The sequence below is a fragment of the Eulemur rufifrons genome, chromosome 10 (assembly GCF_041146395.1).
Source record: "Eulemur rufifrons isolate Redbay chromosome 10, OSU_ERuf_1, whole genome shotgun sequence".
In the NCBI taxonomy this organism is placed as follows: Eukaryota; Metazoa; Chordata; class Mammalia; order Primates; family Lemuridae; genus Eulemur; species Eulemur rufifrons.
This window is the reverse complement of record NC_090992.1, coordinates 23,382,946-23,527,124: the sequence shown is the minus strand read 5'-3', so window position 1 is coordinate 23,527,124 and position 144,179 is coordinate 23,382,946. Positions and strand designations below refer to the sequence as shown.

The following is a 144,179-nucleotide window of genomic DNA, read 5'->3' as shown; positions in this document are numbered from 1 at the left end:
ACCCGGTTTGCGCTGGTGGGGGCCGCGCCAGGTTCCAAGCCCAAGCTCTGCGGGTCTTGATTCAGATACACCACGTCTACTTCCCCCGACGATTTCATGCTACACACTGTGATCGCGACAGATGCTGGTGCCAGAAGAGGAATTGCGAAAGAAGAGCTTTTGGTGGTGGAGGTTCCTACTGTTTGTAAAACAAAAGAATGGGGACTTGGATTAGAATTTAACTTTTTAAGAGTCCTTTAAAATGTGCATTGGAGTCAGAGAGCCCCAATCCTGGTTCCTAATGTGCTGTGTGACCTCGCTTAAGAAACAAAGCCCCTCTGAGCCTAAGTTGTCCCTTCATAAAAGGATGCTCTGATGTGAAAAGTCCCTTCTGATTCAAAGAATCCGAGCGGCGAAGACAGTTGAGACTGGAGAACTGCCCCCTTACATGCCTATTTGTGTCCTTTCTAATTTTGGGGGCTCTTTCCCACCGAGGGAGTTTTGTTTTTCTGACTCATACCTCTTTCATTTCAGCAGATGAATATACTTTAAGCACAAAGGAATGAAGAGTGAAGGCGGGATGCCGGCAAGGGGTGAGAGAGGTCCTCCGGGCGCTTTCCAGTGACACCAGGATAGTCAGTATTCTCTTTGCCTTGATGGGGATGAGGCATCTGGCCTGGTTTGAGAGACTTGGGGAGTATCTGGGAGAACTGAGTCTCTCCCCGAAACTCAGGCGAAACTCTCCGTTACCCCGGGATCCAGAGCCTTACTGAGCCAGGGGCTGCCAGTTTGAGAACAGCGTGGAAACAGGACCGGGTTGGAAGTGGGGGATGATCTGCGAGACCCGTTTCTGTCTCACCGTTCCAGAACGAGATTTATGCGCAGACAGGACTCTCTTTAGCAGGCTGGGCCCCTGAGCTTCTGCCTAAAGCCACAGTCTTTTTCTAAAGGGGCCCCAAAGGGACTGGGTCTACGCTCCTCCTGCTGCCTCAGGCTGGGGAAAGGTGGTGGGTTGGGGTCTCCCTCCGTGCACTTGGCCAGGGAACATCATGAAGACAAAACCCCAAAACTAATCAAGACGAGGCAAACACAAATCCTATCGCAAACCCCTCTTTCTCTGGCAGCCCCGGTTTCTGGGAGTCACATGCCCAGACAAGTTAGTCCGAAAATACAGAGGGGAGGGGTCAGCAGGGGTGAGCCGGGGCTCTGCTGGGACGCCCCTTGGGGTCCAGACCTCCGCGGACGCCCCTCCCGCGGTCTGTGAGCGTCTCCCGCGTCCCCCGCCGCCTGATTGACGCGGAACGGCTGCTCCACGCTGTTGCTGCCACTCCGGCTTAGCGAGCTATTATAAATGCCTTCAGTCTCAATTAATATAGATTAGCAACATTTTTTTCTTTTTCCTGTAAAGCTGACTTTAATGGAAATTCATTTTTTTGTTGGGTGGCATCGGGACCGCGATTTTTAATGATGGTGGAGTGTTCGGTCACGACTGCCCACAGTTGCCTTAACTGGCTGCTCCCCGCCGGCGTCACCTGTCGCAGGCCCTGTTAGGGGCCTCCCTTGCTCCCGTCGCAGATAGAATCGCAGGATGTCAGGGACCATCCTCTGTAGCCGGCCCTTCCGTGTCATGAGAAGGGAGATGGCTTTGAGCTGAGGGCGGACTAGGACTGGAACCCAGGTTTGCTGGTTTCCCACCTGCCGCTGTTCGTACCTTGTCAGCCTTACCGAGGGCAGGCGTGAGGGGAAACAAAGGGACTTCACGGTCCTGCGCCCTAGACAAGCTACAGACAAGGAGCACAAATGTCCCCTCACACATTTTTGGATTCTCTCCCATGCTTCTAGAGTAAGTGTCCTCAGCTGGCTGCTTATTGGCCACATTTGGTCTCAGCCTCCTTCCTGTGCCCCCAAACATCATTTTAAACCCCTCCGTCCCCTCTCCCAGTTCTGTCCCACCCCTTGCGTCCCCCCCACAAGGGACGATTGAAATTCCCAAGGGCGATCGCCACACAGTGGCAGCAACCCAGTCACAAGACGGCTAAATATAAACGGCGCAGACTGCAAATAAGCCTCCGCCGATCATCTGCTCCTTTGTTTAGTTTAGTATCCTCCTGAATCAAACTCCAGAGGAGGCTCGCGCATCGTGCATGCTGGGCAGGACCTGTAGGGTGTTTGTGTCCGACAGGAAAAACCAAACAAACGGAGAAACTCTGCTGTGAGCCGAGTCTTTCCTCTTCCCCAGCGGAGCAGGGCCTGCTTTTTAGATAAAGCCGGTAATCCCCAGGCTTTGATTTCCTAAGCAAATCACTGCGAATCACATCAATATTGGGAACAGATGCAGCAGTCTGGCCGACCAGCTGTGTGCAGCCAAGCAGCCAGGGACATGGAACCAGGAACAAAGAGGTGCTGGCACCGGGATGCGTTTCATCTCCACTGTCTCTGCCTCCCCGGGGCGGGGGATGGGGAATGGAGACTATGAGGCTGGCGGGGGAACCAGGGCCTGGGCTGCACAGTGATGCCAGGACCAGAGGTACAGAGTCCCCCCCAGAGACACACACTTCTAGGTGGAGCTTCTGATCCCTTGTGATGTGGACCCAGGTTTGGTGGGTATTAAGAGGTATGATGCATATTTCCCATCTTTGATGTAGACGAAACCAATCTCAGTATGTAGGATTTCTTAGCACGTAGGGTAGAGTGGGGTCTCCAGGATGCTACAGGCTTAGCTGAAGCCCAGAGCTGTCCTGTTGAAACAGTCATAGCGTTTGAGTCCTCAAGGAAAACTAGTTTTCCCAGAGGTTGGAGGTCACTTGGAATCTGGGATGGCAACAGGTGCAAGAGACAGCAAAGAACTCGTGGTTGCAAAAGACCTGGAGTTTGATCTCTATCATGAAAAGGCACTGATGATGCCCGTTGCTCATCTAATGGCTATATTTCAGTCTTTATCCTAAATGAATCCTTATCAGCACTTTGTTCCTTCCCTGACTTGTGAGCACTATCCTGCCTTTTCTTTTCTCTATGTTTTCTCCTCTGTTGCTCCTGGGGTTCCTCCTCCTCCACTGCTAAATGTCAAGGTTCCTCTGTGCTGGCCCCAGGCCCATTCCTTTTCCCTCCCTGCATTCTCTCTCTAGATGATCTCATTCTAGCCAGTTACTGCAATTCCCACCTACATGTATGTACTTAACATTTTATACCTGAGCCACACAAACCCTCTCAGCTCCAATGGCCTGACATCTCCACTAGGATGTGTCAAACTCAACCTGCGATCTCCCATCTGTGCCCCATCTACCTGGATCTCTTTTCGTATTTTTTTTTTTATTTCAATAGATTTAGGGGGTACAAGTGGTTTTTTGTTACATGGACGAATTGTGTAGTGGTGAAATCAGGGTTTTTAGTGTACTTGTCACCTGGATAGTGTACATGGTACGGATATCTCCTGGTGTTTCATCGGATGACACCACCATCCAGTTAAAGGAGCCAGAAACATCATCCAGAACACATCCCTCTCCCTCTCTGTTTCTGTATCCAATCCATCACCCAGCCCTGATGATTCTACCTCATAAATATTTTTGAATCTGTCCTCTTTCTCCTTTCACAATCACCACCCTAGTTCAAGTTACTATCATCTCTTGCTTGGACTACACATGGACCCAGCCCCTAATTCTTTTCCTTAAATTCTTTCCAGCTCCCAAGTAATCAGAAAAGGTCTTTATCAAGAGGCAAATGGCATTATTCATCCTCTCCAATCCCCCAAGGCTTCTACTCTGATGTTTGCTTCTAGTTTACTGTGATACAGGTTGAGCAGCCCTTATTCGAAATGCTTGGGACCACAAGTGTTTTGGATGCGGATTTGTCCTTATTCAGATCTGAAATGTGGGGACAACAGATCAGTCCTCTTGTGGATTCTTCTCCATGACTCTGCGTGACTTTGACTGGAGGTTGGATCACAGCTTGATGGCTCCCGGAGAAGGGCTGGGGTTTTAGTTTTGCTTGGGAAAAGATGGAGTGTGGGAGGAGTGAAAGCCCTGAGTGTTCTGACAGAGAGGTAATGAGAAGTGAAAACAATCCACTGGGAATGAGCTCTTGTGACATCTTGAAATAAAAGTAGGTAGGCCACAGGAATGGAGAATCTGACGGAAGAAAGAGTCAAGGCAATGAAGCACCAGTGATCACAGTTTCCCAAATACAATCTGTATGTCTGAGAACACACCAGAAGTTTCTGTATATGGTATAGGTTGCTGCATCTTCTCTTAGTATATCTGAATTAAAGACTTCTAAAGCTGCAGAAGATTGTTATTGGGTTGAATGGACAGGAGGAACTGCCTTTGTTGAGGTGGCCTTTCTCTGGGAACTTTTCATTAGGCTGGAAACAAAAATACAGACATTTCCTTCTCATGGCATGAATACGACACATGGCCAATCTGTGCACCATGTAGAGCAGGGATGGTAAATAAAGTCTGTTTCCTGTAGAATCCCTGACTGTATGGTGGTGGCTGTCTGGAACACTAGGATGAGTAAGATTTAAAAGCCAAACGTGGCATTGATGGGGAACCATGCGACAATGGATTAGCAATGTCTGCCATGGCTGAGGAATGATGCAATCAGGAGTGTCAGTGCTGACCTGGAACAGCGCTACCCAAAGTGTGCTCTGCAAATGGGCCTAGGTCTACAAAATATCTGTTACTCATGAGGAAATGAGTACAGAAATGAGGAACAAGCATTTAGAAACATTATGGCAAGCTGACGTTGCTGCCACACCCAAGCATATAATTTCTGTATTTTATAAAGTATCAATCTATGATGGATTGAAAATAAAAATGAAAATTGGCCCTTGACTAGAGGTAGTTTGAGAAGCACTGTCCTAGAGGACTGCATTTGACCCCATTGGTTCCTGTGAAAGACTCTGAAATGCCCTGGACTTGGGAAGCTGGAGTCCTGTGCACGTAATGTTTACACAGGATCATTAACCAAGCATGGGTGTTTGCTAGTTTTCCTCCTCTTGCTTGGCAGAAGAATTATGACAATAACTACTCAGAGATTGCCAGAAATGCCTTCCCTCCTCTACCTGTTTCCACTTTCCATTTACACCATAAAGTCTTTGCTAACATTGATTTCTTCTAGGAGTGTGCCAGTGTGGCCAGCAGAGTTATGTCAGTAGAAGTACTGAAGGCTGATCTTAGAGCAGTGTCTAAATCAGCTGTGGAGCTGACCTGGGTGGCTGCTGAGGCCATTCATTTACCAATTCTTGCATTCTCACTCATTCATTCTGTCCTTCAGCAACTCTTTGTGGAATGCCAGCTCTCTGTGTCACAGTGCTAGGTCGGGGGGATATGACGACGATCGAGACAGACAAGTTCTCTGCCTTTGTGAAAATGACAGTCTAGGAGGGGAGACAGGAATTAAATCCATAATGTATACAAGTAATGATATAAATACTGGTAGGTGCTCCAATGGGGAAACTCTGAGAATTTTTAGCAGGGGCCTTATCCTATCCTACGTTGTCTTGGAAGGGCCCCTGGAGAACTGATGTGTCTGCCAGTGTGGCTGGCCCATGGAGAGCCACCAGAGGACAAAGGAGGTGACTTGAGACAATCCTGCAGAGGTGAGCAAGCAAGGGACTGATGGTGCAAGGCCTTGCAGGCTGCAAAGGAGTTTGCCCTTGATCCTGAGAGCAGTGGGGGGCCAGATGGAGTTACAAATAGGGTCCCTGCTCTCACGAGGCTGACAGTCTGGTGGGGGAGAAAGATACCCAAGCAGCTAGCTGTGATGTAGTGTGGCCTGGGTTACATCGAGGTGTACACACAGGTGGGAAATGATGGGGATAGGGAACTGAAATGATTTAACAGAAGAGGTTTGACCTTGTCACACTCCCACTGTAAACACTTCTGTAGCTGCACGTTGTTCTTAGAATACAGTCACAATCTTTTTACGTGGCCCCCTGATCCAGTGGCTGCCTCCCTCCTCTGCCTCTTCTATGACTCTCTCTCTCTCTCTCTCTGCACCTGGTGTCCCAGCCCATCTTTCTTCTCAGATGCCACAGGTCTTCTTCCTATCTTGTGGTCTTTGTACGTGCTGTCCTTTCATTTGGGACATTCTCCCTATGCTCTGTGCACACTGTTTGACGTGCTAATTCTCTAGTTTTCCAGGTCTCAGTCTAAATGTCTCCAGTTCCCCAGAGAATCCTGCACTTCTCCCTCATAGTACTTAGGACAGTGCAATTATTTATTTGTATGATTAATTAAATATCTGTCTCCCTTGCTGCAGTAAATATCCATTAAATACTCCATGAATGAATGAATGAATGAATGGCTAAAAAGACAGCTGGCCTGGCGGGGGGCAATGAGCGGTACTGGCGTGAGAGATGGTGGGTATGGGGTGTGGCGGGGTCCGAGAGTGGAGGATAGCACGTGAGCAGTCCCAGAGCACAGCTGTTTCCTCTTGGTTGGCTTTTCCTCTTTCCCAAGCATGTGTGAAATGAACCACAACATGATGGGAGTTTCTGAAAGGCCACTTTCAAGGGATTATCAATGCCAATCCTTAGCTCTTTAGGGAAAGCAAACATCCCAGGTTAATAAACTGTGCTTAGTCCTATCTCTGTGAATTATAGGAAAATCCTTCAACTGTAAAATTGCTCAGGACTAAAGAGCTCCTTTTGGAATATGTGGCCCAGTGGGGGGATGGGCGTGTTGGAAGACTGGTGGCTGGGACAGCAGTCAGGCACAACTGGTCCTCCTCTGCCTTCCCCTCTGTCTTGAATGGATGAAGCCTTGCTGATGTTATGGTCTTCATTCGAGAATCAGGAGGCCCAATGTCTGTAAACATTCCTGCATTAGTCTTCTAATGCTATGTAACATCTTATTCCAAAATTTAGTGGCTTAAAATAATCATTCATATCTCTCAGTTTTTGCAGGTCAGGAATTCAGAGCACAGGGGCAGGACTTGTCTCTGTTCCAAGGTGCCTGGGGCCCCAGCTGGGGTGGCTTGGAGGCTGGAATCATCTAAAGGCTCATTCACTTATGGGCCTGGTGGTTGATGTTGCTGTTGGCTGGGGGCCTCGCTGGGTCCATTGGCCAGAACAGCTAAGTGTGGCTTCTCCATGTGCTTGGGCTTCCTCACAGCATGGCGGCTGAATCCAAGCGGAAGCATCTCAAGACAGAGAGCAGGGTGAAAGCTGTATTTTTTTTAAGAACCCAGTTCTGGAAATCACACAGCATCCTTTTGATCACATTTTATGTGTTAAAAGGGAAACACAAAATCCCCCCCATATTCAAGGGAAAGGAAATTAGATTCCACCTTTTAGAGGCATATTTTAAAACCATCACATTCCCTTAAACAAACGTGCAGAGAGGACTCTGGAATAGCAATACGAGTTCAAATATGAAAGAAAGACTGGCATCATAGCAAAAATGTCTTTTCTGAGATCTGGTAGGACCCTACCCTGGACAGTGTTTTGGCAGCTGTCCCCCACCTTCCACCTCCTTCAGGGAGATGCACTGGCTTTTGAGAAGCTTCTCTACCCTTGTTTAATTAAATGTAGGACAATATAACTTTGTTGTGTTTGTGTCTATGTGTGGGGATGGGGGCCATCCATAGTTCACCTGAAACACTGCAGACACTGTCTTGGGACATCGGGTAGATTCTCAAAGTTAAATTTGCGATATTTTAGAACTGCCCAAAGAGAAAATCATTAAATAAGCCACACTAATGGTGAAGAGTTATATTTAAGAGAAGGTTCTTTGACTGAACTAGTTTAAATGTTAATTTTATTACTCAAGAGAGCACTTTGGAACTCCCTGTCATTATGGAACAATTAAACTGTAGTTCCTTATTAATTTTTACTGCCTTCCTAGGGTAATTAGTGGTATATAATGTGAATTGCATCCCATTAATGAATAGATTTTTGAATGCGAGGGGGCAAAATCTTTTATTTGGCTATCCAACAAGACAGGCCTAGGAAAGGAACAAGTTTGGGCCCTTCCAGAATAGGCGGTCTCCACACACCTCCCTGAGGCTAACCCTGGAGATACCCTAAATAGAACATAAAGTCCTCCAGTGTTCAGGAAGGTACGACGGTTCTGGCTCCCCGCTTAATCATGAAGTTGGCAGTCAGAAAATGGATAATTCTTTTGGAACAGAGATTTGGAAATCGAGACAGAATATTGAGATTCCTGAAGTCCTAGTGGCAGATAATCACTGGAGGATTCATCTTTTTGTTTTGTTTGAAGTGGCATTTATGAAGTACCCAGTTTGTCCCTGGCATTTTACTAGGCAATATAAACCTATTATTTATTTCTCAAAACTTGCTATTACTATCTCCACTTTATAGATGAGGAAACATATCTCAGGCTTCAAAACATAAGGTCACACAGTAAGCGACAGACCTTGGCCCTAAGCCCAGGTCTGGCTCAGTCCAGAGCCTGAACTCTCAGCCACTGCCTCACACTGCCCCTTGGTCGGGCCATATCTTTATTTATATCCTCAGTTGCTCTGATTTTCACTCCATTCTTGTTTGTGTATGCCTTAGCTACAAAACAGAGCACAGTGTTAAAATGATTTCAGAGACTGTGATGTGATTTCTGCATCTCTTAGATGAGGCAGCTGAGGCCCAGGGAGGAGCATGGACCATCTAAACCAGGGAGGGAGTCATGCGTCTTATCCGGGCACAGCTCAGGGAAGGGGGAGTCTTGGCTGCCAGCAGTTCCCGGACACCAGCCCTGTCTGCACGGTCCTCACATCCGGATGCAGAATTCTGACTGGTTTCTCGGGCACGTACTCACCAGCCGTGTCCCCTGCGCTGGGAATCCAGTTAGGCCAGCATCGTCTGTGTGGGAAGCTGTAGCCAACTCTGTCTCGTCCAGTTGCAACCCAAATGTCATCAGCCTGTGAAATACAAATTATGTTGGCACGAGCCCCCACCTGCTTGGTTGTTGCCATTTGGCCCCTCAAAGTATTCCCTGGATTTCCACGGCTTGTCTCGGGAGCACCATGGCCAGGCTGCAGCTGTGGCCTCCGCATGGCCCCTCCGTGCTTTCTTCTGCCTCTCCCCAATCTTGTCCACTGCCTGGCAAGCCGCCTGCTGAAGCCTTGCTAATGCCCACCACAAGGACATTGCTGGCTTTCTGGGCCAAAGGGACTCTCCCTGGAGGCTCCCAAAGCTTCCAATTTCTCATGGGCAGAGCATCGCTGGGTTTTGTGGTGCCCAGAGAAGGCCCCAACCCCATGCCCTCCTGCTACTGGGCTCCTGTGAGCAGAGCCATGAGCTTCTAGCTGTCACCCCTTATCCTAGAACATCACCAGGGTGCTTCTGGCTTAGGGGCCCATCAGTTTCTGGCCTTTAGTTCCTCAACCACAGGAGCTCAAACCCCTTCCAAGAATAGATGGGAAGCAGATTCCACCCTATTCCTTCCACCCTCCTTTGCTCCCCAGTCCACACTCCTCCCTCCTTCCTTGCAGAACAAAGGTGTTCACCGATTCATCGAATGTGCTTTCACTGGTCGCTGGCTATGTGCCAGGCCTTCTGCGGTGTGCTGGGTATACCACCGGGACTGACATTGCTATTGGCTAATCTTCCTTTCTTCGTTTTTCATAGTATATCAGTTTTGTTTGGGGCAAGAATTTGTCAGACCCCAATGAAGAATCATTCATGAGTGTTCTATATTGATAAGGACGATACCTCCCCATTCCCCCCCATCTAGTGGACACGTGATCCTAACTAGATGGGATGTGAGAGGAAAGGAGGGTGTGACATGAAAGGGGGCCTGGGTGGTGCAGACCTGGGTGGTGCTGCCCTCTTCCTCCCGCGTTCCTGCATTGAACAGGGAGCTTATGCTGGGGGCCTGAAAGCCTGGAGCGTGGAGCCTGGGCAGGAAGAGCCCAGCATGAGGCTGGCTGAGCAGATACAGGAAGAGCCTGGATCCTGATGGCTCGGTTGAGCTCTCAGACCAACTCTGAGGCCGCCTTCCTTTGGGCTTCTCACTTAGAAAACAACAAATGCGGAATGGTTTCAGACAGCCTATTTATGGGTCATTTCCGACTGAAATCTATGTGATATGCTTTGGATGTTTGGCCCCTCCAAATTTCATGTTGAGATTTGGTCCCCAGTGTTGGAGGTGGGGCTGGTGGGAGGTGTTTGGGTCACGGGGGCAGATCCCTCACGAATGGCTTGGTGCCCTCCCGAGATAATGAGTGAGTTCTCACTCTATTAGTTCACATGAGAGCTGGTTGTTTAAAAGAGCCTGGCACCACCTCCTCCTACTCTTGCTCCTGCTGTCACCGGGTGACACGCCTGCTCCCCTTCACCTTCTGCCTTGATTGGAAGCTCCCTGGAGCCCTCACCAGAAGCAGCTGCTGGTGCCACGCTCCTCGTACAGTCTGTAGAACTGCAAGCCAAATCTAACTCTTTTCCTTATAAATTACCCAGTCTCAGGTATTCCTTTAGAGCAATGCAAAATGGACTAACACACTCTCCTAACAGACACCAGAGTGGTGAGGGATACAGACACACGCCCAGCCCCGGAGTTCACAGGCACGTTGGTGGGTACCAGAGATGCTGCGAAGGCATGGGGTTGCCAACTCAGGCAGATGCCTGGCACCAACCTGACCATTCCCTTTGCTTTCTTTGTACTCTGGGTCTTTGCTCTGTATAATTAAATCCCACCTCTATCTGCTTTTACTTCCAACTTCTCATTTCCTTGTGTAAATATGAGCCAGGAAAAGCTGATCAAGGAAGGAGCTGCTCCTACGGCCCTGGCTGGTCTGGGGCCTGGCAGATCGTGAGCTCACTTAGAGGACACTGTGGATCAACGATGATTTCAGTTACACAGAGGCAAAGTGTTTGAAGCCAGTGATTCCGGGGGGTGGTGGGTGGTGATTGTTCCATTTGGAATGCTTGGGCAAAGGGTGAAGACTCATTCCTTCTCTCTTCCTCTGCATAGGGAGAAGTAATTTCTTTTTTTGGCTGTAGGGTTGCTAGGTCAGTCAGCCCCAGGAAGGGCTGATTCACTGCTTTGGTTTTCTCCCAGAGGAGGCTAGTTTTGCTGGCGGAGATGCAGTGTCAGGTGGCGGTTAAGAGCTCCAGCTCTGAGAATCCGGATCTGCGTCTTTGTATGCTGTGTGACCTTCGGCAAGTTACTCAGCCTGGCTGAGCCTCTATTTCTTTACCAGAGTATTCTGTGGATCATCACAGTGGATAACGCTTCTGTTGGCGCTTAGCAGGCCTTTTGTAAATCTTCTGAGGAGTGTGATTACCATGGCGTGGAACTATGGGGAAGTGGATTTGTGGAATGCATCGGAATAAATTCTAACAGCTAGGGGTGCAGCATAAGTCAAGGTACAGGGGCAAAACAAAACAAAATAAAAATGCAAAACAAAATGTGAGCCGTGTTGGAGAGGGCACCTAGGGTGTTGCCAGGAGGTGTGGGGAAGAGCTCGTTTTTTGTCCACCAGTACTGCCAAGATCCTGCCCTGTGAGAAGTGCCTCATGTTAAGATTGAACTAAAACACTTCCCCAAGTATGGCGGCCGTAAATAAATATTTTAAACGATGCTCAAAGTTTCCGTAGTTTGTATGGGGGAAATAGGCACCTTTATGCTGCTGGTGGATTGTATCTTAATAAAATATTTTAGGAGGCCAATTTGACAGTATGAATCAAGAGTCCTAAAAATGTTCATAATTTTTGACCTAGCAATACCATTTTCAGGAAATGATTCTAAGGAAATATAAATCTGGATATGGGAAAATTTAGTTAACATGCTTTTTACATCATGTTGTAAAATTTGAGAGAAACTATCCAACAATTTCGTAAATAAATTCTGGTGAATCTGTACGGCGGAATACCAGGTTGCCATTAAAAAAAAAGCAAAACAATATTGAAAACCTGAGAAGAGATTTAAGACAAATGCAGATATGACACATGAAGACAATGGATTTATATACCCGGGGTTTAAACCTGCTTCTTCCACTTCCTAGCTGTGTGATGTTGGACAAATTACATAATCTCTCTGTGTCTGAGATTTTTCATCTGAAAAGAGGGGTTATAGATAATAATTACTTTATGCATTTGTCATAAGTAAGGTAATGATTGTAAAACGTGTAAAACAATGACAAGTACATGGTAAGTGCCTTGCCTGTCACTCAGTGAGAACTATGAGGGTATGTTTCAAAAATAAAAAAAAAAGGAAGCAAGCAAGAAAAATATGTATGTGTAAGGAAAAAAGATAGAATAGAATTCATTAATTGATTAATTAATTCTATACATATTTATTGAATACCCCCTATGTGCCAGGCTCTGGGATACATTGTGAACAACAGAAATACAAATATCTATATTCAGAAGGTTTACAGTTCAGAGAAGTCTTCCTAAGAATGGTGCCTTTTAAAAATGTAGATGCTGGGGACCCATCCTTAGAAATCTTACTTTCTGGAGATGTGGGGGTAGGTCCAGGTGGCTTCATGTTTTGTCTGCACCAGGAGATTCTGCTGTAGGCCTTTATTTTGAGATTATACTGATAGGTATACCACCAAGCAATGGTTGGAAAGGGATTAGGAGTAACTTTAATTTTTTTTTTGTTTGTTTCCTGTGTTTTGTAAAGTTTCTACATCAAGTAAGAATGGATTTTTTTAATAATTAGAAAAAAGTAAACATATATATATATATATATACACACACACATACACACACAAATATGCAGCAGCTACGCCCTGCCAGTCTGTCTTCCCCTACACCCAACCAATCCTCATTTCTTGCACGATAACAGAAGCACATCGCACAGACTCCAGATTAGGAAAGGCCTCTGGGAATGGATGGAGGGGGCTGCGATTCTCAGATAGCTGCAAAATCACAAGGAGAAGGTGGAAAATTTCTTGCCCAAATCATCTGCTTTTGTTTGAACATGCTCCAGCCCCGCCTCTCCTATGCAAAGGGACCTCTTTAAAGATGCATTTCATTTGCTTTTGTTTCCTTGCAAATTTCCTGACCTTGAGATTTACCCAGTGGTTCTGGTAACTGGTGCAGTTTCCAGAATCATTTGTATGGACACTGTGTAATGCAGAGGTAGAGGGAGAAATCTCCACAGTCATCCTGCGCTTGTATCAGGTGAATTTGTATTTTATGGTTTTTGGTCAGATTGATTTTTGCAAAACACCCTGGGGTGTTTGCAAATATGAAAGTTCTTGTAGTGCTGGTTACTTGTTTGCATTTACAGGAAGAATAAAAAATTGTTCTCTCTGCCGACAAACTCCATCTTCCCCAGGAGTGTGGTGGGGAAGGAGATGAAGGGTTTCCAACAGAAAGGAAAATTAGAGGCCATGAGCTCAGAGATCAGGGGGTGAAGCTGCCTGTGAGGGCTGATCTGCACCAGAAATCCTTGGCAGCAAGTTCACGAATACTGGCTAGGTCTTAACAAAGAAACAGATTAGGATAAACAAAACTTCTGTGATTAAAGGCTTTAAAATCCATAAACTCTGTGATGAGTGGGCTCTGTGATCCTGCCTTGAGTTCATTCTGGGGTATAATGTCCATTTTGGGCTGGTCTTTTATATAGTATGCATACCTGCTAACTTGGTTATATAAATTGAAAATTATACCTTCCTCAACCCCAAACTAAAGCAAAGCAAAGCAAAGCAAACCAAACCAGATCACCTAACTTTCTGCACATGTCAGTTCTCACACCAGAAACACTTTTTATTTTGGTAAAACTAGGCATGGTAAGCATGTAGCACACATAGCACTATTTCTTACTTCTGAGCCCATGGCAGACATTACTAATCAATTATAATACTCTCTATTGCTGAGGCTAGATGTTAGTACTAGTGCCTAATATTCTCACTTATAGTCTAGGGCAGAACATTCTTTTGGGGTTGGTCTTAAGTGTATATAGAGTGGGTGTTTAACCTAATTAGCAGAACTTGTAAGTCCTCCGCTACTCCATAAAACTTTCCCCAGTAAGCAAACTTGATGCTTGAATTTGTCACTATCATAGTCATCCCTTTTGGATAAACTACGGTTGGCAAATGCAAAGCATCTGCACCGCCATTCTTTCTTTTTTTCTCCCATAATCTTCAAAAACCTGGATACACTGCCATTCTTACTGTAATTCCTCCTACCAATAATAAATCACAACACTCACGATGTGCTCAGGTGTGACCTTAGAATCTTTCTCAAAACAGTTTCCACTCGGCTTCTACCAATAGATGGAATTTTGTAAGGAAAAGGAAAGGTGTTAGCCATTCGTGGGTTATCAGAAAATGAGGGAGCAAGGTGTCTGTCATTAACCCATTTGCAAATTAATTCATCAGATCAGTGTCACCAGGGAATGGAGGAAAAAAGGTCAAGTGTAAACTCCGCAGCCTGAGATTTATTACCCTTCCTGGTTAGGCTTCCGTTTCTATTTCTAATCATGCAGCTTATATCTGCTCAATCTTTTGTACTTGTTTCCACACATCTTGTCATTTTCCTTTTTAGTCCTCTGCTCACTCAGTTGCTCCCACCTGGAACACACTCTCTCCTCCCCACGCATCCAATTCTTGCCATTCTCTAAGGCTCAGCTTGTGGTCCGTATCTTTTGCTAAGTCTTTTCTGAATATGAGCAATGACTTCTCTGTGGTCTAAATTCCCATGGCATTTATAATTTCTTCAACTCACTTGGCATTGAATTTCTTCCCCTGAAATGTTTATCTTCATTTAATGTCTATGTGTTTTAATTTGTTAACCACTGGACTATAAATCTTTCCAGCTGGGTCCAGGCCTTCATCCTCCTTTGTGTTAAATGTATACACTGGGCAAGAGTCCTTTGTCCAGGGGTGGTGAGAGGAGAAGATGCTGCTGGAGGAGGGAGTGAAGCTCCAGTTTATCTGCTCTGCACTCTGGTTGAAGCCCATCTCTGTTTCCATTTCAGATCTTTTAAAGAGGATCCAAAACATACACTAGGATGTCTGAGGGTTTTCCAAGAAAAGCTAGCACAGCATCAAGAGATACTGAAAGGATCTGGAAGATGCCAAAACATCCACAAATCCCCAGGTGGTGGGAAGTAGTACGAAGTACGTTGCAGTTCCCTTTCTAAGAAGTTATGAAGATACTTAATATTCACAATCATTTAATTCTCAGTCCTGGCATTGGGGAATAATTGCATTTTTTTTTTTTTTTATTTGAGACAGAGTCTCGCTTTGTTGCCTGGGCTAGAGGGAGTGCGGTGGCGTCAGCTTAGCTCACAGCAACCTCAAACTCCTGGACTTAAGCGATCCTGCTGCCTCAGCCTCCTGAGTAGCTGAGACTACAGGCATGCACTACCATGTCTAGCTAATTTTTTCCATATATATTTTTAGTTGGCCAGATAATTTCTTTCTATTTTTAGTAGAGACGGGGTCTCGCTCTTGCTCAGAGCTGGTCTCGAACTCCTGACCTGGAGCGATCCACCCGCCTCGGCCTCCCAGAGTGCTAGGATTATAGGTGTGAGCCACTGCGCCTGGCCAAGAATTTCATTTTATCAAGTCAACTAGCCCTGCCGTCCCTCTGCCCTGATCAGCATCAGGCATCACACAGAATAACTAGAGCTTATTTTGTATATTTGAAATATTTCTTAGTAAGTTTAAAAAAAATAATGCTTCAGTGCTACATAAAAGTGATATAGTTTTTATCATTCAAAGCACAGAGAAAAGAAATAACAGAAATCAGATTTGATACTTGCTTTCTGAGTTTTTTCTATGTATTTCCAAATTATGTAATGATGTTTTATCCTAAACAATTTTCCTTACCTATAATGTCAACATATTTTTATTTTTATTTTATTTAGGGAACAAATTCATAGCCAACACACTAAGTCGTATAAAAATATTCAATGAAAAATTGGTATGCAAGTCACTGAGCACATACATGATGTGTTTTCTTCGTGGTAATGGAAGCTAAGGCGCAAGTTACCGAGAACAGAAAGTTTAATGGAGAAAATGAAACTCAAAGGATGAGGGTCTTGGCCAAGGTCCAGGCTTTGATAATACAACTTAAAAAATAAGCCCTAGATTTTTCTCCGCTGCCTAGTATGTATACATCCTGTTTCTGTAGCTAGTTGGTAAATCCCTTGATATTGGAGCTCTAGTGTTTGGCTCAGGCAGTCTGTCCCTGATTAGCTGTGTGGCCCCGGGCAAGCGGTTACACTGTCGATCCCCACAATCCTCATCTGCAAAATGAAGAGATTGGATGTGGGTTTCAAACTGTGCTCTCTGGTTCCCTGGGGAGGGCAAGAGGGCAGCTCTCCTTGTATCAAGCCCTTCCACTAGAGCAGCTCTGTTTTTAGTTATTGTTTTTTGGTGTTACAATTAAGATTTGATTTGGAAAAAAAGGAGTGGATGGTATCTAAGTTGTTCAGCTTTAAAAAAATTCTAATTCTATGTCCAGGTTTTATTCCCGATGGTTAGTTCAGCCAACATGAAAGGGCTTAATATGTTTTGTTGGCAAAGGAAATACAAGGAAAAGTTTTGTGAATAATGGCTAACATTTATGGGATACCTACACTGTCTTTTAATTGCCAGGGAGGGGGAAAAAAAGAACATTAAAATGACAAGCTTCATTGAAGGGATCAGGATGGTAGCTCATTCTTTATCCTTAATAGAGTCTCTCCATTAGTTGTTTTTGTTATTCAGATTCTGGCATTGAAGAAATATTCAGTGTTGAAACATTAGGACATATTAATAAGTGAAAAGAAAAATACATAAGCGTCTATTTTCTATTTAATGAAGAATAATGAGAATCAAGTCTAATCATCTTAATCAATGGCAGTGTTCAAGCGCAAATGGTACATTTTGGGTTTGAGAAAAATGAATGACTAGCAACAGATGCAGAGGTTTTTTGTCACTGTTGCTTGTACGTGGAGGCAGATGAACCAAGCCCCAAAACCAAGAGCGATGTCCAAAACACGTAGCAGCTGGTGTGGCCTGGACACTGGGGCCAGCCAGTACACAGCTCTGGTCCATGTTGATTGAACACCAAGTCTCCAAATACATGTGACGTAGGGGTACTAAGGTTCCTCTGCTGTCACCAAGCTACCCCACTTGCCTGTCACATGGTCTAAGGTTCCACCATTCTCTTGAGTAAAGATTTTTTTTTCTCAAAATAGTTTTTACTACCCAGTTAAATGTTTTGAAATCCAGTTGTTCCTTTGACATAATTTTGCTAACTTGCATAGTGGTTTATATTCTCATTTATTAATTTTTTAGTTGGATTTTTAAAAAAAAATTTCAAAATATTAAAAGGGTACAAATGTTTTTGGTTATATGGGTTGCTTTTGTAATGCTTGAGTCACGACTCTTAAGTGTGCTTATCACTGAAATAGTGTTCCTTGTACCCGTTAGGTAGCTTTTTGCCTGTCTCTTCTTTCCCTGCCCTCCTTGAGTAAAGATTTTATCTTTCCTGGGAGGTAAACACAGATACCCCTTTAGGGAGGGTAGGTGTGTGGGATTTTCCTCTCTGAATAGCTTTTGCCTTGGCGTTGATGACTTCATAGCTTATAATATAACATAAGCAGATTCTCCCTTTGAAAATTTCCCTGATGGATTGGACATAGGACATGTCAGTGTTGATGGGGAGAGAGAAAATTCAGGACTGTGGAGTCCTTTCGGGGGAGAAAAGGCCTCACTCATGAAATAGTCTTATCATTAGGGATGGGGGAATGGGAAGGGGGCTTGAAGATCAGTCTGGCCTGTTTTTATCATTTGCCAAGTAATTAACCTCGCCAAAGAATACCAGATCTATAAGGCACTGTACAGATATCTGACCCATTCTACTTGCTCCAATTTTCCTATGAGGAAACTGAGCCCAGAGAGGGAAAGTGACAGGGCCAAGGCCACACAGCTACTTAGTTGGGCAGGGGGGAAGAACTTTAGTGTCAGAGCTGGCTTCAGGGTTTGGCTCTGTTCCTGATGAGGCGTGTGGTTCTTCTGTTCCCCTTGAGACTTAGATTTCCTCATCTGCAAAATGGGTCATAAGTTTCAAAACAATTTAAAACAATTCATACAAAAGACAATGAACATATGTCAAAGATTTTGTTCAGCTCATTAATGAATGAATGATTCAGTAAGAAAGTAGAGATGGTTCAATAAAAGAATTTGAAGAACAGAGATTTATATAGTAAATCAGTCAAAGAAATGTGGAAATGAATTTGCTAAAAGATAAGAATTGGTTAATGTTTTGCAGGGTAATGCAATGGTAATCTTTGGGACAGAAATCGATAAGTCAGCATTATTTTCACAATGGCTGTTTTTTGATCAAGTAGTGAATGGCAGCATCAGATGAAGTCCTTGATAAATTCAATACTCCTCTCGTGAGTCTATTAATGACATTGAAAGGGCATGCATTGATCACCTTATTTTACTTCCAAATTTTAGATAATCTTTCTTAATAAGGATTAGTATGACGGTATGATGAAAAAAGTCTGTCTGAAGTGTTCCCCAAATGTTACTATTAATATTTAGCAGGAAAATGTGCTTCTGGACTTTTCTGGGTCCTTGATTCTTTGAGAGTCCATCCATCTACATTTCTCCTAGGTACATATTGCAGGAGAAAGTTGTCCTTGGAGGGAAAAAATCTCTTTCTTTCAATCCTCCCAATACCAATCAGCCAAACTGCTGAATATTTGAGATCTCAGGCCCAGGAGGTGCCTAATCTTTGCTAGAAGCCAAAGTAAACAGACCCTTGTCAGTTCAGACAAGAATGTGTGGAAATAAGTCCATGTTTTAAAGTTTTGGGAGCAGAAGGCCTGTTGAATTGGGGTGGGGGTTGGGCAGCTACAGCTGTCCCTTTCTTTTTTGGGAGGTAGAGCAGCAGTGCCAGAAATCATTTCACTTCCTTCTTTTCTCACCTCAGTGTCAAGATACAGCCACACGCTTTGGTGATTCTGCAAGTCTAGGCTTTGCCCGTTAAGTTCCGGGCAGAGCTGAATCAGCCCCAGTCAAGGTTCTCTTGGGACCTCCTATTTCTGAATTTGCCTCTGTTTGCATTTCAAATACTTTCATTATTTGTTTAAGAAATTGGCTGTTTGTTCCTTGTTCTTAGACTGGCAGTGATCCCACGGAAATAGTTTGGAAATACCGAGTTTATTTGTATTAATATTTCCCACAGCTCACTGAGTCCCGGAGCTGAACTCTGTACTCTCTTACATACCTGCAGGTAGAGATGGTAGTTAGCTTCCAGCAAGGCTGTTTCTGGCCATGTTGTGAAGTGTTTGGAGCGTGTTCTTCCCTGTACCTATGAACCTGTTAGACAGCCCCCACCCCAGGCCTCCTATCTTCTACTCACCCCATCCAACCTCTCATGTGGGTGATATACACTCCATTCACTCATGCCAAGGAATAAATGACTGGCTGATCTTAATTTGTTACCATCCCATAAATTTAATTTTTAAGAAATGTATTTTTTTCATAAGAAAAAGTTTTTGTTTGTTATTAAAGATTTAGAAAATACAGAAATGTATTAAGAAGAAAATGTAAATCACCTCTAATACCATTATCCAGAGATAATAAATGTTGTGTTGTTAATATTTTGCTGTATTTGTTTTCACATATACACATACTTAAAAATTATTGTTGTATTAACATTTTAATTGTGATGGAAACTAGCTCCAAGGGTGAAATTTCACATACCAATCAGGGGATTGAAGAGATTTTTTTTTGAGACAGAGTTTCGCTCTGTTGCCTGGGCTAGAAAGCCATGGAGTCAAGCTCACTGCAACCTCAAACTCCTGGGCTTAAGCAATTCTTCTCCCTCAGCCTCCCAAGTAGCTGGGACTATAGGCATGCATCACCATGCCCAGCTACTTTTTTCTAATATATATATATATATATATATATATATATATATATATATATTTAGCTGTCCAGATCATTTTCTTTCTATTTTTAGTAGAGATAGGGTCTTGCTCTTGCTCAGGCTGGTCTCGAACTCCTGACCTTGAGCGATCCTCCCACCTCAGCCTCCCAGAGTGCTAGGATTACAGGCATGAGCCACCGCACCCGGCCGAGATTATCTTTTTTTTTTTTTTGAGGGGAAAAGGGAAGGATGTAAATGGGAGTGGGAGTGGGAGCATGTGGATGCCTATGAGCTAACACCCTGGAGGTCCAACCATCCAAAGAAATGATCCTCTGGCCACATGTTGGGTTGGCACAGGTGATATCTTAGAAAGGGAAGATTTCTGGAGCTATTTACATGACTGTGTATGCAGGGGGCAGGTGAATCTAAGGCATTGTCTTTCTGGTTTGAGAATATACTCCAACCCTCCCCAGCTTTGTACATGGCACCCCTGCCCACCTGGTAACCCAAGCTACGTGCCTCACTTCCTACATTCTGAAGATTTTACCTTTAAAATATACCCTAAATCTGATCACTTCTCACCATCTTCACCATTACCACCTTGATCTAAGTCTCTATCATTGCTTACCCGGATGAGTTCAGTTAATGCGTACGGAAATAAACTAAGACCAACCCAATGAGAACAGGCAAAGCCTGTCTGTTCAGAGCTTGCTATAGCAAGGGAGTCAACCACAACCATTTGCATTTGGTAGCAGCTCAAAGGTAGACAGAGGGGTGGGAAAGTTTTATATTAATAGTAGAAAAAATTAAGGCTTCAGATATGCCCTGATTGGAGGCTGTGGGCGGTGTGTGTGGGGGGCGGGGAGCTGGAGACAGGCTGACTAGGAGTGGGAATTGGTTAAGGGTGTATATTTGGGTTTCCCTGGTTGGTTCTAAGTTGGAAGCAGAAACAAGATTCAGTGAAGCTACCAGTTATTAATCAAGTCCTGCTCGTTTGGGGCTGGTTATACAGGGGATATTATTTTGCTGTCTGGGTTGTTTACTTCTCTAGCAAACAATGGTCTAGTAGTCTGACTTCCTACAAGTGTGTCTTGGCTGGTTACTGAAGATAATGGTGTTATCCAGAAGACAACCAGGATGCCTAAATAGTAGAAAGGAGAGCTTTGCTGGTGATATTAGTTTGCAGACTAGGAAGAAACAGTCTCTGGCACGTGCCAACATTGATTTCTCTTCCAAAAAGAGAAAGACAGGTTGAGTTTTATGCCTTGTGGGGCCTGTATCATACATACTCAGCAAGTTTTGGGGAAAATCTATACATATTTATGAGGGGAGCTGAGTGCATGTGCAGTGAGAACAGAAGAGGAGGGATGAGGGGCCGGAGAGCCGGAGACAGGAGCCCCATCACGAATGGCCTCCAATGCCCCATTCAGAGGTTGAACTTTTCTTGGAAATGATTGTGAGCCCTCGAAGGAGTATAAGCCGGACAGTGACTGGGTTTAAAGAAAAAGGTTTGCATTCAGTAAAACAACCATTGTGTGATTTGCATTTGTTTATCCACATATGTATCTATGAATGCACACATATACTGAGGGCTGTCAGGAAAGTATCCAGCCATGAATACGATCGATACAAGGATACCATGGCTGGATACTTTCTGGACAGCCTTCATGTATGTTGGCTTATATGATGATAAATATGAGGTTAGTTCCAGTTGTTTCATTTCAGGTTGTTTTGGCATCTGGACCCAACCAAATACTGAAGATTTAAGGCAGAGGCCAGAGCACTAAGTGGCTTGGTGAAGGGAGCTAAAGACCCCTAGTGATTATAAGGCTTTGCTGACACATAGACCTGAATTTCGTTTTCTCAGGTTGTCATTTAGTTGTTTATACCCTGGGACAAATTGCTTAATTTCTCTGACCTTCCTTACAGGTAAAATGAGAATAATAGTCCCTACTTGAAAGGTTTTGGTGTGGATTAAATGACACATCATGCAGTAATGTACTTAGTAAAGTGACTGTCACATGTAAGTTCTCAGTAAATATTGCTTGTTATTTTCATGGTGTATTAGTGTCAAAGCCCACACATCTCTTACATTACTTCCTCTGTGGTTTGGCTGCACATCGGAATCACCTTGTTCTGTTCTAGTTTTTAAAAACACACATACCTTGGTCCTACCCATGGGGATTGTGATGTAATTGGACAGGAGTATGGCCTGGGTGATTTTGTAAGCTCTGCAAGGTGATTTGGATGTGCAATGAAGTTGAGTACAGCTGATTCTCCAAGTGTTAGACCCTGAACCAACAGCATTGGCATCACTTGGGAACTAGTCAGAAATGGAAAACTTCCTAATCTACAGAATCAGAAAACCTGGGGGTTAAGGCCCAGCAACCTGTGATTTAACAAGCTCCTCAGGTGATTCTAATGTACACTTAGGTTTTAAAACCACTGGTCTGGGGCCAGCGGTTCATAGTGGTCAGTTAGCCTTTCTGGTATCTCTTGCACTGAACCTTACAGGTATCTCAAGTCCCCGGACCGCCCCCACCTTTTTTTCTTACTGGTTAGATTTAGGGTTGAGATTTCTTGTTCTTTGGCTTATTTAATATCGTACTGTTTTGTTTTCACAGATTCTTCCATACTCCCAACAAAATATAAGTGCTGGGTATTGATGATATGGAGCTGAATGAGGAAGACACAGATCCTAATCCCAAGAAATGTTTAAAAAAAAAAAAAAGTGGCCAGCTGTGCTGGCCTTTGGCAGATGCGGGAAGGGTGATTTAGTTCCTCAGCCTGCCCATTTCTCATCCTCTCTACCTGGAATCCTGTACTCTCTGCCCTGCCCATGTGAAAACCTATTCTCAGGTATGGCTCTAACCTCAGTCATTTGTAATTTAGTGTGAGCGATTGTGAGTGAGTCCTGTTTGCTGACCAGACTGCATGCACCTGGGGGAAGGGACTGTGTCTATCTCTGCATGCGTGCACTTCTCCCCAGCCCTCCTCCCAGTTCAGGTTCCTGCAATAACATGCCACTTACATTTTAAGTGGTACAATGCTAAAGAGTGCTGACTTTGGCACCATGGACATGGGTTTGAATATGTGGTTTATTAGCTGTGTAATCTTGGGAAAATCGTGGCACTTCTTGGCAACCTCAATTTCCTCATCTATAAAGTGGGCTTAATAATTTTTTTTTTCTTTTTTTGAGATAGGGTCTTTCTCTGTCACCCAGACTGGAGTGCAGTGGCATTATCCTAGCTCACTGTAACCTCTAACTCCTGGGCTCAAGCGATCATCTTGCCTCACTCAAGTGATCATAAGCCACCACATCCTGCTAATTTTGAAAATTTTTGTAGAGATGGGGTCTTCTTATGTTGCCCAGGCTAGTCTCAAACTCCTGCCCTCAAGTGATCCTCCTACTTCAGCCTTCCATAATATTGGGTCTACAAGCATGAACTACCGTGCCTGGCTGGCTTGATAATTTTTAACCTCATACAATTGTTGTGGAGGCTATATAAAATAATGAATGGAATGTGCTGAATTCTAGGATATAGAGAGCCGCAGCAAAAATGGATGGTATTTTAAGATAATATTTATTTTTTATTTATTCATTTTTTTGAGACAGAGTCTCACTCTGTTGCCCAGGCCAGAGTGCCATGGCATCAGCCTAGCTCACAGCAACCTCAAACTCCTGGGCTCAAGGGATCCTTCTGCCTCAGCCTCCAGAGTAGCTGGGACTACAGGCATGTGCCACCATGCCCGGCTAATTTTTCTATATATATTTTTAGCTGTCCATATAATTTCTTTCCATTTTTAGTAGAGATGGGGGTCTCGCTTTTGCTCAGGCTGGTGTGAACTCCTGAGCTCAAACGATCCACCCGCCTTGGCCTCCCAGAGTGCTGGGATTACAGGCGTGAGCCACCGCGCCTGGCCCAAGAAAATAATTATTAAACTTCATTTCCTTATATGGAAAGATAGGTTTTATCAGGGGCAATATGCTAAAATCAATGTCAGACTCCCAGTGAGCCATTGGCAAGCTTTGGGGCAGAGTCTGTTGTCCCTGAAGCTACTTCCCACACTGACAATCCCTTTCCAAGCAGCCCGGAACCCATATCCTCTGATGCCTCCCAGCGCACTCACTGCCAGCCAAGCCCTTATGCTTTCCTGCGGTCTCCCCAGTGCTGATGCTGAAGCTGGCTTCAGCCAGTCCTAAATCTTCTCTTCAGGGAATTTAATACCTTGCAAAAGCTTCAAGCCTATTTTAATTGAATTATTTCATTCAGTGTCAGGCTTAAAGAGCACCCTACAGGGCCTCAGCTCTGAATGAACGCATTAAAAAATCAAACAGTATAGATTATGGCATAATCCTTGAGGGAGATATAAATAGAATCCCCTCCATTGCCTTTTCATTTCCCTACATTAGTTAATAAACACACTTTCATAGCATCTGCTTTTTCTTTTCCTCCCCTAATGCTCTTCAATTGCCTTAGTAAGAAAGAGAATAAATGTCAGAATATAACAAAATGTTGGAAGAATTTACCATATTAATCTTCAGGGCTGGAAGGTATTTTAGACATTATCTGGTCTAACCTCTACTTAATTTACCTGGTATGGGCAGAGATCTAGAAGAGGAGGTCATAGGAAGTCACAGAACTTCATCTCCAGCTCAACATCACTAATCATCAGGGAAATGCAAATCAAAACTACAGTGAGATGTTATCTCATGCCAGTTAGAATGGCTATTGTCCAAAAGACAAATAGCAAATGCTGGCAAGGATGGGGTGAAAAAGAAACTAAATTAGTATAGCCATTATGGAAAACAGTATGGAAGTTCCTCAAAAAACTAAAAATAGAAGTACCATAAAATCCAGCAATCTCCCTATTGGATATTTATCCAAAGAAAAGAAAACGAGTATATCAAAGGGATGCCTGCACCCCCATGTTTATTGTAGCCCTATTCACAATAGCCAAGATATGGAATCAGCATGTGTCCATCAACAGATAAATGGATAAAGAAAATGTGCTATGTATATACAATAGAATACTATTCAGCCATAAAAAAGAATAAAATCCTGGCATTTGCAGCACCATGGATGGAAGTGGATATTACTATATTAAGTGAAATAAGCTAGGCACAGAATGACAAATACTACATGTTCTTACTCATATGTGGGAGCTACAAAAGTTGACCTCATGGAGGTGGAGAGTAGAATGATGGTTACCAGAAGCTGGGAAGGATTGGGAGGAGTGAAGAGAGATTGGTTAATGGGTATGAACATACAGTTGGGTAGAAGGAATAAGTTCTAGTATTTGCTAGTGCAGTAGGGAGACTATAGTTAATGATTTGTTGTGTATTTCAAAATGGCTAGAAGATTTGAAATGTTCCCAACACAAAGTAACGATAAACTGTCTGAGGAGATGGATGTCCTAAATACCCTGATTTAATCACCACACATTGTATGCCTGTATCAAAATATCACATGTATCCCATAGCTACAATTATGTATCAATAAAAATGAATTTACATAAATAGATACATAAAAATAGATACAGTGTTCATTGTGTGTGTGTATTGGATTTTGATTACAGAATACTGTGTACACACACATCAGTGGCGACAACTCTTTTCATTAGGGTCTCTCTTGGAGAACACACTTTATGTCTTTAAAAAAAATACTTTGCTTGGCGTGGAGGTGGTCTGGGGTAAATCCTAAGTAACAGAAAATGCTGCTAAATTGTTCAAATAGTAAAGCAATGTTTTGGAGGGAAGGAGGGTCCAATAAGGCAGGACATTATGGATAGGAACAGGAGAGAAATTTTATATTCTTCCCTGGCCTCCCTTCTACCCTCTTTCTCCCTGATGTTCCCCCTCCTCTCCCCAAGCACAGCCCAGGAGGGACTTGAGACAACAGAGACCTAATGAGGGAGATCAGGAGTGGTTTCCAGGGAGTGTGTGATATAAACGCCTTCTCCCACTTGCCTCTGAGATCTGCACTCATTTGTTCCCTGCTCTTTTCCGTGAGCGTAGAAGAATATACTTAAGGCACTGACAGTGATTGTTTTGGGGATACTAGGAATTTGACTTCTTTCCTTATTGTTTATTTAAAACATATTAATTTGTATTTAAAAATACCCCTTCTTTTTTCTTGGGTGAACTCAGAAGAATTGATCAGTGTCTTCTGCGTCTTCCCTTGAGGCAGGGTTTGGGGTGTTCCTTCCTCCAGAGCAGGGGCAGGTGACTGGCTTCAGCGTTGGCTCTCCACATCTGTCGCCATAGGAATGGGGCCTTTTTGGCCATCATTATGGGAGAGTCTGTTCATGACTCTGATAGAAGTTTGAATCTGGGCATTTGGATCCATACCAGATTCATAGTATTTCATCTTCTATTCTGCAATTTTACTTTAGAGAACAGACTTGGAGAAGAGAGAAACAAGACCTAACATATATTAAGTTTTTACAAACTATGTTTCATTTATTTTTCCCAACAGACCTTATTTTGCAGCTGAGAAAATTTGAGGTTCAGAGAGCTTAATGACTTACAAAAAGTCATATAGTAGAGCTGAAATTATTTAAGATCAATCTGATGTCAGTTTTTTTTTTTTTTTTTTTTAATAATTCCAATGGGCCAAAGATGAAAATTTAAAGAATCTGGCTGGGGCTATTTAACCTAAGAAAAGAAAGTGTTTTATTTATAGAAAATAGACTTTAAAAAGGAGAAAATCCTGCCACTTGTGACAATATGAATGAATTTAGAGGACACTATGTTAAGTGAAATCAGCCAGACACACAAAGACAAATACTGCACAATCTCACTTGTATGTGGAATCTAAAGAAATTAAACTTACAGAAATAGAGAGTAGAAAAGTGGTTACAAGGGGTTGAGAGTTAGGGGAACTGGAAGGATTTTGGTCAAAGGGTAAAAACTTTCAGTTATAAGATGAGTAAGTTCTGAGGACCACATCTATAGCATGATGACTATAGTTAATGATAATGTATTGTATACTTGAAATTTGCTAAGAGAGTAGATCTCAAGCATTCTCCCCACACACTACACACACAAAGATAACTATAGTCATGCATCACTTAATGACAAGGATATGTTCTGAGAAATGTAAGGTGATTTTGTCATGCAAACATCATAGAGTGATGGCATAGCCTACTACACACCTAGGCTATATGGTATAGCCTATTGCTCCTAGGCTACAAACCTGAACAGCATGTGACTGTACTGAATACTGTAGGCAACTGTGACACAATGGTATTTGTATATCTATCTAAACATAGAAAAGATACAGTAAAATATGGCATTATAATCTTATGGTGCCTTCATCACACATGAGGTCTGTTATTGACTGAAACATTGTTATTTGGCGCATGACTGTGTATCTTGATTGTGGTAATCACTTCACAGGGTCTACAAAAATATCACATGTTAAATATATACAATTTTTGTCAATTATAAATCCATAAAGGTGGGGGAGAGGGGCAAGACAATTTCTACCAGCCACTCTTTTTCCCTTCTGAGAAAGAAAGAAGAGGAAAGAGACAAAAACTGCAGCTTGGGGGAACGAGGCTAATGATTACAGAAAAAAGAATCCTTGACAATGATGTGACATTCATTGGACACTGGAGTTGGTTGCCAGGTATTTAAACAGGCTGAGCTTTGGCCTGAAGGTAATTTTATCTCTAAACTGCCTGACCGGGGAGAACATGGACAAGATGATCTCCTCAGCCCCTTGAAAGCTATGTTTGGCACAGAATGGTGTGAGACCACATGTATCAAAATTGCCTGGGGTGCTTGAATTGAGGTTTTACATTTTTAACAAGTTTCCTTTATCAATCGTGGTCCAGTCAGAAAAACAGCAATGGAGAGAGATTTAATGCAAGGAATCAGTTACTGTATCAGTTACCTATTGCCGGGTAGCAAAACATCCTAAGATCAGTAGCTTAAAAGAACTATCATTTATGGTTGTTGTAGACAAGTAAGTCTACTGGTCAGCTGATTGTTGTTCTGGTCTTGGCTGGGCTCCCTCATAAACGTGGTGGATACCAGGTCAGCAAGGTGGCTCTGATTCTGGGTCTGATGATTATTGGCTGGGGCCGTGTGCTTCTCTTCTGTGATATCTCTCACTTTCCAGCAGTCTGGGCTTGTGCATGTAGCACCTAGTAGGATTTCAAAAGTAAGCATGGAAGCATGCAAAGTCTCTTTAGATCTAGAATCAGAACTGACACAATAGTGTTTTTGCTGTAATTTATTAGCCAAAGGAAGTTATAAGGTCAGCTCAGATGCAAGAGGTAGAGAAATGGACTTCACCTTTTGATAGGAGAAGCTTTAAAGTCACATTGCTAAGCACCATGGAGAGAGGGAAGGGATTCATTGGGACCATTTCTGCCAATAGTCTAGCATTGTTCTAAAGGTGCTAGGAGGGCTGGGGGAACAGAAGGAAGGAGTATGCTAAGGATTAAAAAGAAGAGGGGAGCCTCTTGATGAGGAAGCTCTGATCTGGAGCCCACATGGGCAGTGCTGGGGCCTCGGAGAGTGATGTGTCACGTCGTCGCTGCTGAAATTGCTGAAGCGACACCACCTCTGCTGATGCTAGAATCAGGATGACTTCTCCTTTCAGGCTGCCAGTGATTCAGATCAGCTGAAACTGACCAAAAGCCCTGGCAAGAGAATCTGGGAAGTGCAACAGGCAGGATTCCAGGGCTGGCGGTATAGAGCAGGATACAGAAGCGGGAAAACAATTGTCACATTTTATGACATTCTTATCATATTACAATTTGGGGACCCATTGCTCTAATAGCTATGATTCTAGGGGTGCACTGAAGTGTAAACCCCATTCCAAAGAGGAGCACTGGCTGAGTCAACTGTGAGCTGGTGAAGAATTCCCAGGAAGTATCCTTGATAATTTTGCGTTTTGGCTTGGCTGGGGGTAGTGTTGTGGACTAGATAACTAGTTTGACAAGGCAAGAAAGTCAGATTTTAATAGCATCATTATCTTGAAAGAGATAATCTCTAGGAAGAAAGAATAGATATAAAAATCTTGATGTTTGCTGTCTGACGTGTTGTTTGGTGAATACTCTCTTAGCACGGAGAGTATTCGCAGGCAGGTGTACGTGAGTGGGGCACAGAGAGACAGGCAATCAGAAAGAAAAAGTGCAAGGATATTAATCAAATGGAAATGATTAAGCAAAAAGTCAGTCTATTAAAAGTCTTTCAAGACACAACTACAGATTCTTTAATGAGAAGAGATTTAGAGACATATTATTAGGGAAATCCAGTTGCTGCCACTTAGAGCCAATACTAACTACCCCAGCTGTGCAGACACCCACAGGGTGGCAACAGGGGCAGGAGGAAGAAGGCAGGGCAACAAATAGTCCAAGGATGAGTCTGCTACGGAGGAGTTTATATTATACAAATTCCACAGCTTAATTATGGATCCTGAAGACATGTAAGTGTACAATGGACTGGTCTGGCACACTAAAGTGTTTTAAATATGCATCACTGTCCTGTAAGAACTATTTATCAGTGATTATTTATACTGGAGGTTAATGAATTACTGTTTGAAATTAGTCTGCCAATGTCAAAAACACACAGCCACATAATCTTAGGACGCTGAAGAAATCACCTCCTCCTTTCCCCTCATTGTGCATGTAATAAAACTGGAGCCCAGGAGCTGACATGGCTAGTGAGGTCACACAGGCGATCGAAGACAAAATCAGGACCAGACCTCAAGCTTCGTGTTCCCAGTCCAGTGGGTTTCTATCTCCCCCAGCTTTGACAAAATCTGCACCTTGTGTTTTGACAGAGGCTTGGCCTGTTTCTAAGCGAAACTTGAAGGCAATGTTTTTGAGACTCATCAGAATCACCTGCAGGTACTTTTTCAGACTCGCTATGCTTGGGCCGAACTCAAGACTTCAGTGGCGGAACTCTGGGGTGGGGGAACAGAGAGACTTGGGAATGTTCATTTTCAAATAAACTTTGCTATGTGATTCTGATGTTCTGCTTGACATTTCCCTTGCCCCACTTTGTGCCAAGAGTATGGTTTTACACATCGATTGGCAGAAAGATGAATTCTTTCCAGGTGTCTACATACATCCATTTAGGTAGGGATTTTGCCTGAAGCTGCTCCTTGAGTGACTTCTTGAAAAGCTCACCTGGTTTCCGCCCTCAGTAGAGATTTCCACGGGCTCATCCTTTGTATTGAAGGTAATAGCATTGAAGATATAAGGGAATTAGCCATCACCATGTTGGCTCTTCCAAGTTTCTGCAGTCCAGAAAAGTGTGGGACGCTGTGCAGTTCAGGCCACCTCGAGTATTGGACCCCAGGCACCAGGCTGTTGGCGTGTTTACTCAATGGTGAATGTAAGTTACAATCAGGGAGGGAGTCAGCTCTAGGGGCAAGTGAATGAGAAGAGACCTTGTGTCTCTTGTCCAGTACAGTATCTGCAGCTCCTAGAATAGTACCTGGAACATGTTAGGCGTTCAGTAAATATCTGCTGATTGAATGAATGAAACGGAGTCTCGTATGGGTGTCAGCTGTGGAACATCTGTATTTGATGTATCTTGGGTCACTACATGTTCTATCCCTAGAAGTATGGCTGGATCCTGAATGTAGTTGGGATTCATCCAGTAAAGCTCCACAAGGCCTAATGTACGATGATAAATCATAACCCTTCTAGGTGTTCAGAATCAATTTCACACCTCATCTGTTATCATAGGTAGAGTGTGTGAGAAAGTCCCCTCATTGTGGTAATACATCAGCTCACAAAAATCAAAAACGCCTGAAGATCAGAAAAGGGAACACTGTTATAGTCCATGGTGCTTAATCAGCCACCCAGACATTGATGGATTTCAGGGGATATTTACATTTGAATCATGGCATCCAGAATGTCTCAGGCAGAATCCTTAGTTTATGGGCAGCGTGGAAGCAATTTTAAGAAATCATTTCTTATTATCTGTAGTCAGAAACGAGGTCTCTCTTTGTAGAAATATTCTCTAAGTAGAAAAACAAGAACAGAGCTGGGGATAAAGTACTGTCTAGATTAGGGCAATGAAAGTGCTGGGCTGCCTAAATCCTCACTGTGCCCATGACGGCCATGACAAGCTGCTCACAGTGTATTTTCCTGCTGTGCCTGGGCGCAGCCTCATTGCTTCTTAATCCAAGGCTCTAAGAAGCCACTGCTGGTTGATTCGAACTGGCATGCTGAACCGAAACTCATTGACCATCGCTGATCTAGCCTTTGTCTTTGACTATTGTTTCTCTGGAAAGACAACCTTAGCAGGTAATGAGAGAGAATGAAGGAGAAAGCAAATGAAATACCATGGGTTTGGAAACGGTCTTGAGTTAGGTCAGCTGGTTCTCTCCCTTGCTTCTGGGCAGGATAAGAACATTTAAAGTCATGGACTGAAGGTGATTTCCTCAATGGCAGTGTTTCACCAACTGAGATTTTGGTGCCAAATGCATCAGAATCACATTCGTGATAATGTAGGTATTTGTGCCTCACTCAAGACTTACTGAATCAGAACCTCTGGGTTTGAAGCCAAGGATACTACACTGGGACAGGTATCCCAATGTGTCTAAGTTACTCCAAAGTTGGAGAACCACTGCCCTATGGAGACCTGGGTTCCAGTCCCAGATCTGATTCACTTATATGGACTTGGGGACATTCCCTGCTTGAACCTCAGTTTTCTTGTCTTAAGGAGAAATAATAACATCTGTGCTGTCTGGTCAACCTAATAGGACAGTCATGAGGCTCACTTGAGGATGCTTTGAAAAGATATAAGTGCTATAAACATGGAGTATATTATTGTCCACCTGTTATACTTGGTGAGGAGTTGGGAAATTGAGGTGGATTTTTAAAAGTGTATTATAACTTTATCAGGAGTCAGTGATCTACTAAAAACCAGAATGGTGTAGGAGAAAAACAAAACAATTCTGCTGAGGAGACCAGAGCAGTAGTCATCGCCATGACTACAAATTAGAATCATCTGGGGGAGATTTTAAAACTGGTTAAGTCAGGGCCGTGTACAAGACACAAAGAGAATCCAGGGGGTAGAGCCCGGGCCTTGGCTGCTCTCATGGGAGGTATCTGGTTTCTGTCCTTCCCAAGGAATTGCTGACCTGTTTGCCTGTTTGTCCTTGAAGCCTAATTGGCATTCCAATATTCCCCCAACACATTTCTTTCTTTTTCTTTTTCTTTTTCTTTTATAGAGACAAAATCTCACTCTGTCACTCAGGCTGGAGTATAGTGGCACAATCATAGCTCACTGCAACCTCAAACTCCTGGGCTCAAGCAGTCCTCCCAGCTCAGCCTCCTGAGTAGCTAGGACTACAGGCGTGTGCCACCATTCCCAGCTAATTTTTTTATTTTCTGTAGATTCGGGGTCTCACTATGTTGCCCAGGCTGATCTTGAACTCCTGGCCTCAAGCAATCCTACTATCTTGGCCTCCCAAAGTGCTGGGATTACAGGCATGAGCCACCGCACCTGGTCCAAACACAGTTCTTTCTATTTATGTTACTCAGGGTCATGTCTGTTGTTGGCAACTGGAAAACTCTAACTGATATCTTACTAGCAGGTTAACTCCAAGAAACCAGGGAACCAAGGATGTCTCATTCACCTCTGAGTTGTGAGTGACTAGCACCGTTCCTGACCCATAGTAGTGATAAAAATTTTGCTTAACAAATAAATTGAGAGCTACCCAAATGCTGATCCTAATTGGAACAGGTTAAATCTAGGTTTCTTCAAAGCAAAGAGATAATGTACATAAAATTCTTGGCTTTTATAAGTGGATACTAAGGGAATAACTGCAGTGGTTGTTTTTGAACACTGTGGAGATACAAAGGTGAGTATGACTTACATGAGTTTACAGTAAATAAAATTTAGTAAAGGAAGAAGGCAAGCTTTATTGGAACACAGCCATTCTCATTCATTTGTGTATTGTCTGTGACTGCTTTTGTGCTTTAATAGCAGAGTTAAGTAGTAGTAACAGAGAGAGTATGACCTGCAAATCCTAGAAGATTTTCTAGATGGCTTTTTACAAACATTTTCGCTGACCCCTGGTCTAAGGGGATAGATCGAGACATGCATGTGTGTAAGATATCCTCCTTCTGCCCCCCCTAGATCAACTTTTCACCCCTCCCACCCTGTTTTGCACCCCAGGAGGCTGACCCGTATGTGTGGGGCCTATGGCAGTGGTTCTCAACGTGTGCTCCTGGGGTCAGCATCATACCAGTATCACCTGTGATCTTGCAGCAACTTCTTGAGTACCACACCAGACCAACCGAACCAGAATCTCTAGGGGGGTGGGGCCCAGGTATCTTTGTTTTATTTATTTATTTATTTATTTATTTTGAGGCAGAGTTTCACTCTCTTGCCTGGGCTAGAGTGCCATGGCATCAGCCTAGCTCACAGCAACCTCAAACTCCTGGGCTCAAGCAATCCTCCTGCTTTAGCCTCCCGAGTAGCTGGGACTATAGGCATGCACCACCATGCCCGGCTAATTTTTTCTGTATATATTTTTAGTTGTCCAGCTAATTTCTATCTATTTTTAGTAGAGACAGGGTCTCACTCTTGCTCAGGCTGGTCTAGAATTCCTGAGCTCAAACGATCCACCCGCCTCGGCCTCCCAGAGTGCTAGGATTACAGGCATGAACCACCACACCCCAGCCGGAATCTTTGTTTTAACAGCCCTCCAGGTGGGCTCTGATGCTTGGTTAAGTTTGAGACCCACTGGCCTATGGCGATGAGCTCCCTTTCCCTTTAGCCTCCAGTTGAGTTCTGCCAATGGGAGCATCGGCAAGAGATGGGAGGTAGGGAGCAGGGGAGTAGAGAGAGCAAGCTAAGGTATTTATTCACTGTCTCCCACCCTATGGGTATTTAATTTCTTATGCAGCAGGTGGCCCTCTCTGGGCTGCCTTCTCTTTATCTGGTTCCCTTAGCCACAGCTGTTCCCTCCTCTCACCCCTTTTAGGCCTAGGAGTGGTTAGAGGAGATGCTGTTCCCAGACTTGGGGTTCATACTGGCTGCTGTGGTTTCCCATAAGTGTGCCTACTCTTTGGTGGGTTTATATCTTTATGCTTCCTTAACTCACATTCTAGTGGGATTTTAGGAGAAAGTAGAGATAGGTGCTATGCCAGTCCATTATGTTTAACTGGAAGTTGAGCTGATGTTCTCATTTTATTATATGTTTCAAGAGATAACTTTGTCTGCCAGTTTTGGCTATTTGGTTTGACCTGAGTTTCCTTAACTAGAATCATTTGATTTCATCTTGGAAGACTCAAGGAGATTTCTTTTAGTTTTCTGAGTTTGCCTTCAGAAGATTTTCACCAAAGGTGCTGGTACCTTCCTTGTTATTGAAGCTTATGTGGGTGAGCAATGCATCCCTTCAAGACAGAGGGGGCAGAAAATCTCATCAATCTGGACCTACAGGCCTGGACCAGAGGGACTTTCCCCCTGAGCTATGTCGCTTATGATAAAAAGTCTACACATCCCCCGAGTCATACTTTTCAGGTCCTGTGCACTCTGTTTATATACACATGGTCATTTTTATCATCACTGGGTATTTTCTCTGCTTTGCTGGGATTCATGTTAATCTCCTTCCTCCTTCTGTCTCTCTCTCGTATCTCTTTGCCACTTGAAGGACACTCACACAGCTGCTTCTGAGCTAAGACGGCGGATTCCTTATACCTCTTCAGCTCTTACTACCTTAGAGACTCTAGCGCTATGGAGGATTTTAGAGATCATCTAGTGATTCCAAACATGCATTCTGCAAATTAAAACGAAGAATTTTTCTTTACAGAAAATCTTAGGGGAACGCGTGGAATGTGAGGCAGGAAAGATGAGAGCAGCTTTGGTAATGTAGGGAAGGGGACCCGACCCTCTGACCCTGCTTGCATCTACCCAGGGGTTTAAGGAACAGGGTTGAGACACCACTGAATACCACTGGTTCTGTTAACTCTCCGTTTGAAGATAAACTGAGTCTACAAGAGGGAAAGTAATTTGTTCAAGTTCGCACGCTGGATTAGTCCAGGATTTGAATCGAGGCCTTTTTGCACTTTACCACATCCCGTGGATCCACAAATAATGAAACCTGAAGTGTGAATAGAGACTTTAAAGTGAGTGATCAACCAGTGGGTGCCTCCTCTTAGCCAGACTGCCCCTTTCTTCAAAGCCTCCTAACCCTCCCCTCCATCTCTAGTGTTATATGAAAAATCACACATGAAAATTCTCCCTGAAACAGCCTCCTTCCTGCCGCAGTATTTGTGTCCTGCTGGCTTGTTAATTTCAGTTTGGGAGTCAGACACTAAGTGACAACCACTATCTTGCAGGGCTCCTTTGCTGCTCAATAAATGCTAATAAACCATAATCTGCAATCCTAACAATCCCTGCCGCCTGAACCAAAATGCAAGGGCAAAGATTACTTTGGTCTGAATTGGATTTGAAAAGGCTGAAAGATCAGGCTTTGAGTGCGCAGTGGAAATGCCAGTTGAATATTAATGACAGCGGCGCTGCTGGTCTGTGGAGGGTGCAATGGTTTAGCAATGAGAGCTGAAGAGGGCGATGGAATACGGACAAGATGCTCCTGCACGTGCAATCCAAGAGTGTGGCTTCATACAGAGCCCAGGGAGCCTTGGGGTGGCTTTCTGCAGCAATCCTGGTGCTCAGAGAGGTCTTTCTGGTCTTCTAATTTGCTCTTCTTATTTACTTCTCAGAATCACCAGGATGACTTGGCCAGCAGCGATCTTAGGGGCAGGTTTTAATTAGTGGCTTGGGGATTCAGAAAATAGCAAGGCAGATGAGTGTTCCAGAACCTCTTTGCCCCACTAATTATTTCCCACATTTCAGGAACAGAATGCTCATGTCTCCGGTGATCCAGACACATAATTACAATAACCCTGCTTTGCACAGTAGGTATCTGCACACAAACACACAGAGCATTAGTAGAATGGAGGGGGGGGGTCGCAGAGATAGAGATTTGCTTATGGACGTTCTGAGCCATAGGCGAGAGATGATTTCCATATATCTCAACCCCTGGAATACTTCTAAATTATGTATACTGAATAATTTCCTACAGATCTAACTGCCCAATAGATTGCGTGACTAATTGTTTCTTTCCACTTAAAACGGGAACCTCCTGGTAGGCTGTATGTTTTGGTGCAATTATGTCGGCTCCGGGCCAGGGCCAGGCCATTTTAGCCACCTGAGGAGTGTGCTAATTGTCCTGAAGTATGCTGCCTGGTGTGTGCCTCATTGCTGTGGTGGTTTTAATGGGAACTTCTAATTACAAATAAGAAGAGAGTATTCAGGGCTGAGTGTATTCCTCCGGCATCAGGGTTCAGGCAGGGCCCCTTGGAGCTAGGCGGTGTGAGCCGGCCCATTGTGGGCACCAGCTGGGGCAGAAATTAATGTGCCTCTGGTTTGGTTTGTCTGCTAGGCATGGCTCAGGCTGTTGAAGCTGTAATTAGAGCTGGGTCAATGTCAACATGTCTTCCAGGATGCCAATCCTTCTCCTAGTGCTCTTTCTGTGTTTGGAGCCAGTGGCCGGCTACAGAGAAGCCGGGAGAGAAGGAGGCTGGACAGTTTAGACAGCTGCCCAAGCCACGCCTACTAGACAAGAACCATCCATTTCCCTGGAACTTTGACCACGGCATCGCCATCTGGTTTTTGCTTATGGAGAAAAGAAGAAGGGGAGGCCGAGACAGAGACCTCCTGGCGTGTGGAAAGCCAGGGGAAATGTCTTTCCCCACCTCTGCCTCCTGGGCTGGTTGGTGGTCAGGACCAGATGAGAGAACACGCTTCTAAGCTCGTCCTCCACTATCATTGGCCAAGGCGTGGCGCTAGCCTGGGGAAGACCTAAAGTTGAATCATTGATGGCCTGTGACTTCAGGCTTTGTCATCCCAGCAGAAGTGATTAAAACCCCCAGACATGAGTAACTAGAAGCGAATCTGTATTGGGTTCCACAGCGAGGTGCGAAGAGCTTTGGCAGTTCGGTGCCTGGGATAGCTTTATGGAGGAAGTGGTCTTCCGAGGTCTGAATCTGAGATCTGGGCTATGAGCAGACATGCTGGGCACAGGGCATGGCTGGGGCAAAGGCACAGAGGTTGGAAAGTACAGAATGTGTTCAGCATGTCGACAGTGAGTAAAAGTTCCTGCAGGGTTCCCACAAGCGTGGGCTATGAGCCTGGCAGGGCAGGGCGAGCTCAGGTGACGGTGGCTGAGTGAGCACCTGTTACAGAAGCTGGGGGCATAAATAGGGCATGTGTCTTTTTGCTTATTTACTTTGGGAGGTACCTTAATATCCTGCAGATTCCTTTCTTACCAGCCTGCTTCCCCTCTCTGCCTCTCCCCACCCTCATCTATGTGACTTGCTAATGCTTAGCCAATCAGCAGGTTTTCAGTTGACTTACTAGCGGCTTTAATTATCCTTTCCAAGAGTTGGATCAGTCTGGCTTCTAATACGTCTATCAAAACAAACAAACAAAAGATTTCTTATTGATAGTTTGAGTGCTTGAGTGAAAGCTTCAAGGGCATTTAGGTGTGAACTGAGTATGTTCTCACAGATAAGAACCACAAATTCAGAAAACTCTGGAGCCCTTAGACGTCCTCCAGGTCAAACCCCTCCCCCCATTTTACAGGTAAAGGAGAGGAGAAGAAAAAAGAAATTTGCAGAACTGAGAGCCCAGATTTCCTGACTCTAAGTTGAGTCAGGGATTTCACTATACCATGGAAGGAGGGCAGCCTAGTGGGGGATATTTTGGACCCTCAAGTTGGGCAGCTGGGGCCTGAATCTTGGCTCTCAGCCATATGCTTGCCTGTTGACTTTGGAAAAGGTATCAAACCTCAAGCTGCCCATCTATAAAATGGGACAAGGAAGGCAAATGGAGAAACACATTAGCATTTGCAGGGAACAAGCAAAGGAGGTCTATTCCGCGTTTGTCATGTTGTATGAGGAGCAGCCTGCTGTGCAGGCCATCACTACAATGGGGTCTTCGGCCTGTCACCCTGCCTTGAGAATCCCATGCCTGCTGCTTCTTCAGGATAAAGTGCCCCAAACTGCTGTCCTTTTGGTTTGTGTCGCACTCTGACATTGGGTTGAGTGTGTTCCTGATACTCTGTCTTGGGGGCGAGGTGTGCAACAAGGCTATGAGCTTCTGTAAGACACGGACTGAGCTCCTCACAGCTCCTAGCACATTGCCAAACATCTAGTAGGGCTTAACAGAAGTGTATTGAATAGATAAATGGATGGATGAATGCAAAGGAAAATGAGCAGATGAGAGCGTATTCAGAACAAGTGATAATGATATAAGGAAATAATAAGAAATTTAGCTTGGAAAGCAACTATGAAAAACAATGTTTATTTCTTTAATGAAGAATGACTTATTTCCAATCAGTAAAACATCATAAAAGTATAAAAATGTTCTAAGTATAATCATTAGCATTATGTTATAGGGAAATAGTTATAAGTTTCCCCCCTAAGATGGCACATTGGATGGTCACAGTTGATTTACAAAGAGGGGCAAGAGTTGGTGACCAGTTGTACCGGTTGACCCAGTTTCCCAGGATGTGGAACTTTGTGAAAATGAGTAAGGCCCAGGGAAACTGGGACGGTTGGTGGTTGGTCACGTAAGAAAAAGAGCAGCATCGGAACGTTGGGTAGTTTGGAATTTAGGAAGAGCGATCAGACATTTTTTTTTCAACTTTCCCATCACCTCTTTCTCTCTCTTAACTCTGAAATAAAAATCCCTTGTGTTATTATTGACAGTGTTACAGCTTTCAAAGTGTTTTCACCACTGGGTTTCCTGTAATTTTGACTTGGTCCTTATGCCAAGCCTGGGAGGTAGGGCAGTTCTAACCTGATTCGCGGGTGTGGGATCCTGGATCCTGGAGAGAACAGAGGCAGAGCAAAGGCTCAAACTCAGGTCTCCTGAGGCCGCTGTTCTGTTCTTTACTGAAACATCCCACCTGGCTCTTACTGGCTTTTAGTAATAGGCAGGAATCATCAAGGGAAAGGGGGGGCCCTAAGATCCAAGATCTGACTCAGTCCCCTCACTTGGAACAATTCATATCGTCATTGCTTTGCCTGGTGGTTTTCTCTGTGCCTCCCTTGGCCACCTTCACGTAGGATTCCCCCAAATACCCACCAGCCTGCTGGTGCTGGCATCGCTGCGTGGCAGAGGCAGTGAGAGAGAGCAAGTGTACCGGCTCCAGGATGATGCTCCAAATAGCCCCTCCAGTCCAGGTTTGCCAGGAAGCCGGTCAGAGGGCCAGCCCAGTCTGTCATTTGCCAACTGGATTGTTGACTGTTTTTTGGCACCTTTGCTGAGGAGCTACCGAGGTGATTGGCCAACTCGTGGCTAGTGGCCATGACTCTTGGGCTCAAAGACCTGCCACACTCATATCCATCCCTTTTCCTTCTGCTTTATAGGCACTACCTTAAGGAGGGAGGGCTCAGTAACCCTCCCTGATTTACCTGAAAAGACGAGGGACAGGCCCTCCCTGCCCACAGAAGACTTGGTTTCTCTGGACAGCCCATGAGAATTCTATTGTCCATTCTTTTCTTTAAAGACTGTTTTGAACTCTTTTACATTTTCGGCATTTATGACCTCTAGCGATAAGAAGCCTATGTAATCCTTCTCTCCCTGTGAAGTGAAACTCTGACTCTCCTTATTTAACTGAAGCATGCGCTAGTGTCTTCCAGGAGGCGGTATTCTGGGATAGGCTGAATGAATGGGGTTTAAAGCTAGCCCTACCCTTGAAGATGTCATTGTTTGAGCTCAGAGTTGCTCCATCATATGGGCCTATTCTGGGCGCAGATGTGCTAATCTCCTGATCTTAGAGGGTTTTTTTTTAAATTCTAAGAACTGAATGAGGATGGGTAATTTTATTTAAAAATAAATACAATAAATAGATTTAAAAAAGAGTGCTGCCTGTGTCCTCTTGGCAGATTTCCCAGATGGTGAGACATATGGTCTATTAGCTAAAACAGGGGTCTCCGTGCACCTGTTCCCTTCAGCAAGTCTATTCTCGCCTCCTACACTAGCTGTGACTCTACAACCCTCAGAAGTGTCTGTGACGCTGAGTTCAAATCCACTTTTCATCTTTAGATGTGGTTTTTCTTTGGCTTAGAGACAAAAAGCAGACCCACTTCTGTGAGTGGAAGGGATGTTAACACTGACTTGGCCATCAGAGCACACACTTGAGATGAAGCCCTTGTATACATGAGTCTCTTTTGAAACTTTAACCCTTGGCACCAAGGGGTGGAGTGATGGCTTGACAAGCCCAGTAACTTCCATATCCTGAGATATTGCCTGGGTTGATACACTTCTTAGGACCTTGGAAGCTTATGGTCCAGTTGCATTGGGTCATAGGCTGTGCTTATCTGGAGGGTCAGAAGAATGTCTCCGGGCTAAAAAATTTGATAACTCAATGCAACAGAAACATAGCCTCCTTATACAAACTGCCCTTTGCAAGATGGATTGCCTGGAAGCAGCAGAAAACTGGAGACCGACAGGTTTTCCAGTCTTTTTGTGTCAAAGCCCTGGGTGCTGGCACTTCCTCCAAGGAAGTCAAGCCTGGTGGGGAGAAAAGATTAAGACTGGCACACTCTTTCCTCTATGGAGAGGAAGGGTCAAGCGTTACCTGGGCCCATGATTTGGTAGCCTGTGCTGAGTTTGCACAGAGTTCTGCAGCCCCCTCATATGGTCAGAGAACTCTGGGATCGGCGATGGCTGCCGCTCTTTGAGCGCCGGGACATGTTGGTCTGTCCACTTGGGTAGGGTCCAGGTGCCATTGTCCAGTTAGGCCCCAGGAGGTGTTCCCCTGATGACGGTTTAGCAGAGAAGTCCATTGAGCATGGGTCATCTTTCATGTGCTCTCTGCTGCCTCTCTGCCCATGGAGCACCCAGTTTTCAATGTGCTTCTGCTTGGGAGGGTTGGAGCTCTTTGGGGTGCTGGCTCTGAAGGCCTGTTCTGGGCCAGGTGGCGCTGGATGGTGGGTGGGCCCAGACACACCAGGGACAAGGGTGGGCCTCTGTCTGCTTCTCCAACTCTGGATTTCTAGGTCTCTTTTGTCCATAGGGAGTTGGTCAATTTTCTGAGCTTTTGAGATAAGAGACTTCCCATAGGTCCCTTGGAGAGACAGGAAAAAGTACCTGGTGGGAAATAACAGAGTACAGATAATTCCTGATGTCTGTTGACTTTTTAAATTTCAGCATTGAAAGTGGTCTTAGAATTCAACTCCCTGCCCAGGGTGAGGTCCTTTACTGCACTAACTGATGGTTATCAAATCCATGCCCGGCACCTCTAGTGTTGAGGAGCTGAACAACAACAACAACAACAACAACAACGATAATAACAACAAAATATAACAACAGTTATTATGTACCAGGATTATACTAAGTGCTTTACATATAATTAACTCATTTTATTTTCTGGACAATCCCATGTGGTTAGTACTTTAGTTTCCCTGTGTGTACAGATGAGGAAACTGAGGCACTAAGAGATTTAGTGGTTTGTCCAGAGCCACACAGTGGTCAAGCTATGGTCAGAACCAAGCTCTCTAGACTCAGAGGCTTGTCTCCTATCTACCATGCACAAGGCAACCCATTCTATTTCTGGGCTATTCTAATTTAGGCAAATTCAATTCCTTTGTAATGTTAAGCCTTTGTGGAACTTAATAATTTTTAAGTAGTTTTAAAGTCCATATTCTTTTCTTGAATCTGTGGCCCATGCTGACTTGACAGTGTCATAGTATTATTGCTATTTGCTAGATGAAGAGACTGAGGTCCCAAGTGGTGAGGTGGGATTCTCGAGGTCTCTGAGAAGTTAAGAGAGCTCCCTACTGACTGGCCCAGGGTTTTTTTGTCCCTCTGCCAAGCTGCATGCACCATGTAGTAGACTCTGGAATTGGGAGTCTCTATCTGTGCCTAGAATCTTCTCTCTGTTTAACGTGTAGTCAGGGAAGGGGTGAGAAGATAAATAAAACTATGCAGTCTATGAGGAAAACATACAGCAGTCTGTGACACTGGGCAACTAAGCCCCCTCTCCGTGTGTCAGTTGCTTTATCTAAAAAGTAATCCATTTAGCCCAGAGGACATCTAAGGTCATTTCTAAAAACAGTCTCTTTAAAAAAATTTTGTTTTGGCTGGGCATGGTGGCTCACGCCTGTCCTAGCTTCCTGGGAGGCCGAGGCGGGAGGATAGCTGCAGCTCAGAGGTTCGACACCAGCCTGAGCACAGTGAGACCCTGTCTCTATAAAAATTAAAAAAAAAAAAAAAAAAAAAGAATTAAAAAATTTTTTTTAAAAGCTTTATAAGCAGAGAGGCTCCCATTTTCCCACTATGTCTAAAACCTGCAGGGTGACCCCACAGTGGGCAAGAGGTTCCTAAAGACTACAATAGATCCCGAGGCATCAGATAAGATTTTCTCCATTCTTTCATATGTTGCCCATGAGGTAGTTGGGGCCACGTATGGGATCCAGGGAAGATTTGACTTCTTGCTTGGAAACTGGAATTTTCTTAGTGTAAACCTTTCCTCCAAGCCACCACCTTTCTCCTCCACCCATTTATTCAACAAATACTTTCAAGTCCCCACAATGGGCCAGGCCCCAAGGCGGTAAGACAAGGCTCTTGCTCTCATGTAACATGTGAATACAGTTATAAACGGAGGGAACAATGACAGTGTCAAACACCTGATCCCGTCTGGAAGACCTTGAGGAAGAAGTACAGGAGGTAGCCAGGCAAAGGGGATGGGAACCAAAACCCAGAAACAATGACCAAAGTGTGGCGAGTAAGGACTAGAGCAGGAAAATAGGACCCAGAAGGGGTTGGCAGGAACTGTGGGCCAGGTTGTGGTTTTCATGCTTTATTGCAAAGGTCCTAGGGGAGCCCTTGGAAAGTTATAAATAGGTGACATAATTACACTTTGATACAATGATAACGGACTAGAATAAGACCCCATGGGAGACTACTCAAGTAATTGGGTGAAAGGGTAATTAATAGTCTACCCAGGCTGGTGGCTGTAGAAATGGAAATAGCAGATGAATTTGAGAAATACATAGCAGGTAGGACTGTCAGGACTTGGTGACAGGCTAGATATGGGCCCAAGTTAGCAGGTGATGCCAAGGATAACTCCCAGGGCCCTGCCTTGGTCCTGAGTGGGTGGCATCTGCTGTAGGAAACTCTGGAAGAGACCCAGGTTTCTGGGATGGTGGCAGTGGGAGAGGGTGGAGTCATGAATAAATTGTGGATGTCTCCCAGTTTCTTCAGACTTAATATGCCCAGCGGTGGTGATGAATAGGTAGCTGGAAAGATGTGTGTGGAATTCAGAAGAGCGGTCTGGGCTGAGAATTTATGGGGAGATTCATGTGCTGAAAATCATTTTTAAATCCATAGCAGTGATTGCTATGTTTATGGGGAAAACATAAAGTTAGAAGACAAGAGAACCTAGGACAAAGGCTTGACCTACACCATGCTAAGGACAGGAGTCAGCAAAGAAAATAAAGTAGAAGTAGTAGGAGAAAAACCAAGAGTGTACTGAGTCACCAATGCCAAGATAGAAGTGTCCAAGGACTGTTACTGTGTATTGTAGCTAATTAAGAATCTGCATTGGGTTTTAAGGTTAGTACACTAGTTACTTTTGTTTTATCTGTAAAATAATTTACATGAATTTATATTTCTAGTTTAAGAGAGTTTCCTCTGTCCTTTATACTGGTTGAATTAATTAGACCAAGATTAGTGAGGTCATGGTTAGTGGGCTAATTATCACAAGCTTGGTGACTAAAATCAATCTCCGTTATGATAAATATCGCTTACAACTTTCAGTGAACACAGACAGTTTTCTACAGCAAACATTCTGTCATGCAGCTTTCTGCAAACAAACAGTCATTTTCCAAGGTTACAAGTCAGCAGTCTTTAGAACTATTAGAATAATCCTTTCACTATCAGAGGAAATCTCTTTGCCTTTCTTAGTAAACAGAATTAAACAGAAATTCAGCTTTATTATGATACTATAGAATAAGCAAAGATTTAACATATGTGTTAAAGCAAGTAAATATTTGCTAACTTTTTCCTAACTTGCTCCTCATCTGTTTAACAAGATGCAAGGTGGAGCGCTTGTCTTCCCAAAACACATGCGTCAACCATCTTTGCATAATTTTTAAGGCCCCTCATCAAACTCCTGCCTTGTGGACTCTGGCTCCAAGTATGTTTTCTAGTCAGGGCAGAGATAGAGAATGTGGGGCTTATACATTTCTCTTTCCATACCCCCAATAAGGTACAGAATAGAGGAGCTCGCACTTGGCCAGTGGTGATCACAACTGTGTTTAGCCTTAAAAGTGAGGACAAAATATTTAACCTACATGTGTGATGCTCCTTCTAACAAGGGCATGCTGCTCATGGCCCCTCCCAGGTTCTTCTCTCCCCAGGGTTTGGGCTGAAGAAGGGGGTGGTGGTGGTGCGTGGGGGGACTTGTGCTTGTTCTTGACTGTGTCCCGCTTTCTGCCCTCAGGGCCTCTGTTAATACCAGTCACTTTCACCTGTGTCATGGTCAGACTTACGTCCAAAGCATCCACTGGAGAGCAGGCTATTAACAGCCAGGGCCCTGTTTTATTCATCTTTTTGTTCCTTTGGCATCTATTGCTCATTCCTCTCTGGGCGCAGATTACATGACGGGAACTGTGCCAGGTGAAGGTTAAATAAAGATAAGGAGACACCTTCTCTCCAGGAGGTGATGGTCAGACGGAGGACATATAAATAATTTATAATAAACGGGAAAGAGGTAGGGACAAAGATACACCCAGATGATGGGGACATATGAGAAAGGGACGTGTTTCAGCCCGAGGAAGGCAGGTGAAGTCACAAAGCCTCTGGAATTGGTCGTGCCTGACATGATGTCAAAGGGTGAGGTTTGGTGATGGGAAGGGAATCCCAAATAGAAGGAATAGCATGAGAAAAGGCAGGGAGGTGAGAGGCCCGGGCCCTTTAAGGAAGTTCAAGTAGTTTGGTGACATGAAGCCCAAAGTTTGAAGCGAGGAGTCAGAAGATGAGGTGTAGAGGACCAGCCAGGGCTGAGCAGTGAGGTTGTGCACACAGCAAATACTTAGGACTCAGCCAACCCTGACTGGAGTTCACTGACTGCAACAGCATTTGCTATGTTGGTATTTTCACCCTCCAACCCTGCACTGGAGGTCAAGGTTCTGAAGTGGCTTAAGAAAAAAGGAGACCGAACTAGGTTCAGCAAGTCACTGAACTTATTAAAGGAAGCAAGGCCTATTGATGGTCTCTGTCTAACTTGGGGATAGGAAACATTTTGCGCGATGTTGCAATTGCCTATTGACTATAGCTTAGAATGACAAAGTGGCTCAATCTGATGTTCAGAGTGGTGAGAGTCTGGAGATGGAGAGAGGCTAAGTCTCGCCTATGGGCTCGTCATTGTCAAGGTCACTGATTGCTCTGATGGGAGTGTGGGCTGCAGAATAGGACTGGCCTCTGAGTTGTGGTGGGCTTATAGAAACATTCTGGTCCTTCTTGGGACTTGAGCTGTCCCATGAGCAAGTGGGACTAGAACCATTGCTCTGCCCAACTGTTAGCTGATGGCAAAAGCAAAATGAGAGGCTAGATAGGAGAGCGTATGCTGAGAGCGAGCTCTAAGGCAAGGCAAGACGTTGCTGTTGCTATTTTTTTGGAAAAGCTGAAGGTTTTACCCTGGAAACGTCAGAAATAGTCTGTGGGCATGGATGATTTATTTGGCTAATGCCGATTTTTTATGGGGTGTGTGAGTGTTTAAACAAATTTGAGTAATATTGAAATCTTTCTTCCAATACCTGCACTTCATCTGGCTTGCTGCAGTTGCTTGCTGGTCCCTGCAGGCATTTGAGTGTGAGATGCTTAAGCTAATACACAAAGGACCCAGAGAGCTTTTCAAAATGATTCCTTACCACACAATAACATTTTTAGGGCAGGAGGGTGGGAATCATTACTCCCATTTTACAGATGTTATGACTGAGGCCACACCAGCTTTGATGACTTTGTACTCTGTGGCTGACTTGAGACCAGAGTCTGAGTTATTTGCCTCCTGGTTCATTGTTCTTTCTGTCCTAGGACGCTGTCTCTAGAACAATAGCCTGGAGGATCCCAGCAGAAATCAAACTCATGACTCTTGGGTTATGAGAATAGCTTATTAAAGGGGTGACTGGTAATACGAGGATGAAACAGCCCCAGTGCACCAACCTTGGGAGAAGGGCCACAACCGGTGTGAGGAGGCAGACGAGGTAGAAAGTGGGGTCTGAGAGCTGGTTTTCCATCACCCAGTAGGGATTGATGGGGCTGTTGCAGACGACGCAGGTGGCGTTGTACAGCAGGGATACCACAAAGTACAACAGGAAGCTGCCTAGGAGGGCTAGCCCGTGGATAAAGGTCTGTGGAGAGAAAGAAGTAGACACGGTTGAAGGTACAGCTTAGGGGCAGTGCAATCACGCTTCTTGGCTAACGCTGTGTTAAAATTTTTAAAAATGCAACACCTCTTTTAAAAATTTAAAAAAGTGCATAGTTTAATGGATCATTATAAAGCAAACACCCACATTGCCAACACCCAGAATTTGAACACGCATATACCCCCAAGACCCCTAAATCTGCTGCCTCGCCCCTGACTTTGGTGATAATTTCCATGCTATCCTTTGCAGTTTTACCACCTATCCATGTTTCCCTATATAACCTGTTTTTAAATATTGAATAAATAGAATCATATTTTCCCCCCTCCATGTTATGTTTGTGTGCTGAGTCCATTTTTTCCATATGTGGTGGTAGTTTATTCACTTTCAAAGCAGCACAGCGTTCTGTTGTCTGATCGCATTTTGTCCTGCTTGTTTTGTGCTTCTCTTTTTCCATTCTTGTCCTTCTTTTATTTTTATTTTGTAAAAAAATTTATTTTTTTTTAAATTGATACATATTAGATGTATCTATTTTGGGAGTACATGTGATAATTTGATACTTTCATATAATCAAATCAGGGTAATTGGGATATCCATCACCTTAAATATTTGTTTTTCTTTATGCTGAGAAGATTCAAGTTATCATCTTCTAGCTATTTTAAAATGTACAATTGATTAATGTTAATTAAATCACCCTACTGTTCATTAAAAAATATTGACTATTTTGTATAATTTTGTTTTCCCTCTTTACTAGTTTGGACATTATATACTTCATTTCTATTTCTTTCAATAATTTTTCAATAAATGATAACAAGCAATCTTAATTTACTACAGTCTAAAGTTTACAACTAGTTTTCCCTTCTCCTGAATTACACAAGAGCTTTAGAGCACTTTAACTCTCTTTATTTCACCCCTGACTTATATGCTATTGATGCTGTTTATTTTAATTATATCATCTTTTAAAATCACCCAAGTGATTGATCTATCAATAATTGTTTAATACGGTGATCTTTCACTAAGATCTACTTACATGTTTATCACTTTCCATGCCTTCATTCTCTCTTGCATCTTGGATCTCCATGTGAGATATCTTTCTTTTTGCTTTAAGAACATGCTTTAAATTTTCCCTTGATGGGAGTATGATGGTGATATACTCTCTAATGATTTGTCTCATCCTCATTCTTGAAAGATATTCTGATGGCTATAGAATTCTTGTTTGGCAGTTATTCTATCAGCATAGTTAAGATAGCATTCCACTGTCTTCTGTCTTCCACTGTTGCTATTGAGAAGTTAGCAATCTCTTTATCAGTTGTTCCTTATAAGGAAATCTTTGTGCCTCAAAATATGCCTGCTTTTGTAATTTTCATTTTGCATTTTTTTGTTCTATAGTTTCCTTATGATATAATAAGTGTGGGCTTCTTTTTATCTATCTTTCTTGGGTTTTGCAGACCTTGAATCATCACTTTTGCAAAATTCTCATCATAAACTTTCAAATATTGCCTTTGTTTTATGCTCTTTTCTTTCTGAGACTCTGATAAAATGTTTCCTAGACCTTTTCAGATCCTATTCTATCCTCTATGTTTCTTAATACCACTTCTATAATTTTTATTTTTTCCCTCTGTTTTATATTCTGGATAATTTCTTTTGACCAATTCACTAATTCTCCCCTTAGCTGTGTCTAATTTCCTATTAAGCCAATCATCAAAACTTAAGTTATAGTTATAGTAGTTTTTATTTCTAAATGTTCTATTTGGTCTCTTTTCAAATCTGTTAGGTTGCTTTGTGTAGTTTACCAATCGCTGCAGATATTTTCAAGCTTATTCGTTAGACATAGTAAACACACCTTTTCTATAACTTATATCTAATAATTTCAATATCTGAAGTATTTGTTTCTGATATTTATGATCCTCACTCCTGGATTCTCATTTCCTTGTGAGCTTCATTATTTTTGAATGTTGTGATGCTTATTGTCCTTGAAAAATAAGTAGGAACAATTCTGAGGCTTAGGATAAAGATGACTTTGTTCAGAAAGGGTATATATGTGTTTAGCAATGCTTCTAAGCACTGCCAGTTTTGAGTCACTAAACTGAATTCATAGGTCAAAATTTGCCCAGGTAATATGAATCTGGGCTACAAATCTATGTGAGGCCAGCCCATGGCCATAGTTTTTCAGGGCAGGTCCTTTATGTTCTCTCTGTTCTGTTTAGCTGCAGTCTCTGCTACGGAGGCAGTGGGAGAGGGGGACATACGGGTACACTTCTGGGCATATCCTTACCCTGGAGGTATAGCCTTTAGGGTCCTAATTTAATGTGGTCTTTTAGTAGACTCCTACCTTGGAAGGCTGACTCTTTTTTTTTTTTTTTGGAGACAGAGTCTCCCTCTTTTGCCCTGGCTAGAGTGCTGTGGTGTCAGCCTAGCTCACAGCAACCTCAAACTCCTGGGCTCAAGCAATTCTTCTGCCTTAGCCTCCTGAGTAGCTGGGACTATAGGCATGTGCCACCAGGCCTGGCTAATTTTTTCTATATTTTTAGTTGTCCAGCTAATTTCTTTCTATTTTTTTAGTAGAGATGGGGTTTCGCTTTTGCTCAGGCTGGTCTCGAACTCCTAAGCTCAAATGATCCACCCGTCTCAGCCTCCCAGAGTGCTAGGATTACAGGCGTGAGCCGAGACCTCGCCTAGCCAAAATTGATAATTTTCTATATTTCTTTTTTTATTTCCACTTTTGTAGTAGTGAACCTTGAGTTTTTAAGATATTAAATAAGTGTGGACTTTTATAGTTTTAGCTTTTATGTTCTTGAAAAAGTACATTTAGTAGGACCTATGAATGATAAACTTTAAACCATTGTGGAATGAATGAAGTAAGAATTTATCAAGCAGCCACTAGGCACTGTGCTAACTTGTTTGTGTATCTGAAAATATAATTTATTTTCCCCTACTCTTAAGTGATAGTGTAGCCGTTTCAGTTTTTTTCCTTCAGATCTTTGAAGACAGATCTGAACAACTCCATTGTTTTCTGGCTTCTGTTGTTTGATAGTCAGTATAACTGCTGCTCCTTTTCAAGTAATTTTTCCATAGTCTCTGGTAGACTTAAAGATTGTCTTGGTGTCTTTTAGATTGTATAGTTTCATTATGATATATCCAGGCAATGCTTCCAGATTTATTTTCATAAATTTTCATTCTCAATGACTATATCTTAGAATATTTCTTCTCCACCATTCTTTTCCTTGTTTTCTCCTATGATTCTCATTGTGTAGACGCTATTCTGTAGAGGTATTCCAGCCACCACTCCTCTCACTTTTTCGTATTTGTCTGTCATTCTGGATGAGTTCCCAATACTCCCCTCCATTTTGGCAGTTTACTTTTTGCCAGTGTCTGATCTAGAGTGGATCCCATAGATTGCATTTTTAATTTCAATGATAATTTTTCATTTTCCAGAGTCTAAATGTTTCCTTGACTTGGTGCAGCTCCTAATATCAAAGTTATGTCTCTGATTCTTGCCTCCTTTGTTCACAGCTTCTGAAAAAACTATAATTCCAAACAGCTTGTCATTGTCATCTTTTCTTTAGCTTTCTTTCTTGAGTGGGGAACTTGGACCTGGCGATAAATGGGGCTCTAGTGTCCCCCGCCCTGAAGATGTGGTTCTCTGGAGGCAGTTTTCTAGTCTTTTGAAATTAAATGGGGAGCATCCTCGCTAACCCAGCCTCAGGTATGGTCAGTCTAATGTTTTCCTTGTCTCTGAAACACCCCTGAACTTTTTATCAATATTATCTATTTTTGCAACTAATTGTCTCATTGTTTTACGTGTGTTAGTTTTATCACCCTGGCTAGATGACAAGCAAGTGGAGGCCAGGAATTTTACCTTTTTTACCTCTTTCATCTCTGTACAAGTGGGACATATGTAGGAGCTCAGTGTGTATTTACTGAGCGTATCAATAATACAGAGTGAAACAACTCAGAAATCTAAATGTAGCCAGTGAGCAGGAGCACAATTTTTAAGCCCAGGGGGCCCTGGGACCCTTACCCATGTCTTCATTTCCATCGCCTGGTGCAAGAGGATTGTGGTGAGGGAGATGGTGTTAATCGGTGTCCCAAAGGTAAAGACATCGATATCAGAGTCCTTGTAGGTCTGCAGAGGAGGAACAAGCAGGCATTGTCTACTGTGCCCATGGACGTATGGCTTTGGCTTTGACACAGTGTTTATAAAGCATCAGTGAAGGCAGGTGTCAAGGCAGGGGAAGGAGCAGGGAGAGAAGGAGGTATCCAGTTGCCCATCCATGTGAAACTGACCCAAGGAACAGAATAAGATGAGAAGTGAGTTGATGGTATTAAATTATTTAGAAACATGTTTGTCAGAGGAAGCCACAGTAGGGGTTGTAAAACCATTGTGGAATGAATGAAGTAAGAATTTATCAAGCAGCCACCAGGCACTGTGCTAACTGCTGAGGATACTTATGTGTCTACCATCAAGGAGATTACAGTCTACTAGGCAGGGCAGATGCGGTACAATTTAAGTGCTATAGTGGAGGCAAGTACGAGGTACCCTGGAAACAGAAGAGAGGAAATAGCAGCAGAAACCAGAATAAGGGAAGTTAATCACTTGAAAGTGGGAGAAAATGCAGTTCCAACACAGGAACTGAGGGTGGACACGGTGGGTCTGCAGAACTCCAGAGCCCTATGCCATAGGTCTTTTGAGCATATGGAAGGGCAAAAGGTATGGTAGGAAAGGAAAGCAAGAGGCCTGGCTAGAGAGGGTATTATAAGCCAGGAAATTCAAACAGAGCACAAAATGCCTGCCTCCCCCACCCCCATCATATTGCTAATTTCAAAAGAATGTGAGCCTAGAGGCTGGGTAAGCACCACTGTTTACTTGGTGGCAATTGCCCCATATCCTGGCCCCCTGACCCAGAAGAATACAGGAATCCTTTGCTTATCTAAATTCTATTTAAACTGGGAAATCAAACTGAGATTGGGCTATCTGCATTCTTGCTATTTATTTCAGATAATACAGTATCTCCTATTATCAGAACTTGCTGCCTGAACACTTGCTGCCTTGACCTTGGACACACAAATCTTTATAAAAATCAAGAATAGGCCGGGCGCGGTGGCTCACGCCTGTAATCCTAGCACTCTGGGAGGCCGAGGCGGGTGGATTGCTCAAGATCAGGAGTTCGAGACCAGCCTGAGCAAGAGTGAGACCCCGTCTCTACTAAAAATAGAAAGAAATTATATGGACAACTAAAATATATATACAAAAAATTAGCTGGGCATGGTGGTGCATGCCTGTAGTCCCAGCTACTCGGGAGGCTGAGGCAGTTGGATTGCTTGAGCCCAGGAGTTTGAGGTTGCTGTGAGCTAGACTGATGCCACGGCACTCACTCTAGCCCGGGCAACAAAGCGAGACTCTGTCTCAAGAAAAAAAAAAAAAAAAAATCAAGAATAGTAAATGCAAATACCTTCAGTGGTCAAGGAGGAAACAGTTAATGAATGAAGATGGCCAGGTGTAGGACAAAGGGGAGTGGTTGGGGACTTTGGCAAACTGCAGAACATGCTCCCCATCTGAGCAGAGTTACAAGTCAACTCCAAGTTTTTGCTACGAGGGAAAACTGACTTAGTGAAAAGATAGCTTTGGGTTTTTCAAAAGCCACCCGAAGTTAAGATGTTTGGGTAAAGTGTTCTGACTTTTCAAACACCCAGGGTTGGATGTGGCCTGCAGGCCACTTGTTTGGAGCTTCTGTTCTGAAGTGTCCAGAAAGACATTACCAGTCTGAAATTTCATATAAACAGGATCAGGTCTACCTGTGATTTATATGGTTTGAATAGGACTATATTACTTACCAGGTAAGGGATAAAGAAACAGACGAGGCTCTGGTAGAACGCATCCACCATGGAAATCCAGAAAATTGACAGATTATAGCACTGCCAGGAAAGAACATGCCATCAGTTACACCCATCCAAGTAAGCCTCTATTCTTTGCAAGCAGCTTCCTTGTGCATGGCTGGGGCAGATGATATGGTACTTACACAGTGCCTCTTATGTTCGTGGCAATATTTAATAGAATGCAGTGATTAAGAGCACAGGCTTGAGGGTGACAGACCTCAGTTCAAGTCTCGGCTCTGCCAGTAACTGTGTGACCTTGTGAAAATTACTAAACTGCTCTGAGAACTGATTTCTTCTACCATGAAATGTGGACAAAAATAACACTACCTGTTTTCCTGGGGCTCGAGAGGACCAAATGCAATCATGCCTTGGTATCTAGTAAGTACCCAGTTACTCATTAGCTCTATTGGTAGTGCTACTGCAAATTTGGTAAGTGTAGAGATTCTAAGGTTTCTAAGTGGCATCTGGAAGGGAGATTTCAATCACAGCCCGGGATCACAGGTTCCCGAGAGACAGAGCTCAACGGCTTCAGGGACGAGCCTTCTCATTTCATGCTTCACTTTTTGTGCCTTCTCTGGGAGAAGTGAAACCTTTACAGTTTTTGGTGTTTGGTATGTTAACCTCTTTTGATGGTAGATACACCAGAAGTTGGGGGTGCAGCCAGCATGCTGATAGGAGGGGTAGACTTAGAAGAGCCCAAGATGTACATGTCCACCCCCACCCCACGCCTCCTTTGTCTGGACTGCGTGGGCTGCTATGTCTCTGTCCCCCAGTCTTTGGGTGACCACTGGGCTTGTTTCCACAACAAATCACCTATTCTCAAACACCACATCTGGCTTTTCCCTCCTTTTCCCCAGGTGCAAAGATACTCTCTGGCATTTCGAAGTCCCTTTTCCTAGTTATCCCCCTTCGAGGTGGCCATGGTCCCTTCATCCCACCTCCTTGCTGGGCCTGGACTGCCTGCCCCTGACATCTCCAAATCAGTCAGGGCTGCAGTGCAGCCTCTCTGGGCCTCCTCGGAAGCCCCGCGATGGTTTCTTAGGCCTTCTTTTGTCCCCTCGACACCAGGAAGTTCTAGACCCTACATAATCTTGAGTTCTAAGCTTTGCCTTTCCTGATTTGAATGGAAGCATTCGCTTACGTGTGCCTTCCCCAGTGATGAGAAAAGTAATACAGCTGCCAGTCTCAGGGGTTCCCACACCAGGTGCTGTTGTTCCTCCTCAGGGCCTGAAAGGGCCCCCTAAGAGGCCCGGGATCTTTCTGGCTGCCCTCTCCCCTTTAACTAGGGCTGTCCCAGATATCAACGTGTGATATAATTAAGAAATGATTAAAAAGAAAAATAACCACTGATCTGCTCCAATATCCTCAATACCAAATGAGAAGCAGGCCAGGAATGGGGAGAGGAGCTATTCAAAGTCACATGAGAGGTAGGTGGCATCACAGTGGCAGAATTCAGGCTCCTGACCCCTGGCCCAGGGCTCTTTCTCAGATGCCTTCAGGGACAAGGCAGAGGTCAGGGACACGCTGAGGCCACCTCCCTCCGGCTGTCCGAGCCCCTTACCTCGGAGTTCTGGCCACTCTTGTACAGCTCCGGCAATGCCAGGAGGGTTTCTGCAGAGATGTCTTTGTCCAGGATTCCAAAGATGAGAGGCGGCACGGAGGTGAAGAAGAGATTGAAGAAGACCATCTGCCAGTCATCGATCATGGTGGAGGCAGAGAAACCGCAGAAGAACTGGTACCAGAAGAGCAGGTTCACGTAGCACTGTAGGCAGAGAGCGCGGCCTTGTGAGAGACCCCGAGTGCAGCCGGTCGGCAGCGGCTGCCTAGGAGCTCCCACGTGGCTGGAGCATCAGTCTCCTGCTTTGTAACACGCGGGGTCGTGCCAGGATTAGAGGTAATTCTCATCCTGTCAGCAGTAGCTGCTGCCCCTCCTCCTGCTATCTTACTATTAACGTTCTTCAGGACCGGAAGGGAGCTCCACTGACTCGTTAAGGTGAGTATACGGTCCGTCCTCACCTAACGTTGTCAATAGGCTCTTAAAAACTACGACTTTAAGCAAAATGATGTATAACACAAACTTTTTTTTCTCATCAGTGTTATAACAAAACAAAGTTAGGATGAAATGATGTTATTCGAGGTCCTGCTGTGTGTCAATTTGCTTAAAGTGGCAGTTTCTAGGAACCTATTGATGACATGACGTGAAGCCTTGCTGTACCACAGTGGTTAAGAGCACAGTCTTTTGGGGGCAGAAAGGCCTGGCTTTGAAAGCCCAATTCTGTCACTTAGTAGCTGTGTGATCTTGGAAAAACTGCTTAACTTTTCTGAACATAATTCTCTCATCTGTCAGAGGAAAATAGTAGTGCTCAGACCAGGGCATATGAGAAACATTGATGGCAGTAGTGTGGTAACAAAAAGGGATGTCGCCGAGGAAGTCACGGAAGAAAGAAAGACTGAACCATGAGCAGGAAGCCTGGCGGGAAGATGACCTCGTGAGAAGGTTCAGCTCACAATGCCTTCCCAGCGGTCGTGGAACTCGGAGGGTGACTAAGGACATCTTCTGCCTAAATATTGCTTACTTTTTCTAAAGCTCTTTCGCACTTAAGATCTCCCCACCTGTGGATGGACTGGGTCACTGTCATTGCCTACTGTATTGTCATATGGTTTGGTGATGTGACCAAGGTCATGTAAGCAGTGGTCCTGGAGTTAGGACTAGAACTCAGTTCTGTGGGACTGAGGCACAAGGACATGAAGGGTCTTACAAGAAATCCTTCAGCACGTTTGTGTTCAAACTAGAATTCTCATTTCCTAACTGCTGGGCCCGTGTTATTTTGATGAAGCTCTCTATTCATTATTATTATTAATAGTAATAATATTAGCACATTAATATTGTCACTAGTGGTAACACCAATTATATTTATTGGAGCTTCTATATGTGCCAGGTGTGTGATGTCCATTATAGTATATCAGTATATTAGTATATAGTACATTATTAGATGTGCAATACACACTATAGTTTGTCCTAACAACTTTGCAAGATTAATACTGTTGCTAATATTAATAGTATTATATTTTTATATTATATTAATATAACATCACATATTGATAACAACATTAACAATAATGTTAATATTATTAACCCCACTCTACAGACGAGGAATCTGAGGCTTCGAGCTATGCAGTTGCCCCCTGTCCAAGTTCAGAGCTAGAAAGTGGTACAACCAGCATCTGAATTTTCAAAGTTCTTTGACAACTCCCGACCTTTCTCAGTACTCTCTTTGGCTTACACAATGAGCTGAAAATATTTTTTATCTGGCCTTTGCAGAAAAGCTTGCTGAGCCCTGATGTAGATGGTAAAGCTCATGGGGGCAGGTAAAGCTCATGGCTTCATGCCCGCTCTAAACCCATTGCCCAGTACTGCTCCCGACACACGGCAGACGTTCAGTAGTTATCGGAGGAAATGAAGCTAATCCTAGTTCTGTTGTTCTAACACTCATCCTGGAGTTTTAACATTACAGGATGCTTCTTTCCTCCCGGTGTCCTGGTAGGATCTTGCCTGTTTTCTACTTCTTCTGCCTGGCTGGAATCTTTGCACCCCGCAGGGAGTGCGCTGAACCCCGTGACAACATCGCTGAGATTGGATGCCTGCTCTTCCTCTCGAGAAGCCACAGTGCAGTAATTAATTCATTGTTCAAATTTCAGAGCAGGCAGGGTTTTAATCCCCCTCTGAAATTGGTTTTGGATGTGAAAGTCATAGTTCTCCACCCTCTAATTGCAACCGGGAGATGATGCGGCATCAGTCCCGCGATTTGGAGCGTGGCGTTGGGCTAGAAATAAATATCATTTAAGCTTTGAATGAGTGGCTGGCTGGAAACATTTTCTTTTCTATTTCACAAATTTAATGCAGAGAGGGAGCTGTGCTTATTCAAAAGAATGATTCCTTTGGATACAAAAAAAAAAATAAAATTAAACAAGCATTTTGAATTCTAAGTAAACAGCCTTTCATGCTCAGAGTGAGTTTCAAGTCAAATGGAGTGACTTGTTTGCGCAGACTTGCTGAGATAATGTTACCATCCAGTTGTTCGAATTTACATTACTTTTTGTTGTGCTGTTTATCTCACTCCTGAGCGAGAGTGACTATGTCAGAACCTGAAAGGAAGACGGGGAGAAGGAAGCAAGAGGGAAAAAAAATTGCAATTTTGTCGCACTGCTTGGCTAATATATTTCTTTTCCATCACCTTGGTCTAATCCTTCGCTTTTCCTCATGCGAAGAGAAGTCAGATTCTATTTGGAGACTTATGGGGACTACGGAAAGGTCCTTGAACTAGATAATGAAAAACGCAGGCCTTTGTTCCCTCCCTTTGTACGGCAATGTTCTGACTTCTTATATCCGTTGTTAATCAAGGAGATCTTCTGACAGTTTTAATACTATCTCAGTTGGTGCATGCTTGCTTTGGGCCCTTATCAATACGACAGAAACCAACACATTTTAAAGGAGACCCAACAGTATCTCCATAACATTGTTGGTACCGTGCTATTTGCCTTCCAGAGCTCTGACACTGAAGCCTCTTAATAACACTTCTAGGGACAGAGAGAGTCATAGTCTTTCCATATTATTGATGAGGAAACTGAGGCTCAGAGAGATTAAGTGGCCTTTCTAGGGTCACACAGCGTGCTAGAGTCATGTGAGATTACAATCCAGATGATCTCCCCACCCCAAACATCTTTGCTAATAGGTATTTTATTTAGTGTCCTGCCCTCCAGGAACTCCCTTGTAAGGAAGCCTGGTGGTGCTGAAGTGACGTGCAGGTCTCAGGTTGAAGCCATGGGCTGCAGTTTACATTCTGTGAGGACCTGTCACCTTTAATCTCTCCAGGCCTAGGGTGTAGCTCTTAACATTGGGGGAGCCCTATCCGGGGAGGAAATCTAAGATGCAAGTCAGGCTAGTTTTTCTTCAAATCATTCTTCCTTGCAATCAGAAAATAAATCTCATTTGTGAAATTTAACTCTAAGAGTAATGACAGCAACAACGATAATAAAGAAAGAATGGCTAACCTTAGAGAGTGATTGCTACATGCTAATTACTTTATATACCGCTCTCATTTAATCTTCGCAGCAAATACATGAGAAAGGTACTATGACCAACCCCATTCTACAGATGGTGAAACTGAGGTTTAGGGACATCACCACCTATGGGAGTCTGGATTGGAACCCAATGTGCTGGACTCCAGAGTCCACGCTCATAAACATTCATGCTGCCCCCTACATGTCAGGTGCTTTCCATATAGTATCGTCAATTCTCACAGTAATTTCATAAAAATAGAAAGTATTAGCTCTATTTTATCAGAGAGGAAATTGAGGTCCTGAAAAGTGAATAGTCTGGCCCAAGGTCACTGAGCTAGTAAGGAACAGTTTCAGGATCTGAAACCCAGGCCAGCCTGACTCCTTCCCTTATGCTGAGATGCTGTGGGGGGATCTGGCCCCGCGGCGAGGACTCCCCAGGCCCGAGAGGGCGGCTACCCGGGGCCGCTCACCACGTTCTTGTAGAAGTAGTACACCACCATCCTGGCCAGGCGTGAGTAGCACCAGTGACCGTGCACGAGCAGCAGCTTCTTGAGGTGCCTGAAGCGGGAGATGGCGAAGTCGCTGGACATGACAGCCTGAGAGGGGGGAGCAGACACGTCAGCTTCCATCCGTGGCCACCGATGCCCAAAGAGCCTCCCTCAAGGGCGACGCCTCGTTTTAAGGCCACAGCTGGCAGGGTCTGAACGACCCCTCGGTCGCTGTGTGTTCACTCTTGGGTGGCTCTTTGGACTCTGACGCCCCACCCTCTCCTCTGGGAAATCAAAACCTCACTGGGATCCAAGGCGGGCAGATCAGAAGGACCAGTGGTGCAGGCTGGTCCTTCATCCATTTACCCAGCAAGCATTTATGTGGCCCAGGATGTGTCAGGCACTGCGCCTGGGATGTGATGTTAACCAGAGAGTAGGGGCTTCCGTTCAAGTAACTCCCAAAGCTCTGAACACCCTCACCATCCCCCGAGGCAGGCCCCTGGATCCTTCGCAGAGGGAGCTGCTGGTTAGTTAGATAGCTCTTCCTCTACGTGGAGCTCGGGATTACTCAGAGTCAGACGTAGCTTATATACTCTTTTTTTTTTTTGAGACAGAGTCTCACTCTGTTGCCCAGGCTAGAGTGAGTGCCGTGGCGTCAGCCTAGCTCACAGCAACCTCAAACTCCTGAGCTCAAGCGATCCTCCTGTCTCAGCCTCCCGAGTAGCTGGGACTACAGGCATGCACCACCATGCCCGGCTAATTTTTTCTATATATATTTTTAGCTGTCCATATAATTTCTTTCTATTTTTAGTAGAGATGGGGTCTCGCTCTTGCTCAGGCTGGTCTCGAACTCCTGAGCTCAAACGATCCGCCCACCTCGGCCTCCCAGAGTGCTAGGATTACAGGCGTGAGCCACCGCGCCCGGCCCTTATATACTCTTTTAAAGCACGAAGCCAGGTTTAGACACGCCTGGTCATAAATCCTGGTATGAATCTGGGTCTGGCTATTTAAACTCCCTGAGCCTCAGTTTCCCTATCTGAAAAAAATGGAGTAACAATCCCTAACACACAGGGCTGTGGTGATTATTAAAATCCAGTGAGATACTAGACGAGAAGTGTCTGAGAGAGTGCGGGCATGTGGGAGACACTCAAGGGAACTACTCAGAGCTATCTGTGGTGGCTTCCGGGTCAATGCTCTTTTATCCTCATCAACGAATTTAGGCAACGCCAAATGTCTGCACTGGGGGTGGGAATATTATTGTCAATGGTTCAAAAAGCACAAAATGGGGTCGTTTCAATTGGAAAAGCTAGCAGTCAAGTTTGTATACTTATTCCAAGCTGAATTTTGACTAAATTAGGTCCTCCACGAAGACGTATCAAGCAATTTATGGGTTAAGCTAGCCATCAGGACTAAAATGGCAATTGAAAGATGTTTTCAAATGTCCTTATGTCTGTCCTTGCTTATGGAGGGCACCGCAACTGTGGATGTAGGTGGAAGTTCTTGAACAGAAGTTCCTCCAACACTGAGGGGAGTTCCTTAAATCTCCAATAAGGATAAACAAGAGTAAGGAAGAAACAAGAACAGTTCGGGGGGACAATACCTGCATTCCCTCCTGTCCAGATATGCCAATGCCAATATCAGCAGCTTGAATCATGCTTACATCATTGGCTCCATCACCTGAAAGAAGACAGGTCATGAGATTCCTTTATTCCTGGTCCAACTGCTCAGGGACAATGAGATGGCTCTAAAGTGTCCCCATTCCTTTTAACACTGCTCTGAATAGTCCTATAGAAAGTCACTGCTACAGTACTTAGCCTGAGCGATGTCTTTTCTTCTTTGGACAAGAAGCCCTACTTTTTTCTTTATCATTCAACAAATACAGTACTGATTAAGTGTCTTTTTTTCTAGGCACAATGCCAGGTATTGTGGATACAATGGTGATCGAGAGAGACGTGGGCAGGGCTTTGTAGTTTACGAAATAGGGCCTTCACGAATGTTACAATGGACTTCCTGATGAGCAAATGTAGAATATGAGCAATTCAGAGGTTGTTAAGGGTAATCCAGCCAGAGAAGGGACCCAGGAGAATCACAGCTCAGATCTTTCTGATTCCAGGGCTCATAGGCTTCCCTGATTCAGTCAAACTTGAAATACTGATGGATTTAAGACGACTGAAGAGTTTGGACATGAAAGATTTTGAATGGTGTCCCAGGAGAGGACAGCATTCAGTTTTGTTTCTGAATTTAGAAAAGTGAAATTGATGAATCTTTTTATTGGGATACATTTAGTCACATTGAGTTCTCATTCAATGGACTGAATGGTTTTGGGAAGCTGCAGGTAAGGCCATGGAAACACACACACACACACACACACACACACACGCATGCACACACACACGGCTTCCCTTTAAATAGTTTTTTTCTGTGATGATGGAAATGTTCTGTATCTGCACTATTCAGTACAGAAACCACTAGATACATGTGGCTATGGGAACCAGGCTGGCGAAATTCCACGTAACTTTAATTAAATTTGAGGAGCCACAGCGAGCTCTACACAGTGAGGCCTTCCCCAGAGGCTGGACTCTCCCCAGTGCTTTATCTTTTAGACCAGAGTTTAGCAAACTTTTTCTGTAAAGGGTCAGATAGTAAATATTTTAGGCTTTGTGAGCCAAGAAGCAAAATTGAACAACTGTTATTGCTGAAAGGCTATTAGTCTTTTACAAATTTTACATTTAAAAATAGAAAAACTTTTTAGCATCCGTACAAAACCATGCAGTGGGCTGGATTGAGCCTGCAGGCTGTAGCGTGCCAGCCCCTGCTGCAGACCACGTGGCCTTCATCCTCCTCCTGGGCCCACCTCTTTTCCCAGTGGCTTCTCAGCATAAGCTGCAATTAAATTTATATTATTCATCATAGAGAATATGGGATTGGGGGGAAAGAATAATTCTTCCCCACATTATTTGGTAACAGATTTACTGATCTTAAAAATTTTGTCATTGTATGTAGCCTTTATTCTCATAATTTTTTTTTGATCACATAGCATATATAATTTTAATCTTCCCCATAGCAGAACAAATCCAACCTTTAACCTCTTCTGTTAGCTAACTGAGAGAAGTAGAAGTGTGAAACCAGGCTATTTCTCGCCCTGCTGGTTTTGTTTCCATTGTTATGGGACTGAAACCAATATCTAATCTCAGGGACTCAGTCCTGGGCTATTGCCTTGTGTGTGTCTGAATTTCTGAAGAGGACAATTCAGGGTATAAAGGTAGGATGCAGTTGCTAAAGTTCTGCTCCCTGCATTCTTTCTGCCTTCTTCCTCCACTTTTTTGTTGTTCTGAACTGTATTTACCTGAAGACCAGGAAAAAACCCATCATGTGTCATAGGCCTCTTGTTTGAAATGTCAGGAAAGAAAATCTCTTTCCATGCCTGTGCAGGAGGAGGAGAGGTTGGCACCGTCTGTGAGAATGTCCCTAACTGAATGCAATGTTTGCTATGTGCTTGGCATGTGCTGGGCCTGGGATCCAACAGTGAATAAGGCTGACATTGCTCCTATACTCAAGGGATGCATGGGCCGTGGCCGTCACAGGAGGTGTAACAGTGCTTTGGAGCTATGAGTACTGGGTGCTGTGGGAGCCCCTAGAGGAAAGCAAAGTTAGGTAGGATTGGAAGGAGTGTTTTCCAGAGGAAATAACTTGTGCAAAGACCTGAAAGTGAGAGAGGACAAGGTCCATGGAAAATGGCAAAGAGTTTCATTAAGTTGGAACACTTGGGAGCCAAGTGTTGGGAAGAAGAAGGCAGCCATGGTAAGAGATGTGGCTGAAGGGTCATGAAGACCAGATCATGAAGATTCTTGTAAACCAAACCAGGTTTGGCTGTTCCTGGAAAGTGTTAAATAAGTGCAGTTTGTAGTTCTCTGCCTCAGTATTATTATTATTTTTCTTTTCTTCTTTTTTTTTTCTTTGAGACAGAGTGTCACTCTGTTGCCCGGGCTAGAGGGCCATGGTGTCAGCCTAGCTCACAGCAACCTCAAACTCCTGGGCTCAAGCAATCCTCCTGCCTCAGCCTCCCAAGTAGCTGGGACTACAGGCATGTGCCACCGTGCCCGGCTAATTTTTTCTATATATATTTTTAGTTGTCCGTATAATTTCATTCTATTTTTAGTAGAGGCGGGGTCTCACTCTTGCTCAGACTGGTCTCGAACTCCTGAGCTCAAACTATCCACCCACCTTGGCCTCCCAGAGTGCTAAGATTACAGGTGTGAGCCACTGCGCTCCGCCTCTGCCTCAGTATTATTAAAGTTTAGCCCTTTCTGGGCAATTCTTTACCAACCAACTAGCTAGCCTTTACTGAGAATATGCTTTGTGCTGGCCTTGTATTTAGAAATGAACATACAAAATTAAACATGAGACAGTTCTGATCTTTCAAATATCCCCACCGGCCATCAACCCCCAGAAGAATATCAAATCCACAAACACCCGAGGCCGTGCCGTGTGTAAAGTATTGAAAGGGAAATGCTTTGCATCCCAGAGTTGAGATGGCCCGAGTATGTATTGTTGATGGTAACATTTCTTGAGCTACCTGGATGTCCTGAATTCGAGGCCCCTGTTGGTTTTGGCCTCCATCTAAGTCCTGATTTTTCTTTAGCTGACTTGCTAGTCCTGAGATCTTTGATGCACTCTCCCCCTCTACTCAGCCTCTGCCTCGTCTCCTAGTTGCCACATCTTGACTGTCATTCTGCACTCTCTCCCCCTGAGACAATGACCCGTAGGCTAAGCGTCTTGACTATGATACTTGTCCTCCCACCTCTGGCCCAGGCCTCTCGTCACATCATCCCTACCAAGCTGCCACCTGAGTCTCAGCACAGTGGATACCTATGGAAAGCGTCATGACGCTCAGCTTGTCTCGCACCAGCTTGACGATCATACTCTTCTGGAGTGGGGTGCAGCGGCAGCACAGGACAGACCGACAGTACTGGGTCAACTCCAGGAACTTCTTCTCCAGCTTTCCCTGGGAAATGGCATTCAGCGTCTTCCCATTGATGACCAGCCCAACTTCTGGGACCACGGCCCCTGAGCTGGTGGATGGTGTCTTGGAACACAGGCGGAACCCAAAGAGCCTACGGTCTGGCTTCTGTGGTTCGTGAAATTGCTTGACCTCTTCCAGTGCACAATTGAGGATGGATTCACAGGTTTCCTGTAAAGAGTTATAATAATCTAGTATTAGTAAGCAACCTTGGAAATGGATGCTAACAATTTCACTTTATTCTTTAGTAAGATAGTCATAAAACTCTACTGCCATAGACTATTTAGGAGTCATTCTCTAATTTTACATTTCTCTACAGTATTTGAAATAGCGAAGCAATAATAACTTGGAACCAAATTAATGGTCAAACTAAGAGACACTTCTTGGGAATGGGAATGGTTAAAAATAGCTCAGCAAGATGGAGACTGATAAGCATACTATAAAACAATAAATGATACTAATATGATGTTAAATTATTACAATGTGTCATGCTGATGTGGCGCTCTCTATTTCTCACAGGCCATTTAAGTTCTCCTTTGTTCTTTAGAACATTCCTGTGTGATAGGATGGGTGTTTAATGCAGATCTTAATTTAGAAAGGAGGAAGTGGAAATAAGATCTTTAGTAAACTCATCCAAGGTCATCCAAGCTCAGTAGTGGCGGCAATATCATTACTACTTGAACTGTGGCTTCCTAATTAAAGAAAATACATTGTCCCTGTGTTTATCCATTGGTCTGCTCCATGAAGGGTGTTAAAAACTGTGGTTCTTCTTACAGATTTGTTTCTGGTATTTACCTTGAAACATAGTAGGAAAGCTATTTCCTTTTGGCGATTTTCTTCTATTACTTTTTATTATATCAAAGATAAAGTCAGATTTTGGTTCTAATTGTATTCTTAATATCTCTTTTAACTTCTGTGAACGTCACCTTTTTTTTTTTTTTGAGACAGAAGAGCTAGAGTACTGTGGCGTCACCCTAGCTCACAGCAACCTCAAACTCCTGGCCTCAAGCCATCCTCCTGCCTCAGCCTCCAGAGTAGCTAGGACTACAGACATGCACCACCACACCTGGCTAATTTTTTCTGTTAATAATAACAATAATAGTGATTGTTATTATTCGTTCCTATATAATATAGTCCCTTTTAAAACTTCTCGACAGATCAACACTTCCAGTGACGAGTTGGTAATTCCCTCATCCTGTGGATGTGAAGTCTAAGTAGGTCTCATAACTTGCTTATTGCTTTAAGATACATAGCAAAGAGACAGTAGCCCTAAATCAATTTATAGTGAATTAGGCAAATTAAAACCCTTGGAGGAAATATCCACTGAATATGTAATTACATTAAACTGGGGTTTAAATAAATTTAAGATTTAGAATGTATTTCCCCAGTTTCTGGCTTAACATATTTAGGCATCTCTAACTTATTCCTAGGCAAAGGGATGAGAAAGACTAACGTTACAGGTTTAGTGGGCCCCGGGTGTAGGCAGGGCTGAGGATTCAGGCACACTCTTGGACGGTCCTGGACAGTGTTAAAAGAATTGACGTTGACCGAATTAAAGATGGTATGTAGCTGACTGTTCCTTAGGAACTTTGGCTATTTAACCAGCAAACACCTCCAGCTTCCTGCAGGAATGCATGGCATTTAACAACCCATGCAAGCCCACTCCACCCTTCTCGGGCTGGCTGCCTCCCTGGTTTGCAGATGTTCTCCCTTTCCAGAATTACCTGGAGTGGAAGAATCATTGCAAACCAAATTTCCATCACAAGCAGGACAGGCAGGCACAGGGATCAAGCACTTGAGCAAGCTGAAAATTACTTTCTTTCCTAATCATAATGTTAAAGCCATAGTGTTTTTTTTTTTTTTCCCTCAGATTATTTTCATCTTGAAAATTCACTGGGGTTTAATCTAATCATAGCATAATCTGTGCACCTGATAGGAAAGTAAATGATTTCTGCAATTTGTCTAAAAGGGCCTCAGGCCTTTTTTAGCCTATACTACCTTTTTTTTTTTTTTTTTTTGAAATTATGTGTATATGGTTTCTTCAGGGAATAAAACCCAAATACAAATCCCCCTAAACTTCTATTCTGGGTCTTGATCAGCTGGTGCAGTGGCTCACGCCTGTAATCCTAGCATTTTGGGGAGGCCGAGGCAGGAGGATCACTTGAGCCCAAGAGTTGAGGTTGCTGTGAGCTACTGCGCTCTAGCCAGGGTGTCAGAGAGAGACTCTGTCCAAAAAAAAAAAAAAAAGGGGGGGGAGATTGCAGTGTTCTCTCTGCCTCTGTTTCTGGAAGCTTCCTTTTTCTTGTCTTTCTCCCTCCTCTCTGTTCTTTTCCCCGTGGTATCCCTGGGGCTCCAGGTACCCTCTGCCCACCACCTCTGCAGTACGGTGCTTTCCACGTTAGTCTCCTCCATAAAATCCAGTGCCTGCTCCCTTCTGATAGGAGCATATATCTCATTGCCCCTTGCATCTTTATCAGCCAAGAAGATGGTGGAACTCTGCCTTCTGCAATTTGCATGGCGAAAACACGCTTTTCCTTCCAAATACAAAATTGTATTACAGCTTTGAATATGCTTCTTCAGATTTCCCACAGTCCTGTCTCCAAATCTCACTGCCGGACACCCAATTTTCTGATTGAAAATTGCACTTTTAGGATGTGGCTTCTTCATTCTTTCTCTCTCCCATCCCATCAAAATGTACTGGCCTCGTGTATTATTTCCTTTAGGCTTCTGCTATGTGACAGACCAATGTGACATCGAAATTGGTGCTGAAATTTTAAACTCAGAATAACTTCAGTTTAATTGGGACTTTTTCAATGGATGAGTTGATCTTAAGTAGCAAGAAACTGACAATTGAGGTTCTATGAGCGAACAGTATGGTAGAATGTAAATAGCCCCAGTCCGGCAGGAGGACAGAGCTCTAGACTTAGTTCTGTTTATCAGAAACTATCAGGGTGAACCTGGGCAAGTGATTCAGCCCCAGTGATTTGAGAGAGGTAAAACGTTCTATTAAGCAGTGCTAGACTACGTAATATGAAAGACGCCAATCAACCATGTGTGGGGATGAGGTGGAAGACATCGGGCGGGATGACTTCCAGGATCCTCCAAAATCCAAGATTCAGTGATATTTTGGGGGCAGGAGTGCTTTCCCAGTGTACCCAAATCCCACCCTTAGGCCTGTCTCCTGTTGTCCTAGGGGCTGCTCTATACTTGGACATCTGGTCCCTACTGGGCTCACCTGATTCTCTGTATTAATGGTGTAAACAGTGTCGGTTTGATCCAACAGTCTGCAGGAATAGGCGATATTCACTGCTGTCTCCTGCTTGTCGCCAGTCAAGACCCAGAGCTGGATGCCAGCCTCCCGCAGAGCAGCGATGGTGTCTGGAACACCTTCCTGCAGCCGATCTTCGATCCCAGTCGCTCCTGGAGTGACCAAAGACACCAAAGCTCACATTTATGGTCAAAGAGTAGCTGCTTAATTCCTCCAAAGCTCTGTGAAGCCAAGCGATGTTTAGTAGATATGGTCCCTGTGCTAGGCTGTGCTAGGCACCCAGGGCACACAGTGAACTAGAGAGAGCTGGTCTCTAACCTATCAGAGCTCAAAGGTTGTCGAATAAGTATTTATAACTGCCCTGTATGATGACAGAAGGTCATGGTGCCATGTGAATCTATATCAGGAGATGCTACCTTCACCTAGAAGACCAGGATGGGCCTTGCTGGGGAAGTGCCATTTAAGCTCAGACCTGGAAGAAAAAGCCAGGAGGTGGCAGAGGAGGAGAATTCCAGGTACAGGAATTAGCATGAATGGAGGCCCAGAGGTTAGAGTACAAGACACAGAAAGGGAGGCAGGGTGAGGTGAGAGATGAGGCCGGGAGGGAGGTAAGGACTGTGGGATCGTGCAGAGCCTTGCCGGGGCCTAAGGGATTTGCAATTTATTTGGTAGCAAAGAAAGCTATTCAAGGGTGTTAAGCTGGGGTGTGACAGAATCAGTTTTGACTTTTAAGATTATTCTAGAGAATAGATTGGAGATTGGAGGAAGGAGATGAGATTCAGGGCTAGCACCTACTTAGGGGGCCAGGTAGGCATGCAGAGGAGCACAGACAGTGGCCTGGAGCTGTAGGACAAGGAAGTGGGGAGACTGACATCTCTGATCACAGAATGAACAGGGGCTCACATTTTTGATATTCTTGGAGGGAATTAAACATGCAGATTCCATAATTTTTGAATGATCTCAAGCTTAGCATCAACCCTGATGAATATATACCCAAGTATTGAATAGTTGCTAAGAGATTAAGCGAAAATAAATCTGCATTTCAACTGAGATTCATTTCAGACCGCAGACTAATGGCTATGCCCATCTCACTCCGGGCAGGAGCGAGGCATTTTGTTTCTTTTGATAATCCAGAGTGACGATAGGTTGGCAAAGCAGCTACATTGGATGCATATTGAAAAGATCATTTCATATTTTGAGACTGCGCAAAGGCAACACAGTGTTTTAATGGTGTGCTAGTTTGTCGGTGTGAAGATGAAATTTCGTTTTAGCCCAGTCCTCTCCTTTCCAAGCCACCTTGGGGGAGGAAAACAGCGTCTCTATCCAGAAGGGCGCCTGTTTTGCATTTCAGGTTCAAGCACGCTGGTAAACAGCCCCACGGAAAGTGATGGCTTGAGCCTTGTCTTTCCTTTCGTGGGCTGGTCTGGAAGGTGAGATGCTGAGGCTGATTTATATGACAGCGAGGCAGAATGAAGGAGAGATGAGGAAAAACACATTTATTTGTGTGAAAGAGAAAATGAAACAGGAAGGTCGTGAAAGCCTTTCCCAGCCAGGGGAAGCGACAGGTTCTGACAAGTGTGTTCTGTTCGTGCAGAACCAGCTGATGAACACTTCCCACAGACGGGGACCAGAGTGCGGCATGGAAACGAAGGAGCTCCTGGGGTGCGGGGGCTAGAAGGGGCTCGGGCGCCCTACTGGGATGACTTTCCAGTGGCCTTGTGTGGCCGATTGAGTTGTCTGGCCTAGCCACCCTCTGGTTCTTGTTATTAATAAAATGAGTCCTCGTGTCCAGCCTGAAAGGGGGCCTTTTGAGGCAGCATGCAAAGGCCTCTGCAGCCAAGACGTAAGACACAGAAGGCTGAAGGAAGTGGGAGCAAATTCTCTCCCTGCCTTGCCAGCCATCCTGGCAACTCGATCTTGTTACTACCTTTTATATGCATAGGCATCACCATGTAACAGCGACCTGGGGTCTTTCCCCTCGCACCCTGGCCTGGCTGCGCAGTGTATGCAGTATAATTCAACCAGAGGAGAAGTCAAGGCTCAGAGGGGTGCAGGGGCATGTTCCTGGGCACGCAGCAAGGTCATGAAGGGGCTGGAACTTGAGCCTCGCCCCCAGGCCAGCATTGCCCACCGAGATGAAAGAAGGCTTTTGGCACGTGGTCGGAGCACGCTGATTGGGCACTGCTTACCTAGATCTTGCTCCCAAGGTAGGAGGAGGTTAATCCTGATCAATAAAGCCTCCCCTTGGCCCCTTGGTAATACTTTTTCCCCAACAGACACACAACCTGTCTCTTACCCAGTCTCTGTCTTCTCACCTTTCCCCCAGTGCAGCAACCTAACTTCTGCAGAGCTGCAGCCAGAGTAACTTTTGTAATGCACAGCCTGTCCCTGCTTTCACCCCCTGGCCTTCCCTAAACTTTTAGCCTATGATGTATACGGCACTTTGTAATCTGGGTCCTGCTGACCTCTGTCCCCTCACATCTTCCCCACACCCTGCAGTCCAGCCACAGCAGACCTCTGTGTTTCCTGCCAGCCCAGGGTCCTACCTCTGGGCCTTCATTTGGGCCCTTTCATCTGCCTGACAAGCTCCTCTTCTTCCTCTCAGTTAATGGCCTTCCTAGACCTGCCCTGGCCCCCCAGTTAGGTTGGCATCTCCTACTTTGTGTTTTCGTCCCACCGGGTCCATCTTCCAGCCCAGTTCTCATCACACTCTGTTAAAATCACTTGCCTAATCGTCCAGCATCCTCCTAGAGCTCTCGGAGAACAAACTCTGTGGCTCCTGCTCCTTATTGTAGCCCTACTGCCTAGCATGCTACTTGGTACATAGTAGGTGCTCAACAAACATCTAAATGAATGGAGGAGTGTGCTGTTGGAGAAGGAGCCAAACTCAGCAGCTTCCTCCTGCAGAGAGCACAGTAACGCTCCCAGGGCATCCTCAGGAAGCTGTGTATGGAGTCTGGGTTGGGTATTGGCACAGCCCATTCATGCCAAATGCCTGGAAGGGCACCCCAGGAAAGGCTGCTAATTGAGACATATTTGTAGCAGTGTCAGAATCAGGGCCAAGAACTTCCTTCCCAACTTTCTGCTTTCCTTTTCTTCATATAATGATGACTTATTTTTAGCTACCGAGTAAGGTGAGTTTATTCTCCAGATCCTGTGCTGTCTCCATTAGAAGCTCATCTCGGTTTTCGAGGGATGCCTCGGCCTCACGCCGGGAACTGGCCCACTTCTGGAAGTCCTCTTCACTTATGACCTATGGGACAGGAAAATGCTCTTTAGCAATCTCAGGTGGGTTGGCAAGAGAATTCCCTCCCCCTTCCCTATCTACTGGGCCTCCCATGGGCCTGTTTGAACCTCATTACATATTAATAATTAGATGGGGCTTTCTCCTCCTTGATATTGTTTTTGAATGCCTGAATCCATGAAGATTGACCCTTACATCCCATTACCACCAAGCATCCATTAAGCCCTTACTGTGTGCAGGGCACTGGAGATGATCAAGGCAGACAAGGTCCCTGTATGCCTGGGCTTATGTCTGGTGGAGGGTGTGAGATAATATCCAAGCATAAAATTTAAAAGAATAGATCATTTCAAGGGGTGCTATGCAGAAAATCAGGGTGATACAATGGAGTATAATGGGATGGGGGAATAACTGTAGGGCAGGGGGTGCTGCTTTCTTTTGGATGTTCAGGTCTCCCCGATAAGGTGACATGAAAGCTAAGATTCAAGGACAAGAGGGGGTCAGTCCTGGAGAAGACCAAGTGCAAAGGCTGGGAAACAGCAATGGACTTGCCCTTCTTTCTGTTCCTTGAATAGATCAGGTGGTGGGAGGATGGAAATCAAGGTGGAGAAGGTTCAGAAATGAGGCTGGAAAGAAGAGCAGCAGCCAGATCTTGCGCAGCCTGCCGACCACGCCAGCAGGCATGGTGTCACACACTGGCGGTGCCTGAGAGCTGGCAGAATCCACATCGTCCTCCCTTGGAGTCCCATAGCACTCTCAGACCCTTGTGTTGGCATTGCATGCACACTGTCTCTTATAGCAATGAAGGAATCTTTTGTCCAAGCATCAAATATTCCTTGAGTCCCTCTGCATAGTACCATAGGGAAAACCCAAGCGACAAAAGTAGGCCTTTTGCTTCTGAGGAATGCACAGTATCTTAGGGGAGGCAAAACATGCATAAATAACTTCAATGGAAAGTAGAAGGTGGTAAGGGTATAATTCCAATGCATAGCGTGGTATTAAGGATTCATCGCTGTCCCAGATGCTGTGCACGTGTTACCTTAGTTATTCTCCATGAAAACTGCATGAGGTAGGAAGGATTAGCACCATTTTATAGCTAAAACTTAGAGAGATGAAATTCAATTAAGGTCACATATCTAAAAGTAGTGATATTGAGACTTTCACCCAGGTGGGTCTGGCTTTAAAGTAGGTGCTCAACTTCAATACTGTATTAAGCACTGTCAAAGAGATGCAGAGCCCTGGGGATTTATGGAGGGGAAACCACTCTAGCTACCTAGAAATGTACGCCCATCATAGCACCCCTACTAGATTTTAGGTGCCTCATTAGATGCCCTTGCTCTGTGATTCACAGCACTCATTGTCTGCCTCTCTTACAGGGGCTACAAAGCCAAAGATCTGCAGAGCATGAGGTGGATAATATACATGACTATACCTAGGCCGAGGGCAATGCAATAGGGAGTGGTAGGGACTATGGCCAAGTGCAGAACACAACTGAACATATCTCTCATCAAAGGAATTGACTGCTGCCTGGTTGTAGTTGATCGCTACCATTAAAAAATGGAAAGTTTGCCAGATCCTCTAAATTTTCAAGAGAAACCAGAAATCTAGGTTTTTATGTGAATACAAAAAAAGCCCCCCAAATTTAAGTTTAGGCAAATAGTGCAAATTTTAAAAGAATAATCCTTTGAAGACAAAATTATAACTTAAATTACCTTATAAATTATGGGTTACCTATTAATGAAAAGCAGGAAATGACAAAGCCACACTGATATGGGACCTCTGCTCCCGGAAAATGGTTAGTTACGGGTTTTTGTGGTGAGTCAGAATAGCTAATCTTGAAAATATTAAAACGACCAACTCTAAGGATCTTTTATAAAGAAAATAAGACAGAAGCAGGGTTGAGGCCACTGAGCAATGACATTCGGAGCACACTTGGAAGGGTTTGTTCTGACCTTCTTGGCGATACATAGTGTGCGCAGACCATCCCTTGCATACAAGTCCAGGTGCTTTTGGGTCCGGGCTTGGATTTTCTTCAGCTTCTTTTCCACATCCGTGTTAGTCACTGTGAAATAGTCATTGTCCCCATGAGGCCATGTACAAATGCTTAGAGGTCCCCATCCCCAACACCCTAGGATCTTCCCAGATGGCTGCAAATGCTTTAGAGAAGGAATTCCCTTCACAGCCCACCCTAGAAACACAGAGGAGCTCTCCTGGCTGTCAGGTTGGCCTAGCAGGTGACAACTCCAGGAGTCCTGACATGGCCCGCTCTCCTTATCTTGTCGTCAAAGGCCTGGCTGAGAAAAATGCTATTTAAGGAAGGTAGGTGGTCTAAGGTACCACTCCCAAGCACTTGTTTTCATGAGAATCACCTGGGAACTTAATCAAATACTAGAGATTCTCAGGTCCAATTGAAGCCCCGAAGAATCAGGGCACCAGAAGTCTGAACCTTTATTGTCACCTAAGGTGTTTTGTGTCACCACCTTAGCCTTGGATGGCCACCTGACTCTGGAAACTGTTCTCAGTCTTAGACTATTGTCCTGTCTGTCATCTACTTCGGTTCTTGTGCCAAATTAGATCACAAGACAGCCACAAACCTGGATCTCACTAGCTAAGTTCTTCACTGCATTGGGTTTGCTGAGTTAGGCTTTTTTCCTACGCAAGAAATGGTCTTAGAAAACACTTTTTTTTTTTTGCATTTCCTGTAAATCTAGCGTGAAAAATATTTTAGTGTGTTGCTCAAAGTCCCCTTTGTGAAGTACTACATAAGTTTCTGTCAGAAGTAATTTGTTTTTTTTTCTCTTGAAATTTCAGTTCTTCTATCTATTTAATTCTATAATAAGAAGTTCTAAGCCTGGATTGGCTAATGTGTATGGGGAATTGATGTCAAACCATTTTCTTTATCTAAGCTGCCACCGGTATCACTTATCAATCACAGCACTTTGTAAAGCTGAGCTTGGGAAAGACTTTAGAATTTTTTTTATTTAACTAGGGCTGGTTTGCGATTCTTAGAAGGCCTCGTAGTGAACAGAATTTGTGCACCCCATTTCCTTGCATTTAATGGAAAATTAAAAATATAATTCTTAATAATGAGGTAAGTATAGGGAAGCCCAACAAAATTCTAATTTTTTCCATGATACTACTCTAAGGCTGTTTTTATGTAATATAAAAATACTTTCAAAGACTATTTTAATAATGATATTATTTACTTAATATGCTAATGGACACTGTGATTCATTTTTCAGGTGCTCCTGTTTTCCTGGTGACTTAAACACAGTCTTCATTTGTGCGTTTTCTTATGGAGTGCTATTTACAATGTTTTATTTTGAAAGACACCAGCTCCTGAGATTAAACCTTTTCTGTTTTCTATTTGCCAGCCTTTGAATTTACCTTTTCACTCAGGCTGCCAGGAACCTCCACGTCAAATTGAATATTCAAGCACCATAAATATTGTTAAACCTGGGGTTATTCCCCCCGCCCCCATTCAAAGTTTTGCTTCTTAATTCTCAGAGTAACATTGTGTATGTGCCTTTTATTGGAAATGTCTCTAATCTATTTTGCAATCAGATGAGGAGCAAATAAAGAAACATCTCCAGAGCTGCTCAGATGGCTGCTGCCCAGGGACAGGCCCCTTAACTCAAAAGCACTGAATTTACTTGTCTGCCAGAGTCTGGGATAAAGAGAACTAATTAGCTTCCTTCTCATTCTAAACACTAATCAATCCCCACGAACCTCTTGGCCCCGATCCACGGCTGATAATGCGGGAGGCACAGGGCTGCCTGGGTGATTCTAAAGCTTGGCTACAATCTACTATCCTGGGAGAATCATAGCCCCATAACTGTCTTTGCCTTGTTAGCAATCAGAAAGCGGCTGCACACTAATTCATGCCGCTCCAAAATCGGACAATGACATGGACGGACTTTGGAACATTTTTTTGGCTCAGTGCAAGTTTATGAAAAATCTATGTGGGGAAGGCGGGGGAAAAGGATGAGAAAGAAGGACACCTGAGGCTTCCCAGAGTGCCCTGAGCCCGATGCAGGATTCTGGCAGCATGAAACAAGATCTGAACAGAAATTCAGGATGTTAGCTGTGTCACCTCTGCTAAGTCACTTCTTTTTATAGGTTGATTTGGATTTTCACCAAAATGAAGAGTTAGGACCACAGTGTGTTCTAGGGTACGTTAATAGACATTCTTGTGCAAAAAATTGTGTGTGAATAATCCATGTTTAAATGGGTTTGGAAAACTGGAAATTGGGATCAATAAAGATAAAGATGTTTCTCTGCTATAAGACTGTATAGTCTTTTTTTTTTTTTTTTTTTGAGACAGAGTCTCGCTCTGTTGCCTGGGCTAGAGTGCTGTGGCATCAGCCTAGCTCACAGCAACCTCAAACTCCTGGGCTCAAGCAATCCTCCTGCCTCAGCCTCCCAAGTAGCTGGGACTACAGGCATGTGCCACCATGCCCAGGTAATTTTTTTCTATATATATTTTTAGCTGTCCAGATCATTTCTTTCTATTTTTTTAGTAGAGACAGGGTCTCGCTCTTGCTCAGGCTGGTCTCGAACTCCTGACCTCAAGCGATCTTCCCGCCTCGGCCTCCCAGAGTGCTAGAATTACAGGCGTGAGCCACCGTGCCCAGCCAAGACTGTATAGTCTTTAACATGCTAATGGACACTGTGATTCTCTAGGCCAAGGAGATGTAACATACAGTGTGTTCTAAGGGTCTTGCTTTGAGGAGAGCATCTTGTGGGCCTATATTCCAGTTAGGACCTGCTGGGCCAGGTGGCACTGTAACCCGGGCTCCTGATTCCCATTGCACACTGCCTCTTAAACTCCAGAGCCCTTTGTCCCCGGAGCCCTGGTGAGGCAGGACTCACCGCAGGCTGGGTCTTCCAGCAGGTCCATGATGACCGAGTCAGCGCCCTTGGTGTAGACGATGATCTCACCAGTCAGGGGGTGCCTCACAACCACAGACATTCTCTTCCTAACAGAGTCAAAGCCCAGGGTGCAGAGGAGGTCGAAGGTGAGACAGATGCCCTGGGGCAGGCGCACGGTCACCTGCTCAGGTGTCCGGGACACCAGCGTGAAGCTGTAGGCATGGGCAGCATGTACAAGGGCCGCCTCGTCAGGGCTCTCGGCCTCGTAACAGAGCTCGGGCCCAGCCAGGCCTGGAGCCGGGGCTGCCAGCACCTCCTCCGAAGGTGTGCCCGACCCAGAACCCAGACTGTCGCCTTGGTCCCACATGCTGCTCCTGTAGCCACCATCGGTAGAGTAGCCTCCACTGCACACAGACGCATCATCTCTCTCATCCGAGTCTGGGGTGGGCACGTTGGCCCCCAGGCTCTCCCCCAGGTCTGTGTCAGAGGGCGCAGTGGACGAGAATGACTGGCTGAGGCTCGATAGCTTCAACCTCTGGAGTAGCTGATGAATCTTCTCCAGGGACATCCCCAGAGCCTTGGATGAGGGTGGGATGCTGACCTTGTGGCCAAAAGAGGAAAGTAGAGCATTACTTTCAACGCTGGAAATACTATCAAGCTGTCTTATGCAGAATGTGAAGGCAATTTTGCAATAGGTGGACTATTCAGGCATTTTGTGATCGTGGGCAAATCTCTTCTCCTCTGTGGGCCTCAGTTTACCTAGCCATAAAATGAGGGAGTTAGGGCAGATGTTTCCTTTCAGCCCTGACATTCTTGGGGTTGGCAGTGCTCATTTCCCTCTATCTTTTGATCATCCTATTCTGAGCATGGGCAAAAGAAAGAAAAGGAGATGAGAGTTCACATTTCTTTAATACTTACCATACCTTTTCTACTTCATCTTAGTGTGTGGTATCTCATTTCATTCTCTCAGCAGCTCTGTGGGATACTACCATTATCCCACAAAGAAGTTAAATAAATTGGCCATGATCACCCATGTGCAGGGAGGAGAGCTTGGTCTCAAAGCTGGGTCTGCCTGGCCCAGAGACTGGGCTCTGGAGCTCTCTGCCACCTAAAGCTCCCTTGTTAACTTGGAAATTGGGAGTCAGGTATTGTCCTTAAAATGTCACTTCTTCGCTTCTCAAAAATACAGTTAATTTCTCAGATAATACTTTCTGTCTCCCCAAACTCCCTGAAGACCTCTGATAACCTGGTGACTTTTCAGGGTGGTTTAGAATCTGGTTATAGTAAGGAAAGGCTGTGGTGTAGACATGAGTGAACCCTCTTGTCTTGGTTTCATAGACACGAGTTGTACCACTTAATTATGCCTGTCAGTGACTCCACAAGGGAGAAGCTTGGCTGAGAGTTTGTGGAAAATTGAAGACAAATCTACCTTCAGTAGATTTCAAAGTATAACTCTACATAAATGACGATCTGACTGCATTATTTCCAGGAAGAACATCACAGTATTAATTATTTTGAGCCCCTATGTATAAATAAAAGCAGAGAGCAGTGTCACAGTGCTATTAGGAGTTGTTATGGAGTCACATGGATGGTTCTGCCATGTGTTGATTGTACATCCTTTGTTAAGTTACCCAAGTTCTCTGAGCTGCCATTTTCTTATTTGTTAGGACCAAGGACATATCAACTCATAGAGTTGTTGGGCTGTGAGAATTAAATGATAATGCAGGTAAAGTTTTTAGCATGAGGCTTGGCACAAAGCCAAGTGCTGAGTAAATATTAACCCTTAATAGCTACCCTGCGGACAGAAAGACAAAGTTTGAAAGCTAGACAAAGAGCTCATAGATAACATCTTCAATTTTATTTAAAAATGAAGAAACAGATTCAGAGAGGGTATGAGATCTGTTCCGGTTCTCACAGTGATGGAATGGTGACACCACGGCCAGGACCCCGGCATCATGTCTCCTTGATCAGGGCTTCCCACGTCACCCCCGCCCTGCCTTCTACTTCCCTATCTCCCCTCCCCTCCACCCCCAATCTTCACCCGTCCTTACCCTCTGCCTGGGCTTGGTGGTTGTGGACACCATGACAGAGTTGCAGATGGTTAGGGCGAGGAAGAAGTCAGCAATGGAGGAGGCGGTGGAGAGGGAACGCTTGGTGGGTCTGCTGTCTGACAAGGTCTCCAGCCAGAGGGCAGCATCTCGAACCTTGGTCAGTAGGTTTCTATCTGGAGTCACATCTTTTTCCTGGAAGAAAAAGGCCTGAGTGAGAGCCTTTCCTGAAGGTCCTGGGAAGGAAGGGCCCTGCAGCAGATTCTTTGCATGGCCAGGGAAAGGATGATACAGTCTACACTGCAGTCTTGCATCCTGCATGTTCCCCTCACCCACAGGCCTGATCATTGCCCATTCTTGTTTGATTTCTTCTTGCTCCTCAACCCCACATGTCCATCAACTGCCAGTTCTTACCTCCCAGCAACTCCCCACCAGTTAGCACCCATTCCTGCTGCTTCCAGCCATGCTCAGACCCTCTATCCTGGATTTCTGCATCAGCCTCTAACCAACGTTGCTGCCTCTCACCTTTTTTCTTTTTAACCTTTCATAGGTATGTGGAGTGCAATCTTCCTAAAACTCCATTTTCCTCCTTGACCTCAGAAAACCTTCAGGAGCTCTCCCTTGTTAGCACAATCAATCCACTTGACATTTAGATTCTTTGGCAGTTTGCATCTCCACTCCCAACACTTCCCAACGTGGACTCTCAGCTCAGCCCAGGGGTCTGTTTGTTGCCTCCTGGATGTACCTCTCCCTCTATGAGCACACTTCGTCTGAAAAATCCTTTTATCTACCAAAATCCTACCCAGAATTCAATAACCATGAGAAATCCCACCTGTTCATGGGATCGTATTCAGCTCACAAGAATTCTCTCTTTTTTTGAGCCACAATGGCAGGTTCTTGAACTCAGAATGTCCACAGGAGTCAGGCATGTAAGGTGAAAGGGATGTGGGTCACGGTACTGATGAGGACATGGTGGGATGGGGCAGTGGTGAGATCTGGGTCCTACCCTATCTGAGGGTGGCGACTGCTTTGCTGAGTGAAATGCTCCGATGCTGGTTCAGTTGGCCAAATCTCTTGATTTTTCAAGATAAAGCAGACATGATGCATAACATTTTCCCCTTTCTTTTCTTTTCTCTTTTGTTCTTTTCTTTTCTTCTTTCTCTCTCTCTCTCTCTCTCTCTCTCTGCTGGATCTAACTCATGGGTTTCCAATTTTTTCCATCTTTGTAGAAATTGCCACTTGAACTATCCCTTTGGAATTCTCCGTGTATTGACCTGTCTCTTCTTTTATTATTTGTTTGTTTATTTATTTTCTGTTGCTCTGCCTTCTCTATTCCTCCCAAGGATCTGATGCCCTGACAGCTTCTCCCAGGTGGTGAGACCTTGAAGACCCAGAAACAACTGGAGCAGAGGTGCTGGCGGCAGCGGTGGTGTTACGCTCTGCCTACCTCCCCACCGGCATCTTGACTTGACCTATATTTTAAATTCACTTTTCTTAGGTCCATGTTTAATCTCCCTAGAGATAAGGTAAGAGCCTCCCAGATAGAGAGATTGAATTTTCCACGAGGCTGTATCTTTTAGAGCTCTAATGACAGCTTTGTTTGAAGCCGAAGCTCAAGCCAACACCAGCTCTCAATAGTTCGATATGACAAAGCCATTTTGCAAAGAAGCTTTCACAGAAGAACATCTCTGTCAGTGTTCAGAGTTCACAGATAAATTATAGTTTAGAAGAAAGTCAATGGTTGAAAAAGATAGACCGAGGGAATCTTGATTGATTCACGCAGGGTGAAGACCGAGGGCCAATGTGTTGTACAAATAAGAACCCAAGTTCAGATTTAAAAAAAAATCTCACAGGAAAAGAGTCCTCAGACTGTTTTTCCTGACTGTCAAATGCAGTGACTTCCAGAAGTGTGCTTCTGTCCTCCCTGGAGCTGCTACTAGAGGGGAGAAAACACATACATCCCGCTAGAGTGGGGCGCACACTCTCCAAGAGTTCCAGCCTCCATTTGGGGTGCTCTCCACGAGTCAACATTCACACCCCAACTTGTTCATACCCCTCTTAAGAAGACAACTTCCAGGACAAAAGTCTGCTCATCACAAGGAAGAGTGTTATTAATAATAAAACTGCATCAAATCTGCATTTCCTTCCATCGCCTTGTAAGCAATGGTGAACTATCCATACCACGTGGAGTAGTTATTTTTGGAAAGCTTGGGAAACATACATGCATTATCCGTCCTCTCTGGCTTTGAGTGCAGTCTTCAAAACAGGAGCTCACATGTGTGAAGCTCTTCCTACCTTCCCAAGCAAAGTCATTTATATGATCTCACCAGATTCTCACAGTCCCAAATTGAGATGACACTAATCCTAACTTGAAATTGAATTGAAACCCAGAGAGATAGGCTGATTTAACCAATGTCACCCAGTGCCTCAGTGTAAAGCCAGACTCAGAGCTCAGACACCTGGATTGCTACTCCAAAGTTTTTCCTTTCTGTGGTCACAGTCAAATAGCTATGTTCTCTTATTAATGCTCCTCTGCAAACTCCTTGAACCAGATTTCGGGGCCTGCCATCAGGTCACCAGCCCCACTCCAGGAACTCTGAACTCACTTCTCGTGATAGCGAGAGAGCTACTCACGTGGTGTTTATGTTGCAGGACACCCACTATCTCATTGCATCCCTGCAGCAACATCGTCTGTCAAGTGCTGCTAGCCTCCCAATGACCTTGATCTTTCATATGAGGAAACTGATGCTGGGGAAGGTAAGTGTCTTGCCCAAGCTCACACAGTGAGTGGGAGGAATTTCTTCAGTTGATTCCAGATAGTCTGACTCCAGAATTCGCGCTCTTTAACCCCCATGCCAGGCAAGTCATGAGAAGGAAGTGGACTTTGAGACTGCCAGCCAGGGTCTTTAGTATCTGGCATCCCACGCACAATAAATGGTCTTGTATATCTTTAAGCCTCAGCAGACAGTCTACGAGATTATAAAGGGGATTGTGGAAATCTTCCTTTTTCAAAGAATAGATTTTTTTCTGGGGTGTGTGTGAGTGGGATGCTATTAACCCTTAACACAGATACCCAGAGTTGGGGAACAAGCTTGGAGGCCATCAAAGCCAAATCCCCTTTTTTTCTGATGATGAAACTGAGTGCCAGAGAGGAAGTAAGGGAACTGCTTGAGGTTGTGCCTGACTTAGCGTCAGAGCTAGGACAGCTTTCGCACCACCAGACTCCCAGCCTCTTACAGTGCCCTGCTTTGCTCCAAGCTATGCATCATGCATTTCCAAATTGTGACACAGTTAAAATGATTTAACAGGTATTTATTTCATGTTCATTTACCCTCTAGCCCATAAGTGCCACGAGGGCAGAGACTGTCTCTGACGGGCCCATGGGGCCTGGCAGATTACAGACATTTAAGACATTGATCGACTGACTGCTATCTAGGATGCTACCTCACCACAAGTTAACTCTTGGTGTTTCTTTGTTAAAACTATTCTTTAATATATAGCACTGCATTAAAAAACCATCTTCTCTGCAGAGGGCCCACCTCTCTGGTTGGCAGCCAGCCCAGCCTGCAGGTTCTGGGAGCAGATGTCAGCTAACCTTTATCGAGTCACCATAGACCTTCCCCTGCGGGACAAGGCTCTTCATGGTTCCTTTTGCTCCAGGCCACTGGTTTCCCATATGGCCCATGAATATTTAGGAACATGCTCCCCAGAACACTATAAAGAAAGCAGCGCCCTCACCTACTGCTGGCCCTTCGTCCGGCCTATTTCTCTAAAGGAAAAGAAATATAGATTTGTAGGGCCACCTGTTTTCAAACTAGAACTTTGTGGCAGCCAGATACGTAACAGGTTGGATTTCTTTCTATTGCAGAACACCTAAAACTCAAACACACCCTCTTTGAGGAAGGTGATCTTTGAGCTCTAACTACACCCTCGAGGGTTCTATCGCTATCATTAGAGATACTTACTGAGAACGCACAGCAAAGTCAGGCACTGGGCTAAGTGCTTTCACGTCTATCCTCTAATCATCATTGATACAGCCACTAACATTCCATTTTAATTATGAAGGAAATGAAGCTCATCAAAGTTAAGTAACTTGCCCAAGGTCACAAAGTCACAAATGATACACAGGGACTTAAATCCAGTTCTGTCTGATGCCGAAGCCTGAACCCTTAAGCACTATGCCAGCACTTCCCAAATTTTAACGTGCACACAAATAAACCGGAGTTCTTATTAAAATGCAGCTTCTAACTCAGCAGGTCTGGAGTAAATACTGAGCATCTGCATTTTTGACAACTCCCCAGGTGGTGTTCATGCTGCTGGTCCAAGAACCCCAGTTTGCGTAGCAAGGTCAATGGCTACACTATTGCTCCCGTTTCCTTTCTGATTGGGGCGTGTTCCCACACTGAAGGCTGGGAAAAGTAGGCCACACTCCATTCTGCTGTTCTTCTCTCAGTTTCAATAGTAACTCACCCAAGTTTACACTGATGAGTGTCACTGATTGGATGCAACAGTTTGCTGCTGCGGTAACCCACAGAGCCAGCCGTGGAAATAAACGAGAACTCTGGTGCCTGGGCCTGGAAGAAAACCCTTTGTGGCATAGTTCCTCCTGTGTCTCCGTCTCCTCATTCTCCTCTCCCAACATGCAGCTTTCACTCCAGCTACTCCTAAGAACCCCGATTCTCCATCTTGCTTACATAAATTATTTCCTCCTGCAACAACCTGCCCTCCTCAACTCCTCCCCACTAGATGATCCCCTCGTTCTCCTGGTTAACCTTGTATCTAGTCTAAAATTCAGCTTAGGTGCTGACCCTTCCAGGAAGCCCCCCTGATGCCCCAGTGTGATGTAGCTGCACCTCTTCTAAGCTCCCATGGCACCCCCGCACCCATGCATCCCAGCACAGAGAACACTGTCCTGTAGCCACTGGTGCTCTTCTTGTCCCTTCATTGGGCTGTACACTCATGAAGTCAGGGTCAATGCCATATTAGGATCCCCAGTGTCTAGCATGGTATATGCCATAGAGTGGATGCTCTCTGAATGGTTGTTGACTGACTGACCGATCAAATAAATTAAAGTCTATTTTAAAGAACTGGGAGGAGTTGTTGTTGGTGAGGGTCTATTTGTTGTTGGTGAGGGTCTCAACTGGTACAACATCTTTAGAAGACTCAATCAAAATAAAAAAAATGTACATACTGGCCAATTTTGCAATTATGCTCTAAGAATTAATACTGTAGAGAAACTCATGCACGTATAAACAGGATGGATGATGGCTCAACCATCCAACAAATTCTAATAGCCATTAATAAAAAGACAAAGCAGCTCTCTGCTGAATAGCTACCTGTCTGTCTGCACATAGGAGATATTATCCAAGATTTGTTAGGTTAAAAAAAAAGTGAAGTCCAAAACAGTGTGTACAGTATGTTTCCACCTGTGTATGCCACACTCGTGGGCCACTGTACCCCTCTGGGGTGGGTGCACAAGAGCTGCTAATAATGATTGTCTCCGAGTGGTGGGAACAGAGGAGGTGGACAGTGGTCGGGAGGCACATACTTTTTTTCCACCATTTGGCCTCGGGTTCCTCCTGCATACTTAACCCTGTGGTGTATTACTATCATGGAAACAGATTTTCCTGGTTGCTGGCGAGCTGGAGGCTCAAATATTGCTCAGGGCAGTGATATTTTTGCCTGGGTGGAAGTGGTCACCCTGATGATATTTGGTTTGGATAAAGAACTAGCAAAGCCTAATGTTAGTAAATGTTCACTCAAGTAGGAGCACATGGATTGTTGGGGTGAGCTTTTCCCAAATGAGACATAAGCCCACAGGGAAAAAACTCAGTGGCCCAGCAAGAGGGAAGTTTTCCAGATCTTGCCAGACCCCACCTCTTGTGAACAGTGTCACTGCAACTGCACTCCCCACCCGCATTTGGGATACTGGGGGCCAACAGGAGCATAGATCAGCTTCACCCATTCCTGCCCTGTGTGGTCCTATCACTTCCAGAAAGATTTTGTGTGCTTGGCTAATTAAATCGGGACTCTTACCTAACCCGACAGTGGGCGGGTGTGTGTGTGGGCTGTCCCACCAATCTGGAGCAGACTGGGAGTGCTGCAAAAATCTCTTCCAAAGAAAGAAAGGAGGGCCAAGGTTAGGGAAAGGAGGCAGAGGTCCAATGACACCACCTTCGCTCTTCTCTATCGCATTTTCTCTGTGGGGGGAGGGGGGATACCCATAGAGGGAGCAGCGGTGAAGTTTGGAGGAGACTTGCTGGCCCCAGTGCAGAGTTTACAATTAGGAAGCTATTCTTTGGTCTAATGGTTCTGAAAAACATTCTGCAAGTGACACTTTTAAACCAAGACTGTCTGCTCAAATCTTGGTTGCTTACAGACCAGGAAAAAAAAAAAAAGCGTTTCATTTTCCATCTGCCAGTACTATTAAACATTGGCTCAGAACTCACCATTTTTATAAGGATATTACTCCCACCTTAAAGCCACAGAGTTTATAGCAGGCAATTAGGCGACAATCACCGATGCTTCCTTGTTTTTTGTAGTAAAAGAAAAAGAAAAAAAAAACCCCTAGGTTTTGTTGTTGCTGTTCTTGTTGATTCTTGTTTTATTTTTGGCTTGGAGCAAAGTGCCAAGGAATCCAACAACCGGTTTCTTTAGAATGTGATAGAACGTTCCCTGGGGGTTTTAGCAAGTTCTGCCTGAGTTCACAAAGGGAAGGTAAAGCACTGGTGGTTCCAAGAGATGATCAGACCAGACCCGATGCCAGATGGGCAGGTGAGGGCAGGTGAGGGCAGGCGTGACAGGCAGGTGGAGACGGGCAAACTTAGGGCCTGCCAAGGGTGGGTGGGGGTGGGCACCATGGGACCCTCCTGGGGTTGCCACAGAAGCTCTCTGGGATTCCTTTAAGGATCTGGCTGCAGCCAGAGGAAATTGATGGGGTGGCATGAGACCGCTTAGGTGGCATAAATCACGCCCTTTGACCAATGCCTTCCAGACTATAGGAGGTGCCTATTTGAGCCAAATGAAGACTGTTTCCTGGCAGAACATCGGTCTGCTTACAGAGGTTCTCAATCTTGGCTGTTCACTAGAATCATCAGAAATAAAAATAAGAATGCCCAGGCCCTACCCTAGATCAAAATACCAGCATCTCAGGGGAGAGAGCGCAACCATTGTATTCTGTGAAAACTCTGTTCTCCTCTGTGACGTCCATATGTGAATATTTATATAAGGCAGACAGCTTTCCTTTAGAAATATCATTAAAACTTCTATTAGGTATCCATCTGCCTAGAACACATGATTTTAAGATCAAATCCTCAAAATAAACTCCAGCCTGAACAATCATGTTCATTTGTACAACGGGGAAGTGAAGGCTTAAGCTGACCACAGCCACGACCTAACGCATGGTATAACTGAGATGGAAACCTGGGGCTTTGGACCCCAAATGTGCCTACTTCATAGCTGGAAGTGATCTTGCAGATGTCATTTGATCTTTAGAATGTTTGGTGAGAATTTTAAGTAAAGTATTTGCAGGTGATGGAAGAGAGCTAGAAAGAGGTTTAACATGTTGCTTAAGGTTACCCAGCAAGCCAGTAGCAGATCTAAAACCAGAACCTGCATTTCCTGACTCCTAGACCAGTGGCCTTCCCAGCAACCACCCAAGGATGCTACTGCCCCACTAACCGCATATTTTCAAGTGACCTGATTCTAGAACAGTGTACTTAGTTGCTCATAAAAATAGCGCATCACCATCTCCACCTGCCCGGGCAACAACAATTGGGTCTTGTGTCAATTTCCTTATTGCTCCCTAATGAACTTTGCCAGAACTTGCCTTTGGAACTGCCAGCCAGGGCAGGATGATGACATCCAGGATCTGGAGGTAGCTCTAGGGTCAGTGTGCTCCTATCAGCTAAGGGCCCTGAATAAAAGGTATACTCCCTGGTTCAGGGCAGTGGTTTTTCTGGGCTGCTGAGATTTTTCAGGCTGAACAAGGGACAGTGAATTGGTGTGTCCCAACTGAGATCCACAAAGGAAAGCTGCCTTTTTCTCTCCTTGTGTTCTGTGGAAAGACATTCTCAGGCAATGGGATGCCAGTGGTACCTAGAACTGGAAGGTGACCAAGGACATGTAGAATCTATGCCTAATGAGAATTCAGGAAGGTCATTTGACAAATATTTAGGGAAAGAGCTGGCGGAAGCGCGTTCCATTTATAGAAGGCAGAATTAAAGAAGAGAAAGACTTGATAATAGGCACGTCCTGTTGTTATTTCACTTGGGAAAGTCAAAAAGAAAAAAAAAAAAACCCACGGAAGTCTTCCCAGAGGCATCTGTGGACCATTCCACTTGTGTATTTATGAGGATCATACGTCTTAACATCCTGTTCTTGTTCTATCCTTGCTAATGTTGCATTTCTTGCATGACAATGATGCAAGAGAGTTAACTCAACTTTGTACTCGCCCAAAGTTAGATGAGCAACAACTCAGAACACAGACTCACAGCATTTTTCTTTGTCACACGTCAGAAAACACAGTCCTGGGTTATGAATACTAAGTAGCAATATGAAAAATGCTTTTGGTAGCATGTTCAGTTAAAAAAAAAAAAAACCTGTGCTACTTAACTCTGCAAGAAAAAGAAAGAACGAACGAACGAACCCCAGGCACCTACAGTTGATATGTACCGTGATTGCAAATAATGTTTAACATATATAGTCATGTGTGTATGTGTGTACTCATGGAGGAAGTAAAAGACTGGAAGGAAATTGACCAAAAGGATCATTTTTATAATCTAGGTCCCATCTGTTAGTATGTGTCTCTTGTTCAAGATAGCTGGGGCTCCCTGTGGCCTTTTCTGCAAGTGCAGAGATTCCTGATGATGTGGTTTTGTGTTCCCTGGAGAAAGAACAGATGTAGAGGTGAGAGGAATAGCACAGGAGTCAGGAGGCCCAGTTCTGGCCTTGATTTCTAAGGGATACTGGGTAATTTCAGGGGAGGAACTCAGCTTCTTCACTTGCTGCCTGGATGTTTGCTGATGGCTGTCCTAATGGCTCAAAGGACGACATGCAGAAAGCCCCAGACCGAAGTCACAAACTTGAATGCCCATGAAGGCCATTAACCTAAGGTAATGATGTAGGCTGGATAATTTTGATACAGATAGATATTCTTTGCTTTATAACTATTTAAGACTAATTTTTAATTATCACCAAAAAGTATATTCTCCTGTTTTTCTTCAAACATAAGACTTACAGGCTTATCTTTTGCTTTTCCACTTTGTAGAAACATGGGCATAACAAATATTTCTTATTTCTCTTAATTGTATAATTTCTCTCTCTCTCCTTTTTTTTTTTTTTAAGAGACGAGGTCTCACTATGTTGCCTAGGCTGGAGTGCAGTGGCACGATAATAGCTCACTGGAGCCTTGAACTCCTGGGCTTGAGTGATTCTCTTGCCTCAGTCTCCCAAGTCGTTAGGACTACAGGTATGTGTGAACACACATGGCTAATTTTTTTTTTTTTTTTGTAGAGACGAGGTCTTGCTATGTTGCCTAAGCTGATTTCGAATCCCTGGTCTCAAGCAATCCTCCCAGTTCAGCCTCCCAAAGTGCTGGGGTTATAGGCATGAGCCAGGCCTTAATTTCATAATTTAAAAAACATGCATAACTAACACGCTGCTGGCTCTCAGCTCAGTGGTGGGATAAATAGAGAAGGTGGTGGGGAGGGGGCTGTGATGAGCTGAAGACTGCATGCTCGGTCTAAGTGATATGGACTCCTCAACTCAAACCAATTGTCGCCATGAGGAAATGCTGACTTAGTGTGTAGAATTTCTGCAATTCAAGTTTTTAAAGAGAAGCAAGAATCTATATGTTTATATGAAATCTCCTGATTTCTAAACATTGAGCATTTCAAATTAACAAAAATTATTTATGAAAACGAAACACATGTGTGGACTACATGCAAGACCAAGGGTGCCATTTTGAGAACTCTTGAGGGTGTGTATAATCTTTTCTCTTTCACATCCGAGAGTCCTTTCCCACCTCTTCCTACCATGGGACACTTGCAGTTCAAAGGGGGGAAAGGCAAGGACTTACTATGGAGCTGCTGAAGGCCACTGGAGGCTGCGAGCTTTCACAGCGTCCCATGGACCTTTGTCGGGAGTGGCCCTGGATGGGCACACGGGCACTCTGGGACCTCCTCAGGGGCTGGGCACCTCTTTGGCTTCTTATAGTTGATGGACCCTGGGCCCATCTGGCTGGGAAGGACAGGCATTGATATTGGGTCCACTCTTCACTGTCTGAGTCCAGCTCCTTTGGGGTTTCCAGTCGCTTGGCTGCAAGAAAGGAGTCTTGTTATTTCACCAGTCATAAGTTGGCTGGGCTATAGTTGGATGATCCTTGACTTTGGGGTTGGGCAAGAGCACAGGTCCTTGACCCATTCTTAGAAATGAGTGCACTTTGGAGGACCTAGCCTTCTTCCATATGACATAGCTCTGTGTGTGTGTGTGTGTGTGTGTGTGAGTGTGAGTGTGTACTCATTTAGCTCAGGAAAATTGGCAATGGATCTACTGAGACTGGAGAAAGAGGGGTGCCACCAAGTCCTACAGATTTAGACCCTGGCTCTACTACCTGCTAATTATGTGACTTTGAGCTTTGACTTAACCTATTTCCCCAATTAGGGGTTTTTAAAAAAGTACCCAACCCATAGGGTTGTTTTGAAGATTTAATGATATAATGTGTTAAAGTGATTAGCACACTCTAAGTACTAGTAATGGTAACTGTTATTATTACTAAAAAGAGATCAGGAGCTCCCATGTAAATGGTCAACTATCACCATGGCAAAGGGGATAGGGCCATCTACAATATTCCCTCCTCTCTCTTTCTCCATCCTTCCTACTCAAAAGTATGAACGTTGCTCTCTTGAGAGTTTCTTTTCTCAGTTAGAAAGTGTGTATTGGGGGGTGGTGGTGGTGGCTGAGGGAATCAGGTCAGCTTTATGGGCCACCTTCAGTCCATGCAAAATAACAGTCAGGGTATTTCACAGCCCTATCTCCCAAATCAAAACTTTGCCCCAGGGAAAATCATTTTCTGGATCTGTCAAATCTGAGCATGTGCCTTGCCCTAGATCTGTCCTGACAGGTCAGGTAAGGTGACCTGAGAAATTCTGAAGCCTTGGTTGTATGATTGGCACATAACTGGGAAATGCCGCAATCTATTGCTCATAGGTAAAAATCCCGTGTTGTAGATGGTACCAGATAAAGATCTAACAGAGGGCCTGGAATTGCTTCCAGCCTTTGTGAACAAATGAAAGCTTACAGGCAATTACAATGGCACTGATCTGCTACAAGGAAGACCACAGGGATACAGGAAGCAACTTGCCAAAATGCCACACAGCCTCTATGGGGAGCCAGGAGAGTGGAAGAGCAAGATGTTTCCTTTTAGAAAGAGGGATGGAGGCCCTTGGGGGCCCTCGTACCATTTTCTTGGTGAGAATACTCGCTGCCCATGATGGTGCAGCGCCGGAACACCATCTTGTTCTCTGTCAGGGTCCCTGTCTTGTCCGAGAAGATGTACTGGATCTGGCCCAGGTCCTCAGTGATGTTGAGGGCTCGACACTGAATGGACGAATCGGTCTCGTCATCATACAGGTCGAGGTCATTGTGCAGGAAGAATACTTGTCCGAGCTTCACCAGCTCAATGGAGACGTACAGAGAGATCGGGATGAGCACCTGTGGGAAGACGGATTCCCACCGTGTCAGAAACCAGGCAGTTTCCTGCCTCAGCACCCTCACCGGCAGGTGGAAAGGCATTTAACAGAACACAGGATGGACTTTCTCTGAGAAATTAAAGGTCAATGACGTCACGTCTCCCTTGGAATTCTTAGGGGGGATCTGAAGACGCAATATGCCTTCTTCACCCGGGGTGTCTGGCGGGAGGAAGGCTCTCCCCACTGGGCGTCAGTGACTGAGCTGGCAGGGAGAGAAGCAGCCTCTGCCCAGAGTCCCCTGACTCCCCTCGGATCTCTATGCCACTGAGGGCTGCCACACACTTTTACAGGTACTCAGATCCATGGTTGATTTCTGCCCACTGATTTGACACCTAATATTTGTCGAGTGCTTGCTGTGTGTTGCGTGCTGTTCCAAGTCCTGGAAATGGGAGTCAACCGAACAGAATCCCCTGCCCTTGAAGAACTGACATTCCAGTGACAGTAAAAAAACAAATAAATATATATTGGTGGTGGCCAGTCTCATGAGAAAGAACAAAAAAAAGTAAAGAGGGTAGAGTGATGGCCGGGAGGGGCTCTTTTATAAACCATGACCTTTGAGCAGAGACCTGAAGAAATGAGGGTGTGAGTCACGAGGTTATCTGTGGGAGGAGGTTCTGGGCAGAGGAAAAGGCCAGGCAAAGGCTGGGCACGGGGGGCGGCAGGTGTTTGGGGAGTAACTATGAGCACCTCTTGGACGTGAGAGAGGAGGGGGGAAGGAGCAGCAGACAAGGTTAGAGAGAGGGTCAAGGTCCAGACCACTTAGGGCTGCGTTGGCCACGGTAAGGACTTTGAAGGGCACTTTGAGCAGATGTGAAGTCACTGGAGGGCTCTGTGGACAGGAAGGGTACAATATGATTCACATTTAAAAAAGATTATTCTGCTGGATGAATGAATGAAGGGAAAGGGTTCACCGATAAGAGGGCAGTGAAACATTCTCAAATACCATGAGAAATCTAATGTAGATGGAGCCTCACTAAAGCAAAATTGCACTTTCCTCACCTTTTCAGAGATTGTTATCTTAGAATGAAGATTCTTTATTCATCTCTTTTTCCCTTACTGCCTCACATTTTGTAGATACTCTCTCTGTTTTTTTTTTTTTTCCTTTTATATAGGGACAAGTCTGTTTTCTTCCATGTCAATCTACCAAATGTTAAAACACAGACTGGGAGGTTTCTCTCTTTATGTTTGGAGCCTAAGAGTTCTCTTTAGCTTACTGTTCTGCTTCGTCTCCTTTTGTTCCTAGATCCTTAATGTTTTATCTGTTCTATACCTGAAAAAAGGGACAGACACATGTGGGTCACTGCTGTAATTTAAACAGAAAAGCCTGATAAGTATTTTCCTCTAGATATGATCTGGGGGCAGGGTCCCCTCCATAATGCAGGGTGATCTTGCCATTTCCCAAAATGTAAATACTTACAAAGGAATAAGCATCACCTCTTCTCAGTCCAGTTAGTTCTTCTTGGGGTCAGTACAAATGTTTCTTTATTTTGCATAGTTATAGGGGTATTGGCCACGTAAATTCTCAGGCTGCTGGCTGGGGAGGGCTTCCTACCTGGAGCAGGATGATCATTGACAGGAACGTGTAGACACCCTCAAGGGCAGAGGAAAGGAAGTTGCCGTCGGCTTCTGGCACATCAAAGGGAGGGTGTTCTTCAAAGGTCTCATTCCAGAGGATGTGACCTGAGAAGAGGCAAAACAAGGGACTAGCCAGAATCTCCACTTTGTGCTGAAATTGGTCAATTACATCAGCCTTTGACCCATTCCTAGAAATGAGTGTGCTTTGGAGGACCCAGCCTTCTTCCGTATGAGATAGCTCTGTGCGTGTGTGTGTGTGTGTGTGTGTGTGTACTCATTTAACTCTAAAGTGGTCCTTCATATATCCTACATTTCGATGCCTAGGCATTAAGTCTGCCAAACCAAGGAGCACAGGCAACCACGAGAAGCTGAAAAAGACATGGAACAATTCTTCCTTCAGAGCCTTCAGAAGGAACTGGACCTGCTAATACCTGGACTTTAACCCAACGAAACTGATTTGGGACTTCTGACGTCCAGAGCGGTAGCAGAATAAATTTGTGTTGTTTTGAACAACTAGGTGTGTGTTAATGTGTTACAGCAGCGTGGAGAACAAATACAGTTCCCGTGTACGGCCTCATGGAGTGGGGCAGACTATATTCCTGGTTTTGCCCACGTGTTTGAGTCCTTGCTAGACTATAACAGGAGCTCTTTGAGGACCAGTCCTGTGATTGACTCCTTTGTTATCCTTCCATGCTAAGATAGTGCCTGGGTCCTGTCAATATTCCTTGAACAAATAAATGATAGACGATATTCCTAATATGTAAAGAGCACATACTGCTTTCGGGAGATTTTCACTTGCATTTTCCTTTTATTGCATCCTATTAAAGAGGTGGGGTAGGCTTTATTTTTTATTAGCCCTATTTTATAGACTATGAAACTGACACTCAAGAGAATTGAAGCAACTTGTCCTAAGAAAAAGATTACTGTGCTCTTGTTCTTTCCAGAATATTCCATACCTACAGCTCCAATGAGGCACATGGCGAAGAGAAGCCCGACGCAGAAGAAGATGTCAGTGTTCATGCGCCGCTCAATCTTGCTGCGTTTGTACCGGGGGCCGCTGTTGTTCAGCATGGCTTTTGTCTCATGGCCTTTGAGAGAAAATGAGGAAATCAGATCCTTGGTTTTCGTTGCCTCCATTTTAGACCACGCCCTTGGCTCCTCTCACAGGAGCTTGTGATAAAAGAGAGGCTTCCTTCTTTAAACCCAATGGGTCCTGCCTCTGGGAGGTTGCTGAGACTAGCTGGAGAGGCCTCACATACTGTGTCGGCAGATATTCACTGAGCATCCCCTGCGTGCCAGGCACTGTGGTGGGCACTGAAGGAGCTAGCATGCACAGGTTGTGCACTGCACAACTCTGGAGAGTACCCTTCATTTTGAAGTTGTCAAAGATTTGTAAGTTTATTATGACAACTTTCTGGCAAATGATAGTCAGCTGTCTTGAGGAAGTGCTATCTTCTACTTTGTACAAAGGTGCTGTTCTGGCTGTTACGAGCTAGTGGTGGGATACAACAGAATGACAGATGGTTCACATTTTGGTGAAGATACAAGGAAACAAACAAATAGGATGATTACTTTTATTAATAAGTCCTATGAAATAAAAAACAATAAACAAAAGGCCAAGGCAGATAAGAGATAGCGTTAGAGAGCATGCTCAGGGAAAGTTTCTTTGAGGAGATGACATTTAAGGGGAAAACTGAAGGGACAGAGAAAAGTTAGGAGCAGAGAGTTTTAGGCTCGTGGAACGGTATGTGCAAAGGCTCTGTGGTAGGACAGTACTTAGGGCCTGTATTTTCCATACTTGTTTCCTTGGTTGTGTGTAAGGTGTCGGTGTTGCCTGTGTAAGAATAGTAGGGACCAAAGGCCCCCACCTCACCATTAACTCTGAGCAGCTCCACTCCTATATTGGACTTCCGTATAAAGTTTTGTTCAAAGAAAAGGTGACAAAGTTTTAAAACTAACAATCTCTTACGGTCACCTCCTTTCCCAGTTGGGGAAACTGAGGACAGAGAGTAAAAGGGATCTGCCCAAAGTGAAAGAATAAATTAATATATCAGAGTCACTGTGGGAACCCAAGATTCTGCTTCCCAGCCAATTTCTCCTTCCACCAACCCTTGGTACCCAAAGCCACACAGCTAAGAGCTAAGAGTCAAACTGAGACTTTGTGTTTAGAACCTCTCATTCGGGGCTGCTGAATTCTAACTACCATGCTGTACTCATCGGCAGTCAAATTAAAAAAGAAAATGCCAGGCATCTATTTTCTGTGCAAAATTAAAGCAAACCAATACAGCTCCAGAAGCAAATGGCTTTAATGCTGTTTAACTGGTTGCCTTGTGGATTTAAAGTAGCTAAAAAACAGTAGGAGTGAATAAACTCCAGGCTTTTAAAATTAGACACAAGCAGCTGCAGTTGGAGGGGGTTCCAGAAGCACGATGGGCACAGACCAACTGCACTGATGGCCCGTAGCCTCTCCGCCTGCCTCTCTCGCTCACTCCATACAAGGGGTCCTGGGACCACCCCCTTCCCCCACCTTCTCCTTGCCTTCTGCGACCCTCTGCTCTTTTGGTAAGAGTTGGGTTCAAGGAGGAGGCAGTATGGTATAGTGGTTAGAATGTGGGCTCTAGAGGCAGACAGAGCTCAGCTCTGCAGATGCGTGATATCGGGTTGCAGAAAGTTCCTCTCAGGGCATATGTGACCTTGGGTGCATGAATCCCTGTGTGCTCCAATTCCTCTGAAAGGTGGGAGAGAATGATCACGTGTGTGCAGGAGGAAATCAATATACACAAAGTAATTAAATTATTTTCTGAGCCACAGTAGGGGCTCCGTAAATGTTTGTTGTAAGAAGCACCCACCTCTACACTGGCTCTCTTCCTTCTGGAAAGCTCAAGCTTGACCCTTTTGGACCTCTGACTCTGAGGTCCTGTTGTTTTGCCCATTGATAATTTCAAGAGAGAAATGATAACTCCGGACCCAGTTGTTCTCAACCAGGGGTGGTTTTACTCCCCAGGGGACATGTGACAATGTTTTGAGAAATTTTTGGCTATCACAGCTTGGGGTAGGGGGGTGGGGCTAATGCATCTAGTGGGTAGAGGCCAGGGATGCCGCTAAACACCTCACAGGACAGCCCCTGGCCACAAAGATTAATCTGGATCAAGACACCAAGCATGCCAAGGTCGAGAACCCCTGCTCTAAATAATAATACTAAAAACAATGTGTTATTTTTGCTCACATTTTTGAAAGCCTAATACATTTCCGGCCTTGTTAGGTCCTTTTCACAGATAATCTTATTTGAATCTTATAACCCTGCAAGGAAGGAACTATGAGTCTCTCTTATGTTGAAAGTTTAACCAACTTGCTCAAGACATGCAGAACACGAGTGCGTTTTACCCTAGGCAGCCTGCAGCCCTGGGGCCAGGGTTAACACTCTCCCCAAACCTGCCCCCTCATACACCACTCCAATCACCCACTCAGGGTTTCTTTTTTGTTTCTGTTCAGCCGGAGAAGCAAAGCTCTAAGCCTAGGCATGTTTGTTTGTTTTTTTTTTTTTTTTTTGGTAGGGTGGAGCTTGCCGGAGAGTTCATTTTTAGTAGGTCTACCAGATGGCGTTGAACTCCATTGCTTGAGACCCTTGAAAGAAGTCACCTAAACTGGCAAATATAATCCTCCTCCCCCAAATTAGGGAAAGCTAGTTAGACTGTGACTTTATTTTTAAAAAGATCTGTTTTTCTTTGACAATCCCAACAAGTGAATATTAAGGTAGATGGGTATTTAAGTGTTCTTCTATGTCCATCAAAAGTGGGATTCTACTCAGATCAAACCAAACCAAACCAAACCATACCAAAAAAAAAAAAAAAAAATCAAAATATTCCCAAGTGTCCCAGTGAGTGGAAGACTTGGATGGAAACATATTCTAGAGTCTTCCAGTTGAAGCAGACATTCCAGGGAGTCTGTGTTTTCTCTGCAGTGGAAGAAGTCTTCAGTTCCTCGTATTACTTATTAAACACCTCCCAAGGGCTGGCCTTAGGCACTGGAGAAATAACAGTCCCAAGACTGCCCTCCAAGACTTCAGATGTCATTGTGAGAAGTGCGACTATTACCTTTTATTCCTTGAGAAGAAAAATCAAGGTGCAAAGGAGAGCTAGGCTTCCATATCGGGAGCCGTAAAGTAAGCAAAGATAACAGTAAATACATAACTGCAAACCCAGCAGCTGAAACCCACTGAGCCCTCGCTTCACTAGCGACAGTGTTGGGTGCTTTCCCTGTGTTGGGTCATCTGTCCTCGTGCGTATTCTATGAGGCAGATACAAATATTCTTCCCACTGTACACATGAGGAAATGGAGGCACAAAAGGTGAAGCTGTTAAGTTCGGTGAGGTTATTCCACCGGATCAAGGAGATGCCCTTCATCCTGCCTTTAGTTAGCATGACAAAACCATTGGAGTGGATGAGTGTGCACCCCTCTCCCTGTCTTGCTTGGGTGAGTGATATCAACTTGGAATCTCATTTTATCTCCCGTGGATGGAGTGAACCGCTGTGATTTCCAGTCTCAGTGTGCTGAGCTGAGGAATGGGAAGTTACAGGACTCTACACTGCCTGAAGATGGGTTTGGAGGAGGGGATAGAGGAGGGAGGATAAAGGGGAGTTTGGACCAAAAAAAAAAAAAAAAAACCACCCCGAGACAATGACCTGCATAGACGACAATGCCAACAGCCACCTCAGTGTTTCTGACGGTGCAGCCTCGAAGCAGAAGATTCTCACTGTCAAAGCCAGTCCTGGTCTGGTCAGGATGCTCCCTGGGGATGAGGAATAAAAGACGGGGTAGTTTGGTGGTTTCTCCATGCTGCCACTGGCTGGTGTCACAGAACAAGAAGTGGATGATCTCTCTCCTCTCTGTGTTTATAAACTGCATTTAATTACATGATTGTATTTGACTCTTTGTAGTTCTGGGAAGTTAGTAGAGTGACTGTGCTTACTCATGAAAAGGCTGAAGCTCAGTGTGGCTGAGAGATTTTTCCAAGGCTACACACCTGGTGCAAGGAACATCCTAAGACTGGGGAATCCAGGTCACAGATACCAACCCCGTTGTGATTTTCACTACTCTAGAGATCCCAAAGTACGACCCCATCCACTCATCCTGAATCAGACAGTCATTTCCATTTTCAATTCTGCTGAATCTCTCAAGGAGGATGTCTCCATTTGACGCTGGCATGTTGTTAACCCTATTCTAACACTTGTTTACACTACTCTTTAACACAGAGGTGGCTTTGGCAAATAATAATCTGAATTTAGAATACCATGATAACTTTTGATTTCATTGTATTAATTTTTACTATTACCTGCTATGTATAACAAGTGATAGTGGTTTCCCATAGGGCCAGTGATTTAAAATTTCCTTCTGAAATAAATTTAAGAAAAAGTAAGGCAATTAAAAATTTGGTAGACAAAAGTATAGATCTTTATGAATATGATAAAAATCATAAAGGTGGTCCAAGCATGGCTGAAGTTCAGGATCCACCATGGCTCCCCCTGTTGTCAAGGAGGAGGCTGGCCGTGGACTGAATACTGGACTAAGCAGTCTTGCATGCCTCACTGTCAGTAACTTGTGGTTTCAAGAACACTTTTATGATACTCTGAGATGCTAACACAAGACAGAGGTTTCTCCTTCTCCCAGTCATAAGGTCCCTTTTTCATTGGATGGTAGAAAGGGATTAGCTATCTCACAGCTGCTGTTCTGTTTGGCGCTCTTGGTTTACAGGGATGTTCTATTTAACTGACTCCAAAGCAGCATTTCTCAGCCTTGGCTCTATTAACATTTTGGACTGGACGGTTCTCCGGTACGGGGGCTGTCCTGTGCATTGCAGGTTGTTTACCAGCACCCCTGTCCTCCACCCACTCAATGCCAGCAGCACCCCTCCCCAGTGTGACAACCAGAAATGTTTCCAGACATTGCCCAATGTCCCCTGGTTGGGGTGGTGGTGATGGTGATCGCCTCTGGTTGACGATCCCTGCTCTGTCTGCTCTATAGAGATCCTTTTATTTAAAAGTTGCATTTTCAAGTCTGACCCCCCTCATCTTCAAATAGTTTGTCAAAAGCTGGCGTGTGTAGTCTCAGGGAACTTCTGAATTAATGGGACCCAGAGAATATTCTGGGAAACCCAGAGGCGTCAGACCAGTGGGTCCGCCCAGGAAGAGGGTGCAGACCCCCTGTGGGTGCCAGGCCTGAGGGTATTCCCCTTGCCAAGCAGAGCGAGGCTGCAGGACCACAGCGAAGGGTTCCCCATCACCGCGTGGGGTGGCTCCCGGGCTGCCCGAGAGGACTTTTAGGGCTCATCCATGAGGCCCCAGCAGGGAGGGAAGACAGATCTCCAGGAGCAGCCACCAGGGAGAGGAGGTGCTGGGGGCTGAGCGAAGCTGCCCAAGTTCTGTCCTGAAATTTGAGAGGGGTAGGCTGGAGCCCAGGCGCAAAGCTGAGAAAGGCCGGCTGGTGGCGTGAGCTGTCTGGGGGGAGAAGGGTCATAGCACAAACCCAGTGATGAGGCTGTTCTCTCAGCGGGCAAGGAGAATGGCTCAAGGCACGGGCTGTTTGGGATGAACCAAATCTACAAAGCTCGGCACGAGCAGTGCGCTCCTTCCAAGGACAGTGACCGCCTCTCCCTCGCCAGATGCCTGCAATGACGTCCTCCTCTTCAGAGTCCTCCCTCTTCCGCGGGACCTCTGCCCTTCCCTGCCTGTGTCCATCTGCTCTCTCTGTGCATTTTAAAAATCATTTGCCTTTAGAAGCTACTGTTTCTCTTGTCTTGTTCTTATTCTTTCCCCTCTTGTATTCCTCCTCGTGACATCCCATGTGGCCCGAGAAAACGTGGGTGGCGGAAAGCAGAGACATCTGCGTTCCCAGGCGGCTTCCTAAGCCCCCTTCCAGGCCCCGTCGGTGGAGAAGTTGGCGTAACAGGGCCGAGCTCTGCACTGCACAGCAATGGGAAACACACCGGGACTGGTGTCCAAAGACCCAGATTCAAGTCCTGGCTTTGTCTGGTACCTGCTGTGTGACTTTGGCAGAATCTTGCAAAGTCTTAGATCATCAGAATCCCTGTCTGAGCGATGGAGGTCATGACACTCCTTTTGGTTGTTGTGAAGATTACATGAGATGATGTTCTGTGGAAGGACTCTAGAAACTTCTAAAGCATTGTATGAGGGCGTTGACTCACATCTCTTACTATTGCTCTTATTTTGCAGGAAGACTAGTCATTCGATGTGGGAGCAGAAGTACAGTAAAATTCTTAGTCTGAACCAAAGTTGAGGAGTAAGAATAACAATATTTCCAACAGCGGCAGCCACCATTAACTGTTTACTCTTTGCAGATTGCTGTGCTAAGGGCTCTGTGTATGAAAAACAACTTAATTTCTACAAAAGAAACATCGTATGATGTAGATATTACAATCTGCATTTTATAGATCTGGAAACCAAGGCCCAGAGAGGTTAATTAAGTGATCCAAGGTCACACAGCTTGTAATTGGTAGAACCCTGTTACAAGCCCAGGTCTGTCAAACTTCAAAGTCCCTGTTCTTACCTACAATACAATACAGGCCCTTTTAGAAAATCAATCTTAATTAAATCATATTTTCCTCCCATGAATCAGAGTACAATCTTGACTTTGATGCTATTTCACAAAGGTTCTTAAAAAGTCCACTGGTGAATTGAATTTAGCCTTGCAAGATAAATATAATTAACTATCACTCAGCAAAAAAAAAAAAAAAAAGAAAAAAGAAAAAGAAAAAAGAATAGAAAAAGTTTCCCAACTTAGATTTCTCTAGTCCTTCTTTATAGAAATAAATATAAAAGAAACAAACTTCCTCAGGATCCAGATGCTTATCTGTTTGATCATTTCAAGAAAACGTATTTTCTAGCTGCAGAGGAGGCATTTCCCAGCAGTACAGGTGCGTCGGATACTTACATGTAACCCTTGAATCTGTTGAGGTGGTTGTTGGGCTTCTCGCACACGATGGTATTGCGGAAACGTTCTGGTTCGAACTGCACCTCCTGTGGGAGAGGGGACGCTGTGAGGTTATTAATTCAGAGGATCTAGTCTTAATAGGATCATGGGGAGAGCTAATCACTGTTAGGACCATTGCAAATAAGGTAATCCCTGCTTTGTCACACTGCGATAGTAGTAACGTGTTAAAAGAGTGAAATCCTCATTAAGGAGGAGAAAGTAGATGCAAACGAGCAGTTGGATGCAGGGTGGAGGGCGTCACTCCCCTGAGTGTGTTTCTCTGGCGGGCCTGGGTTTGGGGCTCCAGCCCAGAGTGGTACCATAGAACTTCCTGCAATGACGGAAATATTCTAAGTCTGCATTGTGCAGTATAGAAGCCACTCATCACAGGTGGCGATTGAGCACTTCAATTGTGGTAGTTTGCCCGAGAAATAGTTTTTTCATTTAATTTAATTTTGATTAATTTAACGTTAAATAGCTGCATGTGGCTACTGGCTACCACGTTAGACACTGCAGAAACAGATGACGAAAAAGGAGGGATTCTAAATCACACCACCTAGAGATACATGCAGTTAAATGCTTGTGAATATCTCTAGGTGTGTGTGTGTATATATCCACACACACATGTATTTATGTAACTATACAAGTATACATTTATGCATTTCAACAATAAGATCTAGTGTTCAGATATCTTGGCCATTTTTACATGTTATTAAATTTTTCTACATCATCATTAACACCTGCTCCAAAACCTATCATACCAATGAATCGTATTTCCTTTAACCTATTTCACGACTGAATATTTACATTGTTTCAATTTGTTTTGCTATTATAAAAATGCCGTGAAAATAGTAGCTAATAAAACAAAATAAATAGCATTTACTAGCTGGACTCATATTTCTGCCAGACACTGTGATGAGAACTTTATACGTAGTATTTATTTTTAAGCTTACAATTATTTTTTGAAGTAGGAACTTTAATGATCCCCTTTCTTTAGAAATGAGAAATCTGTGACTCAGAAAGGTGAAGCAGGCTGCCCATGGTAATACTAGGGCTGGGATTTGAATCCTAGTCTAACTGGAGACCCTCTGTTCTTTACTTGTATAACACATTGCCTCCTGGTGAACAATCTTGTAGCTAAATACTTTAAACCCATCCTCGACTCTTTGCTTCTTTAAGGTGTTTTAGCTGTCCAAGCTCGTAGAGTCTAATGTGGGTAAAACACATCTAGAGGTGGGGAGATCTTGCTTCCAACTGTCCTCCACATCGACTAATACTATGTTGAAATCTGAAGCCTCAGTTTCTTCATCTGTAGAACGGGGCTAATACCACCTGCCCTGCCCGACTCATTTGTGCATCAGAAAACAGAATCTATGTGGAGCAGTTTTGAAACCTGTTTCATGCTACGCAAATAGGAGGTAGTAGTGCTAAAGGTGGGCTTGGAAATGGTTTCCTGGGTAGAGCTTTTAGCATGGGGAGTGAATTTATCACTGAGAGCTTCAAGGTACAGCTGTTCAAAGGGACAAATTGATTCGAAGAAATGATAGGATTTTCTGGCTTCATGTAAACATATTGTCCATCGGATCTGTGGGGGTGCCAAGATAAATAAATTCTCTACTCACTTGAAATAAATTTCCCATCCAGGAGTTTCTAAAAATATGGCCCTTTTCCCCCTGGGGAATCGATTTTTTCAGGGACAAATGCTTGCCGAGTTCTGAGATGATGACAAATCACACTGTAATTTGTCAGCTGCTTTCGCGCCCCTGATGAAGTCCTGCGCTTCACTCTGCTCCGCACCGCTCGTCCCAAGGCTGGGGTCCTAAATCCAAACTCATTCCAGACACGAATGGCAGTGGGGTTTGAGAGCTAATGATCCTTCTCGGTGCCTCTGAGCCCTGTTGTCAGTTTAATCATATCCCCCGTGTCCCCAGCAACGGCGAAGTTTGACTCTCTTGTTCCTCCGTTGGGGCTTCCCAGCAACCTTCCTCCTACAGTGTCCCTTTCCCGGTTCCGAGTTCTCCTTCCTTCTGGGTGCTGGCCTTTGGTCCTCTGTCTGTCTTCCTCTCTTCATGGAGGGTGACCTTGCTCTCCTTAGCTACCTGTCCCCCAGGCTCCTTTCTTCCCTCCCCGAGATGGGCTGTGGAGAGGGCATATGGGACCTGCTTGCTTTTAAGGATTTGCCGTAGCTCACTCCAGGGGAGCTGCCGGGCCAGCCCAAGGACGGAGGGAATTGCCTGGCCTTACAACTCTGTCGAGGTTCTTATTTTAGCCTCATCCAGGAGTTTCTGATTCCTTCCTGAGATGGGGTGGTGTCCCCTCACCACCCTCACAGTTTTTCTTAGCTTATGGATGGAGCTCACCTAACTGACCATTTCTTTTGCCCCAACCTTTTATCTAAGGCGTTGCACTTTGATGAAAGTCCCACTAACTGGAAAAAGGCCTGGGGAGTCATCAGGGTACAGGAAAAGACAAGCTCTTTCCAGAGGAGAGTTACGTCTCTGCAGTTTCTTAGGCCAGATCTACCTATCCTGAGCACGGACTACGTGCCAGGCACCTGTCCTTAAGTTCTCACAGTCACCTTAAGAGGTTTGACAGATGTGCAGATGGAGACTGATGTAAAGTGATTGTCTCATGATTGGTAGGTAACAGAGCCAGATTGCAGCTCACATCATCAGAATCCAAAACCAAACATTGTTGCTGTCATCATCATCATCATCATCATAATCATCTTTATTCATTTTTCTCCTCCTGTTATTATTGCTGTAGCACTTATTGAATGCTTAGTTACTATGTACCAAGAACCAACTAAATATTATATACATGCCATCTTCTTTAATGCTTATGAGAACGCTATCAGGTAAGTACCATTATGATTCCTAGTTCACAGATGAAAAAAATTAAGGCTTAGGGAGAATTCATGACTCCCCCAGTGCCATACAGCCAGCAATGCAGGCTTTGACCTTAGCCCCACTGACTCCCCGAGAGTCTACTCTCTTACCTGCAGTGTAATTTGGGTGCACAGAGGAAAGACTAGCATCTAAGCTCTCCTCCTGGCCCTATTTCCCTTAATATATTCACTTCCCACTTCCTACGATTGAAATACCTGATGTAATAAATGTATTCATTCTCTAATATACAGTAGAAAATATATCACGATTACTATGACTAATAATGTGATGTGTTACCTCTTCCAAGTCTGTTTACATTTTAAAGTAAGGTACCCACAAAGGGTAAAGGTAAAGGTTAAGGCACTAAATTGCCAAGAGGACATTCTTTTGAGGATTTTTATTTTATTTTAAATTTTTAAGCATTTAACAGTTTTTTTAGCCACCCCCTCTATGAAGCTTACTGTACTCTCCACAGACCTTCTCCCCCCAGCCAGACAGAATTAATTGCTCCTTTTGATGTGCTTCCACCCATACTGTTATGCCTCCATCGAACACTAATGTGCCTAGATCTGTGCATCCTCCAATAGACCGTCCGCTTCCCCTGGGGCACCTCCTGCAATGCCTTGTCTTAGCAGGTGCACCATAAAGATGTGTTGAGGCAAGGTTATTACTGGGGGGGGTGATGTGGGGAACGTACATACTGAAAGGTGATCATGAGGAAATACAAAGTAGACTTCACCACACAGACTGACCCAAGTACAATCTTGGCTTTGATTCATGGGAGTAGGACCACTTCTTTCATGGGAATTCTTTGGCTCAACTAATAAAAATTGTCATCAAAGTCCTAGATCCCGACTTGGACCAGTCTAGGCTCCCATTCGTTCATTCTTGCATTCAAGCACTTAGTGAATACCTGTGATAGGTGAGCCAGGTGGGAAAGTAAGAGAGAGTCTGAGGGAAGAAAGGGGTTATTGACACAAATCAATGATTACAGCCATAAGACAACTCAGGGATCCCAGTCCAGCTCAGGTGTGTCAATAGCAGTAACTTTCAAAGCAAAGGGAAGTGGGCCTCATGCCAGTGTGTAATAACTCCCTGGGGTTGAGGTACTCCTTGCTGACCTGTGTCCCAGATGCAGCAAGCCTGCTCCCTCCCAGGGCTGCTGGAGAGGCCAAGATAAAGCATTCAGGCTGGAATAGATTCCAGCAGCTAGAATCAGCCATTTCCTTGGTGCTTGCCTCAAGGTTTACTTTTCTAGGCTAATTTTCCACTATTCTTCACAACTGATAATCAAATTCATCAATACCTGTGTTTAAATAAATGTATGAATGATCTTTTGAGATTGTTTGTAATGGTTAATGGTTAGTTTTCTGGGTACCCACCTTCTGTCCCAGCCTTCTTGTATAACAACCCTCTGACTTCCTTTTGGGAAATGACTGTGTCTAGACGCCCCACCCATTAGGCTCACCCACCGTGGGACTTTGACTTGCGTGAAATGATTCAAGGAAGGAAAAGATAAAATGAGACCATCAACTAACTCCTGCTACCAAGCTGTTTCTGTCAACCAGTGGTTCCCAACTGGTAGATGAAGCTATTGCAACTTGTCTACACATCTTCTTATAGGCACCAAAATGCTATCTGTAGACAGAATAAAGATAAGTCTCACACACACACATATCACTAGTTTTCAAATTTCTGTAGGAATTCTTGAGATTAACACATTAAAAATTCATTTACAAAGTCATTAAATTTATAGTATCTTTTTGTTTGAATGTATTTTCTTAAAAAGGAACACTTAAAGGGCAGCCACTTTTTTTGATAGTCACAAAATCTTTATGTTAAAAGAAAGGGACCCTATACCTAAATTCTTAGAGGATGGGAAGCACATCTTAGACCACTTTGAAACCCCTCTATGGCATTCAAAAAAGATTTTGTTGATTGAAGAAAGAGAAACCAAACACAGAACACATTTACTTATTGGGATTTTATAGGAGCCAAGAACATTTGTGAAAAAGAAGAGTTGGACCAGTGACCACCATGCTCTGTGCAGCTCTCAGAGTCTGTTCCTACGTGATCGTCAGGGTAGAGGACTACAAAGGAGAACCACCCCACCTGGGGACGAGGATGGCAAAGCAGCCACCGTGACCCTCTCGTGGGGACTGCTCCCTTGGGCTGAGCCGAGGAGCAGGGGTTAGAGGTAGGCAAACCACGCCAACCAGGGAAGGTACACGGCGGGTGCGCTGCGGACTCACAAGGATACTGTTTAAAGATTGTTCTTTGTTTGTTTTTGTTTTTAAGTTTACTAGTTTGTCTAAATGGTGAAAGCAAATGTTCTTCACACCCCAGCTGCTGATCTAGGTGATTGAGGTTTTCCTCCCGGCATACAAATTAAGCAAACCCCGGATTTCTGAGAATCCTATCTGAAAACTAATGACAGTGACCAGCGCTTGATGACCTTTGCGCTTCCTTGTAGGTGGAGGTTCTTTTCAAGATAACCCACAAGGGAGTGACTGGCAGTGACTTTCCTCTGGCTCTGGGTGAGGAAATGGTCTGCATTTTCAATTACCCCAAAGTTCCCTGCCTGCTCCAATGAACCTCCCACAAAAGCACACAGATCGGGGCTGCAGGGTGCTGTGAGGAAGACTCTGTCTTAGGGATTCCTTACAGTCTGAATTCTCTTTCATCAAGGGACAAATACTCTGTTTCTCAATAGGATTGAATAAATGTAATCTTTTTTTTTTTTGGACCAGTATAAACTTATTTTTATTTTATTATAATAAATGTTTAGTATTTACGAAGTGTACATAGGTAACTAATTCCTCCTGGTATCAAAACCATTAGGTAAGCATGACTATAGCAATAGGAATTTGATAGGAAGGTTTGTGTTTATGTGAAAAATCCAATTACAAGCACAGGACAGGCAGAATTCAACATTCTGAACAGTCGGTAAGTTGTGTATGTCATCACCCCCTGATCAAATAACTGGCACTGGTTTAAATATTGAAAACCATGCATGCAGCTCCTCAGGCCTCTTGCTGATCCCCAGACAGACTTCTGTATCATGGCCTTTCCCCTGCTCTTCCCCCACCTGGAATATTTTCCACCCAGCTATTTCTCTGCATACTAAATGTAATCTTGAGACTTTGCTATGGAATTTCCCATGGGTTTGGCGTGCCATACAAACCCTGGAAAAAGGATGAATTCTTCTGTCATTTCTAAAATTAATTGTTGATGGAATTGTTTGTTAATGATTGCTTGTGTAATTCCCTGTTAGAGTAGACATTCATGGCTTGAATCTCTCTTGTTTGATCCTGAGCTATAGCATCCGGCACATAGAAGGCCTTCAATACATATTTGATGAATGAATGAGTGAGTGGCAGGATGCTTGAAATATGGGTAGGTGCCACCAGATGGACAGGGGTGCCTTCAGGGAGTATTGCACGGACAAATCTTCTCTATACAATTTTTTTCTGGCTGTGGATAACAGAGACGCAAGAAAATGATATGAGATCCAATGTTTTGTAGCTCATGTTTTTGGCCAAAGAAGTCACAAAGAAGAGAGTATGAATTCTGGTTTGAGAAACTATGTTAAGTTGTTCACAGAAGATATGATTATAATGTGTCACCTCTGCTGATTAACAGCAATAACACGAATACTAGCACAGTATCTGGCAGCACAAGGACCTCACCAGATGTTGGTTGGGTAAGCGAATTTATGGAATGAACTATACTAGTTGAGAGTGGCTAGAACAAAGTGCATGGGAGCACAGAGAAAGCAGTGATCCCCTCTGGGCACACTGTGTAGAACACTGCCCTGGCAGAGTGAGGACGGGGGGGGGGTGCGGGGGGAGAGGGAGAGAACTAGGACCATAGAACATAGGAAGAGGGCATCCCTCTCTGCAAGGATGGATGACTGTGGTCACGGGTAAGGCAGGCTTATATACTCCTGAAGTGTAATAGATGTAATGACTAGTTATTGCTGTGCTTCTCAGAACTCTCCTACCCCATAGACCAATTTCGACCATGAAGTTGAAGTTCAAATGGATGACAACAATCACAAAATGCTTCCCTTCTTGCCAGAATTAATTGGTCTAGGATTGGGTACTTCCCCTGGGGTGCTTTTCAATCTGGCCATGCTGGAAGGTTGCAAGTCCCTCTCTGGGGTTAAGTTGCAAGTTTCCTTCCACATGGAGGAAGCTGATCTGAGAGATTGAAGCCAAACACAATCAGAAACAAAGACAAGAGATGGACGTTGTACTCATGGATTCTGAATTCCTTGTTCCACATGGGGACTCTAAGGCCCAATCTCACCCCTGGATTCTTCCAATAAGTTCCCTTTTTCTCCAAGCTACTTTGAATCAGGGTTCTCTTACATGCCACCAAGAGCCTTGAGTAATCCACATACTGTATTAGACTGATATGGCTCTCATTTGAGACACCAAATATTTTCCACATTGACCTTAAATACTCACAATTATCCTTAGTGCTTAAGGCAGTGAAGGCCAATACTGAAATATAAATATGTTATCTTGGGATATCGAGGTAGTAGGAAGGAGAAAAACTTTAAGCTATCATCCATTGTTAACAGCTTAGCATGAGTAGTCTTTCACATAACCTAGCAGAGCTTTCTCAGAAGGCCCTGAAGGGATAAAAATGGAAAAAAGATGTTTTAATGGAAGTGGTGCAAATAATGCTAAACATTGGGGAGAAGAGATGTTGCGTGTCTGGGTCTGGTGCCACACCCCAGTGGAAGGCTGGAGGAGATCACCAAAAGGAGGCCAGAAGTCTGTAAAAAATAAATGTAACAGTTTTTCATAGGGTCATTCCATCGCTATTGTTATTATAAATAATTATAACCTAAAACTTACATAGCTTTAGTATTTTCATATATGTGAAAATTATATCTATTTGGGAAATAAATACATATAAAGGCATGTAAAAATTACTTTAGTGATGAGAAAAATAATCAGGTACATTAGAATTGCATTCTCATTTGGGCTCAACACCAGATTATCTGGGTAATCTTTCACAAATTCAATCTCTCTGAAATTGTTTCCTCATCTCTGAAATGTTGTTAGTTCCTTGCTTTTCTACCTCAAAAAATTCCTGTGAGTGTCAAATATCAAAAGGAGACGGTGTAACACAGTGGGTAAGGACTTTGCCTGGTGTGGCAGAAGGACTTACATATTTAATATTGATGAGGTGGAGTAAAAACTTCTAGGCCGAAAGTGGAATTGAGATATCAGCATGAATTCTAGCATATTTAACCTTTAAAAAAGTCTTAGTTTTGTTCACTTAAATGGCATAGAAATAATGGTCAACCCAATAGCAATGAACACCTCTAGCATGGACTTATTATGGTTTCTAAATATCATTTCCTATTAAAAGGAACCAGATCTGTCAAAAACGACTGAGGTCATCAAAAGAACTAAGGAGCTACTTCTTTTCGAGAAGTTCCCACTGGCTAGAGACAGGGTAATCAGGAAAGATAACAACTGCACTGATTTCACATACATCAGATATGTTGAAATCCGTGAGTTCATATTGATGCTAAAAAGAAAAACTCACTGGACACTTTCGTAGGATGCTAGGGAAACCAACTCAATATTTTGAAAACTGATAAATAAGAGGAAAGAAACAAACACTCATCCTGTATTTTCTCTACAGAGGAAACCTCAGAAGAACCAAATACTTAATGAGGAGAAATTTTTCTTTAAAAATGAATTAGAATATCACCATCTTGTAAATTCCATTGAATGAATGGATCTAAACAACCATCATAAATGATTATTAACACTGAAGAAAGACAGTCAGACATTGTCCCTCAAGACAGCAGTACACTGTATTTCCTGTGATGTGACATTGGCATGAACATACACAAACGCCAAATCTAACCTGAATCTGATTTCAGCACTAGCTCCTACTACCAATCTGTAGAAATACGGTGGTCAGGGAAACATCTTAAATGATACCACAGGGAGGTAATGCAATAGCACAATCCAGACTATGGGAAATTTTACAGGACAAACAACCTGGTTCATTAAGCAACAAAAACTAAATATGCATTGAAAACAAGAGAGTGCTAAATGGGGAACCTATAGAGTAAAAGAGATTAAGGAAACCAATCTCAGTATTTGGACTTATTTGGATCCTGATTCGAACAAACTGGAAAATATTTGCCACTGATTTTAAAGTTGATTATCAAGGAATTATTGCTAATTTTTAAGGTACAATAATGGTATAATTGTATATATTAAATATATTTAATATTTTAATTTAAGATATATTAAATATCCTATCCTTTAGAGATACATATTGAAATATTTACAGATGAAATGTGATATTCAAAATCAAAGTCAAAATAATTTGCAGAGAGCAGAGTGTGGGGATATAGATAGAACAAGATTGGTGAAGAGTTGATTGTTGAAATTAGGTGATGAGTTTATAAAAATTTGTCATATTAATTTCTGTAGTTTTGTATACACTTAAAAATTTCCATAATAAAAAGTAAAAAACAAAACAAAACAAACAAACAAAAAACCCCACAACCCAACTCTGCCTGAGTTTAAATCTGAGCTCAGTCAACCTAGTAACCTAGTGGGATTACTCAACTGCTCCTGCCTCATTTGTCAAATGGGACAACAAAAGCACCTGTCTTGTAGGGTTATTTGTGAGGAATAGAAAGAGGTAATAGGTATAGAACACCTAGAAGAACTGCCTATGGCACATAGTTTGTGCTCAATGCAGTTATCTATTGTTATGATTATATATTGTTATGTAGTCTTATTTTAAAAGAATCCTAGAAAATGTAATCTGCGTTGAACATTTAAGCAGCGACCAACAGGTAGAAAGCACTAAGTATCATTCTTAAAGGAAATTTGAAACAACCGGTCTGGAGCAGGTCCCATTACAAATCCACCAGAAAAGAGGACTGTTCTCTGGTTCTCAAGGGCAGGCAAGGTTAGAGGACAGGCAGCTACCTTTTGCTTCATTTGAGGCTTGTCATTACTGAACTGGGATGGTGATAAATTTCCCCCTACCAGACCTCAACTCTATGTCAGCAAAATGCTCCCTTGTCTAAACACGTTACATCACTGCACACTTTTCACCGCAGAGGATCCAAACTGCCCCAGCTGTTCCCAACCGAGCAAATGGCTTATTAGCAGTAACCATCAGTGGAACGCAAGTCAGTCTAAAGGGAGACTCAAGGAAGAATTAACTTGAGCAATAAACAGATAAACACAATGGTTACATTCATCAATGATGGCCAAGGCCAGTGCTTTTCAAACTTTCCTGTGCACGTGAATCACTGTGGGTCTTGTTAAAATGCAGATTCTGGTTCAGTCTGGGGTGGGGCCTGAGATTGAACGTTTCTGATGAGCTGTCAGCTGATGCTGACTGCAGAGGCTAGTCCACAGATCACACGTGGCGTAGCAAGTGCCCAGTTGGCATTGGGAAGTGATCCGACACATACGTCAGTAGCACTTAGGCCTTAATGATTTGGATAATATATAACCAGGAATATGTTTGATCTGAAATACTAATTGGAAGAACTCATTTCTGACGCTTTGGCTTTGGTAACTGTTCCATGTATCAAAGTGAATGGCACATACTCCTTTTCAGGTATTAAATCCCTAGGTTAAACCCTTTTAAGGAAGTTGTTTCAGGCATCAGAATGTGACCAAAGAGAAAACTGTACAATTTAATTCTCTAATAAAGTCCTCTTGCCAGCTGGGCGGACTTTGGTATAATCCTAATTTTGAATACCTTCCTTTTATCTCCTTTTCCTAGCAATGGGAAATGAGAAAGAATATTAAAAAAAAATAGATCAATAGTTTTATAAATTCAAAGATGGCCCATTGTGTTAAAAGCTTCAATTGATTAAAAAAAAAAAAGTTGGCCCAAGATGAATTCTGCTAAAAAAAATTTTGAACTCCTTAGCAACCTTGAGAATAATCTACAATGTCATGGGAGGAAGACCCTTTTAAGAAGCCCATTCATGTTTATAATTTCATTTGAACCTGAACAGGAAAGGGAAGAATGAACTGCCTAAGCCATGATAATTGTTAGCTTCTCTGTACCATAATCCAGGTTAACATTTCCCCAAAAGTTCCATGGGAATGTTAATAATATTTGTGTGGAAAAAGTAATTCTGAGAGTAAATAAGTTTGGAGAGCTCAGGGTCAAAGAAAGTTTAATAGGTCTGTTGGCTCCAGGCCTTCTCAGAGACTTTAATATGTTAATGAACATTGGAACCTTCACCAGGGGGCCACAGGAAACAAGCTCTCCAATCTGACTTGCCCATGTTTTCCAAGAACTTTCTCTTGGGATAAGTGTTAGGCAGAGTCTACCTCGAGAAATGTTGATCCAGGGAGCTGGGACAAAGTATATCTTGCTAATTTTGAATTAATAGAATATAGTAATCTCTCATCATCCACAAATAGTGAAAATGAGTGTGGGTGTATGTGTGGCTGGGAAGTTTCTAGAAATCTCTGTGGTTAGTAAAAACCTTTTAACGAGGTAAAGGTCTCACAGACAATAATGATTTAGATGGAGAAAAAAACTAACAAAAGCCACTAATACTTATTATTTAAGACAAACCATATTGGTAGGTGTTCAAAATCTTCTCTGAGACAGTTAGTGAGATTTGCCTTTTCTGAGCCTCAGAGTTTTCATCTGTGAAATGGGGATAATAATGCCCACCTCTCAGAGTGGTCATCAGGTCTAAAAGAGACAATGCATGCCACAGCCCTGGCCCCAAGTAAGAGGCGCATAGATGGTAGTTTTGTTCTCAATATGAAAAGTGAGATTTTATAGTACTTGAGATGCTGCCTTCAGATGCTGTACTTCTGTTGTACAGGCTTTTTCAAGAAGGTGGTGATAAGTTCATCTCAAGGTCGTCTAAGGGGACACTTTCAAAATATGCAGGATGAGGCCTGTACTCAGTCCTGGTGAATCATAATTTAGTGGTGGTTATAGGGAAGGATGCATGTATATTTTTAAAAAATTTCCCCTGTGGTTATGATGCTACACTCTAAACACCTGTAACGTATTTGTAGCAAATCCCTAAGTGGGGATCTCACCCCGCCTGCAGTAGTTCTGAGGTATGTTCCTTGGAATAAAAGGTTTCTTTGCTTAATATTTACAAATGCTACATGCTAGTACCTGCCCCTTCTCCTCCTCGGGGCTTATTAAAATATCAGAGAAGTTCTACAGTACACAATATTTAAAAACTCATAGTTTATTGTCTTCTGAGCTTATATGGCCTTGCGTTTATTTTTCTTGCAACTCTCTTCAACAGTTTTGCTCAACACACCTGGGAAATCCTACGGTATGGATTTAGCCGGAAGTGGGTTCCATCCAGGTTCAGAAATGTGTTTGCATTGAACGTATAGGGGGGATGGAGCGGAGCAAAGAGCAGTCGCGATTCCTGTCCCAGGGAGTGGGCTGGGCCCACTTCCATTCTTCCTGCCACCTGCTACGTGTATGTGGCGAGAATATTGCAAATGATAAATGCATGTTTTCAAAAGTAAGCATTGCCTGGCAAACTCAAGGAAACAGTCCAAGGGCCAGGGAGATGAGCTACTGCGGATTTCAAGACCCCAGATGCGCAGGACAAAGCTGGCTTCGAATCCCGGCTCCAGCACTTCCCAGCTCAAGACCTCGGGCAAGTTACAAGATCTCTCTATGCCACATTTCTTATGTGTAAAATGGAGACAAAAATAGTACCCATCTCATTGGGCTGTTGTGAGAACAAATGAGATAACCATCAAAGCCCTTAGTATGGGCTCAAAAGTTTATTATTATTATTGAAATGGAAAAACACATGGAACAAATGAGGGAGGAAAATCAAGAACTGAGACAGAATAGAACAGAAAACTTTTAGAAACTTTAAGCTCAAACCTCCCTTCTTCCTTTCACATATACATTTACCTCTTTTTAATATATGTTTTTTTAAATCATCACACCCAGTACCCTGTGAGAATTCAGGGTTAGAGTTTGAGAGACTTATTCAATTGGCTGGTCTATTGTGCTGGAATGTGAATGACCCTTTTGTCTGACTCTTCCTTCCAGTTAAATCCCAAACTATCTGACTAATTACTATTCAAGAAACCTGCTTGGGAGCTGGTGCCAAAGACAGAAAGAAAAGTCACTGGTTGAAATGCAACAACACTGAAATGACTGCTGGGGAGAGAGCAAAAATGATGCAGGATTGAATGAGGATGTCGGTGCGGGGAGGCTGAAGGGGAGATTTGTCAGCAAATGCAAGCCTCCCGGCTCCTAGAACTTTAAACAAAAAAGAAACAGAGCAGAAAGTCTCAGAGTGCCTCGCATGCGGTAAGGCGAAGGTGCCAATCTCACACACTCTCACACGTGTGCACGTGTGTGTGTAATATGTATTTCTCGTTGTGAGTCACAGTGGAAAAGATCTGAAGACCTATGGCCCGGAGGGCAGGCCACAGGGCGCACAGCCCAGGAATAGACTGGTACTGCTTGTCTAGAATGACCTTGTGAACTCAGGCTAGATCTCGCCCTGCCTTTTTGCGAACACTGGGGGGATTCAGCGAATATGGTCATAACAAGGGAGGGAAAACTCAGAGGCCAGGGCCCGCTCAGGGACTGACTCAGAGCCTGGAGACCAGGGGCCATGCTGGGGACGGCAGGGTGTGATGGTGGTTTCCGTTTCCAGTGGTGGGTGGCACCGCAGCCCCCGCAGCAGCAACAGTTCCCATCTACTGTGTGTCTACTGGGCACCAAACCCTGCATTTTGTTCTTTACTTTCCTTATCCCACAAGCATTTCACCATAAAACTGTGGGATAGCATTATTATTCCCGTCGGAAGGATGAGAGAACTGAGGACTGAGTCATTCATACAAAAAGGGCCTTAGGAGAAGAGACCAGTGCAAGGTGAGGTAGTATGAGCTGTCTGCTTTGGGGAAGTTTCAGTCTAGAAAACTGAACTCCAGCTCATGAAAATCTCTGAGGAATGAAGCATGTGCCTTCTTTCTCCTAAATCCCCTGACTCATTCAATTTCTCCTCAGCCAAAGGCTGGCAGAGTGAAGAAAGGTGGTAGAAATTTGTTCTTTTCCATGTTTAGAGAAAGACACTCTATTGGAAATCAACACTTCCAAGGGGAATTTTCATTGCAAATTGGAATATCACACACCAGCCAATCAACACATATTGCCTACCAAAGCCACGGCTCTTAATACTAACTACTTACTGGTCTCTTGCTCTATGCCTGCCTTCATGCTAAGTATTCATGTACCTATCATTTAGTCTTGAAAACTACCCTATGAAGAGGGTGCCATTTTTGTCCTCATTTTCCAGATGAGGGAAATAATAACTTGCCCAAGGTAAGATCAGTGGTGGGACTTGGGCTTTGAACCCAGCTGTGTCAGACCCCAGAGCTTGAGCTCTTGCCCACCAAACAGTAATGCTTTCTCCATGAGCTCTTAGGTCCTGTTTATGCAAGGGTGGGGATCAAACAAAAGTGTCAATGATCACGTTTACGTACTGTTGAGGTGCTAAGGCACACGGAAATGGAAAACTAGTTAGTCACACCTTGCTGCAGTTTAGGAGGGGTCAGAGGAGTGTTAGAGAGGATCCACAGAGGAAGAGGTTCCAGACCTGGAGTGGGATGAGTGCAGTGAGGGGGTTGGCCCCAAGGGTGATTGAACAGATATTAGACTCCTTGGTTTAGAGCAGAGAGGATAATTTTCTTAGTTGAACAGTGTGGGTCCCCATTTAGAAACTCTCAGGCCTTCAGCAGGTTATTTAACTTTTCTAAGCCTCAGTTTCCTCATCTGTAATATGGGGATAATAACATCTCAGGGGGCTCCTGGGAAGACTAAGTGCATCTAAAGTGCCTGGAACAAGGAGGCACCCGCTACTTTCCCCTCTACCCACCAGCTTAAGTTCAATTTTCCAGTGGAGTTGACTTGCTTCCTCCCCTTGCCTTTGCTGTTGAAGACCTTAGAAAGGGCCCTACCTGCTGTGAGAAGCCCCTCACAACACGCCTTTGTTTGAGGTTCGTCTCTCCATCCAAGTTGGCGGTTTCCAGGTGGCATATCCCGCTGGGGTCCGAGGAAAAGAGGAGGAGGATATCCGCTGGGATGATCTCGTTGCATTGCACTTGGATGAAGTCTCCCACGCGCACGTCCTTCCAGCGCTTCTTCACGTAGCTCTGTTCTTTTCTTGGGTGGGAGAAAGACAGGGGTGTGAGTGAGCTTTAAGCTTCCTCAGAAAATTAATGGGTGAATAGAGGAAGGTCCCACCTGAACCTTAATTTCGTCCAAGTCAGCCCATCGTGAGACTTCCCTGTATTCTCCCTTGCCCCCGAAGACCACCATCATGATCTATCTAGCGCAGCTAGGCGTGAGCTACGGAATCCTGCTAGTGAGAGATCTGCCCTCAGGATCATTTAGAATTTTGATTGACTGCCAGGTCTTCGCCAGGTCCTATGTTCAGCCCTTGCTTCTTAGCAGGAGAAACATCTAAAAGAGGAAGGTAACTGCACTGTCATATTAATCTGGTACTCTTAATATACATTATTTACCAGAATAGCCAGTTATCGCCAAAGAAAGCAGGGTTTCAAGGAACTGGGATAGAGGCAAGTTTGATTTTGATTATGGAGAGAAGAGTGGCAATAGGAAAGGTGAGGATATCACCATTGTCTAGGAAGACCTGGTGTGAAGCTAAAGCAGAAACCTCCGGGCAGTCAGGGAATTAGGAAGAAGGCCTCAGGAACGTTGATGGAGTGGGATCCACAGTAACTATTGAATCAGAGGCCGAAGAAACCTGAGCAAATTAGGCGTTTTATCTTCCCATCCAATTTATCAAGCTGAGATAATAACAGTGGCAGCAACGTTAGCAAATTTAGTGTTTCTTACCTGCCAAACACTGGTGTTAATTAACATTTCATTTGCTTGCATAAAATAACCCACAGGAGTGGATATTATCATACCTTTTTCACAAATGGGGAAATTGAGGGTCAAAAAACAATTTCCCACGTCTCACAGAAGCAGAGCTGGGACCTGAGCCTGGGGCCAGCTTGATACCAAAGCCCATAGTTTTCACTGCTCAGGTAACCTACCCCCCTCAGTGGGTATCATAGCCTCAGCTTTTCCACTTCCAGCAAAGAAACGCCTTCCTTCCCAAGGCAATGCTTTCCGTTTTCAAAGAGCTCTCATTTCAGAAAGTCTTCCTTCTCCCTGGCCAAATACTTAAATGGTTCTGCTCCTCCAGCTAATATGGTCATTCTTTAAATATTTTAAGGCATTCACTGGGGGTTCCATGAAGCCTTTGGACATGTCAAGCCAAATTTAACCTTCCTGGTGCCCTCATTTATTTCTTGTGTGACACAGTCTCCAGATCTGTCCTGAAGGTATGGGGTCTTCTACATCTGTATTTGGAAATGTCCCTCTTTAAATGTGGGATTCAGAACGAAACCAGTATTCCACAGGTGGTCTTTTCAATGGAGCCCAGCTGGCTCGAGGCCAGGCACCTCTGAACACAGCCAGGCCTGGAGCGGGAGGCTTCCCCGTGCTATGCTTCTCCACCGATGCCTCTGGGCATGTTATTGTTTCTGTTTCTGTTGGAATCTGAGCCGCCCTGGGCATGACTAGTCCAGGCTTCCAACAGAGAAAGAGATGTGAATAGAATTCCACTTTTCTGCTTTGACTTCACAAAAGTCCGTGATCCGGATGAGGGGTTTGCTATCTTCCTCCCTTCCTCTGGACCCTCTGGAGATCCCCAGAGGAGTCTTCCAAAGATCCCACCTTCCTGGTCATAAAAGATCCTCCCAGAGGACCCCCCCAGCCCCCTGAAATAAAGGTGCTTCCATTTGGAAGGCCAAGGTAGGACCTGATCAGAGTCTATAAAATAAACAGGGACATGAGAACCGGGGAGCAGCCTTGTGACACGGAAGAACCACAGAGTTCCACGGCAGTGCCCCATGGCTCTGGGAGGTGAGTGCAGCAGCCACAGCTAAATCAATCCATGGACAATATCATCCACATGGCTATGGAGACCACCTCTGAGAATTTTGGAGAAAACGCATCTGTAGCATTTTAATAATAATTCCTCCTTATGTTCAAAAGCACATAACAGGTTTCCAAGCACTTTTCACTCCATCAGCTCATTCTGTGCTTCTGCTCTGCCCAATCTCTTCATTTTTGCATGAAGAATAGGGGAAGTCACCCCAGATTTGTTTCTCTGTGTCATTTTGGAAATACGTTTGTTTATGTAAAAATCTATTTGTTTATGTGTATATTTAGGGTGGATACTCCTCCACTAAGATTGCCGTTGTAACTGTCAAAAGCTTTATGGTCTCTGGGCTGGGAATGATTTTTTTTTTTTCCTTCAAAGCAGCCCTGAGAACACTTGTTACATATCCAAGCACAAGGCTCCTTTGTACTGGCACGGTTCATACTCACTATGAGAAAAGAAATCTCATAGAGTGAAGGAGGGACTGATTTTCTATTGCTTTTCTTTTTTTTTTCTTTTTGAGAGAGTGCTTTTAAAAAAGGGAATATTAACTATTACAGCAAAATTCCCCCAAGGAACAAGGAATTATCACTCGTCTGCATCCCCCCTTCTTTTCCTCCTTTGGCTTTTGTATCCCATTGGATAACGCTTTTGGGAACATAGGATATCAGTTGCTTGCTACAATCTCAGCATTCTACCCAGTATTTGAGATTGGATTTAGGGAGAGAACACCTTTGAGCAATATCCTAATGGCCAACACTTCAAGAGCACATTGGTTCTGAAGGTTTTGGCAAATGTTAGTAGGCTGGTATCTGCAAACACAGGCATCTCAAAGACAAGAATTCAAGAATCTCATTCTTCCCCTTTCTAATAAAAGACGCCACTGCTTATTATGGGATGTGGGTTATGAAGGTGCTGGAAGATGGAGAGCTATGGAGATGAGCTTATGGTATATGTAGTTTTATGAACAGTCCCTTCTGTGAGTGGAGCTGGATCATCGTCTTGTCGAATCCCATTATGATGTAGGATCACAAGGTCAATGGAGCCACCCACAAGCTGTGAGGCAGACTAGCCTCTGTCTCCTTTATATTAATATTATATCTTGGATCCCAGGAGGTCACTGCTGGTAATAATTGCCTGTCTTCCCTTTGGATGTAATCCTCTCTTTTTTAGGATGACATGCAGCAGTAAAGGAACACTCTCAGTCCCTGCCATAGACTTGCCCTCCCTGAGACAGACTGTCCCTCTTTGGGGCCGTGCTCCTCACACAAAAGCACACGGACGTCCGGGAGACCCTGCTGGGTGTCTAGAAATACTGAAGCTATGGGATCCACATAACTTTGGTGTGTTTGTTTTAAAAAAAGATTTTTTTGAAGGACATAGTTTAGTAATTCACCTGGTACAAAATTTGAAGAATGACATTTATAGTAACCTAAAAATAGTTATGTTATGGAATCAAAGGAAATTTTATAGGGATTTTAGGGATAAAGCAGGGAGGCCTCAGGGACATTGCCTTCTTGTACTGGGTCACTTTGTGCCTGTCTCCAGATTCTTTGGGGTCCACTTGTCTGCTCGACTGTCAAAAGCATGTCTGCGGAAAAGCCAGGGATGCGTGGCCCAAGGGGGTGCAGCCAGGGGAGGTGAGGGCTGGCTGAATCCAGCCGAAGCGGAAAAGCAGCACGTTCTTGCACTGAGTGATGCCCAGACACGACCAGCAGCTGGCTGGGAGCCTCCTGGGGAAGTCATTCCCCCGTTAGTTCAGCCTGTTTGGAACAGCTGCCCCAGGTGGACGCGTCCACACACTCTGGATTGTCCCCCTGCTCAATGAGTCCACACCTGGGAACCGACTGCTATTTCAGTGTCATGCGATGTTTACTGCTGTTTAAAAATAAGACAAATCAACATGGCTTGGGACGAGGGCTCCATCTGGCAGATTCTGCCTGGAGGAGAAATTAAGTGGTACAGCGCTAAACGGCTTTCCGAGAGGAGATAGGGCTTATTAAGAGGTAAACAAACAGCAAGAGAGGTTTGAAGCTGCCTGGATGCCATGGGGGAGCAGGTGACAGAGGGGAAACGAAGGGGGAGAGGATGCTTAAGGCTCCATTTCTCAAGTTGTCTGGGTTTTATGAAAAGAATTGCAGGGCACTAGAGCAGAGGGGATTTGTCAGGAGGGTTAGTTGTCTCATGGTACTTGCTATTCACTTGCGCTGTCCTTTGGGAGGCCGGAATGCCAGGCCCAGAGTGCTCAGCGTCCTAGTCTGGATGGTGGGGTTCGGGGGGTAGAGGGTAGGGAGTGGAATGCCCCAGAGAATGACAGCTGTGTAGGGATTAAGAAAGGGTTTGAATCCCAGCTTCCCTGCTTATGACCGGTGTGACTTGGGGCAAATCACGTAACCTCTCAGAACCTCTGTTTCTTCATCTGTTAGTTGAAGGCACTAAGTGCACTTGCCTCAGAGGGTTGTTGAAAGGATTGGTGTTATGACGCCTGTAAGGAACTGAGCTCAGGACTTTGCCCTTAGTAAGTACTCAATAAAAGCAGGCTTTTATGATAATGGTAACCATGAAAATAAAGATTGCTCTTGTTCTAGTGAAAGCTAACCACCATCCGCAGGCCTCTTTTCTTCTTCATGCTATTTTATGCTCATGATTACCTTTTATGGCCTGAGCCCAGGTACACAATACCCTGCAAACATAAGAAGCTCTAAAATCCAAACCGTTCCCCCAAGCCCAGAAAAGAGGGATCCGAGCTCGGTAGATTGAAAACTCTGGCTACTGAGACAAATTCTCAGAAATATGTATTCTGAAAATCCAGGCTGGAGGGGATTTGGTACCTGTCCAGTTCAACCCCCACTGTTCAGATGAGGAAGCTGTGGCTGTGAGAAGGGGAGTAGCCGGCCGGGCTGCACAGTAACAAGGCTCAGGCTGGAGCCTCGCCCTCTTCATGGCTCCCAGGAGGAGAACCAAGGGCCCGGGGGCTGATTCAGGAAGATTCGCGATGCCCCTTGTTGGGGCAGCGGTGTGTTGAGGTCGAGGCAGTGCTGTGGAGTGGTTAAGCGCTTTGGAATCAGGTGAACTGCAATTGAAACCTGGAACTAGCGCGTACATGTAGTGTGACCTTGAACCTGCTCCTTAACTTCCCACTCTCCAGTGTATTCATCTACTAAATGGGATAAACCCACAGGTTGTAGTGAGAGTTATGATACCGTATGAAAAGTGCCTAATAATCTTGCTGCAAATGGCATTTACCGCTGCTATTACTGTCATTGCAGTTATTATTGGCTTGCAGCAGACGGGATGGCTGCCGTGGAGACAGTGAACTAGAGACTGCGAAGGCTGTTTCATTAGCTGGTATAAATGAGGTGTGGGACGTCTTGGCTGGAGGAAGAGGCTGGCAAGAGGGAGTAGGAGGGAGAGAGAGGAGTGAGGCCTCAGCCCCCGACCTGGCCCCAGGAAATGGAATAGCAGCTGAAGGAGTTCCATTAAAGACAGCCTGGGCCTGGGGCAGAGGGCCACGGGTGTACTGGGTTCTCCCCATGTGGCTATTCTTTGCCCCCTGCCCTGCCCATCTGCTGTAGACCACGGATGTGGGGGCAGGGGGTGTTTGGACTTGGAGGGCCCAGGGAAGCACCAGGAGGGAACAGCTGAGGTCAGAGGAGCAGAAGGGGACCAGGACCCCTGGCTGGGCTGGATCTACTGGGGGACATGACTGATATTTACCATATCTGATATATCGTGAGGCCCGGTGCCTTTGGGTAACATTGGTACAGTAGAAAGTTCTTTATACTGGGAGGTTGCTGAAGCCCCAGGTCTGGGAGTAGCCCACCCTGACCTCTTTCACTGTGTGGCCGCCACATACGGAAAGCAGAACTGAGCACAGAATGTGTCACCAAGCAGTGATGGCCATGGAAACACCATGCTTCAGAGGACACAGAAATCACAGGTGTTGTCCACAAGGTCATGGCCACAGGTCATGCAGAAGCAGCCTGAGGGTACTGAAAGGCATACAATGCCGCCTGAAATGTTCTTCCTCTACCCTCTGAAAATCCAATTGCTGCCTTTCTATTTTCACTCCTGGGCACTGGGACATCCACGGTGTGCATCTTTTTGCCACATTTCCTTTCATCTTATGGTCCTCTTTCCTAACTGTTTCATGTATCCCCTATTTTAAACTATGTAAAGCTTTAGAAGTTTAGAAGAAGCTTAGAAGAAGCTTGCTAAGGGCTGGGGTAATCCTGGGTCTTATAATTATGTACCTATAACTATAGGTCGAGTATGATGTCTAGCACATCGGGCGTGTTCAGTAAATATTTATTTGTAGATTCTTGGTAGATTTGTCTTGAACACAGGGCAGTAGAAAGAAAGCTTTTCCTAACCTTTAGACATTTTGACATCTAATCTATCTTTTTTTGTAATGGACACCCTAGTGGAAACGTCTAATGATGATATGATCCTGTGTTATTAGCTTACATGTACTGGGTGGTTACAATGAACCCAGAACTTAACCTACATGAGCATTTAGCTGCCTTATGATGGAATAGCTTTTATTATAATTATTATCCCTATTTTATAGATGAGGAAACTGTGGCTCAGAAAGATTAATTTGCACAAGGTCACACAGGTGTGTTTACAAGGACACATGAGTGACAGCGTGGGGGTGCCGTGGCTCAACGTGGCCTGGTGGTTCTGTTTGGGAATGAGGCTCAAAGCGCATGGGGGCTCAGAGAAGGTGATGTGAACCTAGCAGAGGCTGGGTTGAGAACAGGAGCCTCCCCTTTTGGAATTTTGAGCTCCTTAATGTCAAAACAGACCCTGTAAATCCTCACCCACTGAAGCACAAATCATGCCTGGTGACAAGAGTGCAGAGCTTCAGGGACACTTGAATTCTTGTTTTATGACTCTCCCACCCACTGAGTTTGGGGGAGGACATAATGCATTCTCTCCTGAAATGACAAGCAGAATTGGCCCAAATGGTTTATGGCCTTCTGTGAGCACAGGGCGAGGCAGTGGGAGTAGCACGGGCACTTGCAAAATTGATACTTCAGAGAGGAGCCCGCTTTGCTGGTGCCAAATGCACAGCAAAGACCTGGGGGCTGGACACAACGGTCTGCTGGTCTGTAAACTCCAGCCGTGACATTTTTCATAGCCATGCTTCACATGATTCTCTGCGGTGTGCATTTTTCAGAGTTTTCCCCAAGGCTCATTTTGCTGTGTTATTAGAGCTTGGAGTCAAATTCTCTGGTTAAAGATGTTTGTCTTCTCTCCTGCCATTCCAAACTCCCGGCAGTGGTCATTCATTCTTACTCCCCTTGGGCCAAGCTCATGGTGACTTCTGATCACCAAGGATATAGAACTCTCCTTAGCAGTATTTTAGCTAACATTTTCTGAGTGCTACTGAATGCCAGGCACTAAGCTAGGCATTTTCCATGCATTAGCTCATTTAACACCTATAGCAACCCCAGGATATAGACTTAGGGCAAAGGTAGGTTTATGATTGTATTGTGATGTTAGGATGGCTTTGGCAAAGCTTAAATTCTGCGCTGTCAATCACCTCATCTCCTTTTGGGAGTTTCTCAGAGAGCTGTTATTCAGAGGAAATAATAGAAGAGCAGGGACCAAATAGCTGCTTTGTTACAGCTGCACAAACATGATATTCTAATGCACCCTCTATGTTAGAAGTTGGGTTGGACCAAGCGGCTTAGGCTCTGGGCTGGATGAAACCACCTACATCCCTTTTCTGAATCTGAATCTTGGTGGGGGTGTGCTCAGGTGTGCTGTGGATAGGGAGAGGAAAAAGAGGGGCAGATTCCAGAGAAGTTTCCTGAATTCAGATTTTAAAATCCTGACACAGAGAACGGGAGACACAAATGAGAGAGCAGAGCTTAGGTTTTTGCTTTTAAACCATTGTAACCCTGTCCACTGGTAAATGAGGCTCAGTGAATGTCCTTGGCTTTCACCAATAAAACTAGCAATTTCTCCCTTGTATGCGTGGGGCACATAGCAGGAAGGATGAAGGCTCAGGCTGGGACTGGCATTGAAAAAATTAGAGTTGAGATGATTGGAAATTTGAAAATATTACTTAGCGCTACTTCTGGTGTAGGCACTTAAGCGATTTACAAGGATGATCTCATCGGATCCACGTGACCCTGCTAGGATTGTCCTCATTTTATAGATGTTGAAATGGAGGCTTAAGTGATCAAATAACTACATGTGGCCACACATTTGGTAAGTGGCAGCTCTGAGATGCCCGGGTCCCACGTCAAAGCCCTCCATGCCAAGCATCCGGGAAGATCACTGCTGAGACTGCTTTCCGCCCCCTCCTGGGGCATCGTATTCTGCAGTTTGTTTCCATTGCTCCATTGTTTTCAAGCCCTCTTGTGTGTCATCTGCACATCTTTTCACAAAATATACCGGAGAGGGATTATGATTACTATTTAAAGATGAGAAAACATGGGGCTCTGACTGCTTAAGTGGCTTCATTTAAGTCATACAGTTCATTAGTGATACAACCAAGATTGGGACCTCTGGTTTCCTCATTGGCAGGTTTTCCTGAGGACACAGGCACAAAAGGCAACTCATAGACAAGAATAGGAATAGGTCGCAGGGCAGACCAAGCCCCCAGTGCCATGTTGTCAGAGCCTGGCTGTTCTCCCGCAGCACATAAAGTTATTTTTATGTTATAGCCACCTGACTTGCAGAAGAGAGACTCTCCAAGTCTTGGTAAAAAGTCAGATTTTTAAAAATTCTGATCTGGATAATTTTTTCCCTAAATTTCTGACATTACTTGGTCCTGGTCTTTCTGATACCAACACAAGCCACACATGCAACTTTTCATTGACATGTGCGTAAGCTGTGAGCTGAAATGTGTCCCTTCTGCCTGGCTAAATGTGGCTCCTCCTTCCGTGCCTTCCCCAAATTTCACCTCTTCAGGGAAGGCTTTCTTCAGCCTTGGTGTTTCTTGGTGGCAGACAAGTCACTGCATCCTCTGTATTCCTGTGTCCCTTTGAATATGGGCTACCAAAGCACATGGGACACTGTAGCTATTTATAAATTCCTCATGACCCCTGGACTGAGAGTCCCCTCAGGGCACACAGAGTCTGCCGTGGCAGTGCACACACTAAGTCCTGGATTAATATTTGCTAAACAGATGAGTAAGTGAGTGACCGGCTGCTGCAACTCTGGAAGGCTTTTGTTTCACTACAATATGGGGACAAAACCCACCCTGGCTTCCCTTGGTTCCCATCCCTCTCCTCATACTGCATGTTTTCTGAATACAAATGAAGATTTACTAAGCTGGATGGAAAAATACAAATCTCTTGGCTGGGTATGGTTTCTAGATTCATTAAACTGAGCCCTGGGAGAAACTAAACTAATACAATTCTGAAGCTAATCTCTCCTCGAAGTCATTCCATAAATCTGATTAATGGGTCACCTTTAGACCACAAGCACAGTTGCTATATTAAAAGAAAATGCTCTAACAGGATGGTAATTCTGTTAACAAGTCTTCTGCTGTTTGCAAAAAGAGATTTTTCTCACAGTATAAACAAGTCTAGGCTGGATGATGCATGGGATTAGGTCACGAGCAAAACTCTTAGGGCTCTAGTACTCAATTGCACACAAATGAAAAACAAAGAGCATCAGTTTCTCAAATGCATAAATCTGAGATGAAATGGATAAAATGGGTAAAGCCAGTGTGTGAGATACAAGCTTTTGTGTTGCTTCTCAGAAAAAGAAAAATTATCCTCTCAGATCTTGTATTCTTTGCTGACGTACGTCGTGTGTCACTGATATTTGGCAAGAGGATATGCCCTTTAGCATTGATCAGTTAAGATAATAACTACGCTTATCTAGAATTTCCCAGCTTTCTATGCGGGAGTCTTTCATAGAGTCAATGAGTTGGAAGAGCTTTAGGGACGTATAGTATGGTATGTCCCAAAGTGTGTATATTCCTGTTAATATGTGGAAACCAATTTATAACTAGTCAAGGCTCAAAAATATTTTAAAATGGTAGCGTTGAAGACATGGAGGTGGCCTCTCCAACATCTGTTTCCCCTTCTCTTGGAAACTATTTCATTTTTCCATTGGGTTTTCATCTTCCCTAAATGGCTCATATGCTTTCAGGGAAGCTGACTTCTTGCTAGGCTCTGTGGGTGGGGATTGTGGCTCAGGTATAATCGAATTAGCACAATCCCATCCCCTGCCCCGAGGGGTTGGTTCAGGGATGGGCATGTGACCAACTGGGGGCCACTGAGATGTGAGGAAGATCTAAAGAGTGAGCTTTCTTGACCTTTGGAGAGGACTATCAAAAGTATCTTTCTTTTCCCCTTTGTGAATTAGCACATGTAGATGTGAGGGCTGGAGCTGCTGCAGCTATCTTGTTGCCATGAGGGAAGTCTGCCTGGGAGTTAAGATGACAGAGAGGAGCTGAATTTAAAGAACTGCGAGAGCTGGATCTAGAACACTGATTGAACCATGCTGATCACCTGCCCACCTTAGGACACTTGAAGTGACTTAAGCCAATAGAGTCTCTTGGTTGTTTAAACCTGTTTGAGTGGAGGTTTCTACTACTTGCAGCAGAGAACCTCTCAACTGACACAGCTGAGTTAAACAAAATTGGATAGGCTACTTCCTGAGGGTGGTCCCGGAATCTGTAATGTATTAATGTGCAAATTTATTTGGCCGTGGGTTCTCTTCTTTCATAGTGCATCTCACAGGACAAGATCTTGTCTGACTTCCAAATTTTGCAAAAGTGGAAACTGAGATCCAGAGATTTAAGCGACTTTCCTAAGCCATGAATAGGCAGTTGTAGATCTGGGCCTAGAGTGCCGGCCTCTGGCTTCCAGGCTTGCATTCTCATCTCAAGGTCACACTCTCTTTCTGCCCAAAGAGGTTCCCATATTGAGGACACACTTCAAAAGAAGAACCCTCTTTTGCAGAGACTGCAGATTTCTAGGATAGTTTAAAGTCAAGTTTGCAAATTAGGGTGCTCACAGGCAAAATAGAACCTTAGGTCAAATAAAATAGGTCCGAAGCGTTTGAGAAAATTACATCAGTTGCCAACCAATATAAAATCAGTTAAAATCAGGTTATTTCAAATAAAAATAAAAATATTAATATCTAGGTGCCCTAATAAATCTCAGATAATCTGGCAGCACTAGGCCTATATTTCCACATGATAACAGCTAGCAGAGCCTGAGCGGCCAGCTGTGCCTCCCCAGTTTGCCACAGTCCCCACCATTCCCTACTGCATCCCAACACCGACGCCAAGTGTCATTTGCCATTTATAAGTACATGAGTAATATTGCTTTTAAAAAATATTCATTTCATTTAATTATCTATCTGGCCCCTGTAGCCAATTGTTTTTCTATATTTGAAAAAGTAAAATTTCTCAAACTTAGGTATTAAAAAAAATTTCCAAGTCCCAGTAAGTTTGGAGCAATACTGAATTAGTTAAAGATTAATCGATTTTTTTTTCCTGTGTATCTTTCCTTAGTCTTTTATGGACCATGGGTCAGGAGGGCTGGCATTCAGTTTTTGGCCATGGGTATCTTTTTTCAGAGAACATTTCTTTGTCACTGTTATTCTTCTGAATATACTTTGGGAAATACTGCCAGGGAAACTCTTTATGGCCCTTCCTGCCAGTGAGCTGGTGGACTAATGTCTCTTTCTCTGAGATCATTATCACCTCAGCTTTCCTAACGTTCCTTGGAAGCTACTCTGAGAACAGAACAACAGCCTGGCCTGGGTCCAGCCAGCTCCCAGCACAGGAGAGCCTGTGGTCTGATACACACTGAGATTATTCCCAATAACAGGTCCATTATAGTAAGATGTTCTGGCAGAGCGGGGAGAACAGGATCGGCCTCATTAAGGCCCACACACGCATTCCTCCCCAAGGAACCAGCTTCCTGGCCGGGCGCTCTGGATCTTCTATGAAAAAAACAACAAAGGAGAAAGGTGGAAAACAAAAAGTGATGGTGTATCGGTGCCAAAAGAAAAACAATGTTTTCTTAAAAAAAATCTCTTCTTCAAAGAAAGTCATCACACCCCAGCAGTCATTTCTTCCCCTCTTGATAATTTTCTTATTTAAAGGTGAGGAAAGATTAAATCTTAACTCTGGGTGTCCAACCTGCTCACAACATTCAAGACAATTAGATCTAGCTAAAGAAAAAATACCCTTCAGACTAACTTTTCTAGATGTGCAATTGTGGCCCTCCAAGCAAAGCGGCCAGAGACTCATTTGCCGCTGAGGGACAAGCATGGTGTTTCTTGTAGGGGTTCTTTACAGACGGTCAAGTCCTTCTATTAGGTACTCCTGGGAGGCTTCCCCTGGCTACAGCTTTCCAAGCAGAGTTTGGTTCATAAACCCTTTCGGCTGCCAGCTCCAACTTGGTCACCTTTCATTCCTCCTGGGAAGGGAACTCTTCCCTAGAAGTAAGCTGTCCCTAAATGGCCGGAGTGCACAGCTTAAAGCAAATACCTTTCATTCTAATCAGGACCGCAGCCATGGGTTCAGTTTGATCATTTGCTCAATGGAACCTTTGCGGAACAACGGCATATATAAAATTACATTCAATAAGGTGACAAGACAGGTGGGATGCAGTCTTTGCTTTGGTTGGGACAACATCGGAGGGAACCCTCAAGGACAGGCTTAATGATGAAGAAAATATGAATTTTAGATTCTAAAAATAAACCAATCGTGGGTTGCATTTACTGAGCATTTATCTCAGGTGTAGTACTAAGCATCTTTTAAGGATTACCTTGTGCAATTCCCACGAACACCCCCCGTTCTAAGAATGACAAAATGAAGCTGAGAGAATTTACTTCACTTGCCTGAGATCATGCAGTTAGGAAGAGGTGGAAATCGTGTTCCACCCAGGCAGTGTGGCTCCTGCCCTACACTCCACTGCTCCCCTTAAAAGCAGAGATGCCTTTTCCCTCCCAGTGTCCCCAAACACGTTCGAACGTGCGTGTGGCTACACTGGACTAACAAGGGATGAGAATTCATGTAAAATTCTTAAATGCTGGACAAATTTGAAACAGTAAAGAACCACATAATAAAAACCTCCGAATTTTAAAAGACAGACTCAATGCTTTTTTTTTTTTTTTTTGGTTTTGAATTTTAGACAGTAATCCTCACTGTAAAAAATCGAACAGCTTCCCTGAGATAAAATAATGATCTCTCCTACTCCATTCCTTTACAAGCAGTAGCTGCAGTGGTAGCAGCCACAGGAAGGACTGAGCTGGGCCAGCGAGTCTCCCTGGAGTTTGTGCCTTACCTGCTGTAGAAGAGGCACTCTTGGTTGTTGATGAGCTTATCCGATCTGAACCTCCGGAGGTCTTCCCACGCATCCTTGATGGCAGTGACTGCCAGGATGGCACAGATCGGTATCATGCTCACCACAGGCTGGAAAGCATTGACCTCGGGGACGAAATTCAGCATCGCAATGCCCACAAAATAGAGATTGGCAAACCGGTGTAGCTGCTCAAAGATGTTCTTGGGGATGAAGGACAACACGGTGTACTTGCTGGTCTTAATTTGATTCCCACAGTGAAGTCTGTTGGGGTTCTCTTTCTGGGACTTTCCTTCAAAGGGCAGATTGGACACCACCACTCGTTTCTTGTCTTCTTTCCTTTTCTGCCATTTCCTCCCTTCCTTTCTCATCTCTGCTCAATCCTGTCTCTTTAATTCTCATACTTTAATTCTCATCTTTTACTTGGCTTCTCTGCTGACAATTTTTCTGTCTTCTTTCAAAAGGAAACGAAAAATGAAAAGCCAGCACACAAACAGCAGGGGAGAAATGTGACAAGGAAGGAGCTTACAGAGAACAGGTGCGTATCCACCTGGCCACTTCCTTTTACTTCTTTGAGACTCCACCTGTTGGAATGTAGAACGACGTCACCCACAGGTATCTTCCTTTTCCACCCCAGGCAGCCACGAACAGGTGTACTAACTCTGGGTCCTAAAACCTACCTGGTTAAGTTTTAAAAGAAAGGATTATCTTTACCCAGGAAACTCAGAGGCTTTAAAGATGGCATAGACTTTCTTGTTTGGGAGACATTGCTTGACATCCTTCAAAGAGTTTCTCCTGAACTTAGTCTCCTGAGATGATTCAGTCATCCTAGAGTTTAATTCTTGAGCTTTGCAACCCACTCCTTAATAATGTAACATCCTTGTGCTTAATAATATGAGTGTTTACACAAGTTAAAACAAGGTTTCTTAACCTCAGCATATTGACATTTTCGACTGGGTAATGATTCTTCCCTGGGGAGGCTGCGTTGTATGTTGTAGGATGTCTGGCAGCACCCAGCTTCTACCCACTAGATGCCAGGAGCACCCTTCGTCCCAGTATGACAACCAGAAATGTCTTCAGACATTACCAAATGACCACTAGGGTCAAAACTGCCCCCAGTTGAGAATCACTGAATTAAATGAATTTAAGGAAATATAAGAAAAGAGACCAATCCTTTAACCATGCTGGTGAGTTTGCATTACCTGTTTGCACAAGAGAACACAGAGAGATGATTTCTCTTACCTTTCATATATTCGAATGTTGGAACAGTTTATCTCCTTATCAAAGCGGTGTCTCTTGAAGTCCTCTACACCGTCTTTGACCATGATGATGAACAGGACAATGACCAGTGGTAGCATGGTGATTTCCCTGTGGAAGACTTCCATGGAGGGTATCCAGTTCAGAATCACCAGGAACAGGAAATAGAGGTTAGCCCATCTGGAAGGGGCAAAGCACGGTGTGTGTAAAATCCATGGAGAAGAAAAATACACCCTCTCCTCTAATTCTTCCCCACTGTTGGCTCCTACCTAATAAAATGACGCTCTTCTTTCAATGTCACCTCAAACATTCCGGAAAGTGCTTTGAAGCCCAACTGATCTATATTTAAACTCTTTTCCTATTGTTTAATAGTTTTGTGACCTTCCTGAGCTTATTTCCTCTTGTGTAAAATGGGGATAGAACTACCTTCCTTAAAGGGATCTTATAAATATTACATGGTATTGCTGGACACGGTGGCTCACACCTGTAATCCTAGCACTCTGGGAGGCCAAGGCGGGAGGATAGCTTGAGGTCAGGAGTTTGAGACCGGCCTGAGCAAGAGTGAGACCTCATCTCTACTAAAAATAGAAAAATTAGCCAGGCATGGCGGCATGCATGCCTGTAGTCCCAGCTACTCGGGAGGCTGAGGCAGGAAGATCGCTTGAGTCCAGGGGTTTGAGGTTAATGTGAGCTAGGCTGATGCCATGGCACTCTAGCTCTGGTGACAGAGGGAGAGTTTGTCTCAAAAATAAATAAATAAATATTACATGGTATATATTTGCTAGGTACATAGTAGAGGGTTCTGGAGCATATTAGTTGCTCAATAAATGGTAACTTATAATAATAATTACAAAATTTAGGATGATATATAAGCACATATTTTGACCTTTAATTAAAAATGATCCCATATATTATCTCAAAAGAGTGTTTTATGTTAAGTTTTTAAAGTGCATCTTGTTCTCCCTTGCCACAGTGCCTTTGCACATGCAGTTCTGTGCAAAGGTCTGCAGGAACATTTTCCTGGCTCCCCTTTCTGGCTTCTCCCTGCCCCTTTTCACCCAGTTAATACATTCTCTTCTTTCAGGTTATACTTCAATTTCCTGACTTCCTCAACTAGACCAGATTTCCCTATTATTCACTATATTAACACCATATACCTCTCCTTGGAAGTATCTATTCTAGTTATAATTTTATATCAATTTATATTATTTAAAAATTAATGTCTGTCTCTTTCACTAGACATACACTCAATGAGGACAGTCTCTCTCTCTCTCTCTCTCTCTCTTTCTGTTTCTCATCTATTCCTAGCACCCAACACACGGCCTGAAACAGAGTAGAAGCTAATAAATATTTGTGGAATGAATGAATGAATGACAAAAACTTCTTACAGTGCATGCATTTGGATATTAAAGGAAAAGGGTGGCTCTCAGTTCATTTAAATACTTGATTAAAATGTGTGTTGTCTGAACAAGCGGGTCTGTACCTGTGAAACTGCTCATAGAGATTCCGGGGCAGGAAGGTGAAGAGGGTATACTTGGTCGTGCAGATTCTGTTGCCAAGGTAGCTCTTGGAGACCTTTTCCCAATCCTGGTGGAAGGTGCTGTTGTTGGGGAACACGACCCGCTGCCGTGTCAGGTTGTAGCTCCGCCTCCCCTTCTCTGGAGAGAGCAGGGGTGTGGTTTCCGATGGAGACTGTGGGGACCCCTCTCTGACCCGCCACTGCCACCGGTGCCAAGAGGAGTCCACTGAGAGGGCCATTCCTGGCAGCAGGCTAAGGTCCGAAAACAGACACGTGAAGTCACTGTGGTTGGCCTGTTCACAGGCTCCCATCCATGCAGGGTAGACACTGGGCTATGGTGTGAGGAAAGTAGGCTCGATCCCTGTGAGCCACACGTTCAGAATCTAGGGTGAGAGACGTCAATCAAACAATCATGTCAATGACCATAGAACTCACACTGTGGTAAGCGTCATGGAAGCATGTAAGTGGGCTGGAAGGTGTTGACGGCCTAGCTGGGGCTGTCAGAGAAATGCTAGAGGATGGCCTAGTGGGCTGTGACTCTGGAGATCAGAATTCTAGTTCTGGAACATTCCTAATGCTGAACTGTCTCTTCTCAGTTTTTTCACCCTGAAATGAGGAAAACTATCCCCCCCCTTTTTTTTTTGAGACAGAGTCTCACTCTGTTGCCCGGGCTAGAGTGCTGTGGCATCAGCCTAGCTCACAGCAACCTCCAGCTCCTGGGCTCAAGCAATCCTTCTGCCTCAGCCTCCTGAGTAGCTGGGACTACAGGCATGTACCACCATGCCCGGCTAATTTTTTCTCTATGTATTTTTAGCTGTCCATATAATTTCTTTCTATTGTTTTTAGTAGAGATGGGGTCTTGCTCTTGCTCAGGCTGGTCTTGAACTCCTGAGGTCAAACGATCCTCCTGCCTCGGCCTCCCCGAGTGCTAGGCTTACAGGCGTGAGCCACTGCACCCGGCCAAGGAAAACTATTCTTACTATACTTTTTTTCACGAGATTTTTGTGAGGAACAATTTGGACAGTACATAAAAATATGTTGGGACATGTCTTGAAACAAAGGGGAAGGTATTTATTCTTTAGGTTTTTCTTTGGCTCTCAAATTTTCTGATACTGATGACATTTTGGAGAAACTCATGTGGGGTCAGTACCTCAAATGAGAGTGATTACATGGACTAGAGGAGACAGGCCCTTTCCTAGGAAATTTGGGCCTGAGGGGACTGGGCTATGCTACTCTCATTCCATGGCTTTTTCTGATCTGGTTGGCTGGGGATGGGGATGGGGGATCCCTTCTTTTCTCTCCACTCCATTTGGTAGATTCTTAAACCAAGCACTTGGTCAAGCGGACACTCTTCCCAGATGGCAAAGGAGTGCTGCTTTGTCTACGATGTTTCAGTTTCTAAGCACTTTTAATGGAACCTACAAGGAAACTCTGAAAGTTCCTTTTGGCCAAATTTTGCTTAAAAACCCAGAAGGGTATTATTCAAAGATACACTTTGTAAAGTTAGAATTTGGGTATAATGGGCCTTCTCACTTAGTAGGCTCATAGGATGATTTTCTTTTGAATAAGTGGATGAGAGAATGTCGAGTATTATTAGTCTTACCATGAACAGCCCAGTCTGTAATTGTAAATATGATCGCTTAGGAAAAAGTTTTATTTCTACTTTAAATGATAATATTTTATCTTCTGGATGCCCGTATGATCTGATTTGCATCATAATTCTCCTCATGGCTTTAATCAATCCAAATGATTTTCAATCCACAGACCCCAAGGCTGTGGGAAGCTCTTCAGAGCCTAAGTAAGCCCTTGTAGCAAGCATGAAAAAAATAAATGCAATTACGATGTCTATCATAACGTGACTAAAAGCAATATGATGACATTTAGCAAGCCAGAAATAATATCCTGTATCTTCTTTTTCATTATAAAAAATATGCTCCCTTCGTGGATGTTTTTTAATGCAAAGAAAAAGGAAATGAAAAGATAATTCACAAATAGAGTTGAAAATGCAAATGAGAAATCTTGCCTTGGCTAACATCACACATATCAGAATTCTCTCACTTTTAGGTGGCAAGATTATCTTTAATGAAGAGATTGGATTGATATGGCGGATGTAGGTGGGGTACTTTAAAAGACTATTTGTCATAATTTTTAGTTTTCTTTTTTAACAATGTAAAATAAGCTTCCTTAAAAATAAAGCAGATGTAACATGGATGCCAAATTAGTAGATGAAAATTTGATGAGGAACTATATATTTCCGTAGTTTTCAAGATATCCTCCCCCAATATTATTAATTACAATGATTCAAACGAATCACTTTGTAGTGGAGAAATCTGACAGACACCACCGTACCCAAGAGATCAAAGCAAGTGTCACCCATATTGGGATAAGCTGACACCTTGTGCCTCCTGATGTGATGTACTGAGAAAAACACCAGTCACTTCAGTGGTAGAAACATTAAAAAAAACCTCAAATTGAGGGTTACTCTACAGAATAAGTAGCCTGTGTTTTTCAAGTGGAAAAGGTCAAAGAAAGGCAGAGGAACTGTTTATGATTAAAGGAAGGTAAAAATATGTGAAAACTAAATGTAATGTGTGATCCTGTGTTGAATCCTGGACTCGGGGGAGATAAAATAGATATTATATAAAGGTATTACTGGGCAATGTGCAAAATTTGAATATGAGCTGCAGATTGGGTCATGGTATTTTAATAATGTCTATTTTCCTGATTTTGATGATTATATGGTGGTCACATACAAAAATGTTCTTGTTCTTAGGAAATCCTCCTTTAAGTATTTAGTGGTAAAGGGCAAGATGTCTCAATGATACAGAAAAAAAATGTATATGTATATATGTACACACATACACACACACATACACACACAGTGGCAGAGTCAGGAAAGGTTTCCTGGAAAAAGGAACATTTATTTAAACAGTTACCTGAAGAAACATATTAAGAGTTAGTTAGGTAGAGAGATTGGCGAAGGGTACTCCAGGTGGAGGAACCAGTTCCAGAAACAGAAAGTTACTCTGTAAAGTACAGGGAACTGGGGGGATGAAGACGGGCAAAAGTTGAGGCTGGGCCGGGCGCGGTGGCTCACGCCTGTAATTCTAGCACTCTGGGAGGCCAAGGTGGGCGGATCTTTTGAGTTCAGGAGTTCGAGACCAGCCTGAGCAAGAGCGAGACCCCGTCTCTACTAAAAATAGAAAGAAATTAGCTGGACAACTAAAAATATATAGAAAAAGTTAGCCGGGCATGGTGGCACATGCCCTGTAGTCCCAGCTACTCAGGAGGCTGAGGCAGGAGGATTGCTTGAGCCCAGGAGTTTGAGGTTGCTGTGAGCTAGGCTGATGCCACGGCACTCTAGTCCAGGCAGCAGAGCGAGACTCTGTCTCAAAAAAAAAAAAAAAATAGTTGAGGCTGGAGAGACAGACCAGGTCAGAGGGCCTGGTGAGGCTACTATGCTGAAAGCAAGAAGGAGTCCTGAAGAGTTTTAGGCAGGGAAGTGACAGGATGTCACTTATTCAGGCCAAAGTACTTAAAGAGGGAGTGGAGGGACACAAACTGGGGGCCAGAAAGCGGCTCTCTAACACTCCGCCCCTTCTCTCCTCCAGATAAAGTATTTCTTCCCAGCAGTGGAGCAGGAAACAAAGGGGATTGTGCAATCCTTTATCTGAGGTGTGGTTTATTACTGGTTTCAGAAACTGTAGGGAGGAGCCTAAACCAACTCCCCAAGGTCCTTTTAGTTGTAAAGTATCTCATTATAGTTTTACCGAAATGGCACCTCCCACTAAAAATAAACTTGGTTGCCTAGTTGTGCTAATTACACTCAAATCAACTCTGGCTAGAAGTGGTGATCCTCTCAAGCACTACCCTTATTGTCCTCGGGGCAGAATGTCTTCTAGATGGTCAGGGACAATTCTACATGGTAGACCATGGCTTAACATACTGTGTCAACTACAATTTTCTCAGGAATCTTGTTTCTCTTTCCCATACATTTTCTCCACCCTCCCTGGCCCACATTTCCAATGGACTCCAGTTCATTTCTTTTTCATTTTAATGAACCCAAATAAACCCCACCTTTGGCAAGTTCCATTTTCACAGTTAGGGGAGTCAAACAACTAGTTGATCACTGAATCGACAAATACTTATTGAACCCTTGTTTGTACCAGGTAAGTAAAATCTACACACACATTTCCTCTCCACCCGAGCTTACATTAGTACAGCTAAGAGATTTAAAAAACACTCTCCTAGAAGTAAATATTAATATATATTCACCAACTGGCATAAATCCCACTGTCAAAAGACAAATCACAACAGGTTTAGTTTAAAGATTTTAATTGGCTTTATTTGCAATTCTAGAATTGGGCAACATATTCTATAAAATAGAACAAGTGTTCCAATGAGCTGAACAGAGGAAATTGGTTTTATAGACAGAAAGGGCTGAAGAAAGCAGAAACAAGGAACAAAAAATGGATTGGTCATTTCTAAGGTACTTTCCTCGTAAGGCCAGAACAGAGAAACAATAGAAAAATAACTGATGGTTACTTTAGGTTACTGTTTGTTGTAAGGATTAAGGGCAGAGGGAACTTCATTATGCTGATCGAAACTGGCCTGTTTGGGAAATTTGGCTATTATCCCTCTCTCCTGATTTTTTGCAAGGTCAGAAAACTACTTAGTTTCAGTTTGGTGACATAGAACTTTAGTATGAGTGACTCCACTTTGATTTTTAGTCTGGTCTGTTGGGGCTTAGTGCAGGAACTCAGTCCAAAAAAATGGCCCCCTCTAATTTTTATTAACATCACAAAGGAGAGCAGGGTACAGTGAGATCACATTATAGAGAAATGTGACCTTGTCTTCAGGTGAGGCTTGAGCTGAGATAGAGAAATGAGAGAGTGGTGGCTGGGAGGAGAGCTGTGCATGGTGCGTGTGTTTCTGTGAGTGAGCATGCTAGGAAGAAGACACCACGTTTGCAAGCCTCCTGTGGCCACAGCAAACCTGTTGACTTTGGCTTTCAATTAAACACAGTTTTCATTTTTATGTTTTGGAGACAGAGTCTCACTCTGTTGCCCAAGCTAGAGTGCTGTGGTGTCAGCTTAGCTCACAGCAACCTCAAACTCCTGGGCTCAAGCAATCCTCCTGCCTCAGCCTCCCAAGTAGCTGGGACTACAGGCATGCACCACCATGCCTGGCTAATTTTCTATATATGTTTTTAGTTGTCTGGCTAATTTCCTTCTATTTTTAGTAGACACTTGCTCTTGCTCAGGCTGGTCTCAAACTCCTGACCTTGAGCGATCCTCCCACCTCGTCCTCCCAGAGTGTTAGGATTACAGGCGTGAGCCACCACGCCAGGCCCAACACAGGAGTTTTTGAAACACTCTACCTTGAGGATAAAGTGTGTAAATGTGCAAATCACAAAAAATAATTCCTACTAGACACTTAGTTAACAAACAATAACCACCTTGGAAGAAATGGTCTGGACTTAGCATGTCCTCAAATCAATCAGTTCTATCAGTTTTCCTCAAACTGCAATCATCGTTGAATCCCCTTCCCAATTTCTACCACATCCAAATAGCATTTGTTTTAGTAAATGGAACTTATTTTACTTTAAGTCAACTCACTTCTCAAAAGCATTAACTTTGGCTTTGTGCTAAAGCATTGATATCCAAAATGAAGGGGTTTGACAGTCTTGTTATTTTTTGTAATAGGCAATAACAAGAACTATTTTTATTAAAATAAAAACTGTGGGTCCATTATGACAACACTGCACTACGTCTTCTAGGTCTCTATTTGTCGTTCTGGGAACCAGGGTCAGAAAGGTCAACACTCACCCAGAAAGCATCAGTCATTTCCCTTATTGGAGGCCCACCTACTAAGGCAGGACAGGCTGATAACATGGTTTGCAAAGTACTCCCCACCCCCCGCCCCCAGAGGGGTCAAAACAATGGCTACAGGTTTTTCATCAACTTTCAATTCAGTAAAAATTTCGGTGAACCAGACTCCTATCCATTTTGCAAGCCTTCTAGTAGATCAAGGAAGGATTTGCAACAAAGCAATCTCATTATCAATTTCTTATTCATTTTGTTTTTTTCTACTTATTTTGATTGGATTTGCTTGAGGAAATGGCCATTGCTTTTGTTAGTCTTTCACTGATTTGACACAAACCCATGTACAGATGAAGAAACAAATGTCGGGGGAATAGGATGATTTCTCTCCGGAGCCTGTAATGTCTTCCTTCTCCCTTTCAATAAAAGCTATATTTACTAGAATCCAAGACGTCATTTTTTTTCACACTTTAATATTTTGAGCCTCGATTACTTCACACAATTGATATGGTAGTGTTTATTTATTTATTTATTTTTGCACACTCAAAGTATTATTAAACTGATGGCATCTTAGATTCAAGAAAGTCCATGTGGTCACAGAAACATATGCCAGAAATCAGAAATCACCACTTGAAAGACTCTCAATAAGTTTTCTAGTTCTGGGACCTCCCCAGGAAAGCTCAGCAAGGCCTGGTGGGAAAGGACTAGTCCAAGGGGAGACCTTACTCTGCAGTGGGGTTCGGAGAGGCGAGACACTCGGGGAAGGCTGGCATTCAGAATCCTCATCTGCATTGCACTCAGCCACGGGAGTCTCCAGTTCCTTTCGTTTTCATTTTAATAAACCCAAATAAACCCCATCTTTAGCAAATTCCATTTTCACAGTTAGGGGGTCAAAAAACTAGTTGTTCACTGAATCAACAAATACTTACTGAACCCTTGTTTGTACCAGGTGAGTAAAATCTACACACATCCCTCTCCACCTGAGCTTATGTTAGTGCAGCTGACAGATTTTAAACACACGCTCCTGGCAGGGCGCGGTGGCTCACGCCTGTAATCCTAGCACTCTGCGAGGCCGAGGCAGGCGGATCATTTGAGTTCAGGAGTTCGAGACCAGCCTGAGCAAGAGCAAGACCCCGTCTCTACTAAAAATAGAAAGAAATGAGCTGGACAACTAAAAATATACAGAAAAAATTAGCCGGGCATGGTGGCGCATGCCTGTAGTCCCAGCTACTTGGGAGGCTGAGGCAGGAGGATTGCTTGAGCCCAGGAGTTTGAGGTTGCTGTGAGCTAGGCTGATGCCATGGCACTCTAGCCTGGGCAACAGAGTGAGACTTTGTCTCAAACAAAACAAAACAATACAAACAAACAACCACAAAACCAAACACCAAACAGAAAAACACACACTCCTAGGAATAAATATTAATATATATTCACCAACTGGCATAAATCCCACTGGCAAAAGACAAATCACAACAGGTTTGTCTGTAGTCAGTTCTTAGAAGTACCAGAAAGTGCTCTGTCCTTCCCCAGGGGAAGAGCAAGAGCTGGAATTGTGGCTCATTCACAGACTACAAAACTTGTCTTATAGTTAGGATGCCACATGCTGACTTCCTCTAGAGAGGAAGAAATATTGAGTAAGAACGCATGCAGGGTGGGGATGGGGATTGTTGTCCCCTGCTACAAAGAGTGGGAAAGGGAGGGGAGAGGGAGAAAGAAATAGCATCGCCTTAAATAACATTAATCAAAGGATACCATTCTGTAGAAGATAATTAAAGCTCATGACAAGTGAAATCCTACAGAATGAGCCTTTGTGGGAAGGGAATGATGGAAGGGGATGACGTGCCGTGGCATCGTCAGCCTGCCTTGCTTAACCTCCATCGCTAGTCCTTGCGCTGATGCTCTGATTGGTTTTCTCTTAGCTCCCCAGCCCATAAGTGCCTCCTAATAGATTTTCAAGGATGAATATGTGTTAAACAGACAAGAAGATATTTCTACTCTACCATGTTATATACCTCATCATCCTCCCAAATTCATGAGAGTTTAGGGTATCACTAGTTACCTGGCAAGCTGGTCTCCCATTTGGTGTATGTGGAGCTCAGACCTCTCTCATGGGCTTCACGTCAGAGTATCCCATTGCTTATTTGGCATCTCTACCTCAAGCATGCGAGTGTTCTCTCTCTCTCTCCCCACCACACCCCTGTAGGCATTTAGTAGTTCCTTCCCTTTAAAAGCTCTTTCTTCACTCTTTGCCTAGCGTCTTAGTCAAGGTAGGCTAAGCTATGCTGTAAAAACAAATAAAGCCCCAAATCTCAGTGGCTTAGAACAACCCACGAAAACTTTGCAGGTGTAGGTGACTCTCCTCCATCCAATGACGCTGGGATCCAGGCTCCCTCCACCTCCTATCTCACCATGTGGCTTTGAACATAGCCACACAGGGACCCAGGAGTGAACTACACTGCTTTGCTCGTATTCTAATGTCCAGAACTACTTTCATGGCCTCATCCCAACTGCAGGGGAGGCTAAGCTACGTGGGAAGCACATAGAATCTTTTTATTAAAACATTTTAAAATGATACATAATAATTATACATATTTATGGAGTACATGTGATATTTTGATACATGTATACAAAGCGCAATGATTAAATCAAGGTATTTAGGATATCCATCACTTCAAATATTTATCATTTCTTTGTGTTGGGAATATTTAAAGTCTTCTGTTCTAGGTATTTTATAATATACAACATACTGTTGTAAACTGTCATCATCGTACTGTGCTATTGAACACTAGACTTCTATCTAACTATATATTTGTACTCATTGATCACTCTTTCCATTCTACTCTCTACTTCCATGAGATTAACTTTTTTCGCTCTGCTGTAAGGGTGAGAACGTGCAATATTTGTCTTTCTAACAGAATATTTAGAGATCACTATCTCTCCAGGTCCCAGATTAAATGACATTTCTTCAGAGAGTTGGGTATAGCACTAATCCAGTGAGGTCTACTGGAATAATTTTATGGCAATAGGGTATAGTTGGACCTGTCATTACTGGTTTGTTAACTGAAAAATGTATTCCATAATTTCCAAACACTGACACCCTTCTATTTGGGTGCCTCACTCCAAATTTGAGGCCAGAGAGCTGCCCCTAAACCCTGGCCCTGACACGTTGCCCTGAGGTAGGCTACTGACGGCACCATGTCAGAGAATTCATATGTGCTCCTGATGTAGTCTGTAGACGGAACCCATTATGTGCTTCATACATATGGGAGCCACTATTTTTAAGCATACTGTTTAGATCGATATATTGCAAATTTATTCAAAGGCATTACTGATTTCATGGTAAAATTTGAAATAATATAATTTTCTCAATCCACGAATACTAAAATTATAGCTACTTGCAAGCAGAAGTTGTGAATTCTTTGATGACAAGAGGGACCTTTGGGCTCTGAAAGGCTGTTCACACTGGTGTAGCGCAGGGAGCCCAGAGCTAAAAGCAGGTTACTAGGTGACGTGCAGAGAGGAAGAGCAGCGATGCAGAGTTCCTGACCTAATAAAGGGGTTGGGGAAGTGAGCTATACACATATGGAAAGGTAACCGGATGGGCTATCAATGGGGAGTCGAGCAAATGTCATACAGCAAGCACCAGAAGGTTTTAGAGATGAAAGAAAATATTGATGACCGAGAAGGACAAGGCCAGCATCCTGGAGAAGTAGAAGTGGCGATTACTGAATCGGAACTGGGCAGCCAGAGGCAGGCAGGATCCACAAAGTGCAAGAATAGACAAGTAAGAATCTTCACCTCTTGACCCCACATCAGGCCCCCTGAATCAGAAGCTCTGGAAATGGGCCTGGGAAATCTGCACTCTCAACCAGCCCCCAGGCCATGCTAAAGTAAGGGTTGCCAAACAGCACATCTAGAGAAACACTGCCCTACACACTCATCTATCTGCTCTCCATTGAAAACTACAACTACCGTTTCCCTTTTTTTCCCCCTTTATTCCAAGCCTGATTTCCCAGGTATCTTCCTAATGAAAGTCAAAAGATCTTGGGAAATAAAAAGACAAGGCAGGCCATCTTTCCTTTGTAAGAGACAGGTAAAATAAGATGCATAATTTCATTTTTACTATCCCTCTAGGCAGAAATGCGATTTCATTTAAAAATTTGTTTTATCGATTCTTTTGTTTTGTTTTACTGACAAAATAATTAAGTTGGGTCTAATTAAAAGTAAATAAATTGCTCACAGAAACTGAATAAATCAGTGCTGAGCTGAGAGGTGAAAAAGAGTTGTTCATAGTCCGTGGGGCTGAAAGCAATTAAAAGACAATAGCACCCATTGACTGGCTTGGTTCACCGCACTCAGACATTTGTATGGTCCCCTACGGGAGTTACACGCTGACTAATACACCTGGGAAAAGCCGAGTCAGGGCAGGCAGAGAGCAGGACCCGGGAAATTTGGGAGCAGCTTCCTCAAGGTCAAATGGACTAGGCACCTGGTTTAGCACAAAGAGTGTGGGGGCAGATTTGTGAAGTGGGGTGAGAAAGCCTGATATTAGAATAGCCACCTCCAGAGTTTCCTTAGTGGAGGAATATACTCTTCATCAGCATTTGGAGTGAAAGGCAAGGGGACAAGAAATAAGGGGGGAAAGAAAAGGAAGAAGGAGAAGGAGGGAGAATTAGTGGGCAAAAGCACAAGAAATTGAGATTAAAATGCAAGCAGGTTGGTGCCTGTGTTGGCAGAAAAGGGCAGAGGACTTTTTTTTTTTAAGTCAAATATTCACTTAGAAAAATATATAATATTGTAATATGATATAATGTCCTTCCATATTACTTTACAATTGTTAGTAAAAGTTTACCAGACAGAGTTGCCAACTAGGAAAGGTATGATTTGATTGAGAATAGAGGTCTAGAAGAAAAAGAGGCTGTCCACATATTTGGCTCAATGCCAAGAGGAGAAGCTAAAACAAAGAGTAGAGAATGGGAAATATACCAAATATTGGAAGTCAGAACCAGAGATGACTGGGAGAAACATAAATCCCACAGGAATTGCAGCAGTTGTGGGGGCAGTGGCACTGGGTTTTCATTAGGGTACGGGTTGGATGTTCAAGTGTATTTCATCTAGATCTTAAAAGGCAGGGTAAGCCGAACCAGGACATCTGGCTCCTACGTCCCACTAACCAGCTGTGTGGCTGTGGGCAAGTCATCACGCTCCCTGGACCCTACTTCCTTCCTCTATAAAATGAGGGATTTGTACCAGGTGGTTGTTAGGGCTATATACGTCTCTAGCACTTTCCCTCAGGTTTATTAGCACGTTGACTGATGTGAAGTCAAGAGGATGACTGACCCTGCTCACAGGCCTTTCCAGAGGGCAGATAACTTCCTCCTCAAATGGCAGCCTTAACTCTCTTTAAAAGGTAAGTGATCTCTGAGCACATAATTGCTAAGTGGCTGATCCTTTTTCTGTTCAGAGATGGAGAATTTTCATTCATCTCTTTGGGTTGAGTTATTCTCTCATATTTTCTTTGGGCTGGACATTCTCACGCTTCCAAAGAAATAATGGAACCCTCTCATCTTTATTACTTTCTGTCTTATATTAGAGTAATAGAACAATAAGTTTCTCAAAAGGCCTCCATATGTTCCAAACGACTTTTCGATGTGACGCACACTGCTTCTAGCTCTTCCGCTGCGGTAGGACCCCTGAGTCTAGGACCCCTGGGCTGGTACAGATGGGCAAAGATCGGGCTCTTCAGGGCAGGAACCCTGGGCTCTCGATAACAGCCCTTCACAACTTTCTTGCATCCCTTGAGACTCTAAAAGGGCTCTCTGGTTATTATAAGACTCATTAGACTACAAGCAAGCATATTTCTGGACAGAGAAGTTCCCTTGGAATGTGACAATATCACATACTTTTCCCTTTATTGCAATATGCACATTTTATCTTCTGAATAGGGACACACAGATCCCAGTACATCTTTCTGAAGAATAACAGACCGCAGTTGTTATTCTGCTTATTTCTTATAGTAACAAAGTTTTTTACCATTTGATGAATGGAAGAGGGTCTGTAAGATTGTAAAAGAGAAAATGACTAAAAATCTCCTGTAATGAGACCATAAACCCACAGAGGCAGAGAGAGGGGAAGAGTCAAAAAAGAAATGCGAAGAAAGTAGAGAAACAGGTTTCACTACTTAAGTGCTCCTCTGGCTTAAAAGGCAAAGGCCCTTGGAGACTTGGAGGAGCTGCGCAGAGATAAATCAATCAGCGCAGAGATAAATCAGCCACCAGGAGCTGGAAGGAAAATGACAGAGTGATGTCCCCTGGTGAGACTGCTTCCCAGGCTTGGGGGCTGCACATGGCTCCAGGAAATACACTCTCCTGAAGACTTAGTCTCCGCGGCCTAATTTTCCTCTCCTCGTTAAATCTCAATTATTGGTAAGAGATCCTGGATGTTTAGAAAAACCACTGGGCATTTCTTTTCAAGTTTCTGTCTGATTGAATCCTGACTGAGGCTGCCGAGGCAGACCCACTGATACACGCTTGCGTCCAGAGGGGTAGGCAACCGTTTCAACATTTTTAGGGTGTTCCAGGGGTTTTGTTGTCTGATTTTCAAAACAAAATTAGCTCTCTCTCTGGGGTATTTTGTCTTATCATTCTGATGTAAGAAATTGAGATTAAAGCAAACTAACGTGTAGGTAGCTACACTCCCTACCCCTCCCCACCCCACCTTCCTACTAACTTCGTTTTGTCTTTTCATGAGGGAGCCAAGGAGATAACACTCCATCTGGGGAATGGGTAATTTATTTTCACTTTTCTCAATCTTGTTAGAGTTGTGCATGGGGGGATTCGGTGACATCTTACATCTCCAATATAATGATCTTTGTCACAAGTGCTTCATACCTATCCAGGCTATAAATATTGTATCTAAGCAACTTTTCTTCCTTTTGGCCCATTAGTAAGACGGATGGTGTTGCTGTTCAGCAGCATGGAGTGGGGCCCTGCTGAGTGCAGAATCACGTGGAGAAGACCCTGCTGGCAGCAGAAGGCGCCAATGGGTTTTGGAGTCTGAAATATCACCAGGTATATATTGAGAAGAGAAGCAAAAGGCAAATTTGCGTTAAGCCTATTCCTCCCTTCCTCTGTGCTCCTATGCCACTGAGGCTTGTTCTACAACATGCTGCAAGAGCTGTCTGTCTAGGGGAAAATTCGTCCTAACTATAATCTGATTTATCTGCATATTACCAATAAACGAAGGTTTCTGAATTATTTTATGGATTAAAGGCCCTTTAGAGACGGAGATTCAGACGGTGTGTATTGGCTTCAGGACAGCAAACAGACAAATGATTCACACCAGAGAGCCAGGCAACAGAGCTGTGTACATATGGGGACTTGTTATGGGGCAGACATGGCCTTGCACGTCAGTACAGAGAGACTATCAATAAATAGTGCTGAGATCATTGATAGCCCGTACAACAGCAACAACACATAGTTTCTGCTTCACGCACAGAAAGTCAATTCTAGGTGCATTAAAGACCTCCCTCATGGGGAGGGTAAATTTAAAAAAAAAAATTGGAAAATATCCTTATGGCCTTGAGGTAGGGAGGGAACTCTTAAGTCACAGGTAGCAATAACTAAAGATTGACAAACCTGACTACATTCACCTTTCTGTGCCCTAAGCAACATGGACAGGCAAACCACAGATTGGGAGGAGATGTTTGTTACACTATTGTATATACAAATTCAAAAAGGAAAAGATAAGCAGCCCCTTAGAAAAATAAGAAATGATAGGAATAGGTGGTTTGCAGAAGAGGAAACCCAGATAGCTCCACATCATACAAAATTATTTTCAGCTTCACTAGTAATCAGGGACAGGCGAATTAAAGCAACGATGAAGTGGTACCTTGTTACAGCGTCAGACTGGCACAAAATGAGAAGTCTAATTAAGTTGGGATTTGGCGAAGATGAGATGCAATGGGCACTTTCATATATACTAATTGTTGTGACCACTTTGGAAAGAAATTTAGCTTTATTGAGCCAGGTTGAAAGTGCCCATGTCCTTAGACCCAGCATTTCCACTTCTAGATAGAGATCCTGAAGAAACTGGCACACATGTGCACAAGGAGAAATAGTCAGAAATGTTCATTGCACCATCATTTAGTAATTGTTAAAAATAGAAACAACTTAAATGTCTATTGCACAGTAGAATAAAACACAAATTGTAGCATATTTGTAAAATGGAATGTTATATGGCAGTTAAAATGGTGTTATTTCTCATGAATAAATAGCAAAATAATAGTGAATAAGTTTCATGAAGGGTTAATTATTATTTTGCTGTGGATACTACTGTAAGCATTTTGCATGTCAATATTAACTCACATAATTCTCACGATAACCCTGTGATGGGGGTACTATTAGCACCCCCATTTTATAGATGAGGAGAGAAGTTTCAGTAATTACCAAAAGGTCCCATAGCTGTCAGTGGCAGTGGTAGGCTGTGAATGAGCCAGTTTAACTCCAGAATTGGTGCTTTAAACACTCCACTTCCCTTGTAAAACAGACAGAATGCTGGGCAGCAAGGGTATAATGATGAGCAAAAAATTCAGTTTGGAAGACGAGACACACAGTATGATTCTCGATTGTTTAGGGTTAGGTTCCACCACATTTAACAACAACTACTACAAAAACAATAACAACAAGTGGCTTAAACAAGATAGAGATGTATTTATGACATAAACCAGATCTACAAATAGGTAGTTCAAGGCTGCTATGGAGTCTCCAGGGTCATGAGACACCCAGATCTTTCTTCTGTTCCTTCGTCTTCACTACTGATTTCTGACATAAAGGTGGTGTCATGAACCAAAGGACTATTGGAGCTTCATCCACCACCGTCATGATCCAAGTAGGAAGAGGAAAGAAAAGGGGAGGGAAAGGAAAAGATACACCTGCCACCTGAATCCCTTTAAGGAGGCTATCCCAGTGATCTTTGCCCTGACCCTATGGCCCCAAGAAGAGGTGGGAAATGTAGTTCTTTAGTTGAATGTTGCCCCAAATAAACTACATGTTCTGTAAGAAAAAAAAAGTAACATTGAGTAGGCAACTAAGAGTTTCTGTCATAAATACCATTTATAAGGCTTAAAACAATGCTACATATTATTTATGCAAAACAATATAATTGGAATCTTATAGGTACTTACTATAGTATAAAAGCATGAATGGAAAAAATTAATACCAAATTTAGGAGAATAGTTATATTTGGAGAAGAAGGGAAAGAGAGGGATTAGAGAGGGATACACAATAAACTTAAACTATATCTCCAACTTAAAAAAAAAAAAAAGAAGGCGGTACATGGGCAACGTATGTAACCTGAACTTTTGTACCCCCATAATAAGCTGAAAAAAAAAAACCAAAGGAAAAATGACATAATGTTAAAATTTGATTAGCTGGGTGGAGCGTAAAGCCTAGTGGGTCTTTGGGGAGTATATGTTTGTCTCCAGTCCTCTCTTTCTTTTTTTGTGCAGTTCACTCACTCTTTCTGTCTCATTTTCCTCTCTTGCTATAGAAAAAGGTCTGGACCCCTGAGAACTGCCTCCCCTGTTGAAAATTGAAGCCCTCAGTGAATTTGGGATAGCTTGTTCCAAAGTGCAGCATTTTTGGAGAGCACCTGCTTTAACAGCCATAAATTGGTTGAGAGCTTATCAAATGTCACACACTGAGCTAAGCCCTTTGCAAATATGAATTTATTTAATCCTCACAAGAGCCCTGAAAACTAAAACTATTGTTATTTTCGTATTACAGAAGAGGAAACTAGGGCTCAGAGAGGTTAAATGTCTTCCTTAAAATCCCACAGTTCACAGAGGCAGGGTCCAGGTTGAGATCTGCACCTGTCTGACTTCAGAACTGGGTCCTGAAATGGCCATGCTGCCCTGAGACATTCAATGAGCTCTTTCAATGTCCAGTCACACACCCTGACCATCTCCTACTCGAGCTTCTAGGAAGAGGTCCCTGGTATGTGCCTAAAACAAGACACAAGGGATAAGGAGGGGTGCTGGG

The 144,179-nt window shown here is 44.0% G+C and overlaps 1 protein-coding gene across 3 annotated transcripts; it reads right to left on the bottom strand.

Annotated features, from left to right (window-relative positions):
• Positions 1–40,456: 40,456 nt before the first annotated feature.
• Positions 40,457–128,556, bottom strand: ATP10B (ATPase phospholipid transporting 10B (putative)). Of its 3 annotated transcripts, none has more exons than XM_069484260.1 (22): positions 128,282–128,556; positions 126,784–126,978; positions 112,257–112,461; positions 97,337–97,422; positions 94,072–94,178; positions 90,346–90,477; positions 89,367–89,494; positions 87,524–87,776; positions 86,143–86,381; positions 76,068–76,259; positions 74,017–74,617; positions 71,097–71,206; positions 69,030–69,156; positions 65,871–66,055; positions 62,485–62,806; positions 59,216–59,292; positions 57,598–57,723; positions 53,628–53,828; positions 52,025–52,105; positions 50,211–50,315; positions 45,990–46,177; positions 40,457–40,913 (listed from the first exon to the last, which is right to left on the bottom strand). In XM_069484260.1, the coding sequence occupies exons 1-22, from the start codon at positions 128,554–128,556 to the stop codon at positions 40,457–40,459; spliced, it is 4,392 nt and encodes a 1,463-aa protein (XP_069340361.1). The 3 variants fall into 3 exon arrangements, with proteins under 3 accessions (XP_069340361.1, XP_069340363.1, XP_069340362.1); XM_069484262.1 differs by having other exon boundaries at positions 87,524–87,740; XM_069484261.1 differs by lacking the exons at positions 126,784–126,978; positions 128,282–128,556 and adding an exon at positions 125,527–125,912.
• Between the last annotated feature and the right edge of the window lie 15,623 nt (positions 128,557–144,179).

Bases quoted from the DNA above. Each gene is read 5' to 3' on its own strand.
- ATP10B (XM_069484260.1), bottom strand. From the start codon at position 128,556: ATGGCCCTCTCAGTGGACTCCTCTTGGCACCGGTGGCAGTGGCGGGTC. The intron at 74,618-76,067 runs GTAAGGACGGGT...TTTGGCCACAAG, and splicing joins CCACCAAGCCCAGGCAGAGG to GTCAGCATCCCACCCTCATC. The intron at 57,724-59,215 runs GTATTGTCCCCC...CCCCCCTCTCAG, and splicing joins CTGGACAGGAGGGAATGCAG to GCTGTCATGTCCAGCGACTT.